The sequence below is a fragment of the Pollicipes pollicipes genome, unplaced genomic scaffold, assembly GCF_011947565.3.
Source record: "Pollicipes pollicipes isolate AB1234 unplaced genomic scaffold, Ppol_2.1 Scaffold_7255;HRSCAF=8741_pilon_pilon_pilon, whole genome shotgun sequence".
Lineage (NCBI taxonomy): Eukaryota > Metazoa > Arthropoda > Thecostraca > Pollicipedomorpha > Pollicipedidae > Pollicipes > Pollicipes pollicipes.
In genome coordinates, this window is record NW_023597050.1 from 13018 (window position 1) to 128486 (window position 115469).

General features: G+C 51.8%; 5 protein-coding genes across 7 annotated transcripts; 3 read left to right on the top strand and 2 right to left on the bottom strand.

Annotated features, from left to right (window-relative positions):
* Positions 1 to 25261: 25261 nt before the first annotated feature.
* On the bottom strand, positions 25262 to 35840 carry LOC119111002 (uncharacterized). The gene is made up of 6 exons (XM_037234820.1): positions 35428 to 35840; positions 30253 to 30497; positions 29177 to 29299; positions 28359 to 28547; positions 27276 to 27382; positions 25262 to 25812 (listed from the first exon to the last, which is right to left on the bottom strand). The coding sequence occupies exons 1-6, from the start codon at positions 35838 to 35840 to the stop codon at positions 25462 to 25464; spliced, it is 1428 nt and encodes a 475-aa protein (XP_037090715.1). The 3' UTR covers positions 25262 to 25461.
* A 12020-nt stretch (positions 35841 to 47860) lies between these two features.
* Positions 47861 to 58666, top strand: LOC119111014 (RNA-binding protein 1). Of its 3 annotated transcripts, XM_037234831.1 has the most exons (6): positions 47861 to 47935; positions 51042 to 51257; positions 51725 to 51841; positions 52748 to 52834; positions 57276 to 57332; positions 58074 to 58666. In XM_037234831.1, the coding sequence occupies exons 2-6, from the start codon at positions 51052 to 51054 to the stop codon at positions 58090 to 58092; spliced, it is 486 nt and encodes a 161-aa protein (XP_037090726.1). In that variant the 5' UTR covers positions 47861 to 47935; positions 51042 to 51051; the 3' UTR covers positions 58093 to 58666. The 3 variants fall into 3 exon arrangements, with proteins under 3 accessions (XP_037090726.1, XP_037090727.1, XP_037090728.1); XM_037234832.1 differs by lacking the exons at positions 57276 to 57332; positions 58074 to 58666 and adding an exon at positions 53288 to 53637; XM_037234833.1 differs by lacking the exons at positions 52748 to 52834; positions 57276 to 57332; positions 58074 to 58666 and adding an exon at positions 52037 to 52697.
* Positions 58667 to 58795: 129 nt separating this feature from the next.
* LOC119111015 (alpha-L-fucosidase) lies at positions 58796 to 71342 on the bottom strand. Its single transcript, XM_037234834.1, has 9 exons — positions 71110 to 71342; positions 65063 to 65204; positions 64124 to 64230; positions 63517 to 63677; positions 63044 to 63159; positions 61886 to 62087; positions 61383 to 61525; positions 60534 to 60714; positions 58796 to 59475 (listed from the first exon to the last, which is right to left on the bottom strand). The coding sequence occupies exons 1-9, from the start codon at positions 71312 to 71314 to the stop codon at positions 59338 to 59340; spliced, it is 1395 nt and encodes a 464-aa protein (XP_037090729.1). The 5' UTR covers positions 71315 to 71342; the 3' UTR covers positions 58796 to 59337.
* A 9723-nt stretch (positions 71343 to 81065) lies between these two features.
* On the top strand, positions 81066 to 91260 carry LOC119111017 (eukaryotic translation initiation factor 3 subunit M). Its single transcript, XM_037234837.1, has 7 exons — positions 81066 to 81298; positions 87647 to 87823; positions 88622 to 88804; positions 89117 to 89238; positions 89606 to 89871; positions 90266 to 90409; positions 90993 to 91260. Exons 1-7 carry the CDS (start codon positions 81233 to 81235, stop codon positions 91205 to 91207), a joined length of 1173 nt encoding a protein of 390 aa, XP_037090732.1. The 5' UTR covers positions 81066 to 81232; the 3' UTR covers positions 91208 to 91260.
* A 6894-nt stretch (positions 91261 to 98154) lies between these two features.
* On the top strand, positions 98155 to 104762 carry LOC119111003 (leucine-rich repeat-containing protein 59). Its single transcript, XM_037234822.1, has 7 exons — positions 98155 to 98357; positions 98632 to 98691; positions 100224 to 100346; positions 100843 to 101056; positions 102854 to 103057; positions 103954 to 104308; positions 104636 to 104762. The coding sequence occupies exons 1-7, from the start codon at positions 98256 to 98258 to the stop codon at positions 104760 to 104762; spliced, it is 1185 nt and encodes a 394-aa protein (XP_037090717.1). The 5' UTR covers positions 98155 to 98255.
* The last annotated feature ends 10707 nt before the right edge of the window (positions 104763 to 115469 follow it).

Sequence of the window (115469 nt, forward strand, 5' to 3'; positions counted from 1 at the left end):
CTGATGCACAGTATGGTTTAAATAGGACCGGAATACTTTATCCATTTTTTCACACACGATTTATTGATCTATCATCTAAGTGCAATGTCACGCTTAGCATGATGAATTCAAGCTCGGAAAGCAGTGAAAACATCGAAATTATACATGACGGCATTGAAACCCCATTCATAGCGAAACCCCCACTCATCTTTCAACCATGCTTGCCAGCCACTTCTTTGCCCGCGGGCTGTAAGCCACAGTTGCCGCAAAAAAACACCCCTGCCAGCCAAAACCAAAACGCATTTCGAGATAATCAGCTCCCGCAAAGCTTCCAAAGTTGTGCGCCGGTAGTGTGTGTGACAAATGCAAAACAGCTTCTGGCGAAGTGCGTAACACGTATTGCAAATACGCCATAGCCACTTCAATGGCTGGGATATCATAAATATTTTTGACATATTTGTACTCTTTTTACTGCGCCCCAATGTCTGCAGACACATGGTGTTTGAGCCGTAACGAGGAGGATAAATCTGTGGCAGATGCTGAAAGTGTGTACTGCCACGTGGCGCGCCCTGGCTCCAATTCCACATGACAATGACGGGCACTCTTCATTTAAGAAGAACGGGCTTCCGGTTTTTCGGCACGCGGAGTTTCGAGTTCTGATGAGCTATCGTCCTGCAGCATTACCAGGAGGCGCCGTTTTTTAAACGACGTAATTGAGCAAACATTTCCTATATTTTGTTTAATCCACGTTCAAAGCTGTCCTCATCATGGCGTTTGATGATAAGAAAACAGCTTACAATGTTAAGTATTGAAAATAAAGCCAATGTTCATTCCATGTGACTAACAAGCGCCGCCTGCTACAATGAAGGTGGTGACTCGGGATAGGAACTGTGAAGTCATAATTATTGGCACTTAACTTATGGTCAGAACCCTTCTTCTACTAGTTTGGGTCATTCTTGTCGTCCGAAAGTCTTTATCTGGCTGTAGAGTCACTCAGCTAGGTTTGATACGTACATAGATGAATGCATTATACCCAATATCGCCCATATAAGCAGTGATAGTGTGATAGGACTTTGTAAATCCACTCTTCACTTAACACTGCTGCGTGACAGAATCTTAGTGTAAGTTACGTAACTGTTGAATAGGGATGAGATCGCTTGAAAAACACTAGTCAATAAAATAATAACGTTTACTGTCCCGGACCAAAATCCGCGCCATAACTGAATAAAGTGCTATAACAGTTTTGTCCATTATAGGGCCCGTGTTTGTTCGGCGTAACACACTTTTTGTGACTTAAGAAGTTATGTTTGCCAATGGCCTAATCATTCTTCCAATTTTGTACTGGGACTTTGTAAGTATTTCATGCCATTTTTGATGGATTTTTTACGCGCCTTTTAGGCATCCTGCAAAATAACATTACGATCTGCGGTAAATGTCGCTTTGATGAAAACAAAAAAACTCGACACCCCGGGTGGGTATTGAACACACGTGATGCACGTAAGTCCTCGCATCCATATCGCCGGCAGCACTCGCCGCGAAGTGAGACCAGCCCGCCAGCTGTTGAATGTCATCGGGTCAGCGAACAAGGGCAAGGCCGCGCCAGGCTGGGTCACTCCGGAAGAACGCAGCGTGGAGCTGCCACCGGGGCAGACTGACGCCGGTGGGTCGCGCTCGCTCGCTTTTACACGGGGACCGGCCAGGTCCACTGGGCCCGTTGAGCCGCTCGCCCGTTGTTGCAACCTACCGCTTGGTGCGCAGGGGGGGGGTGGGGGGAGAACGGGGGACAGCATCCGCCACGGTTCGTCGCACAGCCGGTGCGTTTTGAACGCTTGCAGGCGCGTGATGAAACTGCTTCGATTAGCTTTGATTGTCTGACCTTGGTGTGTTACTGGCGTGCCCCAGAACCGCTTGTGGATAAGAATGTCGTTAGAAAGGATACGCGATTAGATTGCCCCATTGACTGCATGCATGCGCTGCAGCGGGTTGCAAAGAGGTTCATGAGTCTCAGACTTTTATCAAATCATGTCGGAAGATTGTGATATGGCACCTCCGCTCGTGCCTAAAATAGAAGCCCACAGTCTGGCTTGGCTTCTGTTCTATCTTGCAACACATGGCAAGCAATCATTGTAAGGCATGCAAGTGGAAACTACTTCACATGCGTAGGACAGACTATGCGTTGGCAATACCAGCGCGTTGATTGCTCCTTGTTTGTGTGTAACCGGTGTCCCTGTCAAGTTCGAAGAAGGCACGTGCTGATAGCTACTAGTGGCGCACTGATAGAGGATTTATCGCGTCCTGGAACGTATGCAGGATTTCGGATTGACAGGAGGCACAACTTAAAAATTTGGGTAGAAAACAAACTGTAGGAATTGTAAGCGCGCACAATTTGTTGTGTAGCGTAAAACAATATCACCATGTTTTTTATCTTGATTTGCTTATTTCTACGGGTCTACCTGGAATCCCCAACTACGACATTCTCTCGCGTGCATATCATATAACGTATGGCATGCATTTGATGAGCTTTGATAGCAGTGGGTACGTGGCCCCTCCTCCCCCATATACAACTATGCGACGCGTGACATACATTTGATGAGCTTTGGTAGGGGGAGGGCACGTGCTCCTCCCTCTCCCCTCATATGCAACTATGTGAACGCGCCATCAATCACACCAGTCTCGCGATGACTTCTTCGTTCTCTGTAGCCGCAATCATGAATTCCCGAGACCGCCGTGAAAAACGCCTTACGTCACAGTCAACACGTTGACACTAAAGTGCACGCCCCCGTCGTCCGTGAGTCACATCCCGAACCTTCCCGAACTGATGCAACCCGGCCCCCCTCCCCGCTCCTACGGCCGGGCCCGGCTGCTGCGCACGTCCGCCGGGGGGGTCGCGGGCGCCGCCACCGCCAGCCAGTCTTCCCGTGAGCGGCGGCGCGCGCGCGTGCTCTCCGTACCCCGCAGCGCCGTGCAATATCGGCCGTTATCAGGTGTGTTGGCCGGCCGAACTCGACATGTGGTGTGCTGTGCTCGTTGCCGTGGTGCTCGTGGCGCCAAGCCGCGGCCAGGCGCCGGCGACGCTGGCGCCGCCCCGACGACAACATACTGCTGCTAGGCAGCTTCGGCGCTTCCGTGCCCGACGTCAGCCGGCTGTACGTGCGTGACGCGGAGGGCGTGTACGTGGCCAACCACACAGCCACCGTGCGCCAGTGGCGGCACGCCACGCGCAACAGCCTGCTGCTGACGTACGAGCCGCTGACGGCCGGTCCGACCGAGCTGCGCCGCTGGCTCGTGCTCGACCTGGACCGGGACAAGCCGCTGGTCGAGCTGCCGGCGGCCGGGCCGGCGCCCTGGCTGCGCCCGGCCGCCGGCTGGCGGGTTCGCGACTGCGCCGGCCCGACTCCGCCGCAGTGTCAGCCTTCGCCTGCTGGCGGTCACCGAGCGCCGCCACCAGGGATCGTGCTTCCACGCTCAGCTGGCGCCTGACCGGCCTCAGCGACCGGTACACCATCCTGGCGCCGCTCGCCGGCGTGTACCGGGCCACCGACCGATACGCGGGCCGGCGCGCCCGTGTACCGCACGGCCGCCGGCGCCGATCTACGGCGCGTGGTGCAAGGCGCACGCAGCAGTTGGGTGCTGACGCCGAACGTTGCCGAGTCCGTGGCGCTGGCCGTGCTGGACGACTTTGCCGACCGGGTCAACTGGGTGCGGGCGGAGGAGTTCGTGGCGGCCAGGCTGCACGGCCGCGACTTCCGCGACCGGCTGGCGTTCGAGTGCGCACCGTCCGACTGGGCGAGCGGCGATAGCGACTTCCAGCTGCCGGACCGGGACGGCTATCGCGCTGCCTCGTCCCAGCCGGAGCATTTCCCGTGGTGGCGGCGGCCGCTCACCGAGCGAGACCGACGTCTGTACGCGCTGGCGTACGGCGGCGAGCCGCCCGCGCGCGCGCACGCTATGGTGTTCCAATCCAACTCGACGGCGTACCGCGAGTCGCAGCTGACGAACTCCGACCCGCCCGCGCGCGTGCCCCAGATAATCCTCCTCCCCGGCTCGTCGGCTGGCGACTCGCCGGTCGTGGGCCGCCTCGAGTCGCCGCCGTTGCGGCTGGCACCGGACGGCTGCGCCCTGCTGCGCCTGCGCAACCAGGGCTTCCGGCTGACTGTGGCGCTGCGCCACGCCGGCGGCGAACGTCAGCTGCTGCAGCGGAGCTCGATCAGCAGCTGGCGCGACGTCGTCGTGCCGCTGGCCACGTCCGGCACGCTGGTGCTGACGGTCGACCAGCCGGCCACCGCCGACGCCCGGCTGGCGCTCAACCAGGTGCTGATCTTCAACGAGACGTGCGACCAGCTGCAAGGCCGGACATCCGCCTGTGAGACGGCCACCTGCCTGAACGGCGGCACGTGCGTCAGCGTCACCCTCAAGCACCGGCTCTGCCACTGCCGGCCGGGGTACGTGGGGGAGCGGTGCCAGCGCCGCGTGGACTGTGGCCCGCCGCCCGACGTCGCCGGTGGCTGGGTCGTCCACACATCAGGCAGTGCCTACCTCGACCGCGCCTACTACGACTGCCATCCGGGTCACCAGCTCACCGACGTCGTGCTCGCCCTGGCCTGGAGCACGTGCCACCACGACGGCACGTGGGCGAACGTGCCGCGCTGCGAGCGCGCCGGCCCGCCAGGCTCCCCCCGGCCGCACATCGAGTGCCGCTTCGACGCACCGTGCGAAGGCTTTAACACGCGCGTCGACAACGATTACAACGTGGCCACGGATGTGGCCTGGCGCCGCGCGGACCGCCTGAAGACGTCGCAGTACAAGGGGAAGGACCACTTCCTCACGATTCATAAGGCGGAAGGGAGGCGGACGGTGACGGCGCGCATCCTCACGCCGTGTCTGGGGCTGCGAGAAACCGGCTGCATCAAGCTCGACTACTTCGTGACCAACGCCACGCTGAAGGTGCTGACCTGGCCGTCTGAGAGGGCCCTGTACGAGGGCTCGTCAACGGGCGAGGGTGGTCTGAACTGGGCGACGGCCTGGCTTCCGCTGGCGGGGCCGCAGCTTGGGCCGCTGCTGATCGTCGCCCAGTTGTCCCGCAACGTCTCCGAGGCGGCCGTGGACACGGTGCGCGTGTATCGGGAGCAGTGCACGGACGTCGCGGACGAGGACGACGACCCCTGGCCGGACCCGCACCCCAAGTGGGGCCCGTCGCAGCCCACCACGACCCCTGACCTGTCGGACGTGCTGCCGCCGTCCGCCGCTGCCGCCGTCCATGCCGGGCACCTGCTGACCTCGCTAGCGGCGATCGGAGCCCTGCTCCAGCGCTGATGCGGAGCCAGGTCAGCCGCTGCCGGTGAGACTGTCACTCCGCTGATGCCGGTGAAATTGTCACCCCGCCGCTGCCGGTGAGACTGTAACTCCGCCGCTGTCCCTGAGACTGTCACTCCGCCGCTGCCGGTGAGACTGCCACTCCGCCGCCGATGGTGAGACTGTCGCTCCGCCGCTGTCGATGAGACTGTCACTCCGCCGCTGCCGGTGAGACTGCCACTCCGCCGCTGCCGGTGAGACTGCTACTCCGCCGCCGATGGTGGGACTGCCACTCCGTCGCCGCCAGAGCGGTGCTGTATCATTAGTCGAGCCGTGCTCTACTGACGACCGCAGCGCTCTTCTGTGAGACCGACACCGGCCATTGGTCGACACTGACTGAGTCGCTTCTGTGAAGCCGGACAGAGCGCTGCTGGTGCGCCTGACCGAATCAGTCAGGCAAACCCGCCATATTTGACTCGACTGTAATGAGGATTGAATGAATATGAATCAGAAGCATCCATATCAAGGCGGAATGTGTGCTCTGTTTAACTCGCGGAGAAGTGCGCACGAGATGTCGTAAGATGGTTGTGAAATGTTTCCAAGGACCAGTGAATGAGTTCACATGTGCATCCTTCGCGTACTTAATGCAGCAAGACCATCACCTGAAGCCTCAGCGTTACACCAAAGCATAAGAAAGGTTGCCTGAAGTTGACAACCTCACCTGAATGGGACTGTGTGATGCTTCATAATGCATTGATATTTAAAGCAGGTTTAGCTGACGCTCGCCTTTGAGCATCTGCACTCGACTGTTTGTTTTTTTCTTTTGCATATCACAATAAAGCATTCGGGGCTGCGCCTCTTTAACCACCGTGTTTGTTCAGGCTTTATGCCGCTGTGGCAAGACATCAGGCCCCTTGTGGCAGGTCAAGCCGGCCGGACATCAGATCCCGTGTGACAGGTCAGGCCGGCCTCGGCGGCGGACATCAGACCCCGTGTGACAGGTCAGGTCGGCCTCGGTGGCGGACATCAGACCCCGTGTCACAGGTCAGGCCGGCCTCGGTGGCGGACATCAGACCCCGTGTCACAGGTCAGGTCGGCCTCGGTGGCGGGCAGCAGACCCCGTGTGACAGGTCAAGCCGGCCGGACAGCAGACCCCGTGTGGCAGGTCGGGTCGGCCCCGGTGGCGGACATCAGACTCCGTATGACAGGTCAACGGCGCGTCACGTAGTCGGAACCGTTTCGTTTGGCGGCACCGGCCGGGGGTGGGCCAGGCCTGGGCACGGAGCCAGGACTGGAGCTGGGCGCAGGACCGCGCCGCTGGCACCGCTGTGTCAGGCCGGCAGGCTGTGGTCGTCCCGCGGGCAGAGCCTCCGCCCCCCCCCTCGGCCCGCTGACCTCCGGTCTCCACCCCCTCCCCCCCCCCGTCTAGTTAGAGTCGACTGGTTGTGCTGAACTTGTGATCTCCAGGCGTGCTATCAGCTGTATTTTGGCAATGCAGGGAAGTGATTTACTTGAACCAGCGTCATCGTACTTTGAGGAGCAATTCCGTCGGAACAAAGACGGATCTTTACTACCGCCCACCCCTCCCTCTGCACACACACACACACACACACACACACACACACACACACAACACACACACACACCACACACACACACACACACACACACACACACACACACCACACACACACACACACACCACACACACACACACACACACACACCACACACACACACCACACACACACACACACACACACACACACACACACACACACACACACACACACACACACACACACACACACACACACACACACACACACACACACACACCCACACACACACACACACACACACACACACACACACACACACACACACACACACACACACACACACACACACACACACACACACACACACACACACACACACACACACACACACACACACACACACACACACACACACACACCACACACACACACACACACACACACACACACACACACACACACACACACACACACACACACACACACACACACACACACACACACACACACACACACACACACACACACACACACACACACACACACACACACACACACACACACACACACACACACACACACACACACACACACACACACACACACACACACACATTACCCCTGTTTTCGTCCCGCATCCGACTCGTGCTTTCTTATCGCTTATTCATGCTATGTACATGCTCATTCACGCTCTGTTCTTCGCATCTTTGGATAGCTAAAGCCAATGCGTGCGCCGTTGTACGGCCTGCAGTGCCGAGCTTTGGACAGCTGAACTCGACGTGTGCGCCGTTGTACAGCCTGCAGTACCGAGCTGAGCGGACCGATGGCGGAACGGCCTCCCGTCGGCGTCAGTGTGTGTGTATGGTGGTGGTGGGGGGGGGGGGGGGAGTGGGTGTTTGGACGTCTCCTAGCGGCGCTCGGTGCCGAGGGGTTGGCGTCAGTCCCCCGCCACCCGTCACCATGTGTGCACGCTCCGTCGGGTTCCCTCTCCTGTTCACGCTGCTGCTGGCGTTACTGGTCAGCGGCCTGGATCGGGACGCTGAAGCCAGTCACAAATCAGGCGGAAGTACCGAGGACGCCACCTCCTGGTCAATCGAGTCCGGTCAAACTACGTCCGAACCACGTAAAACAGCAGCAGGCGCAGCTCACGATACTGCTGGCGACGCGGAGAGCGGCTCCGCTGAGGACGCCGGCCCGGCTGTGAGGAGCGCTGCCCCGGCTGAGACAGACTCTGGTCCAACTGCGACGGACGCCGGCCCAGCCGAGGCGGACTCCGACCCGGCTGAAACCAACGCTGCCCCGACTGAGAGGGACTCCGCCCCGGTTGAGACGGGCGCCGCCCCGGCTAGGCCGGACTCAGACCCAGCTGAGACGGCTGGGACCGGCGTCGCCCCGGCTAAGACGGACGCCGAACCAGCTGAGATGGACCCAACCACAGCTGAGACGGGCATCGCCCCGGCTAAGACGGACGCCGAACCAACTGAGAGGGACTCAACCACGGCTGAGGTGGACACTGCCCCGACTAGGACGAACTTAGAACCAGCTGAGACGGACTCCGTACCGACTGAGACGAACACCAACCTTGCTGAGAAGGACTCCGCCCAGGCTGAGACGGACGCCACCCTGACTGAGACGAACAGCGGCTGGACCCGGCTGCCCGTCGCTCTCCTAGCGAAGCTGCGGTCGCGTGAGCTCGTGCTGCCCCCTCTGGCCTTCCAGTTTGACGGCGTCGCCACGGGCGCGCAGCGGTACCCAAGGTCTGCCCGCTACCGCACCCTGTCCGGGACCTCGCTCTGCGGCTGCCGACACCGCTGCCTCGCCGACGTCCGATGCATGGACTACGAGCATGAGACGGCCAGCGGCGAGTGCGGCCTCTCCGACGTCCTGCTGCCGGCCAACGTCACGACCGAGACTGTCGGAGGCCGGAGCGCCGGCCGGCGCCGCGGCGTCAGCTGGCTGGGACAGCCGTGCCAGAGCGACCGGGACTGCACGGTGCTCGTGAGCGACGCAGAGTGCGGCGCGGAGCGCGTCTGCTCCTGCCGGCACGGCTACAGCCGCGCCAGCGACCTGGCCTGCCGTCCGGACGGCCGCTGGGTGGCCGTCACGCACGGTACGCTGGAGGGCGCGCCGCTGCTGACTGTTGCCTCAGAGCCGACGCTGGAGGACTGCCTGCGTGCCTGCCGCAGCACGCCGCCCTGCTGGGCGTGCGAGTACGCGGCCGGCGCGGCCTCCTGCAGTCAGTACGCCGCCGGCGTGCAGGCGGAATCCGGCACGGCGCGCAACGGCAGCGTCAGCTACGTCTGGCAGTTCCGCTGGCCCGACGCCGACGCGACGCCTGGATTCGAAGAAGTCGCCAACCGAAGGCTGCTGCTCACCGGTGTGGTTTACGGCTGGAACGCTCCGTCCCACTGCTGGGTGAGAGGCGGCGTACAGTTCATGTCTGATGACTCAGAGCTCCTTCGTCGGGTATCCGAGGGCTTGATGCTGAAGGCCTCCGTCGGGAGCGCAGGCGTCGGCTTCAACGACCTGCTGGTGCAAGGGCGTTTCGTCATGCTCGACGGCACCGTGCTCGCCGCGGATGACCCACTGTGGTCACGTGGCCAGCCTGACAACAGCGGCCAAGAGCACTGCGGACAACTGCTCCGATCTTCGACGTTGAACGGCATCAGCTGTTCCAAGACTTCGCGTCACATATGCGAGTACATCGGCGCCAACTTGCTGGCTGACTCGCGGTGGACGACGCGCCGGGACGAGCGGCGCGGGACGGTCTGGAGAACGGCCGACATGGGCTCGGTGGCCCAGGTCAGCCGCGTCCTCTACCTGGCGCCGGGCAACATCCTCGCGGCGGCGGACAGCGCCCCCTGGCCGGAGCTGACGGAGGTCCGCGTGGGACGTCACCCCAGCAACGCGTCCGACCTGGAGTCGAGCGTGTGCGCGTACCAGCGCGGCCAGTTCGTGGCTAGCGGCTTCTCGCGCCTCTTCGCCTGCGTTCCGCCGCTGGACGGACGCTACCTGCACGTGAGAGAGCGATCGGGTGCGATGGGGCAAGAATCGCAGCTGGGCCAGGCACGGCTGGCCGCCTACGGGAACCGGTACTAACGCGACCTCGGAGTCTCACAACGGCAGCCCCGCGCTGGTCGTGGACGCATCCTCATCACTGGCGGCGTGGGCGTCATCGGCGCTGCAGCTCCCGCTGCCGCAGGCCGGTGGCCATGGGACCTCTTCATTGGTTGTGTCGCACTGAACTCTCCAGCGTCCACGGTGTCGGCGCTCCTGCTCAAGGCAGTGCCGTGGCGTGGGTTTCTTCGACGAGCGCGCGCATCGACACAAATGCATATTAAACCCGCAAAAGCTGACCTGGTCATCCGCTGACAATGTAGCTGCTTTCAGTTGACCAGACCTGCGTCCGGATTGGCTCCAAAGGCTGTTAAGAGCGTGGATCAGGCGTAGGTTTGTGACATTAGATTGGCGTGGCTACCGGCGCCTGCCAGTCGTTGCACGTGACGCTGCCTACGGCTATTTTTCTCTGATTGTAAGTTGCATTTATGTGTATCATAATCCCCATTACCAGCCTAGAAAATAACAGTCCCTTTGTGCGCCTCGGCCGCGTATTTTTAGTTTTGCCGTTTTCTGTTTCTGATTTGAGGGTTGATGTCGGGTACTGTGCGCCGCGGTGGACAAGGTGGAGCACTCCCAGTCACCTCTCTATGGGTCACTTGTCTGAAAAAGGTAGTAAATTTAACTGCATAACGGTCAACACTGAGAGACCTGAGACGTGATTCATCTCCTGTGCACCGCGTTTCTTGAATCACACATATGCGACGCGATAGAGGTCAGCTCTGCGCTGTTATTGCGCGGTTCAACTGTGCGCCTGCCGCGGGCTGCAGCTGTCTCTGTCTCTAGAATCCGTCCGCTATCTACACCAAGTTCTCTGTCTTCTGCGTCCGTGCCAAAAGCCGGAAGTACTACGCAGGAATTTTTGCGGTAACCACTCGCAAAGCACAACAAATGGTGCGTCGCATGATCGGTTGAATTCATTAGCAACCCCGCTAAATGTGTTCTTGTTCACCTGGCTGTTAAGCCCGAGGCTTGAATGACGCGGGAGTCTCCGTTAACGCGCAGCAGGTTTAGTTATAAATTAGAAGCCTTGACGGGTAAGAGTTCCTTGGGCGCATCCATCCAATACCCATCGGGTTGTGTCCATACCCACTCACCACCTATTCTTAGTCGGTTGTAGTCACTGTTGTAGCCTACCCCTTTTGCTTGTTTCAACATTTTAGTTGCAAATTATGGGGAAAAATCAGGAAAGTTAACACTCAAGCTCTTCTGCGTTGAAATTGCAAACATAATGGGAACAGCTTCGATCATGACTAGAAGAGCGGGCAGCAACAATGCGCTGCATTTCTTGAAGAATGTACCCATCCTTTGTAAATGTTTTACCCATGCCCATACTCAAAACCCAGAACTGCCCAGGGCTTAAAGATTATCAATCAGTTTGGACGCATTTCTTATGCATCCGCAAAGCCTTGCGCAATTGCTAATCGATTCGAGACACCTGCCAAGCTTCGTGTACTTAGCCGCCGCTTCGACATGCTTAAAAGCCGACCACTGTTGCAGAGGAACGTATAATTTCGGGACATTGCACTTATTCCTCAAACCCTGCGTAACTGCCAGCGGACTGGGCACACTTGTGAACACTGGGAAGCGGGAGCCCTGAGCGTGGAGACAGTTGGTGTCATCCGATACATTCAGCGGTGGTGCACTTCTGACGTCATTGGGACCAGCTCTGCGAAAAATTTGCAAGCGGGGCCACCGAAACAGCTGAACGTTTGTGGTGGACAAGGTCCAGAAAGACTATTTCGGAGGCGTCAAGATGACTGTCAATTATACACCGTGTTGTAAACGCTTCGCTCGCGTCTGATCGGCTGCCACCTATCCATCGTTCTGCGAATGTAGTATGAATAGCTACTGCATCCAATCCGCCGTCACATCTCACTCGTTTGCAAATGTTTCGACGGCGTGTCATGTTTCCAATCGGCTGATCATGTGGAACTTATTTGCCTCACTGCAGCCGTAGAGCGCCGTACTGAATGACACGCATTGCTGCAGCCCTGAACAGTCTAGCCCGCAATGTGTCGCACATTCTGTCACCTCGGAGCAGTCGCGCCCCTGGCACGGTCAGCCAACACTCTTCCTTGGACAGTTTGACCTGCACAGCGTCACGCATGCCACTATCATGCAGTGGTTTTAATCGTGTCGTGTCGTGCCCTGCTGTGGCCATGCCAAGGCGTTCTCGTTTTTGAAATGTTCTTCGAACAGCGGTCAAGTGGTAACAGCCCCGCGACCTGGCCGATTCACACTTCGGCGGGCGATGCTAAACCTCGGCCCAACTACTTCAACCTATCCACGTCGGCTGAATCAAACCAAAACTACTTGAAATGAGTCAGGCCCACCCAATCCAACATATGTAGGTAGACAGCACCCACGCATGTGCTCTATCGCCAGAGTTTCCCGTTTTGCTGTTGAAATGTTTTCTCCACCATGCTTGAAGTTTGGATGACAATACAGGCTTCGTTTGAGTCTTATGTTTGTGGGGTCTTCGAGTCAACGTGCGATCTGAGTCTCGCTTACCTAGACCTGAGTCTGTGCCCGTGTGTGTGTTTCAAAACTGTTGATTCGACTTAAATTGTGATTCATCTTGGAAATAAATCGATCTATTTGGGTCCGAGTCACAAATGTCCACGAGTCCGGGATGAAGCGCCAGTCCCACCGGACTTCCACCATAGATAAGCTGCGCGCGATGTTTTCAGCTTGATACAGCCTCGACCCATAGTCTCACTTTCAGTCAATAATGGTTATACTGAGGCTGACTAGAACGGCGCAAGCCAAGAGTTACACGGTGAAGACAGCTCTTTGTCAACACCTAAGCTGGGCACTGCGGTTGCGCATTGCCTTATGTTGTCCCTCACGACTTTGCTTGCAGTTGTTTTTCTTTTTGACACACTAGGGGCCGCTTTGCTCCCTGAAATATGCATTGTGTTATGACCCAGGAAAAGCTGCATTTGTGCTGGCGGTGGAAGCGGTGTTGACTAGAAAAATAGCGTTGGTTCTGTGCGAGGATTGTGTTGCGCAAGTCGAGGGCAGTGATTTCGTTGCATGAATACTTGACTGATTCATTGTCGCCCAAGCCAGACACTTCAATGAGCTTTTCTGATCTTGTCATCGTACCATACCATGTTTAGAATTCCCTTAGATTTGGGCCGCTTGTTCTGTCGCGGTTGTCTACTGCCTTACTTTGCCGTAGAACGGAGGGAATTTTGCCTGCCGGTGTCGTCAGGCTGTCACGCGTGGGCCAGTTGCCGGCAAGGGGCTCTGTTGCTAGACCTGTCAATAATTCTTTAAGGCTGTCACGCGTGGGCCGCTCGCTGGCAAGAGGCTCTGTTGCTAGATCCGTCACTTATTCTTTAAGGCTGTCACGTTTGGGTTGCTCACAGGCAAGAGACTCTGTTACTGGACCTGTCATCGATTCTTTAAGGCTGTCACGCGTGGATCGCTCGCTGGCAATAGGCTCTGTTACTAGTCCTGTCACTGATTCTCTAAGGCTGTCACGTTTGGGTCGCTCATTGGCAAGAGGCTCTGTGGCTAGACCTGTCGCTGATTCTTTAAGGCTGTCACGCGTGGGTCGCTCGCTGGCAAGAGGCTCTGTTACTAGACCTGTCACTGATTCTTTAAGGCTGTCACGCTTGGGTCGCTCACTGGCAAGAGGCTCTAATGCCAGACCCGTCGCTAATTCTTTAAGGCTGTCACACGTGGGCCGCTCGCTGGCAAGAGGCTCTGATGCTAGACCCGTCGCTAATTCTTTAAGGCTGTCACACGTGGGCCGCTCGCTGGTAAGAGGCTCTGTTGATGGACCTGTCATCGATTCTTTAAGCTTGAAAGATTTCCGCAGTCCACTACAGTCAAGACTATGAGGAGTCCGAGACGGATGCTTTGAAGGAATCTGCACCCACGATTCCAGGCGTCTGTCTTGACAGCCATTAGACATGTTTAGGGTCGGCTGTTATGTTTTGAAATACCGCGGATTTGTGAATAAGCATGCGCTGTGTGTGTCCCTTGATGGTCGGACGGATGAGGCTGCCCGTCTGGACTGCGTGACGGACAATCGAGTCACACTACCCGAACTGCGACGCAAAAGGCGGCAGGTCTAGCAGCCGACATACCGCTGATCGACCCGCAGCCCGCACGATGGTAAAATCGGCTGTCTCGATGTCAAAGTTGGGCTACGGGTGCACTGTGTGACGTAAGCTCACACGTGCGCGTTCGTGATGTGTTTGTGGCGGTGCTCAGTCACGCTTAGTGCTATTTGAAAGTGACCTGTAACTCCAGTACAACTTCGCTCGTATGAGTCCATATGACATGCATTTTCTAACGTCGCATACCAGGAGCGATGTCGCCTACAACTTTGCTGCAGGAACTGCAAGACAAGTATTTCGAATTTCTATTAGCTGTCAGTAGGGGAGACCATGCGGAGCGTGGGTGAATAATGACTCGTGCATATCGCAAGACGGGTCGTATCACGTTCTTGTTGACACTGAAATATTGAAATGTCTGGGCTTACTAATGACGTCGGGCTGGTTGCTATGATATAGCAAATGTTATGACAGAAACGCCGCTGGAATTTAATTGAAGCTTTTTTAGGATGGCACAAAAATGCGTGCCTACATGGCAAATATTGTGACAGGATCGCCGCTGCAATTCTATTGAGCCTTGTTACGCTAGGCCAAAATAACGCGATATCAGTACATCCCTCACAGGAAGCTAAAATAAAGTGTTATGATCAAGGTATGCCTATGGGAGGCCAAGCATGGTATGGCAGACGGTGTAAGTCAGTGAACAAGAAATGTATTGGTGGAAACTTAACATGTGCGCCACTAGACCACGGGATATGTCAGTGGTATCTTTTTTTGTAAATGCAGCCTCACAGCGAACTGAGCGAACATTGTTTTCCAAACCAAAGGCGCCATAAACGGACTCCAACGACGAACGCCACAAGATGGCGATAGTGGTCTAGGCCCGTGTGTTTATGTCAATAGAATCATGCGCATGCGTTTTTGCCTTTTCTTGTGGTGTTCTTGTCAACACCATAAGATGGAGACATGCAAGCGGCAGCTTTAATTGACTGTGAACCAACTGCTGACTGCCGGTGCGATGATTTGTGCTGGTGTGTTCCACCTACGAATAATTAAATAGCCTTGGGTTTGTTGTTATTGATTAGATAATTAATTCAGGCCTCGGGCACAACATGGCCTTGAGATGGGAAAATAAGTGTGACATTTCTATAATAACCTACGTGCATAACTTATGGATATATATAAAGGCGGCGCGAAATAGTTTGGACAAGTTCGCGTGCGTCTAGCTCAGGAACAATAGTGTTTGGTGTCTTAAATGCTGGGTGTGAACTGTAGGGAATAGCCTCGAAAATGACTTGTTCAGTTCTGAGCTTCATGAAGATGTGGAACAGTTCCTCTCATATGTGAGTCTTCATGCCTTCTTTCACTCTTTCGTGTTCTTCAAGTCGTCTGTCGTCATGCCACTCCTGCCTCTTGACCGCTTTGATGCCTACCGCCCACGCTCCGGCTGGTCAGTTGTCCTTGTTGCCACGACAGACAGTTCAGCGGTCACAGCTCATGACAGTTCAACGGCCACCCAATTAATTCGAATGGCGTTGCCTGATGCCTGATATCGTGCGCATTGCTGTCTTGACCTGGCACATACACTGCGCGCGTGCCGTACCGAACGCCATCTCTGTTCTGCCCGCGCGCAGGGATGTAGGTGCCACTTGCGTTGGTGAAGGCGTGCAGGCCCAATGCATCGGCTTGCGTGCATCGATGTCTGCCCAGTCGCATTGGTACGTGTGGGAGTGCATGTTTCTTACCAGACAGCGCCCGCATAAGACGCAAGGCCCCTAGCGGACGACGCTGACAACCAATGGTACGAAATGAGGATGCTGGTGGCGCTGTGTAGTGCGATCTATGGAATATGGCATATACGGCCAATTGACGTCCTTGGTGCCCGAGTTGGGGTTTCTTGAGCGTCTATGCCTATTACTCAGACAAAGGTTAATAAATCTTAGATAGCGCGCTGTTGTTCTGAGCAGGCACTCGCGCATTACTTTTGGCGAGATCGCCACCCGACGGAATCTGTTCATCCTACGGCCAGGCCAGCCCGGTCCGAGACCGGGGATCGGTCGAAGGCGTGACCAGAGGCGTCGAAGGCGGATCGAGTGAAGGCGTTCCCATGACGGACCGCAGAAGCTTCCTGCAACACCGCAGTGAACCTATCGGCAGTGCTACCCCGGCCACCCTGGGAAGGACGAGGGCAACACACCTGTGCTAGAATGAGGCCCGCCATCCCCCTTTCTGAACCTGAGAAACCCATGATGGGCCCCCACAGTGGGAATGGGTTCTGACTTTTTCAGCAAGCCGTTGCACCTCCTCCGCGCAGCACTTGGCAGCGTGCGTGTGTGCATGCGCGCGTACCGACACGCTGCACACGGCTCCTGAGTCTAGTGTGGTGTTGACATTTATATATACGTCCATATTTTGGAAATACCCAACAGTCGGCTTTACACGCTAGTACTAGCTTTTCTTCTTGAGAAGTGAAACTTCTTTGGCAGGAACTTTTACGTGGTATATCTTGTGCTTCGTGTGTGTCTTCTTAAAATAAAAATACGATGAGCTACGAGAAGGGAGAGGACGTCGCGGGCTGCGAAAACCCACGGGTATCCATATGAGATGGGTAAAGGGCTAGGTTATCAAAAATTAGGAAAACTTACATGCATTAATACGGATGTATATACATACATGTATATATATATATATATATATATATATATATATATATATATATATATATATATATACATGCATGTATATATATAAGACTATACGGGGATATGTAAATATGTATACGGGCAAGAGATAGATATATGGGCAAGACCATTAGGAAATGTCATGTACGTACTTCCAAGCATGCTGCACATGCTTGCGCTTCTTTCAGTCATACTTAATCCATTCGCAGCACTTAGCAATTTTGAATGCAAAGGTAAATTCAGATGCAAAGATTCTTAAATTCTGCCTTGGCTTAGAACACAAGCGCTGGAAAATCAAAACAGGAGGATAAAAAAGGGGTAAAACTGATCTAGAATCCGTAGAGGGTGGGTAAAGACAAATGGGTGACGGGCAGACTGGGTAAAGAAAATTTTGGCCGCGAAGATCCCTCCTAGAAGGTGAGCGTGGAATGTGCAATAGAAGCGAACTCAGTCAGCCCCATAACTTTGAGTTTTGAAACCCTGAGCCTCATATCTTCCCTACTGACTAATAAAAGAGTGCGGTATTTGGCGTGTCATGAATGCTGGCAAAAGCCATGGCCTGTGATTGTCGAGAGAATAAGGTCGAATACTATTGCATCTACCTTCAAACAGACCTACAAACACAAACCACTGTATCTCAATGGGTCGATTACACGACAGTCGGTGCTTCATCCGTGATTATTTGCGGCCCATCGCCTGGGCCCTTAACGTCTCATCTCGACCTGGCTCAGTGGACAGACTGCTCGCTCCGATCCGGCGAATAGCCGCCGGCTCAGACGTCACTAACGACCTGATGTTTTCGCCCACTCCTGTGAACATTGCCGTGGGAGGCGTGGACGCTAAGGTACCAGGGATGTGTCCTGGTCTCCGCTCGCCCCTGACGTGAGGCGGGTAGTGTTTCTTTCCCGTGCGTGACGTGGGACAGGTCCTGATCCTCTCCTGTGCATGGAGCGGTACAGATCCTGTTTTTCCGTCTCTGGTATGGGACTGGTCCTGTTTACTCGGGGCCGGACGTGAAATAGATTCTGTTCCCCTCCCATCCTTGACGTCGAAAGAGTCCGTTATATCATGCCTGACATTGGATGGGTGCTGTCCCCTCTCATGCCTTGCATACAACTGGTCTAGTTCCCCTCCCGTCCCTGACGTGGTGCGGGTCCTGTTTCCCTCCAGTCTAACGTGGGACGGGTCTTGTTCCCCTCCCACTTCTGACGTGGTACGGGTCCTGTTCTTTTCCCGTCCCTGATGTAGGACGAGTCTTGCTCCTCCCCATTCCTGATGTGAGACGGGCTCAGTTTCTCCCCCGTGCCTGAAGTGGGACGGGTCCTGTACCCCTCCCGTGCCTGACGTGTGGTGGGCTTACCCCGATTCCATAGGCGACGAGCTGCGGCGTCCTGCCGGCCGGCCGTCGGCCCAGCTGCCGTCGGCCGGCGCCATTGTTCGGAGCAGTGCCGGCCGCTCCGGGAGCCGGGTGGGGAGCGGACGTGGTCCGCGCGCGGCCGGCCCAGGACGCTGCGCTGGTGATGCATGGGTCCGCGCCCGACTGACAGCCGCGCTGGGGACGATGGATGGCTCTCACGCTTTAGCTGCGCAGCGGTGTCTTGATCCCACGCCTATCGGCGCGGCCCGTTACGCATTCGTTTCGGTCCGCTCCGTCCGCGTCTCTTCCGTTCCGCTCTGCCATTGTCCTGTAGACGCCCCTCACGGCGGCGCTGCTGGCGGCACTGGCGCGAATGTCCAACATTTTCAAAACTGATTCCAAAGGCTGCTTGGCATCCTCGCGTTTACCAGCATTTTCTGGTATTGAATGGCGGCTATCTTCGGCATAACAAATCATAAAACATATTTTTCTGGCACTTGAAGATGCAAAGTAATGGCACACTGTGCAACTGTGTAACGTGTACCACGACTCTCAGTCTCCGACAAGTGATCTGTGTGTCCGATGACGAGCCCAACCCACCACTCCGTTACGTTCCACTCAGGACGCCATATTTGATCAGCTCTGCAGCTGACCAATCAGCAGTGACTACGCTCGCTAAGCGTGCGGCGGCAGTTGAGGCGACGGACCAATACACGCCAGGATTGCGCAGGATCAAGAGGCCGAAGAGGAGAACGCAGGCTGACGCCAGCCGTCGCGCGGCTTAAGCCGCCGTCCCGAAGTGGAAGCGTCCAGTATCGCCAGCGCTCCAGCCAATCAGGCGGCGCTGCGAGCGAGCCCCGGTGACGTCCACCGTGAGACCAACGTCAGCGGGCCCCACCGGCCGCATCCGCCGGCTGCCGGGGCGCGTCACCGCACATGTAGCGATGACGATGCGTGTGCCCTAGTGAGGTCATGTCCGTCGCAGGGAACAGAGGTGCCAGAGGACCGGAAGTCCGACGAGCTCGGAGATGGGAGATCAGTCAGGTCTCAAGGCCGAGACGGCAACTATTACTGCCGAGTGCTGGACGAGATCTCAGGGCCTAACTTGGCACGACATGTGAAGTTACCGCGAACAAGGATGAGACCCATCAAATGTTTTCAGGTCTATCATATGAGTCGCTACATTTTACTCCTAAGCAAGCGCTTTCGTTTCGTCATCATGTAAGATACATTATCGGACGCTTCCGGCACTGTATCATCTTGTCCGACGGGCCCAAATTCGCAAATTTATAATGGCGTGTAAGTAGATGACGACGAAACAAGAAAAGAACGTTTCCGGAGTAAAATGTGCAGTCTATTTCAATGGAACCGACGACATTCCATTGGTTTCGCAGCAGTTTACTAAAGTTTCCGTCAGCCTTTCAGATTTGGTGCCAAATTGTGTTCCGGTGTAATAATGCTAGCGTGGAAATGAATGGGTTGTTATGAGTTGTTATGGGTTGTTATGGGTTCTTAAAATGACCGACATCTAGCTTACCAGGGTATTTCTGTTAAATCAAGATATCGACGCAGCGTTCCGATTATTGATACGTTACGAAAAGCTCGAAGGTGAGATACTTGCAGAGCTCATAATGCTTACAAACCGAGAGGCCAGGACCTTCTCTGCCTACACCAATGGCGCGGTTTACGGCAAAGCCTGGCCCCTTGCGCCACCTGGCTGCGCACGTCACTGCTTTGGGGTGCGTGCTTGATGAGCACCCGTGCCACCCAATACACCCCGTCCAGCCGCCGCATGGAGCCGTGCCAGTCACCCCCACCTGGTATATCAGGTCAGCTGATCGGGTGATAAGGGCCAGGAGACGTCAGAGGGCGGGACGGAACGTGACGAGCATTGCGGGACGTAATGCTTTCGCCACTAACTGACTATCAGTGCTGGTTTCATTGGGTCGGAGAGAGCACCCGCCAATAGGTCAGCGCCCGCGCCTGGAGGCATGAGGGCAGCGCCACCTGGAGAGGGCTGCGGTGACGTGGCGTATTTTGGGATTATGCCGTCCATTCAGCGGCACGGGTGTCACGTTCAACAGCGGGCCGCCATCTGGAGTGGTCCGTAGTTGCCGCCTCATGTCGTTGCTGCCTGTAAATATATGCCCAATCTGCAGTACGCCCCGATGGCTCGTTGGGCTTGAGCTGCTGCCGGCCGATCCACCCACAAGAGGCGGGTGGGGTCGAGGTACTGTGCGCCCGCGCTATTTGTCGTTGGCAGGCGTGGTCTGCGGCCGGTGGCAGTGACCGTGCTTAACATCAGATGTCGTCTGTGACCAGGACGGATCGTGCCGAACATGGCAGTACGTAAAACTTCCGCCACAAAATTCTGCCGTGGCTCTGGAATTTACGTTCGGGTGAGATTGATGAGGACTCAGATAACAAATACTATATAGCATGAGCTCTGATCCCAGAAATCCTTCCATTCAAAAATTTGGTTGTTTTTTCATGTTTGTTCTTTGATGCCAGCCAGGCTCTGATTTCCGCTCATCAGAGTGTTTTGCGGCGGCATCTGGGCGGGTGGCTGTGCCGTGTTCCCAGTGAGTAGGAAAAGGAGAAAAAATAAAGACCTTGAAAGCATTGGAATTGCTTGTGCCGTGCTACCCGCACTATGTTCTGGATCACTCAGCGGTCGTTGCCTGTGTGAGGCCTCCTATAGCCGAATGTGTGATGGTAGGGAGAGGGAGGGGGGGGGGGGGGGGTGATCTGCTGGTTATGTGCAAAGGTTATTGCTGGTAAGCTTTGTGTAAACAGGAAGAGCTGCTGTTATCACCCACGCTTACGTTTATCTAAAGTTATGAACGCCTGAGTGAAACGGTTGCTGGAGTTGTTCACCAAAAAAAGCTGGAACATAAAACTGGACGAGTTATGTAAATGTGCTGCACATGCATTTGCTATGAGCTTCGAGCTGATGAGAACAGCCAGCGACCAGAGTGCGCAGCTAAAATACCGTTGGTGCACTCCGTCCCAGGTGGTGTGATTTTCACACTTTCTCCCCCATCCTTTATTTCAGTCACCTGGTTCGTAAAAGCTACCCATAGCCTTCAGACCATGAAAGTGCGCTTCACAAATGTCTTACGGCGCCATTTGATAGAGGCAACATAGTTGTACTTCAAACGGCATTGGCTGAAACATCGCGATCGTTATGCAACGCGTGGCGTCTTATGCACTTAACCCCAGCTGGCCCGTGTATCTGCTTTTCTGGGCCCCGCGCAAGCCAGAGACATCTGAGATGCCACCAACGCACAGCAGTGTGACCCATAGCAGTGCAGCAGTGCGACTCACAGCAGCACAGCAATGCGACCCACAGCAGCGCAGCAGTGCGACCCACATCACGCGCAACAGTGACGACCGGGAACACCAGCAGAGCGGTGGCAGCCGGACATCATCAGATGTCAGGGCGTGCTGACGTCTGATGGGGTCGCACAGCGACGCGCTGTTCTGCAGCAAACGCCAGCAGCTTCCCGCCGCGTCACCGCTCCAGAGCTGCCTGCTGTTGACACACCAGCTGCCCACCGACGGCGAAGCGGTCCGCGGGCACCAGACTCGACGGGAGCCCGGAAACGTGGCAGCCTCTGCACACAAGAGGAGCACAGCGAATGTGATCAACGCCCAGAGCTGTGTACTTATTTCTCGTCGGACGTGGCTGAGAGCTGGCACGGAAAGCGGGCGCTGTCTCCGTAACCGGCAACGGCCGTGCGGGCGGTCAGCGGCTGCACCCCTTCCCAGCCCAGCACCACTCTGCCTCACGCGAGGCCGGTCACTGGCCGCGCCGGCCGCCACAGTCACGGGCAGAGGTTGTCGACGCTGGCTGCCACAGCCACGGGGCAGAAGCTGTCGACGCCGGCTGCCGCTGTCGGGCTGCTCATCTGACCGCTGAGATGAGGTGCATGTCAAAAGAAGAAGAAATGTTTGAATGTTACCCCGACCTTTTCGTGTCGTTTTACGCCACGGCGAAGCCAAAATGCTTTGTATTCTGATTGGGGTTGAGTCATTTTCTTGGTGGGGATGCTATCAGCTACAATACCGTGATTAACTGCAAATAATGTCAAGGACCGAGCTGGTATGAGTGTTGACTAACCATAGCTGAGTATCTTTAGAGGCCTGATTCTGCCAGTCATGCCTCTAATGGGTTGGTGTCTATGCACTCATCGATCGTATCGCAAGGTAGTTTTGAAAGGCACCAACGCGCAAAACTTATGATGAAGGTAATCTCTTTTAAGCTGTTGGATCAGATCAGAGTTTCTTGAAGCATTGCAACATCACGAAAATCCACCGGCCAGCCTCACTGAACTTGGAAATGAAAACTTGATTAGCGCGAAAAGGCTGAATAACCCAGGATGAAGCGAGGCGCTGGTTTCCATAAGTCTCGGCTGCAGTGGCTCAGGAGAAACTGTACTTAACACGCGCCCGGGTGGCCGGCTAAATATCCTTCTCTCGGGTGGGGGTCAATCTGACTCTCCAAACATCTCAGGAACTAAGTTAAAGACATCAAATTCACAGGGTGTGTTGACCTGTACGTAAACTCACTGAGGTCAACGTTTGAGGTTCCTATGTCATAACCTTCGGGTTAAATAAGGTTAAAAAAGGTCAAATTACAAGTTGGTCTTCAAAGGGCCTCTAGAACCTGGATAGCTGTTCTAGCAAGAGGTCACAAGCTCATCTAAAGTCAGTGACCTTCTTTGACCTTTTGAAGGTCAACAAGGTCACAGAAGTCAAAATGTTTTACCTTTTGAAGGTATCTGCTGCTTATGATCACGGTTTCCAGACATCATGACCATTAATTGGCTCTTAACCAATGTTTTGCAAGCTATACAGGATTTTAACACGAAGTGCGTCTTGTGCTACATAATACAATACTTTTGTACGTTCCGCCTATCTATTATGGAAATAATGCTTAAACTGATTAGCTTAAAACGCGTCCGGGTGGCCGGCTGGGTACCCTTCGCTCAGGGGGGGGGGGGTCAATTTAACCCTGCTAAGATCTCAGGAACTAAATGAGCTAGACACATTAAATTCACAGGGTTTGTTGACCTGTACGTGAACTCACCTAGGTCAAAATTTGAGGGTCCTAGGTCATGATCTTTGGGTTAACTAAGGCCAAATAAGATCGAATTTCAGGTTGGTCTCCAAAGGGCCTCTAGAACGTAGATAACCGTTCTAAGCGAAGGATGACACGCTCACGTAGGGTCAGCGACCTTGCTTGACCTTTTGAAGGTCATGATGACCAAAATCATGCAAAGCTGCTTTGAGTTTTGTATTTGAAAAAGCGACAAAGGTTACACTAGGCAGTATGTTCTTAAAAACAAAGTGTTGAACTAGGTCATTTTATGTTAATGAACTAATCTCACCTTTAAAAAGTCCATGGAAGGTGTATAATTTGGTTCCTGTTATCAATAAATCTGAAATGAGCACCAGAAACTACCCCATACAGCAAGCCTTACAGTAATAAAACAGGTTGATTTTGACCTTGGTCTGACCTTCATACTTGACCCTAGGTCAATTTAATTTGTTCAGTCAATTGCTAAGTTGCCCAAGAAAGTGTTTCAAATATGTATGGCTTTGTCTAACAATCCGTTGCTGGATCAGATTGAACGATTCTCTGGAAATTGCCTTTGCTGAAACCATGGCCAGATTTTGACCTGGTATAGGTCAGCAACCTTACGATGTACATCTCAATTTTTTAATGCCAGACGATCTGCTATATAATCGCCTACAGCTGTGCAAATTTTGGCGTGGCTACACCGCGCCGTTCGGAAACCATTCCGGGAAAACCTTCGTGGGCGGGGTCAATTTGACCCCCACCCAAGCGCGTGCTAACGAAAGGGAAACAGAACAATATGTATTACTCAAAGCATTGGTCGATGCGAAGATGTTTTCGTCGCCTTTGGCCGTGAATCATGAATCTATTGACCAGGGGTGTTTTGAAGGATTGAGCTAGATCTAGGTAACTACGGATGCTAAGACTATGAAACCGACTGCATACTATACGTGAATGTACTGAACGGGACGTTCGTCGAATATGCACCGGCCGCAGATTTACACCAATGGCTATTTGCATCAGGCCCAGCTGTCTTTTGATCTTGTTTTTGGCGACATATGCTATTAAAATTTTGCTTTGTAACCTTACGTTACGTTTTGCACGCCGTCTACTTTGTCAGCTTCAATGAGACTGTGAAGGATAGACGCTATCACGATTGAAGGCCGACTGCTTTCACGAAAATGCGATTTACAGCGGAACTCGGCACGGGTTAGGTGACGAGAGTGAATGGAGCCACAAATACCGGTATGTGACGGTGTTCTTGTGTTCTCCGTCATTCACCTGCACTAGCTATCTTGTGCTATCTATCCCTTCGCTCGGGCGGAGGATGAAGTTGATCCCCTGAGATTTCATGAATTAAGGGAGCTAGAGACGCCAAATTTACAGAATGTGTTGGTGTGTATGTCATCTCACTAACTTCAAAGCTTTAAGCTCTTTGGTCATGACCTAAGGGTGAAATAAGGTCAAACAAGGTCAAACATCAGGGTGGTCTTCGAAGTGTCCCGGAACCCAGATACCTGTTCTAAGCAAAAGGTTGCAAACTCATCTAAGGTCAATGACCTTGTTTGACATTTCGAAATTCGTGGTGACCAAAATCGTACAAGACTGCTTTGAGTTTGAAAGCTTTGTTTGCTCTAAAATGTTTCTCTGCCTACTTCCGAATTATCATTTCAGTAGTTTTTTTCACAAATTTGTTTCAAATTTCATCTTGTTTGATATGCAATTGATTAGCGCGCGGCAAAAGATATTATTCGTTACCCTGATAACTTTCCATGCAGTGGAGCTGAGCGTCACCAATGCTAGCTTGGTGAGGTAAGCTTGCTTGCACCGCACCACGCACGGTGGTCTGACCTGCCCAAAGCGTGTCATAAGCTGTCCTCTCACCACACTGATACCGAGCATGCGAGGTTTTGAAGTTTTATCACGGACGGTTCTCGAATAATCAGAAGCTAAAATGCAGACTTCCCCATTTAAGATCTCAGATGTATTTCAGGTACCGGGTCAACGCACTGACACCTGAGCATACAAGGTAACACGCTTAACTGACGACTGCTCCACATCAGAGCATGAGTGCATAGCACTCGTACGTGGGCAGCGATCACGTGCTGACACTCCCTTCTCTAAAAGCTTTGGCGTTTCTGATCTCTTGGTGGCACGCACCCGTGCGTAGCACTGCACTCAAAGCGCAACGCAGTTACGATTTAAACCTTGAGCATAACGCAACGCTGATCTTGCTCTTGCCTCCATGGCCGCACCAGGACAGTTTTCCCGTCCTTATTAAACCTCGCCGCCTACGCGGGCTTGAACGCTTCAGCGCTCAGCTGACGTCGATGACGTCGCCGGTGGCGTAGGTCACGTCACCGGTGGCGCCGGTGACGTTACCGGCGCCGTCAGCCGCCGGGACCCCGGAGAAGCGGAATTCCTGAAAGAGGAAGCGGTCGAGCGGCAGCGGCGGCAGCCGGCGTCGGCTGAGCTCCAGCTGTAGCTGGTGGATGGCCGTCCACACGACGAACTGCTGGCGGCGTGAGTATACCAGCTCGGCCCGCACCGGGTGGCGCCGGTTGTGCGCGACGCCCTCGCCGTGCTGCCGCACGCACCGCATCCGCCCGGGGTCCGGCGACACGCCCAGGAAGGTGTGCACCCGCTGCAGCTGGGTCCACGGTTCCGACTGACGGTCATAGAGGTCATCAAGGTCAAAACATAGAGGTCACGGCGAGGTCAAACGACCCGGCTGACAACACATACAGGTTACGGGGAGGTCACGCGGTCCAACCGACGGCACACGGAGGTCACGGAGAGGTCACATAGTCCAGATGACAGCACACAGAGGTCACGGGGAGTTACGATAAAGCAGCTGACGACAAGCAGAGGCCACAGAAGTTCCCACGGTTCGTGCTTATTTTGATTTCGAACCAGGAGTCGGAAGTTCGTTTTTTGGAATGAACGCGAGGCCAACGTTACACCATTCGACAGCTGGTGGCCAGGGAGGAAAAAGCAGGCTGAAACGCATTGCGACCACGATTGCGAATCACCAGAAAACAACTGCCAGAAAGCGACACAGGGGCCGGGTCACTCTCGCTCAGTCGGACCGGAAGATGATGTCGACAGAGTGGAGAAGCGGCAACTGGCTGAAGCACTAGCATCGAGATGGTTATAGAGTCCCTGAACATCCACCCACTCCTCCACAGGCTAGAGGGATATGTGGTCGTAATGCTTATGTCACTTACGATGTTAAGTCTGCGATCTTCATCAGGGCAAACAACCGGAATATTACATTTGATGTCTTCAGTTGGTCTTTGGCCTAGTGGTATGTTATGCTGCGCTATTACGTCATTTTGCACTCGTGATATATAATCAGTTTTAGGTTTGGGCTATATCAGTGCAAGACACGTTCTCCGTGATGAATCGCTGGATGACGCGACCGCCCACTTTATATGCTAAGCTCAATTAATTCTGTAGAAAAGCTTAATGCCACCCTTTTGTGTAGCCTTTGTCTCCTAAAATACTTTTGTCCCCCGTATTTCCATTTCATATCGTGTCGTACTGATATCGCAGGATGTTGATGGATTCGTCCACTTGGAAATTCGAGTTTTCGTTCGTTGGATTTGTTTTATTCTCATGAGCTCAAAACGCAACAGCATTCGTGAAGAGAAGCTTCTAAACAAACTTCGAAACATGTCAACAGATATGTCGTCGACATATCTCGCATAAATGTTGGAACTGGTGGCAGAACCACCCCGAAACATGCTTAACATGACGCATGTAGAAGTTTGTAAATAATTACCTAATAGGCGTGCCCCGTCTTTTTAATGCCAAGCTGGCCGTCAGGCGCAGGGAAGGTGCTTTTTGGTGCAAGCTAAAAACAGTTTTTGAGACCGCACAATCTTTCAGCTGGCTGCTTCATTTCTGCACAGCTTAATCGCGCGAGTCATCTCCCTACGCTAAATAAGACCAAATACCGCATTTACTCCCCACAGCTGCAAGTCTTTACTGAATGTATTTTCTGGAGCTCACAAAGCGAGGCACACTCACTCTGACATGTATCGTCTGGACAGATGCGTGATACATTAAGCTGACACGGGTATTGGAAATGTGGAGAGCCGTGGGCAAGACGTTTGAGTAATGACTTACCTTTAAGACCTCGTAGCTTATCACAAGAAGATCATCAATCTGTTCGAGCCAACGTGTGTTGAATCGGAGCCAGTGCTTTGCGTGATACTCAACAAAGTCTTGCCAAGCTGGAAAGATTACCAAATATGTTAGGACTTGAAGTGTTTTGTGGTGGTGATGAATAGCTGTGTGATGTGAGGTTTTCAAAACACACACACATACGCGCGTGCATAAGCATGCGCACACACACACGCCCGCGCCCGTGCACACGCACATGCAAGCACGTGCGCACGCACGCGCGCACGCACGCACGCACGCACAACCCCAATGGTAAATTTGCAATTTTCTTGCTGACCCTGGTATGCTGTAACATTGCTGCATATTCATCACGGGTCCTGCTCACAGCGCGCTGTGCAATTAAGGTGCCTGCATTACCTTCAACAATGGCATCAGGCAGACTAGATCAGCATGATGGCCAGTCATAACGCGACTAAAAAATGTCGTGCTAGTTCAATATGGGCAAACAGCAAATATACATGGTGTCCAGACAAAAAGCCGATTGTAAAATGTTGAACGGAAAAGGTGGAACGAAAGGAGTCCAACGACAGAAATGGATAGGCACAGAAGTCGAATCCAAAAAGATCGACGGACAAAATGGCGACGGGATGGGGATAAGTTCGGGTATAAATTCGAACCGGAGAAATGTGCGGAACGGCTGGAGCTTTGTTTTCCGCAATGTCTGAAAATAATGATGTTTACGTCCAGAAGTATGTCATTGCTATTTGATAAGGTGAACGTTGATATTTCTACATAATGATGCATTTTCACATAATTGTTGTTGGTACTAGTAGGACCAAATCCATTCCAGATAACCACATTTAAATTCAATTCCGCTGTAAAAAAAATTACTCAATGCAAAGTGAAACTTAGTAACAGACTACACTTTACTAAAATCCTGACCTCAACAATCCAGCGTTTCAAGCAGCCCAGTGCCCCTATGCCACATATATAGCTAAAAAAGCACAGCAGAGCATTGCAGTCTCTCGCTGTGCCCTCAGGCGCCCCATAACCCGCTCATACTCGCGTCCGAAGGTCACGTCTCACCTGCTCCCCGAAAGTGGTCTCGAGGGTGAGCGTCATTCTCCACGTGGATAGAGCTGGAGAACTGGTAGTGCCACGATGAGACCATGACGCTGAATGGGTCCCGGATGACGAGGATCGATCGCCGTGTTGTGATGTCCATCGGGTACGCCGCCAGGTTCGCCTTGCTCGGAACACCCTCGTACGCCGTATCTGCGAGGCGTGGCACTCCGTGCAGCGTTCGTTACCTCGCCAACAACGAGGTAGCGACACTAGAGACAAGTTTGTGTCCAGGTGCACTGCACTGTTGTTACGCATTGCGCGTTGTTTCTACTTCGGTAGACTACGCATTTCTACTAAGCATTCGCGATTCTTTCCCCGCCCATTGTGCGTTGCACCTCGCCGCGACAAGCCGAATTCCGACTGGCCCGATGTTCAACTGTCCGCTGGCAGTGACACGCCATGCTACGCTGCCTGGTGTCTCTGGCGATCGGACGGGATTGATCGACACCTGCTACTCCCCTCCCCCTCCCCCTCCCCCTCCCCTCCCACGGGCTGAAAGAGGACTGGAACCGGAAGCACAACGACCACGTTTTCATGCGCCATGCGGTCCATTTGAAGGCTCTGATGAGTTTGAATACAATTGGGTGCATCACACCATGATAACAAAAGCTTGAGTTCTAGACAAACTGAAACGAATACATGCATGCTGCACAACGGCAGTCTCTTGCATTTTAGCCAGCAGGACTGTACACCACACCTTATTTGACGCGAAAAAAATTATTTATATTCGTGCTCTAGAAATCAACATGCATTCCATGACTAAGACAAATGATACATACCATTAATATCTCGCGGAAATGGAATATCGTGCGTCTTCGTGACGATGACATTCTGGCTGAATATGTCTTGCGCCTCCCCAAGGAAGCCGGCTCGGAAAAGCTCCGCGTCGTTATCCGAATTGTCTGGAAAAACGTTCCCACTAAATGCTACACCCAAGAAGCGTAGAGCCTCCCATGGAAAAATATCACAGGGACTCGCACGGATGTGCAGAGCGTTTGATCGGTAGCCAAAAGAGGCAGAGGGTACAAGCAGCCCCTCCGTTGTCGTTTGAACTACGCTCTAAGTAGTTCTGTTCTGAGAAGAGAGTTGCGGAGAGAAGTAGGGAGAAGTAGCTCTAATTAGTTTTGAACATGCCCAGCATGCTTTTGGTTGTTTTCAAATGTCGGATTCGACGCATTTAGTACAATACATTATACGACATTATACATGATGTATTTGGTGAAATATATTTAAGAGACTACTTGAGCGTCAGCTTAGGCTGCAAATAAATTATGTTTTTCATTAAGACCAACGGCGGCCAGTCTTCAAATCATACCAAGACAGCAAAAAAATTAAGTGAGCACAATCTACAAATGTTAAAGACACATCATTTCTTCTGTCCATTTCTAAACAAGGCAAAACAAGATAAAGACAAAGAAAACTGCGATTGTTGAGTCGTTCATGTCTGACGTTCGTGAAAAACATTTTCAAATATAACGGCCGTCCATAGGCGCGCAATCAGTATTATGCAAGGTATGATGACGCAATCAAACGATGCCGTATTAAGGAACATATTGACTAAATAGGGAAATTGCACTGTCTATATCAGGCTTCCCGCTCAGAAATATGACGATAGTTACAATGAGCTTATTTCATGATATCTGTTGCTTTCTGCAATATCTTCAAATGTGGGGCGCTTCCTTTAAGTCAACGCTTGGCTGAACAATGATCTTCACCCTCTATTCAACAGTTTGTCAACAAGACAGTTCCACCTTCTGCAATCATTATTCTACCCTATGATTCCCAACGAGCTTCCTCCGAAGTTGCCTTCCCCAGTGTTGGTTAAATCCCAGCCTAAAAGCAAAGTGGTCATTACGTGGTGTCGCCTTGTAAGGCCACAGCTCACTGCCCCATGAGAATTGCGGCTCGTTGTAGTGGTCGGCTGTGAAATTGAGCTTGACCAACGTGGCGTCACGGTCCGTGGACTTCCGCCTCGTGTACTGAACGGATCCCGTGAAAACTCCGGTCGACGCCTCGATGAGAAAGCGCAACCACGTGTTGCCAGATCGAGGGTGGGATGCCAGGTAGACCAAATGGTTCATTGTTCTCCGCTTAGCGAACCTGAAAGAAAAAGAGTGTAGTTTCACTGCCTTGGTAGTTGGTGGTTAACTGGTTACGATGTGAGTGTTTTCAGAGGAGCCTGCGCAGAAGATGACAGGGTATGTTTCTTCAGATCTAAAGGAGTGTCCTTGCTTTCTTACAAGCAGAGGAATATGTGATAATTGTTCAAATCAACACATGAGACCTATGTTTTGGAAAAAAAATTCACCTGCTGAATTGAGGACTGTGTACGTTGTGGGAGCAAGGTTTTTTTTGCCATGTGCCGCGATGAATAAGTCCTCAACAGGTCGCGTGGATAACAAGACTCTGTCGTTTTTTTGTCCTTTTTCTGTTGGGAAAATTCCGTCATTTAACCCTCGCCCTTGATTCGCCGTTTTTTATAACGCGGAGCGATAGGGGGCGGGGTCGATGCTGCCTTCCTCATGGCGTTTCCAAACTAATAAAGATAGAGCTTTGCAAGAGACACCAGCAGATTAGTCTTAACAAGATCTCGCGATTGGTACTAGTTTTATGATTTTAGGCTAAAAGTTGATCCCACTGTGCCAGGTCGAACGCTAAATTTGCCGCAATTGTACTTTTTCAGCTTTACAGCATCATACATGTGAGGCCATGCCTTGTAGCGACACGAAATCTACCCAGGCGTGTTTGTTGTTTGGTTTTAGTGCATATTTTATGTGTTTTGAGCATATATCTGTGATATATAGCTCCGTTAATGTAACCAAGTTGGTCGACCGAGCGCGTTCGGCGGCATCCTGGTTGCCGTCCGCCGGCCGCCCCAAGACGTGGACCGCCGTCCATTGTTATTGAAAAACCGCCGCTGCCCTAAGACCGGAAAAGTTAGGAACACATTTCTTGGCGTCAAAACATTTGCAATGAATATCCCATTGGCGGCTGAAAATTTGGACGCGATTGCATAACACTATTATCGAAAGCCTTATTGGGGTGCGTATTGACTCTCCGCTCTGTCAGGGCGAGCTTTAAATATAAGAAGTGGCCCAGGGAGGCGCACAACCAAAGCCTTCGTGAGGGGGAAGGGGGGACACAAGACTGACTAGGGGCCCTGACCCGCACAGAATCGTTCAATTCCTCAATGTGAACAATCATAATAAGTTCTCACGTTTTCTCTCATTGTCAGAGGGTCCCGATCAACGCAAGAGGTCCTCCGTTATTAGAGGCTCCGTCCCAGTTTCTGTTGAGCAAATGCTCTCCTGGCGGACTCGAGGCCTTGCCAATACAGGGCCCATTTTTAGGTGCTGTGGGGCCCTGACAGACGCTGTGGCCCCGACCAATGTAAATCGCTGGCTCCTGCTCTTTATCCCTGCTTGGGGAATGAGCCCCTAGGCCTATTAGGCCCATTCCGACACGGAGGTGACGGTGCGTTATTGGCGACGTCTGACCGACATGTAGGCCCCTATTGACTCATGGGGGCTCCTGGTCAGCGCGCAGGGATCTCTGTCTGGTATTGAGGAGCGTGGCTATGTGTGTCGGGCCCCTGTATACGAGCTCCGGCTGGCCGCTCGGGCCATTCGGGCCCTCAGATCGGGCTCTTAATCGTAGGTCTCGAGCGGCCTGAAGGGCCCCTCGAATTGTTGTTTTTCCGTTTCGAGACAGAAGTTGATTCATCTGTCTTACATGTTACTTAGCGAGAGTAATTGTGATGACCGTCCACGAAGAAATACGGCAACATCTCCTTAACACAGGCTGCTGAAGGAGGAAGTTGTTGTCCCGCTCTCCGCGCAGCAGCAGGAACGCCAGCAGCGCAAGCTTGAAGAGGCATTTCCAGGTAGTCCCTGAGCCCCTGATATTTGCGCCTTTCGAGTGCAACCCCTGCAGCAAAACGGCGACAGCGAAGTGTCCCCTTCCCGGCTCACCCATCAGGTTATGCAGTTGTAGCGCTGCAAGGACCCTTCCAATCTGAGAGCACATCAGCTCCCGACAACGCTCTGTCCGCTGAAGCGTCACGGATTAATTTCACTGCAGTCATGTTCAGTCTGCAGGAACGCCGCATGACTGTCGGAAGTCCACAAGACTGAAAAGCTGGCTGATTGGACGGGTTTCAATTCTCAGCGAGACTTGCTGGTGCCGGGCCCTGCCCTGAAGTCTAAGACACGTGGTGTTCGGGCCGAGGGTCGACTAGTCGCCTGATAGTCAGACGCCTTTCTGTCTGCGCTTGCGTGTCTACGCTTGCGTGCCTACGCTTGGTGGCACCACCAGCAGGACAAACGGGGAAGCCTGCAACAACGCCCTAAGGGTATGCCACCTAATTTTTGCCATGGTACTGCATTTCTTCTACTTAATGACAACAAGGCATACCAGGAGCTGAGCGACTACCTGGAGTCACCGCGAGGGCACTCGACTGGGGGGATGCCAGCAGACTCCAAAGAAAGAACGTGCCAAAAACACCTACGGTAGCAAATATGTAAGCAACCAGCTCATCTAAAAAGCGAGCGACGACGCCATGTGGGACAGAATTTATGATGGAACACAAATCTCTCCGATCGGTATCACTGTCTTTTTCATCGCTAACTTTGGCAATATTCCTGTCAATCAATATCACCGGTTCAACTTTCCACGTTCCGGCTTTTTACCATCTGGCAGTGTCGTCAGCTGGCCTGCAGGCAACGCTTCTGCCATCTGGCGGCGCCGACGGGCGACCTACAGCCAATTTTCTGCCATTTGGCGCCGCCGCCAGCCGTCCCACAGCCAATGTTTGTGCCATTTGGAGGCGCCAGCGACCAGCTCTCAATGACTGATTATTGGTATACAGCCTAATGCAGCGTCTATCGCTTACCACGCGCTCGGCTCCAGAGCCGATTTGCGTTTTTCGTTGTCCGAAGTACCCCAGACCTCTCCACGCAATCAGGTTTAACCTCTATACGACACCCCTAACGTTTTTTTTTCAACAGTAACTTCCGAATCGCGTGGCGTAATCCCGTCAAGCTTTGTATGGCCGTAGAGAACTGGATCGTTGACTTTTAAAGTAAAAAATGGTTATTCCTGGTGAGACCGCTACTTTGTAGCAGGTCAAAGTCAAGTAATGACTTAAGCGAAGGCAATTCTTAGAGAATTTATGAAGCTTATGCAACGACGAAGTGTAAGACAAAGCCATGCAACCCTAACATGGCTTGGCACATTAAAAGACAGTTGAAATTGTAATGAAAATGTGTTGCATTGACCTTAGATCAGGTGTGAGGATCAGACCAAGGCCAAGACCAAGCGGATTTTGTACTGGTAAGTGTCTTTCTATGGCGTAGTTTTTAATGATCAACGTTTTTTACATATTTTTCTCCCTTTTTTCTTTAACGATGTTTTAATACAGAGTGAAAAAGCTCTTAAACGAGAAGTTCTAACGCTCAATTCGAATTACTTCATCGCCTTAGTTGGACAATATGAAAGTCAGGGAGATCTTTGATGTAAGATGACATTGGCCCATCGTTTGCTAAATAAGGAATATGCCGCGCGGGATATTTCACTAAGTTTATTCTAAAATCGCGAGGGTGATCGTCGTACTTCAGCGGATGTACCTAGTGTTTAGCAAAGGTGTCGTGTATCGGTTAAAGCCGATTGCGCGAGGAGGCCTGGGATATCTCGGGCAACGATAAATTTTACGCTGCTGTGCCTCATTTCATTTTAGGGTCGTATTCCAGGGACTTAACAATTTGACATAATCGGTAATCGGACCCACATATAACTCTACATTCCCTGTTAACCTTGTGTTTCTAGCTCCCTTAATTCTCGATATATATATATATATATATATATATATATATATATATATATACATCAGGCCAGACTTCTCCCTCTCCCACCCGAGCGCGTGGTATTTGACCAGCCAACCGGGCGCATGTTTGAACCCGGTGAGAAATCAAAATATCCTGAGATCAAGAAAAAAGTGCCTTCCGCAAATCCATAGTATGAAATCGTTGCGGTCATCTTACTCTGACACAATTCATAAATGCTTTGCCGTTCATGACGCGTTCAACACCTTGCGCTAAGCAATGAACATTTAAAGGTAGACGTTACCAGCTTTGGTCCACCTCGAAGTTGAAACCTGGATGTTATATTTCCCAAGCGATGAGTACCGCCCACTGCCAAAGATGTCTACTCCACCTCAACAGAGTAACGACAGAACATTTTCATGTCACACGGACTGCATACCGTGCACAGAATGATGAGCCCAGTAGAGTGCTGGCAGACAGAACTAGTAGGGAGAATAGAGCGTGCAAAGAAAAGCTAGACAGTTCGATAACAACAATAACAATAAAACATAAAAGATGAAGTGATAAGCGGCCAGTTTGAGGCGCTTCATGGTAGACATTTCGTAGGATTCAGCAAACCATTGAGCCCAATCCTCAAAAGCAGCCGCTTGGTAAACCAAATCATGTTGTACATAATATGGCGCCACCACCCAGCAAACACAGTGATTTTATGATTCGCCTAGAGACAATGCAACATGCCTCGATCGGGTCGAAGGGAAAAGAGATTTTCGTCGAGCAGCGCCTAAAAATGCAGTGCAAAACCAAAACTAGCAAGCTAGATTAGTGGTGACCAAAACTGTGCTCTTTTCGAATCGTTTTGTCGCCCACGCCCGGTGATAATTGGACTCGATTGGCATGTTCCTCGCCAAGGCTGTGCAGTATCTGCCGGATGGTGCGGACACTGGCCAGGTACGGTTCTCCGAAGCGCGGCACGCCAGGGGTACGAGACCCACCAGGTATGGTACCCCGGGTACACGGGACTCAACAGGTACAGCACCTCGAGATACGGTACGCCGGGGGTACGAGGACTTAACAGGTTTGGTATCCTGAGGTACAGTGCCGCTGGTGTACGGGTACTGACCAGGTATGCTACCCGATGCACGGTACCGGAACGCACGGTACCCCGACGCACGATACCCCGAGATACGATACCTCGCGGTATGAGGACTCACCAGGTTCGGTATCCCGAGCAGCGGGATGTGTTCAGCCAGGCTGTGGATGGCACCGTCCTGTCGTAGATCTCGTGCAGTGCTCGACCGTAGTAAGTGCCGATCTCCAGACCCACCGAGTCCGCGGTCTCCCGTCCACTGCTGTCCCCAGTCTCCAGTCCAGTCTGGTTTGCGGCCCCCTGAGCCGTGCTGACTCCAGCCGTCGGGCCGGCCCAGTCGCCGGCCTTCCTGGTGCCGAGGTCGGCGTCTGGCAGAGGCCCGGCCGGGTACTGCAACATCTGGACGCTGCTGAACAGCAGCACACCGCTGAGCAAGGCAAGCGTGAGCAGCGTCCGCCGGCCCCAGCTCGGCCGTCGGTCGGGCGTGGACTCGTGCACCACCAGCGCAGCGTCCTGGGGCGGCCGCGTGCGGACCATGTCGGCTCCCCACCCGGCTCACGGAGCGGCCGGGACTGCTCTGAACAGCAGCGCCGGCCAACGGTCGACGGCCGACCGGCAGGACGCCGCACCTGGCACGTAAGCCTACTTCCCGACGGCCTGGTTGACAGAGAATCTATGACGTCATGTCCCATCGGCACTGTGTCAGTCAGTGTTCGCAGTAACCCGGACGACAAAGATTCTACGCGACGTCACGTGCAATCTCTGTCGCGCACAGGTCAGTTTGTCACATACCACAGACGACGGATGAAGACGAACTTCGCGATACGTTACAAAAGCATAATACAGTATAACGTTGCGGTTTTCGTACACCTGACATGCTAACCCGCACGCTTAGTAGCTGCTGAAAAAGCATGCCGATGTATTGCAAGAGCAATGCTATTTCATGAACATCACTGAAGTGTAGACAGAATAAGTGTCACGTGAAGTGCACTTCCGGCAGACATTCTGTCTGCTGGAATATGAAACAGCTCTGTCAAGGAGAATGACAAAGAACTGGTGCGCTGCAAATGCACCCCTGGCCACGCCTGTAAGCTGGATGGGAGGACCCGTTCCACGGCAGGAATGGGTGGGCAACAGGACCCGTCCCACGGCAGGAATGGGTGGGCAACAGGACCCGTCCCACGGCAGGAATGGGTGGGCAACAGGACCCGTCCCACGGCAGGAATGGGTGGGCAACAGGACCCGTCCCACGGCAGGAATGGGTGGGCAACAGGACCCGTCCCACGGCAGGAATGGGTGGGCAACAGGACCCGTCCCACGGCAGGAATGGGTGGGCAACAGGACCCGTCCCACGGCAGGAATGGGTGGGCAACAGGACCCGTCCCACGGCAGGAATGGGAAGGCAACAGGACCCGTCCCACGGCAGGAATGGGTGGGCAACAGGACCCGTCCCACGGCAGGAATGGGTGGGCAACAGGACCCGTCCCACGGCAGGAATGGGTGGGCAACAGGACCCGTTCCACGGCAGGAATGGGTGGGCAACAGGACCCGTCCCACGTCAGGCACGGCAGGGGAACTGGGCCCGCCTCACGTCAGGCACGGCAGAGGGATGAGACACGTCCCATGTCAGGAGCTGGAGTGGAGCAGGACCTGTCCAGCGCCAGGCATGGTAGAGGAACAGGACCAGTTTCACGTAAGGAGCAGAAGAGGAACACTACCTGTCTCTCATCTGGAGTGGCAAGGGAACAGGATCCGTCCCACGTCAGAAGCGGGAGAGGAACAAGACCCGTTTCACATCAGCAGAGGGAGAGGCCCAGGACAGGTCCCACAACAGGGGCGGGAGAGGAGCAGAACCCGTCCCACGTCAGCGATGGCGAGTGTGTAAAGCGTTCCCAGTACCGAAGACAAATCTGGGCAGGTGTTCCCCTGCGGGCTCCCGGTGCGGCGCGCCGTGACCAGCAGCTTCTCGGTTCGAGCATGACTGCCGACAGGGTTTCAGTTCGCTAGCGTAATCGCTATGGAAGGCGAGTGCTTGGTTAGCGAACCATAACAGTGATATGTGTCTCACAGCCTTGACAATAGAGCAAGTGCGGAGGAGCTGAACGGAAGCCGCTGCCTGAGCGGATTTCGGTGCTGAGGGAAGCAGCAACTTACCAGTCCGCAGCAAAGCGGAGAACGTGATGATTCGGAATGGGACGCCCAGCAAGAGGACGAAAGATGCCTATACGTCATTTGTCGCACAATGCTGGCGTAGGGTATCCTTCACACTACACCGGCCTTGCATGACGACGACGCTGATGAATCCATTATTGGTATTTCAGGAAAATAACACTCGCGAAAGCCTGTGTATGTGATGGCTCTTCGGTCTTCTGTCCCGCTCCTTTCTCACTTCTCGTAGCTATTTGAGGTCGCGTGGCGCCTTTCAGCCGTTCACTGTGAGGCGTTCTTAAGAATCACGCGGATTTCGTGAAGCTGATGGTTGTAACATACGGACATTTATGTAAATATAGGCCACCACGCCAGATGCAGAAGCTGACCTAACAACCTGTACAACGCATCGTCTTGGCCTCACACAATCACCCACCTATGGCATCAATCAAGCCTTTGAGCGGCCTACGGCACCGTGGTGGTCCTGCCTTTGAGCGGCCTTTGGCACCGCGCCGGTCCTCGCCATGCTGCGTCACACAGAGCCACAGGCCCGCTCTCTCGCCGCGCCGGGAGGAGGAGGTCAGGCTCCTCGCGCAGGCTGCCGGCGGCCGGTGCCGTAACAAAGACGACGGCAGGTATGCAGGACACGCGTGCGTCTTACGAGAACGGGGTCAAGCCGCCGGCAGCTGCCGATCACTGGCTCTGTCGATCCACGCAGACACACATCTACGCAACCGATAAAAGACATTAGGTCACATCGTTATGTTTACGATGCGTAGTGCAAAGTAAAGTGTCCAATGTCTACAGCCTCAAAACGTCGTCTTGAAACGATGTGCGCATGCCCTGGCCTAATGTACTTTGGTGGCATATATTTGTTGATTTGTGCTTGCCTTTTCTGTTAAGTGTTGGTAAGCTAGATAAGCAACAAGTGTTTCCCATATGATGTGAGAAATCGGATATTGGATATGAGCGAAAAGTAAACACATTTTTTATCAACAAAAGGAAAGCTCACAGGCTTATGAGCTTTCCTGGCTCTGAAGCCTAGCTCTATAAAAGAAAGCATATTTCTTAGCCTCAGTGAAAGTCGATTTTCATCAGCATTTGCCGTTATCTGGTCATCCGAAGTCTTCAACCTCCCAAGTTTAGTCACCCGAAGTCTTCGACCTCCCAAGTTTAGTCACCCGAAGTCTTCGACCTCCCAAGTTTAGTCACCCGAAGTCTTCAACCTCCCAAGTTTAGTCACCCGAAGTCTTCGACCTCCCAAGTTTAGTCAGGCTTTCACCAAAAAACACATTCCATTGAGACCATGAAAGTGTAATTTTTGGGCCCATTTCTGGCTGCTGAATCCCCGAAGAGCACTACGCTTATTTATTTCTATATTGCAGTCATTCTTCATTGACCATTTCGGCATGAGATTTACTGCTCCCGTGGCGCCTGGTCACGAGGCGAACTGGGATTGCGTCAGCCTGGGCGGCTGCCTTCGCAGGTGACCTTTCATTGCTTTGGCTCATTGTATTCCGTTTTATTCTCGCTGTCACTTTCGTGTCGATCATTTTCAATGCACTGTATGTGCTCTACTGTGAGGCGCCTGTGAGGTAAGGATGCAAACAAGCCACGCTTGCGAATAAAGAAGGCCTTTCTCCTGCTCTTTCGCTGCATATCTCTGGCTTGCCTCTTCCTCATAGAGGTCATGGTGGAAGATGTCAAGTGACATCAACCTGATAATTGGCACTAGCAAGCATATAAAATTACAGACGAACTGCAGACAAAAGGAGATCGCACCTAAAGTATCATTAAGATATTACGCCAGCGGCCTCGTCGATCAGTGTCTAACCGTCGTCCCAATATTAAGTGCACAGCCTTTATTTCTAACAACGCTGGAGGCAGGTTTTTGTGAGCGGCCAGTTTGCAGCGTGCAATCGAGTGCCATTTTAACGGCAACAGTCACGTTCAGACCGGCAGCTAAGCGTGACGGCTGAATGCATGCAACCCCGCCACAAGTACCACAGCTGGCGCCGTCTGCACAGGCGGAAGACCCGCATCTTCACAACGCTGAGTTCAGCCGAGTGGAAAGCATGACCGACGCATTCCACAATGGTTCGACTCCAGAGGAGCGTTGATCTGTGGGTGGCAAAGTTCCGGAGAGTCGTCCGTCGGCGGGTGGCCAAGGATGGTGCGATCATGCAGGACGCTTTGCAGGACGATGGCAGATGTGCCTGTGCTGCGGTTCGGTGCAGGGTCGCAGAGGGCTGTCAGGCTCGGGTGTCTCAACGTTACCGTACAAATGTCTTGGCATGTGTTCAACAACGGTGCGCTCAAAATTCACATCCTTGGGGTGTCAGTTGGCGACGGTAGTCAGGTCATTGGCATGTCGCTTAGGTTTTCCTCCGGGAGGTCTGGAGATAACCCTGCCAACGTGTCACCGGGCAGAGACATTGAACACAATCTTGAGCCTGCATGTGCCCTTGATATAATCTCCGAAATCCTCATCTGAATTCGTCGACCTTTTGAAAACCAACACTATGCAAGGATTGCTAGCGTTCCTAGACGTGAGCGGGTTGTTCACAAATGCGCCAGCCGAAGAACAACCGCCATCCTTGCCCAGTGTGCCCACCACCATGAAGAACCAGCGGTGCCTGACATCCGATAACACACTTTGTAAGCCGTGCTGAGATTGAGCACAACCAAAGTCCTGTTTAAATGCCCTGAAGGCGGGCCTTATCATCAGGTAAACATAATTGTGACGAGACCCCCCACTTGCAGTATTTTTTGCCAAAGCATTCATGGGATCGATGAACAGGTAAGTGCTGCGTGAAGATGATGCCATACCTTTCCTGTATTACAGGCACATTGGTGACATTTCAGTACAGTCTGAATGCAATCCCCTAATGCGGCTTTAACATTCTTCAGAGACAAGCAAGTTGACCCCGGTAAAGTCACAGCTATAACCGGCTTCCCAACGCCAGCAGACATCACAGAGCTGAGATCCTTCATGGGCCTCGTGGAACAACTCGGCGACTTCTCCACTGAGATCTTTTCCGCCGCTGACTCTCTTCGTGGGCTACTGAACCCCTCCAACGAGTTCGTCTGGACGCCAGATCATCAAGCAGGCTTCAACGCCGCCAAGAAAGCCCTGTCAGCACTCCTGTGCTGGCACACTACGACCCGAAAAGGCCCACTGTTTTTGAGGCCGACGCCGCCAAGTTTAAGGGTCCCAGATACGTCCCGCTTCAACAACATGGTAATCGCTGGCGTCTGATGCAGCGCGGGTCCAGATTCCTCTCAGGCACTGAATCTCGCAATTCGATGGTGGAGCTGAAGCTTCTGGCACTCGTCTAAGCTCTAAGGATGTGCTGCATCTGCCTACAAAGACTGCAGCACTTCCAAGTCGTCACAGATCACCGACCACTCGTACTGATTTTGAACGACTACATCCTGAATGCCGTCAGAAACCTGCGTCTCCAGAACGTGAAGGCAAAAAAAAAGCACTCTGACAAGTGTGTGAACAAAGAAAGTGAAAAAACACAAAAAACTGCCATCACTCTGGGCCTTCCCCCCTACCAAGGTGTTGCTCCTCGAAGGAACTTTCGGCACAAGCTATCTTTTCACGGTGGCCTAGTCCTGAAAGAATGCTGAATCCTGATCCCTGAAGACCTCTCGGAGAGGCACCCTGGACGGTCTCCACGATGTTCATCAAGAGATTCAGCGCGCCAAATGATGAGTCAACGCCTTTGGTACCTGCAATACCCTACCAGAAACAAAGTTTCCATCTTTCGCTAGAGCCGCTGGTCAGCGATCCTCCACCATCACGAGCGTTCAAAGATGTTTCCTCAGACATCGTCTCGCACGCGGGCAGATACTTCGTAGTCTATTTCGTTGAACTACCTGGCTGGCCAGAAGCCTTCTAGTCTCCCCGTCGTCACGCCAGAAGCCGACAACGGTCCTGGCGCTAACGGTCCTGCAGTGACCAGCTCCTACCCCGCTGTGTGATTGGCTGTTGTCCAGCGAGTACCAGGGCTGCAGCAAATTTCCCATTGGTCGCCACGCTTCCGTTAATTACGTCACGTATTTGACCCTGAAAGACTCGTATTGAGGCCAGTGTGCTTATCCGACTTCTTGTGAACCATCCCTGCTTGACAGCCGCCTCCAAATCGACGGCCGGACGGCGACACAGCACAGACGAACGTTTTCGAGCTAGTGTTCGCCTTACGGAAGGGGGGGGGGGATATCCTCAATGTGACCTACGGCCAGTCCTTCGGGCCCTTCAACACTCTGATCGGACCGTTAATCTTTAGTCCCCAGGGGCATTTCGGCCCCTCTTCGGAGGTCCTTAAACAAACCACGTGACCAACTCGGGGCCTCTAGAGGGCCCTGAGCCTCGACACATGATCCCCCTGTTAGACACTGCGGGCCCCTAACCGACGCATGGGCCCGTACCGTTGTTTCAGGGACCCAGACCAATGTAAACCTTGGTCCCAGCCTTGCTTCTGCTTGGAAAATGGTTCCCCAGTTTTCAGACTGACAGGGAGCCAACTGTTCTGTGTTAGTGGTCTCTGGCCGACTTAGACACCCACATTGGTTCAGGGGCTCCTCAAACGGTGCAGGAGAACCTCGGAGGACTAATATTTCAGGTCACGACCCTTCAGGCTGTGATTCTTTACGTGACCTACAGCCAGCCCTCCGGGCCCTTGTGCCTTCCGCCCGGGCCCTTAATCGTCGGCTCTGGTGAGCCCCCGGGCTCCTCTGCGGGCCTCAACAAACACTGCCTTTGGTCGGCTCGGGGCCGCTTGCGAACGCGGGAGCTCGCTTGGCGGTGTGGACCACTGACAGATACACGTGCCCCGACCAACGTAAATCGCTGGCCCCGGCTTCGTAGCTTTTTGGGGAATGGGCCTTCAGTCTACACCGACAAAGGGGCCGACTGTGCGGTTGTGGTAGTGCCTGACCGACAGGAAGGCCCTTATCGACTCAGGACATTTCCTGGCCGGTGCACTCCCTCCCCCCCCCCCCTCACTTACCCCGACTGCCATTTTGTCGTCTCCGCATGTGGGGCCCATGAACAAGACTCCGACCAGCCTTTCATACCCTTCGGCTCTCTAAATGGGTCCTTGATTGTCGGTCCCGGTGGGTCCTTAAAGCTCTTCGGGCCTCCTCGAACATTGCCTCTGGTCTCATCAGAAGTCTCTTGTCGAGACAGGGCCCCCTGTTAGGCCACTTAGGCCATATTAAAACATTAACTGGCGAAAGAAATTCCATAGCAAAGGTTTGAGCCTGCGCGCTCGCAATGTTAGGAGCAATACGCCGGCGTTGCCGTTTCTGTCAAACCGAGTGGTGTTGGCCGCTGCAGATAACATCCTCTGTCGGTCACCCCGTTCGCGCGAGAATGATCGTTGTGAAATAATATTTCCAAAGTCTCTCAAAACCAATTCGCGTTGTTCAAAAATGACACTAGGCCGTATATTTCACCCGTATTTTTTTAGGCTGGCCTGTGAACCACTGAACAGTTGCAGCAACACAAAAATATAGATTGTGTCTTTGAATTTACAGTTCAACCACCGCTATACTCCGGCAACATTTCACGGTGCAGTGAATGTCAATTCGTTCATATTGTCAATATAACCATCGCAAAGATGAAATATTTGCCTTGACTGTCTTCTTAACGCATTCAAAAAGATGTTCCAAGGCGTTAAACGTTTTTCTTCCAGATGCGCCACCGTTTTCGCCACCCCCCCCCCCCCTCCCCCTCCCTCCCGTTGGCCAGAGCCTAGTGTTACCGGAGGCCGACGCCGTGCGGCCCTCGCAGCCTGCAGCGCCGGGAGTCGGGTTTTGTTTGGAAGACTTGCGAGCACGCATGTTCATAACTGTCTGATCTAGTTTTTCACTTGTCGTATTTTTGGTTAAAGGCTGGAATTCCCGGACGAATATGGCTTGACAATGTCAACACACAACTCGGATCCTATTTTCTTCGACAATCTACGGCCACGAAGCCCTGAATACATATCTCTGTAAAGCCCTCCAAAAATCCGATGAATCACTTAAGGAAGAGTTACCTTAACCATTGTAAAGTTAATAGCGCCGTTGGTTTGTTCCATGAAGTTTTTTAATGCGTGGTAGTACCTTGGTGCTATTTTTTGTGCAACCCCGTCCTGGACATCACACAGGAATTTCAGGTGTGCAATTCCATCACCGTCATCTGCTTCCAAAGAACCTCATATGCCAAACGCTGCAATCACCAGTGCTACCGAATGTGTTCTACTGCAGCACTATCGCAGACGTAGCGGGCGCTGCACCGATGCTGCATTTGGAAGCATTTTTCGACCAGAGTGATAGCGAAGCTTCGAAGGTGCGATCATCGCCAGTGCCATCCGGACTCCAGAGGAAGTCAGGCTGGCTGAGCGTGGGTGAGCTCACTGGGTACCGAGTATGCGTGCAGAAGTATAATCGCATGGACACAGAATAGCCAGTTCAAATAGCAATGCTATTACAACCAACCTGTATTTGCGTATGACTTTGCCATGACGTGCATTTCATTGACCAAACGTTCGAACTGATTCGGGAGAGGGTCACTTTCCGTTCTGAGGAAAATCGCAGTTAAGAACAGTGTGCCCCTAGGGTATGCCAGGTTCGCAATGCGAGTTCATCGAGACGAGCGGGGAAAAAGACATTCCCATCAGGGGGGCATCTGCCTAAGCGTATTCGGAGAGAGGTTGGGTTTCATTGTCTTATGTGGTGCGTGGAAGAGCGCTTATGTTTTGTTTTACAGTAACTGATAGGCATCTGGTTTGCCGATCGCCTTTGCCCAATACCATTGAAGAACCATGTGGTTTAAAAATCACAGCATAACTGAGTGTGCAAATACATAATACTCTTTCTTGGCGTGACCTGTTGATGGACAAAGATAGCGATTTAGAACGTTTGAATACAAGCAATGGACGGTGCTTAAATGCTGACAGTGAATTTCCTTGACGCCACAAAATTAGTGTCATGCCTTTAACGTGCATTTAAACACCGTTCTGATTGGACAGGATTTCATTCAGAATTGACATGAATCAGACAGGTGAATTATGAATAGAATTGAACAGAACAAACAGAATTGGCATGAATCGGTGAACAACGGCTTTTTTCAACTTCAGTTGTTGAAAACGAAATACGACATCTGACAAGACTAGTTGACAATAAACCGATCCAAGCCAAACAACCAATCGTCCAACTGTGTAACAAAGATCAAATGGCAGGTACCCACAAACGAGACGAAAGAGCTCTATAGGAAATCCTATACCGACACGTGAACGGAAAAAAACGACCACAGAAAATATATTGTCATCTATCATCGCAACAGCAAAATCTCCAGCTTTCTTATGAAAAACAGCCCTGACAAAGCAGAAAGGCTAAAATGCGCCAATGTAGTATATAATTTCAAGTGTAATCTCAAAGGCTGCAAACTCCCGTCCATGCACTACATCGGCGTAACCACGATACTCTCACAGTAACGATGTACCCAGGCGACGGGGCACCTCTTGAGCACATGCGGCACGAACGTGACAGGTCATTGGCACGGCAACAACTGACGGACGACGCTGGCATTCTTCAGCGCGCAATGACAGACGACGCCTTGAAATTTGGGAAAGTGTAATTACCAACGAATTCTTTTTAGCCCTAACCAAATAAACCAATTCTTACACAGCCCTTGAGATACTAAGTGGAGGCCAATAGTTACCTGTACATGTGATTGCAGGTAAATGCTTTTGTAGTGTTTTTTTTTATTACAGATGAATTTGCATACGGATCCAAACAACGATGGATGTTTTCGTGTTTTTCGCACTCAACGATGTTTTTTTACACGGCTATGCAGGACTGCAGTCATTAAAACTCGAAACTTATTTCTTGTGCCATTTATATTTCTCTAACGGTGAGATAAGGTCTCGAGACGACCAAATAATAACCCTTATTTTGCAATCTCATGTGACCTTCAAGGTCAAAAGCTGGGTCAAAGGACGTGAAACTCGATATCACCCAAAAATTACCGGCCGAGTTCCAACTTGTAAATGTCAGAATATTCAACACAGTAAGAACTACCGTCCGTCCAAAAGTCTTGACCTCTCAAGGTTGCCCTTCAAGGTAAAACACGGACTGAATAATCGGAGAACTCCATATGACCCAAATATTTCCGGCCGATTTTTATTTAGCAAAGATCAGAACATTCACCACAAACAGCGCTAGCGTCCGTCAAGAAGTCCTCACCTGTCAGGTCACCCTTCAAGTTCAAAAGCGAGCTCAAAGAACGGAGGAAATCCATATCACGCAAAAATAACCGGCCGATGTTTAACTAACAAACATCAGAATATTCACCAAAGAAAGAACTAGCGTCCGTCAAAAGTCCTGACCTCTCAAGGTACCCGTCAAGGTCAAACGCAGGCTCAAAGGACGGAAACTCCACATCACTCAAAAATTACCGGCCGATTTTTAACTAACAAACATCGGAATGCTTATCACAGAAGAAGCTAGCGTCCGTCAAAAGTTCCGACCTCCCAAGGTCGCCATTCAAGGTCAAACGAGACCTCAAAGACGGGAACTCCATATCACCTTAAAATTACCGCCCAATTTTTACTTTACAAAGATCAGAACATTCACTACAGAAAAATCTAGCGTCAGTCAAAAAGTCCCTGACCTTTCAAGGTCACCCTTCAAGGTCAAACGCGGGCTCAAAGGATGGGGAACTCCATATGACTCAAAAATTGCCTGCCGATTTTTCGAGGAGCACAGGACTTTTTAACGGACGCTAGCTCTTTCTGTGTTGAATGTTCTGGCCTTTTTTTAAAATAAAAATCGGCCCGGTAATTTTTCGGGTGACTATGGAGTTGCCCGTCCCTTTGAAGCCCGCGTTTGACCTTGAAGGGTGAACTGGAGAGGTCAGGACTTTTTGACGGACGCTAGTTTTTTCTGTGGTGAGTGTTCTGATGTTTGTTAGTTAAACATCGGCCGGTAATTTTTGGGTGATATTGGAATTCTCCGTCATCTAAGCCCGCGTTTGACCTTGCAGGGTAACCTTGAGGGGTCAGGAACTTTTTGACGGACGCTAGTTCTTTCTGTGGTGAACTGTTTTGATCTTTGTAAGTTAAAAATCGGTCGGTAGTTTTTGGGGGATATGGAGTTCCCGTCTTTTAGTCCGTGTTTGGCCGTGAAGGTTGACCTTGAGAGGTCAAGACTTTTGGACGGACGCCTGTTTTTTTCTGTGTTGAATATTCTGGCATTTGCAAGTTGAAAATCGGCCGGTAATTTTTGGGTGATATCGAGTTCCCCGCCCTTTTACCCAGCTTTTGATCTTTAAGATCGCATGATATTGCATTTGATAAACAATGCATTGCATACATTGCATCACATTGATATACAATAAGGGTCATTTTTGGTGTTATCATGCCACAATTGACCTCGAAACCATTTTTCAGGGAAATCGGGACTCGTCGCTGTAAAAATCGCTGAATAAATCGCTAACTTCACGGACATTATGTGGAAAGCCCGGAGCCTCGAAGGAGGCATCAACAAGCTGGCTAGTGTGAAATCAGCGGCTGTTTCTCAAACATTTATTATATATATATAGGTATAACCAGATACAAATGGATGAAATCCGATCAAATTTCCTAACTTTCATCTTTCGACAGCTTTCAGGACTAATTGCCCCTCCAATGAAGTTGAAAAATCGACACCCATGGCCCCGGCCAACGTAAATTTCTGTCTCCGGCTTTAACCGTGCTGGCAAATGGGCCCTCAGGTTCCAAGGGTGAGCTGACCGTAGGCTATCTTTGCACACGTGGGATAGCTGGTCCAGGGCAGTGACTGCCTACGGCGGACGGTAGCAGGGCTCAGGCAAGAAGATGTTCCTGTTTTTTGTTTTTGTTTTTCTGGGACTGGGAATTCTGGGACATTTATGACCATTAGTTTGGATAAGAAAATCTGACCAGCCTGTGCGCAGGCCGTAATTTGACACACAATCCGAATATATTTGCCGCGATGGCATAGATGAGATAATGAGGTGTAGGTTATGCGCCAGTGGCAAAAAACAGGTCTAGCACAGCACCCATGTTATTTACTGATTTCAAGAGGGTTTTATTCGAATTAAAGCGAGGGAAAAGTCCTCCATTCCACCTCCCCCCCCCCATCCCCCATTCGCCGGGCTTGACTCACAGTAAGAGTTCTTTAAAGCCCTGAACATTCCCCCCCACAGAAACCTGCTCCATGCTTTGATGCTATGACGCAGGGGTTTGTCGGTAGATTGGCGCGGTAAATCACCTATAATTAATGTAGCAGTGCGTGATTTTTAAAGGCACTTTCTTGGTCTGTAATTTAGCAGCAGCTTTCCATAACTGTCAGCTGGCCATCTCATTGAAGAGCGCATGCGCAGTTGTGATTTCCGGTCCTGACGGTTTTGGACGCCATATTTTGCAGGGGTGCGCAGTCGCTGCCGGAGGTCGAGCTACAGACGCCAGGTAAGTAATTGGTCGGAAATTGCTCATTTGTTTGCGTTTTATGATAATGGGTGAATGGGTCCATTATTTGACAATGGACAGCCACCTATGTGCTTTGATTATTTGTATTGCCGGCCGGTGGGGTTGGCGGGGATTACGTGCTCGCTGTCTGCACGTTTTCAGGAAGCCAGTGAGTGAATGATGAGATGGCTGTGGAAGTATGTAGCTCTAGGTTCAGTGGGGTTATATTTCTGATTAGTTTGGTCGCTGCGTTACCTGTGGCAATTCTGCCGTGCCTTGCCTGCCGTGCCGGTCAGCATCGCGCACAAACTTGGCGCAGTTTTCGTGCTGAGTTTCAATCAATGCACCTTTCTCTTCATGCATTAGGTGTACATCAACTCCCTATTTGGTTGATTGATCAGAGGGTTTCAGTGGTCACCTGTTCCCTGGTTGTCTGTGGAGCAGTGTTAACAGTTAGTGTTAACGTTTTTTTTCTCATTTGTTTGCACCATAGCACCAGTTTCATAAAGTCATCTGCTGCCCCAAATACATGTGAGCTAAGCCTCAATACTTGCATGTATCAACTCAGAACAGACCAATTTGTCAGGTCTTTGATTATTCATGTATTTTAAACGTTGTTTTGAGTATTTTTGCCTTAATTTTTTTGCAACATGACTTAACATGTCAATTACATTGAAAAAGTTGTGCTGTAATTGGGGCTAGCTACATCAAATTCTAAATGCTTAGGTTTATGATGTGCATGCACTCAGCTGATGCATGTTGATGCTATGATTAGAAAAATTAGTGTTATAAATATTTAAAGTTTGGGCAGAGCATGTACCATGTGCATAATGTTCTATGACAATTTTGCATGTTAAGTGTTATAAGCCTGGTTGAGACACAATTTTAACACAGCATTTTTGTAATATGAAATTGGTGCATTTGGTGAAGTGAGAATGAAAAATTGCAGTGGTCTGCAATGCCCTCATGATAGGATGAGTTTTTTTTCTCCAGATGTTCAAAATATTGTAAATTTACTGAATTGAAATGGTAAGCTGTCTTAACAGGAGTGTTTCACATTTGTATAGGGTTTTGAACTGAAATAGCCATTTTAGATATCATTCATGAGCTACATGCATGAGAGCTCCTGTCCTTAAGACCTAAAGAGCTCCAGCCTCTGAGGCTCATGCCTATGAAGATGTGCAGGCTACTAAATGCAGACTGTCTCTAGGCCATTCAGTTGTGCATGGCACCACAGCAGCGTCATTCAAGTTATGTCATCCCATTGCCATGCAACATGATACTATGATCTTGATTTTTGTAGAGGAATGCTATGGTCTTACTTTTAGATCTGGTATTGTCTGTGAGCATGATATCTTAACATGGTAGAGGTCAGTTAGCTCTGAATTAATGTTGTGCAGGCTGTGCAATGTTCAATCATGGATCATGCTTTGTGCTGCATAATAAAACAGTTAGATGTAATTGCCAGTTGTTATGGAAATATCACACACTAAGAACAGCAACATTTGGCATGGGAAACACTTTCAGCACTGTCAATGCCATCTCTTAGCAAGTAGGAATGCTACATGTCATTGCTGTCATGGTAATTCCACACAGCTAGTTCATAGCATCTTATTGCTGTGTGAGCATTCCATGATGCAATCAAACAATGACATTGAGAAGCATACCAAATAAGGAAATTTTGGTGTCTAAAGGAAAAGTTTCCACTAAACAGTATATCAGGGGTGATGTGATGGCACATGGGTTCAAACTTCCAGCAACAGACATTTCAGCAATGGGGCAAGATATGTGAATACAGAGTCATTGTCATGTGAATTCAACAGAAAACAAAATGTTATGTTATGGCTTTGGTTTCTCCTTTATAGAATTTGCCATGGTGGCTCCTTTTGAGACACACTTTGGCTTTGGGAATGGGGTATCATGTGATGCATGTGGTGAATCACTGGTTCAGACTTCAACCAAGGTCCTGGCAACAGGGCCTTGCCCACTAGGCCAATCACAAACTTTCTTTTATCCACACCAGTAGAGGCGTGCAGAGTAGTTGTCATCACACCAATGGTTGGGGTGAAGAAGCATGGTGCTGTTATGAAGTTTTGGCTGCGTGATTTGGACTAAAGATAATTCAAATTGATTCCCTTATTATGTTGTGACAGTGCTGCAGCGGCACTACCCATTGCTATTATTACACCAGCTAGTCCTGAGGTTTCATTTAAGCATGTTTTTAAAGTATGTCCTAGAGGTGGGACACTCCCTTTAACATTGTGAAAGCATCATTTTATCTTGATTCCCTGCTGCATTCCTCTTTCAACATGTGTTGGTACAAATTGTCTGACTAAAAATGTTTGAGGCATCATGTGGAATAACTGTTGACTTATGTTATCATCAGCAGTGTGAGATGTACATGGCCTGCATAAAAGCCAGGCATGAATGGTGGCCCAAATAATTATTTGTGTGGATTTTTGTTTGTTGTTGTTTTGTTTGTTTTTATATCATATGAATGGAAACTTAGCATGTTGGGGACAGATGCCAGGGAATCCCCAAAGTTCAGAGTGACCATGGATATTGAGTAGTTTTGGTTGTGACTATGAAATGCAAAGGATGCTGTAGGTTATAATATGGGCTGCACCATGCCCATTTATATGAGTTCAGCACTGTTCACCACTGTTCACCACTTCAGGATCTTGGGGTTTGTCAGTGTCTACAGGTTCTCCTTTCCAAACAGGCTGCTCATCTGCTTCCTAATCAGCAAATCATATGCCACAATATAATAGCAGCCAGGTCATTAGGTCAGTTAGGTCATTTCATGTAATGGTCTCTGGAAAATAAGTTGCCAGGGCCAAAAATTGGGTTTCCATCACCCTTTTCTGTGAAACTGTCTTCATAAGACCATTTCTTTACAAGATGACTTCATAGCAGAGCAGGAGTGTGCCATATGTTCAACATCAAATGCTCATGGTCTGAAGTGAATCCCCACTACACATACCAAACATCTAGTAGCAAGAGGTGTGATCACTATGACTATTCCTAGATGAAGCTGACTGCAGATTGGTTTTTAAAATGGTTATTATTGGCATGTCTGTGACACATTGTACCTGTCACATTCCAGGTTATCCGCCATGGCCACTCGGAACTGGAATCTGGAGTGTAAGGTGTATGTTGGTAACCTGGGCAACAGTGCTGCCAAGAATGAGCTGGAGGCCAGCTTCAGCAAGTATGGAAACCTGAGGAATGTCTGGATTGCCCGCAACCCACCTGGCTTCGCGTTCGTGGAGTTTGAGGACCCACGGGATGCCGAGGACGCCTGCAGAGCCCTGGATGGAACGTAAGTATGGTTTGCTGCTCATGAAGTACTCTAGGTATTGTGGCTGCCCATGTCAGTGTGTCCATGTCTGTATCTTACTTCTTCCATTATGACATTTAGCGACTTGTGTATGCATGTGTCTCAGTTTCATTTGGCCCACAGACCATATCTTGATTATAGCAATTCATACTTCAGCATTTGATGGTATAGCATTTAGCATGTCATGAGGTGATTGACTTGGTGTTGAAAAGCTTTTTGGTCAATGCTTATAGCAGAAGACTCATTGGTCCTTGTCCCCATGAGAACATGACAAGTTGGCAGTGTTAAGTGTTGGAATGGTGAACAGTTTCAGGGCAGAGGGTGGAATTTTCAGTGCCATGAAACTTAATTAACCTTGTTATTATCTTATCTAATGCATATGGCTGAGTTTTTGTGATGTCACCATGTACCTGGCCCTGATCTTTGGCTGATCACCTCATCACTTCCAGGCGGATGTGCGGCGAGCGCGTGCGCGTGGAGATGTCGTCGGGCAAGAGCCGCAATCGCGGCGGCGGCAGCGGCGGCGGCATGGGCGGCCGCGGCGGCGGAGCGCCGTACCGCAGCAGGTTAGCGCGCGTGCGCCGTCCGTGTGGCTGCGAAGTTCGCCGTGGCTTGTTGTACATTGGGTCGGAGACCGCCGCTGCAATGTTGGCATGTCACGTGACACCAGGTTTGACTTGCCGCGGACGGATGGTGTACTGGTTTGTGAGTGTGCTGGCTTGGTTCTGCACCGCCCTAATGTGGTGCTGCCCGTATTACAGATCTCCAATCTTCACTCAATCATCCCTTGCCTCCGCCCAACACCCAACGCCTTCTTTGTTGGTCACGTGAGAGTCGGGTCGACCCTGGCCTGACTCGACCCGGCCCATCGTGGGACTCCGGCTCACCCCCGTCTTGCATCTCATGCAACGCGCCATCGCCTCATCGCGTCGTGTCGTTGATTGTGCATTAGTCTCCGCGTTGGCTACACACTTGCTTCTCGGGTTACAACTCAACTCAACTTCACTTCGCTCCGCTCCGCTCCGCTCCTACGCTTAAACCCCAAGCAAGTAAGTATGAAGTCATCCAAATCAAGACGCGCCGTGTCCAATGCCATTTGGAGCATATCTGACTGTAAAGAGGTGGGCCGCGTAAAACGGTTTGGAAGATGTCTTTCAGTCGCATTTCAAAGTTGGCAGCGCTTTTCCAGCTGCTGTTCTGACGAGTGGATGGCAAAGTCTGCATCACCTTTTCAGTGGCTGTTACCTCTAATGAATGTCAAGGTCTGCAGCAAATGTCCGGCTGCTGTGGGTTGCCACCTGGCGTGCTGAGAGGTGTGGACTAACCAACCCGGCCGATTGACAGCTGAGTGGGAGGTGTGCGCCATTGGTCTCAGTGTGGCGCCCGTGTCGGCGAGCGGTCCGCGACGTGATGGGACGGGACGTGACGGGGGCTCGTGGGGACCGCCGGGCTGACGCCGTCCGTCTGCGCAGGTCGCCCGGCCGCCGCTCGATGTCGCCGCGCCGACGCTCGCGCAGCCGCAGCCCGCGCGCCTCGCCCGTCTACGGACGCTACAGGAGGTAGGGACACGCGGCCCCGGTGTGGGGGCCACTGTCGCTCGCCTAACCCGCTGGTGAATGTCGTGTGGCACATGGTGGTGTGAAGGGTTGCCGTCCGCTTGTTATCGTTGGTGACTGGCCACACCGCTGAGAGTCAGGTCTTGGGCTGCCTGAGATAGGGGGAAAGGAGCAATGATATTCTTGCGGTTCGAGAGGAGGGCGAATTTACGTGATGGTTATCAGGCAGTTGTGTTCGGAATTCTTATTGGCCTTTTGCATGGTCTTTAATTTCTGGGCGCTTGGCTGAATTAGCTGTTGACCGTTTAAGCTTTCGGACTGGTCGGTCGTGCTCGGGTAAAGTGAGTCGCTCTGCTTGTTAGCCGCTGGACGGGTGTTTTCGGGGGGGAGGGGGGGGGGGGATAGTTGCTCTCGTCCATTCGGTTCGATGCGTTGATGCACTGCCGTTGGCCCCAGATCTGGCAGCCGGGACTAGACACCGGCCAGCCGCGTCATCCGGGGAACGCCAGACCCCTCTCCTCTCCCCTCCCGTCCTCCCGCCCTCCCGTCTCGGCGCCGCCCCGCTGCGTCGGCCGGCGGCGCGGCCGGCGTGCGGAGCCCGCTCCTGCGGCTGCCGCTGTCTGTGGCCGTGACGTGTCTCGTGCAGTGGGCTTTGTTTGGTTAAAGCACAGTACCAGGAGGGCTGCGAGGTCAAAACTCATTTTGTTGCATGGGGACGCTTCCGCGCGGTCGGCGGCAAGCTCTGAAGTTTGTGATGGTGTCCATTATAATCCCCTCCGTCGACAACAATAAAATCATCCATTGAGGGGCGTGTTTCCGTGCATGCTAGTCACGCAGGGGCTGACGTGGTACTGAAGTAGCCCGTGGTGGTGGTGACGGCGCGCTGCTCGCACGGTTAACTTGGAAAGACATTTTTTGTGGTGACGTTCTGTAACCGTCCCTGGATCACTGCGCATATTTGTATTCAAGTACTGTACTCTACTTGCACCTCAATCCATTCTGCAGCATGCAGTTTTGTTTCACGTACAGATGTTGCCATTTAGGGTCGTAGCTTTAGAGCCCAATGACTGAGGATTTCAGTACAGTACCCCACATCCGATTTGGAGCTAGTCACGTCTTGACTGCTTTGCCCCAATGGACTCCCAAAACAATTGTGTGCATTTTAGTGAAATCTGACGCCTCCTGTAATGGGATAGAGTCGAACACTACGCTATCGAGCGTCACTACAATTTATAGCTGTCGTCACCCACACTGGAGAACGGGTTAGTCGCTGCTGCGCGTGGCGTGATCGGGAGATGCCGAGCCTGCTCGTGCAGTGCTCGGATTCGTGCCGAGCTGTGGTCGCCCAGTCCACAGTCTGCAAGACGGCTGTCTCATAGTCTTGGTGGCCTAGCTTTGTCGGATTGATCTTCCCTTTTCAACAACCGTGCAGGTGTCAGGGCATCAGCGCCTTTGCAGTTGCTGTGCTCCGTGGCAAAACGTGTGATAATCGCTGTCGTTCCCTGAGCAACACGCGCAATGGTTAGTTATCCGCGCGCCTTTGAAAGATTGATTCGTCTTTTTCCATGATGGGTGAGTTCCCCCTCCCCGAATAAGCTTGCCTTTGGTTGGTAGACCTATTTTACGCACCGATCCGTGTGCTGAAAGACTTCAGTTGCGTCAGTCGCGAACGTCACACTCGCGTCGACATCGACATGTTTCGGACATTTTGAGGTAGGCCATGGTGATGGTAGACGTTTACTAAGGTGGGCATTAACCTCGCGATTCGAGGGAGCCTCAGATGCCCCCCCCCCCCCTCCCCCCCCCAGGTTTTGTGTAATTACCTGAACAGTTCTACACAATTTCGGTAGCTAAGTAGATAATTTCTGCACATATGAAAATGTCAAGTGTGTCACCGTAACGGAAATGGGCCATAAGAGGCATGGTCTTTTCTTTTTACAAGATTGTTTGCGTGGTGTAGGGGGCTTCATACATTTTCATACATAGTGGTTTCAACATATTTCAACAGGGGACGATTTGCTCAAAAGTAAGTAACGTTTATTTCTTGCAGGATGTATACCTTGAAGAGTCTTTGTAGACTGCGTTTTTGGTCTGTATGGCTATGGTGCATTGCTATAGTTGGGGTGGATTCCGTTAGGACAGGTTATCCAGGACCAGACTCTGTCAAAATTGGCATATTTTTACCCGATTTGACCCTTACGGGGTCATGTGAGTGAAACATTAATACCACATACCTTACAGCTTTGGAAGTGCGTTCTAATGCTGCTTTCCCCCATTGTTGTGGGTTATGAAGCTTTTTATGTAGCCGCGTGGATCAAGCAGCAAGAGCTATCATCCCCCTGACCTGACGAAATGTCAATAGGTGTCATGCGTCGACGTCTACCTTTGCTTAGCCGCTAGTGTTTCAAGAGCTAGTCAGCGCCGTCTTCTGCATTGTGGCGTTCTTAATTTGTGAAATAATTCCCATTCAATAAATCACATTCTCCATTGTTTAACCGCGTCTGCCTATTACACTTCACGAAATCCCATTGTCTCCGCGGCTCTAGCTTGCTTCCTTCGCAAGATATGGATCTCTTGCGGGCCCCTTAGTAGGACGAAAATGGTAAAACTCCCGTCGGGCTATGTTCAGTCTTTTGCCTTACGCACCTAAGTGTCAATGTGGGGTTATCAGAGATATCTGAACAGCGCCGGCGATTATGTTGTCAGTGAATGTATTCAAGCAAGTATATATGTGGACTGACCCCGTGCCACCCATGTACTCTATCTGTAACTTGTAAGCAGTCTTGTCCTAACGAGTTGTCTTTATTCATGGCGTGAGCATTATGAGTTCAGAGCTCTGGTGCAGAGTTATGGACCTTCAGTACACCAGGAAGTACGGCTTGGACGACGGTATACAGCAAGCGTTGTCTATGTTGTCACTGGCAGTAATCGACCTTTCGGGCTTGGCTCGTGCTCACTGGGTGAAGAACATGGGGCAAGGTTAGGCCAAAAATACGGTTGGAAACGAGCTATGTGGATCCAGAAAATGCTCGGAATATGTAAAGATGCCGCCTCTAAAAGATGTCTGAAATAAATTATCCGCGCTCCCACATCCTAACACCGGGGGCACGCTTTTGCGCTGGGGGTTGCACGAAACGCAGGCGACTGAGCCTGGAGGTGACGATGACCAACACTGAATATTAGTTTAGACAGTCGCGCACCACGGTCATCAGGCGCCGCGAACATGGCTCGAACCTCACGAACATGATCGTGGTAAGTAATTCGGTGTGGTGAGCAGTGGTGATGAATGTGGTCGGCGTATGCTATTTTGTGATTAATATTTGTTATAGGTCATCGTAACCTTGGGACTTAGTCGCCAGTTTTGTACAGCCATTTAGTGTAGAACCGTGCATCAGATAGGATGTAGGACGTCGGATGATTTTTTTACGTCTTAGTGGCGGTGTCTGCACAGATTTTGATCATTTCATTGATTCATGTGTCTTGGTTTTCAAGCGGGATTTTTTGCTTAAACGTGCCCGACTCTTCACTCATGAATCGATCATGAGCCCAGGTTGAAGCGTACTGTCCAGTACTGTCTTAGCCAATGTGTGTTCTATAGTGTCGTTTTACCAGCACCTACTGGTATGCTGAAGATCGGTTACTCGGCCTAAGAACTTGGAGCTCAAAATGCTGGAAAACGGGATTCAAGGCTCTTATTGCTATCAGGTCTATTTATCCAACTATTAGGTCCGTGCCATTAGAACTAATTTCCGTTTTCCATTTGACGTGACGCCTTTGATCGAAGCATTATAATCGGCTTTGATTGATTTATATAACTGAAAACGGTGCCGCTTTTAATCACAACGCTCGCAGCTACAAAAACTCAGTTATTTACCATTTCTGAAGACCTCCGGCTAGGGCCGTTATCACCTATCGGCAGTTGCCAATCACGATTACCATGAACGTATTGTACACAGCTCTCGTTTTGCAGGGAATGTGACGCCTGTCGTCACGCTCCTGTTATGGAACGCCGGCGACTGCATTGGCCACATTTATTAGGCCAAATTTATTAGCATTCAGGGACCATGCCACAGCTGGGATTCGAACCGTTGCTATTAGAACCCTCGCGACGCACGTCTTCGTGGACGCGGAATTCCGGTACAAGGCACAAATTTCCACAATGTGCCTGTACCTGGTGCGCCAAATTTGTGGAGTTCGTTTCGCCAAAATCTCGGCGAAGTCTGAACATAAGATGCCCCGGCACACGGTTCTGGAGCCCCAGCCCTGCGCCACCTGGATTGTCATCGCCTCCGCGCGCCGTGTGCGGCACCTCACACGTGACCACGCTGGGTGGGGAGCTCCGCTGGTCTCGGGCGCAGCCAGCGGACTGCGGGCGGCCGCGCCGGTGCCGGCGGACAGCCGGTTGAGCTGGCGCCTGTGACATGCTCTGCTCGTCTCTGCCCAGGTCCCGGAGCCGTTCGACCAGCCCGCGCGCCTCGCCCGTTTACAACAACTACCGCAGGTCAGTGCGTCGGCGCCTGGGACCGGTGCCTTTGCGTTGACGCCGGTTGGCGCGCGCTGTCTGCCGCAGACTCGCGCTGAGCTCGTCTGATTAGAAGTAACACGTCCGTTGCGGCCGCCTCGCGGAAACGTGCGTGATCTGTGCGTTGGCATTGTGGGTCCCCGTACATTTGGACATCGTCACGGAGAGTGGGGTGGTGCGATGGCGGGCGCGCCGATAGTTGTGCATGCTCCCGTGCTCCACTATCGGCTACCGGTGGCGTTAAGTTTTCAGCTGCATTCTCTTCTTGCTGGTTGGAATTGACGTACGCAAACTGACTTTGACGTGACCAGATGACCAAAGTGACCTTTATGACCGTAATATGACCGTATTGCGAAGGTGTACACATTACGCCGTCACATATTTACACTTACCCGTCTATGTTGTCAGCCTGACAATCTTCTGCATGGATATTCGGACTACTGACTCACAGAGAACGGAATTTGTGCGGCCGGTGATTGAGTCACCGCGAACTCGAGATGTGTTGCTCACGGGACTAGTCGTTGCTCCGTTTGGTATGTGGAGATGGACGGCTAAAATACAGGCTAGTTTGTGTGGGACCGTGACGGGAGCTGTTATCTTCAAGCTCCAGTCTGCTGTCTCTGGCTAAATCCTGTATTTCTGACGTGCTGCCTGTTGGCTCGGAAGTTGGAAGTTTTTCGTCTAAGGGTTGTGCCTTGTGTAACCTTGTCTTTCCGGCAGGTCTCGCAGTCGCAGCTAGGAGCCGTCCCCTTCCACCCATTGTGCACTGCCGAAGAGTTCGCCACAACGCGGGATGACATCAGTTACCTTGGATTCTTCGGTTGAGTGTGCATGGACGGCTGGGCGCAGGTCACTGAATGCGCGTCCCGGCTCCTGCGTGGGACGCGGTGCCGTGCACGAGCCACCGGCGCCGACATGGTGTTTGCCAGGGCGCCGGAGAGATCGAGGGTGGTGCAAGACAACCGAATGCGTCACAGTTTTCGTACCGAGGATCGCGAATTCAGGATTGTCGTGGTTTTGCGGAGAGGCATTGCATCCTATGGCACGCATATCTAGATGTCGAATGCAGTTTCGTGCACAAAGACCGCGCTAGTAACACAGACAATTGTAAATGTTGGTCAGTGGCATCCGGTCATCGCAGTTTTTTCGTCTTGGGATTGCATTAAGTGTGTTCTGGCTGCTGCCCGTGGGAGAAACAAAGGCGGCGGGCAGGAAGTGCGGCGTTGCGGTTGTGTTCCTCGCTTTTGCGACAGACGGTCCAACGCTGTGCGTAATGGTTGAGTGGTGTTAATAAACGATCACCCATGCCGCATCATGAGCTTGTGAAACCAGAAGGGTGAGATGAATGTTGGCATGTATGGGGAAGACCTTGCAGAAGCACGTCAAATTGTCTGTAGGTACACAGCCTTGCTGCAACAGAACTGTTTCCAGACAATCACGTGTACGATGTCCCAAGGTTATATTCCAGCAAACACGGAATTCCAAAGCATGTGGGTACCTGGCCAGATGTGGGATGTGCGCATCACACCCGGCGTCGTGGTTCAAAACACGAGTCGTGCCGGCTGCACGCGCCGCCGCGCACCCCTGGGGCGCTCCATTCAGCTACGTCGTTCATGCTGCCTTTCACGCGAACAGCACACGGGCCTAGCCCGCGCTGGCCGTGGAACCGTGTCGTGTCGCTCCCTCCGAAGCGACCAGGCGCGACCGGTCTTGGGGACGGCGCTCATGCGTGGCGTCAGTCCACACGGCGTTTGTCCGGCGTCCCTTCACACGGCCCGTGTTTAGCAGACGTTTACACGGTCCACGTCCGGTGCCAGACGCTTGTCCGATGCAGGCGGCATCGGATAGTGACTGGCCGTGGCCGACTGCCCGCGCTCCCTCCCAGTTATCTGCATTCGTCGTTCAGCATCAGCCGACATGTTACCTACTAATCAATTCTGGATTGTTCATCGTGACAGAAACACGAGCGCGAGCGTCCTCGGCGTTAGCCCCACCGGCTGATCTGGTTGAGCTCCTGGGACATGGGTGAGGCCGCGTCGAATTTGAGCACCCAGGCCCAGCGGGACGAGACCTGCGCCAGGTCGGGGAACTTCACCTGCAGCGTCTGGCCGTCCTTGGTCCACTGGAACAGTGCGGCGGCGACGGCCGGGTTAGAGGCGCCGTAGCCGGTCGGTTGCTGCACTCCACACACGCCTCATTAGGCATTGCCGGACGCACGTGGGGCGTGGCAAAGACAATCTGTTGCTCTAACGCATGCCCTGAGATGAAAGTGAGGCAAGCATCGCCTGTCAGTCAATTTTAACTACAGGCTGTTGGCCACTATGTTGGGCACCAAAGCCACCTGTAAGCACAGCACCCAACTCGTGAATATAAATGGGCGCTGCTTGAACGCACCGTGATCATTCATTTCAACGTTGACTTAAACGCCCGCTTCGGGCTGGGAAGGGGCCCGCTGACTTAGAGTTGGTCCCGTTGACCTAACGTCATCATACTGACCAAGGATGAGCTTGACTGACATAGAGTTGGACCCCCTGACCTACAGTCGCTCCCGCAGGTCTAACGTGATCCCACTGACTTGGGATGAGCTCAGATAACCTTGGGATGGTCCCGCTGCTGGAGTTGGTCCCGCTTATCTGACGTAGCCCCACTGACGTCGGATGAGCTCAGATAACTTCGAGACGGTCCCGCTGCTGGAGGTGGTCCTGCAGATCTAACGTGCTCCCACCGACGTAGGATGAGCTCAGATAACTTCGAGATGGTCCCGCTGCTGGTGTTGGTCCCGCTTATCTGACGCGTCCCACTGGCCTAGGATGTCCAGCCGACCTAGAGCTGGTCTCGCTGGCCTATAGTTGGCCCCGCTGACCTGTAGCTGACATCACTGACCTAGACCTTGCCCCGCTGCCCTAAGTGATCCTACTGACCTGGGATGAGCTCGCCTGACATAGAGTTGGACTCCCTGACCTGGAATTGGTCCTGCAGATCTAACGTGATCCCACTGACCTAGGATGACCTGGACTGACCTAGTCTCGCTTGCCTATAGTCGGCCCCGCTGACCTGAAGCTGACATCGCCGACCTAGAATTGACCTCGCTGACCTAAAGTGATCTCACTGACCTGGGATGGGCTCGGCTGACCTAGAACGGGCCGCGCCGGCTAGGGATCTGGGGCGGGCCCTGCTGACCTTGAGTGGGTCCTTGTGGCCCAGCATGAGGACCTTGCCATCGGCGGCCATCGTGATGGAGCCCAGGGTCAAGATGTCCCGGTCGGGCCAGTCCAGCACGATGGCGTACACCGATTTCTCTCGCTGCGTGTACCACACGCCGCTGGTGGTGCTGTCGTTCTGGTGGTGCCACGCCTTTGAGCTGCCGGCCGGGGAGAGCGCGCGCCAGGTATGTGAAACGAGTCACCACGGATACAACCACCCATGGCTGGAACGAAGGCCTCGTGTCGCCTCCGTTGTTGTCATCGGGTGACTGTGACGTACTGAGCTGCTGAGGCCATATGGCGTCGCCTGCCTCTCAACCTGACAGGAAGGGCGGGCACCGCGGGGATGTCGCCTCCAAGACAACGTGTTGGCACAGTGGTCGGTTTTCACTGACAGCGCACATGGCTATGGTCCTGCGCGATGGACCTGGTTATGCTTTAGACAACTAGGTGCGGTTGAGTTCACAAAAAAACACGTTGAACCCTTGCTGAACAATATTTTGAACGCAAGCTTCAAAGCCCATGCCGGGTGCTCGTCGCGATGAGGGAGGGGTGCGGTCTATCACCGCCAGAGCATTTGACGTGCAGCTTGTACTCCTGCGATTTATAAAAATAGCTCAATTGAGACGGTCCAGCCTAATCATGCGGAAAGCATGGACTCAGGACGCCACAGCGCGGTATTGTGGTGCATGATTCCTGCGCCAGCGGGCCTTATTCCGATTTCAGCCTCTGCATTTCTTCAGCGCCTTATCCGAGCGCGCCGTGGGGAGCGACACAACAGTGGTTCAGCCCGCGGCCACCGCGGTTTGAGTGGCGCCACCTGTACCTGTAGATGGCCTCGCCGTTGATGCCGAGCCACTGGCCCATCTGGCGGAGCCGCTCCTCGAAGATGGGCACGATGCGGCCGTCGTGCGTGGGGCCCACGTTCATCAGCAGGTTCCCCCCGCAGCTGATGGTCTCGGCCAGCACCTGCGGCACTCGGACGGGTCATCGCGGCCCTGTTCGGTGCCGCTCGAGGGGCGGCACCGCTTAGGAAACTTGTCCGTCGTCGTGGCGTCTCGGAGGCTAGGAGTCTGAGGAAAGGTGACTGCGCCAGCTAAGTTTTTGGCTCTGAGAGAATAGTCTGAAAGGTCTGGAGTGTTGGAATGGATGGTAGGAATCACCTTGGCCTGTATGCACCTCGTACCGGCCTCAGTGGGCCTGAAAACTATTAGCTAGCATGTCTTTTTTCGTTTCTGTCTCATCCAGTTGTTTTATGGCCGACACCTTATCTATAAAGAAATCTAAACTGAACATGTCATGATAAACCCATAATAAAAGGCACCTGACCTTAGTGAGGTCATCCATGGTGAGGAAGTCGGCGAGCACCGCCTCGCGACGATAGCCCCAGGACTTGCTGTCGATGGTCATGCAGTTTTCCCACTTGTGCGGCAGCAGGACGCCGGGGTTGTAGCGATCACGGCATGTGAAGAAGTCGCCGTGTGCGCAGCTGGCGTCCCGGCCCCACCGGTCGTTGGTCACCACCGTGTCCCTGCGGACGGCCCAAGCTGGTCAGAGGCTGGCGCCAGTCACCACCGTGTCCCTGCGGACGGCTCGAACCGGTAAGAGGCTAGCGCCGGTCACCACCGCGTCCCTGAGGGTGGTCAGAGGCTGGCGCCAGTCCCCACCGCGTCCCTGAGGACGGTCAGAGGCTGGCGCCAGTCACCACCGCGTCCCTGAGGACGGTCAGAAGCTGGCGCCGGTCACCACCGTGTCCCTGAGGGCGGTCAGAGGCTGGCGCCGGTCACTACCGCGTCCCTGAGGACGGTCAGAGGCTGGCGCCAGTCACCACCGCGTCCCCGAGAACGGTCAGAGGCTGGCGCCAGTCACCACCGTGTCCCTGAGGGCGGTCAGAGGCTGGCGCCGGTCACTACCGCGTCCCTGAGTGCGGTCAGAGGCTGGCGCCGGTCACCACCGCGTCCCTGAGGGCGGTCAGAGGCTGGCGACGGTCCCCACCGGCTGTTGGTTACCGCCATGTCTGTAACACTGCGACAGAAGCACCTGCTTTTGTATTTCGTGGTATCCTGCGTCTGTTGTCTACGGCGTATTTGACAATGTTTTTCTTTTCAATATGGGTCCATCCTCAAGCTTATACTCAACAGAATTGCCGAACGTGAGGAGCAAACGCCTGGCAGAAAGAAAGCAACATCAAATCAGATGGACATGTCGCAGCTTTGTATGCACTTACTTAAAGAAGATAGGTGGGACCGACACCTGCGGACATACGCTACCCAGCACGGGCGTTCCCGTCCTGACCCTGCGGGTATTCCTCACAACACTCATGAATATGCAATTGCACTGGTCGGCAAGAGCACGCTACGTGTTGAGAGCGCGCGGCCAGAGCGGTGTTCCAGGTGCCTAGGCCTTGTCGCCCCCGCCCCTCCCCCTCCCCCTCTGATCCTGTTGAGCACAGCCCCGCAGGAGTCTGGTGGTGCGCGTGCGGCTCACTTGACCGGCGAGTCGTTGTACAACCAGGCGATGAAGTCCTTGCTGCCCCAGTAGTCGGAGCTGGGTGCGGCGATGCTGCCGTCCGACCAGATCACGTCCGGCTTGTAGTTCTCCACCTGGCGACGCCGATGGCAGGTGGCGACTCAGTAGGTAGCAGGTAGTAGTTCTATCCGAGCCTTTCTACTGGGTGGTGTCAGCTGCATGAGACGCAAAGCTTTCCTTACGCCCCGAAAATTTGCGTTCATACATTCATGTGGCCGAATGTCATGGCTTAATGTCGTTCGCCTTTGCAAATACTTCTTTGTGTATATAACTATTGGCAGCTTGTTTATTTTGTTGCCGATTGTCAAAAACAAGGTTAATTTGTCGCCAATCGAAAGCCAGTTTGTATCAATTCGTCAGTGTATCTATGGCTTGATGATAAAAACAGAACATAAACCGTGGGTGGGCGCGACATGACGTAAGAAGCGTACCAGTTCATAGAGCTCAGGGATGGTCTTTGCGTGCGGAAAAATCTTGGTGGTGAAATTTGATTTCTTGTCTTCGAGGAAGATGGGGTTGAACCATTCAAAGAGCGAGTGGTAGACGCCAAACTTGACATCCGTCCGCTTCCTGATGGACTTAGCCAGGTCACCTGTGGGGTGAGTGGGAGAAGAAGGAAACACTAGTAGCGTGTCTCTGAGACAACAAGCACAACGCGTCAGAGGCTCTGACGTCACCACACCAGACGCCTTATGGTTGCCTTCTCGGAACATCCGACCTAAAAAATATACGACATTGACTGCAGGAATGTCCTGTTCTACCTTTAAATCAACCTTCTCAGCGTTCGGCTACCGGTCTTAGCATCTTCCCGCTACTTCATGACAGAATGCAGCACTATGCACACATTCAAAAGGAAACGACACTTTTGACCTGCTTCCTGTATCAGTAATTACGGCTGGCACTCGTGCAATATGTCATGGCTGCCGTGCCATGCTTGTGCACGGTGCATTGTCCCAACCACAGTCACAGCGGCTCACCCAGCAGGTCCCGTTTGGGCCCCACGTCCATGGCGTCCCAGTTCCAACCAAAGCGGCTCACCCAGCAGGTCCCGTTTGGGCCCCACGTCCATGGCGTTCCAGTTCCAGGCGTACTTGGACGGCCACATGGTGAAGCCCTCGTGATGCTTGCTAGTCAGCACTATGTACCTGGACGCCAGAGGCGTGGGTCAGTTCGCCGGAGGGCGTCACGTGCGCCACCGTTGTGTCGACGTAGGACCCTTAGACAGCTGCCACGGCAGGGGACGAACGGGAATGAGAGCTGCCGCCACGTTGAATGGTTTTTAACTTAATAACATTTAACTTAACTTTTACTTTAACGCGGTCAACAATGACGATGATGGCAGCCTACTGCTAGAAGTCTAATCGCAGTATATACTGGGCGACACGCGGGTATCAAAAACCTGTGAGTTGGAGGAAAGAGCGGAGCCTCACATCATTCATTCGGAGGTCGAGGAAGTTATTTTCGAGGAGCAGATAGGCTGAGCATTGTGCCTAGTCTGTTAAGGGAGCTTGAGGAGTTTTTTGTGGTTTTGAATCCCCATTATAACCGTCAAGATGAGCGTCAAGTGTGCCAAGTATTTTCAGTGAAGCACAGAGCTCCACTTAAGATTCATAGAACTCTGCGTGATGGTCAGGGGACTTTTAATTCTGCACTTTAGCATACACCCTGCTATCATCTTGGTTACATGTCAAACAAGGCTTGCACTGGTCTCAAGTCGCGCGTGCTCCCTGAAAGCATCTCAATGTCCTGTTATATCCTTGGTCGCATTCTGTGCTCTTTGTCCGTTTTTAATCAAAACCTTTTGTGTCCTTTGTCCGTTGTCAATCAAAACCAAACAGCTGAGCTCACAAACAGTGCCAGTCATCCGCGCCAATCTGTAATCTTGCGACTAGTGTAAACATTGCAATGGCGGCGCGCGCTGTGCGAGCTGATAGCAGCACCTGCCTGTGCACGCGGCTGACTCAGCGTACGCCTTACTTGGCGCCGGACGCCTTGAACAGGTCAGCCCACTGGTCCGGATTGTAGAACTCGGCCGTGAACTGAGGCCCGAAGTCGGCGTACGTGAAGTTGGGACGGTAGTTCTTGTCCATGAAGTCGACGTACGGCTTCCACTTTTGCTCTGCGAACGAGAGCAGTTTGTCAAGCCGGCGGCTGATGGCGGTCCCGGCCGCCAGCTGATGGGTGCTGCCGAACGCGCGCGGTGCGGCGGGCCTTCGCTTAGTTTGTGTATGTTTGTTCACGTGGTTGGAGAAATACGCTTGGTGCATGTCCGGTGCATGGGAGATGCAGGCACCATAGACTTCATATCTTGTGGTGCGTAGCTATCTGATAAATACATGCAAGCGTGGGTCAACTAATCCTGTTGATCATGTCAAACATACAAACCCTGCTTTACATGGTCACAACGCACCAAACGGCCGGATTGCTGGGCCAACAAACCTAAAAAGTTCCTCTGGCCCGACGGCCGACTGGGCTAAGACTAAGGTATTCGAAGCTGGAAACGCTTCAAGTCAGGGTCCGCATAAACGAGAGCATGCCGTGACCTATACCCTAAAGATACCCTCTGAACGGCTGCTCAGGCACGCGCGGCCTCACACCCGTCGGACGCGCAATATCTGCTGATCAGGATGCGCTGGCTCCGTGACGCCGCCCCGACCCGGTCAGGGCGGGCCGACGAGAGCTGCCCGCTGACAGCCTCCCGTCAGGCGCCAGAAGCAAGCAACTGCCGCTGGCCGCGCTCACGGACTGCGCCGCAACTCCGGTCCAGCTGGCACTCTGGACAACCTGCTGGGGTGAACAGTGCTGCCATGAGAAGATTGCAAATGATCACGCCACTGCTGGCAGTGTAATCAACCTCATCCATAATCCCGCGCCATGCTAAATGTTGTACAGCTGTAAAATATTGCGGCCTAAGCATCTCATTGTCAATCCTCCGTCGTAACTGTCTGCCGTGTGCTGCCTTGCTTCTCCCAGCAGTGGTCCGTCGCGCGGGCCGGTAGGGAGTCGTTACCCCTTCCCCTACGCGAGCCGTCTGCGCCGGTGCCACCACGTCTAGCCCGCCGCTCACCACAGCCCATGCCACAGTCCAGGGGTGCCCGCCCGGCTCGTCGCTGGTGCACCACCACCGACCGGGCGAGCGGCATTTGACACTGCTCACACGACACTTTTGGTCGGTCGGTCGCTACTTTTTGCCCATTACTTAGAACAAATTCGATCCCCCAACACTTTGGACTGCTGGCGAAGACCCTGTTCCCCGCATTTGGACTCCGTGCTGCCAAGAAGAAGCGCGCATTTACCAGGCAGTCGCTGCCTCTGCACCGTCTGCTCAGGCCCCAGTTGAGCCGTGCCCGCCGGCGGCGGCGCCGCCCGCCTCCCGTTTCGGCCGCAGCCTCCCGGCTGGGTCATTCACCGCAGTCCAGGGTCGGCCGGGCGGACGCCGCCGCCCGAAGACTGGAGGCTGGGCTCACCCGGCCGGTCTGGCGGCGCGCGGCCTCAGACTGGCGGCAGATGCCGTCGGTGCGGCCGTGTGAAGCTGGGATCAGCTTCGTAGCTGAGGAGCGACCGGTGCAGTGACGGGAAGTGATCAACACAGGGACAGAGAAATGATCTGTGTAGTGACAAAGGAGTGACCGGGAAATTGACAGCGAAGTGACCGGGACAGTGACGGCGCGGAGTGACCGGGGCAGTGACACGGGCTTTTACCGGTGCGGTGCCGACGGAGCCCTCGGAACAGTGACATATCAGCGTTGATCGTTACATTGACGAAACACCGGGGGTCGACGCAGTGGTATAGAAATGCTCGGTATGACGGCCTATCTCCGATGACGTCACAGTGCATGGCGACTATCACCGATGCCTTGACACAGCGAACCTGTGTGACGTCACTGACGGTCAGAGGGGCTTCAGTCTGTCCCGCGGCGAAAACGCGATCGGCGGGGGCGTGGCAGCCGATGTCAATGACGTACCAGTGACACCGCGGCTGTGACCGATGCGGTGTCAGTGACACGGTGATCGGTGTGGTAACAGCGACACGGTGGCCGTGATCAATATGGTATCAGTGACAGAACAGATCAACGACATGACACATTTAATACATGCTGGTCTCAGTAGCACCGCCGCCTTGACTGACCTGCTGACGTTGACACGGCAGACCTGACTGACGCGTTATCGTGACGTGACGGCCGTTGACGGCTCTCACGGATTAAACGGTGGGATAAATCGTCTCAGCGATGACCTGTGCGATCGTGCGACGGGGCTGGAAGAGCGGCCCTCAGACGTGGCTGCTGGCCTTCGGGGTGGCCTGTCTGGTCTTCGTGGTCAGGCGCGGAGCGCGCGACGAAGGCTCCCAGTGGTAAGTGCGTGGTATTGCAAAGCCGCAGAGAAACCGATTTCATTGCAATAACCGGCTTGTTTAGATGACCATGCGTAAATCGGGCGCTTTTTTATTCGGTTGCATTATGAAGTATGACAAGAGCACGTTATCATCGTCTTAACTTCTTGTTCCATCTGTGGAATCGCAATGAAATTCATGGTAACTTTAACTGCTAATGCAGATAAGAAAACTTCATGTAATTCGTTAGAGGATGGGTATGTTTAGTCTTCTTCGCGGAGCTGCATTGCATATGCCGCGACCATTTGCATCGTTCGTTGTCGCTGTAAACGTCAACACAGAACAGTCTTAAACCCGGGCTTAATCGGGCGTTGTGCTGACACGCACTTCAGTCGCGCCGGCCGTTTGATGAGTGTCCGTGCGCACCTCCGGCCTCGGCAGTGCCTGGGCCCGGGCCGGCCGCGGCCGCCCTGCCGGCCGTGTGCTGACCCCGACTGACCCCGCAGCGGGAGGCGCCAGGACGACCCGCTGAGTATCACCAGCCGCGCCGACGGCGCCTACCCGCCCGACATGTCGCCCGTCGAGGCGAGCGCCTGTCTCCAGCGGCGCGCGGCCGCGCTGGGCCGGCGCACGAGGCTCACTTTCGTCGGCCACTCCCGCGCGCGCCAGGTCTTCGAGAAGCTGTCGGCGCGGCTGGAGCTGCGCCTGCTGACGCGCGCTGAGACCGGCGACCGCGTGCCGTTCGTCGACCAGCTGCTGGAGCCGCCGTGGCGCCACTTTGCTGACGCCAACTCGACGTGCGTCGGCGTCTGGCCCAAGGGCCGCGCCGCCGGCGAGCCGGCGCGCGCCTGGTGCTCGATGGTCGCCGTCGGACCGCAGATCGAGCTCGAGTTCCGCTGGCGGCACAGCCTGCACCTCTTCCGGGACGTGTTCCATCGGCTGGAGGAGGGCTGCGCGCGCCGCGCCCTCTGCCCGGACGTGCTGCTCGTCAACCAGGGCCTGCACTTTCTGGTGGTGGGCCGCTTCAGCCGGTTCATGCCGTTCCTGCGCGACCTGGTGCAGGAGGCGGCGCCGTACGTGCGCCGGCTCGCCGCGCGCGGCGTGCGCGTGCTCTGGGTGCTCGAGCAGCCGGGGAACCCGCGTGCCTCGCGCCAGAGCTATAACGACGACTCGCTGGCGCTGAACGCGCTGCTGACGGAGCAGTTCGGGGGTCGGCCAGGACCTGACGGCGTGCGAGTGTGGACGTCGGCCGCCAGCATCGTGGCCGAGTTCTGGACGCGCACCTGCTACGCGCTCATGCCTCGCGTCACCGCGGACCAGTTTTACACGTGCGCGTTCGAGAACTACCACGTGGACAACGGCACGTTGGCGATTCTGGCCAATCAGCTGCTGCGGTCCGTGTGCGGAGACTAGGAAACGTGTTGTGGTGTGGACCGGTGACATCTCCTGTGTTTGTTGTGTGAATGTTGAGTGGAATCGCAAAGGATAAAATAGCCTAATTCATATCCATTTTCGCCCTGGCACTTTAAGAGAAGTTTGAAAGTAAATTTGATGCAGATGTAGATATATATATGCAGATGCAGATATATATGACCATAGTAGCAACAAGCTGAGCAGGTAGATTTTGAGGACGTTGAGCATCCTTTTCGGTACAGTTCTAAGCCCTGCCCCTCTTAAAAGGAGTGCTCCACCGTTGTATGGGGTTTGAAACTGAAAAAGCCATCTTGAAGATTGTGCGGCGCAGTTTACAGCCCTGCCCTTCATAAGACCTAAACACCTCTAATTTCTGAGCTGCACGCCCGCGGCGATGCGCAGACTACTTCGTGCAGTTTATTTCAAGGTCATCCTGGTATCCATGACGCCATAATAACGCCATTCAAATTCTGTCATTTCATTGGTCATGCGGCGATGCGTGTAAATAGAAATACAATTGTTGAGTTGTTCATATCTGGGCACGATTTGGTTGCTTGTGGGCACGATTTCCAGATATAACGGCCGTCCATTGACTCTCAAGCAATGTTGTGCAAGGTACAATGACACAATGAAACAATGACGTATTGAGGCGCATATTTCAGAAATAGGAAAGTTATATCTAATGACATAAAAAGGGAAGAAAGAGACATAGAAAGCAAAGAAAACGATAGAGGTGTGGTTTGGCCTGGTTCGACTCGATTTGACAGGTCGTCCGTAGAAAGTGCAGCGAAGTCGCTAGTGTTGAAGCTGCAGGGGACACAAAGAGTGCTGCTCAGTTTTGGAATATTCCCGCCGCACATCGGGTGGAATCCGTTCGATAGAATATACTTGTAAAATCCATTTCCTACACGCGTTCAGACGCTCTAAAGACGCGAGACGTAATACTGTAACTGGTGGGTTCGTTGCAATTTACGTATATTTGCACTGCTACTAGTGATTTCATTGCTGATCAAAATTGCATTGGAATTTTGTTCCTACATGCGTTCAGATACTCTAGTTTGAACGGAATCAGCACTGTCACTAGAGGCTTTATTGTAATCAGCATATATTTGCAATGCAACAAGTGGTTTCATTGCAATCAATATTTGCTATTTAGCCTCCCGGTCAAGTTCATGACGTCCCGTCGATTTCACGGCAGACTACGCGTACGCTTGTGGTTGCGGAACACATGAATGATGCGCATAAGTGAAAGCCCAGGAAACCGGTTGTTGGGGTTTCGGCAACGAAGCTTCGCACCTGGGAAACCAAAGATGGAGGTTCGATTGCGCGCAGTGCCGAGTCTTCCCGCCAGGGTGAGAGGCAGGCGATGTCACTGTGGTTTCAACAGCTGAGCGCGTCGTGGAACCCTGAATGGCGCGCAGGAAGCGGGCTGTTGTGCTATTTGGCCGCCCCGCCAAGCTTATGCCGGACTAGGGGCCGACCTGGTCCGCCTGTGGATAGGTTACGTGGGGCGTCTGCTTTGCGAGACACCCGACAAGCCGCAAATCCGGCCCACATTGACGGCTCACGGAAATCGACAGAGCCAAAACACTGCCGATAGCCCGCGGACGGGGCTGGAGTGGGATCCGCGGGAATAACCACTCGTGACCGATATAGACTGCTGCTCGGGACGAGTTCATCGCCTGTCGCCCTCACTGCCTCGACATTGATTGCAATGCAATCGAAATCGGGGTTGCTAACATGCTAGCGCTACAACGCATTTGGTGAGAATCCTATCGTTGACGTCCAGGTTGTTGCAACGCTCATCAATAATATGGGTTTTAAAGTCATGTTCTCACCTGGTCGCTGGTCATTGACACTGTGTTGCTTGCACTATGTGGAGCTTACCTCTGGCATGATAAAACCGCACACCTGGTGCATAAGCCACGGATGGGCTAAACATACAACTATCACTTAGCACGGTTATGGGCGCAAAATGATTGCTGCAGCCGAAGCGTATCTAAGCCCAAATATCATCAATGCATCATCAGTTATCGATTTGGAGAATGACCAGCATACCAAAGGAAAGAAAGTACAGCGCTACAACATTTCAATGCAATGATTGAAGCAAGGGGCTGAGCACATATTGTTGAAAGCAAGAGTTAGTTCAACATCAGGCAGCTTACACTGAAACCCAACATGATAAATCTGTCCCGGAGCAGAGCTGTTGATCTCGCCAGCGCCACGACAGGAGGCACTCGAGACTCCCCACGTCCTCCCCCTCCCCGAGTGCCCAACTCACCCCTCCAGTACTCCCAGAACCACTCGTCGCCGAAGCTGGGCACCGAGAACAGGCCCCAGTGGATGAAGATGCCGAACTTGGCCTCGTCATACCAGCCTGGCAGCGGCCTCGTGTCCAGCGAGGCCCAGGTGGGCTCGTACCGGCCGCTGGCCGATCGGCCCAGCAGCAGCGTCAGCGCGCAGGCGCTCAGCACGGCGCGCATCATCGCAGCGGCGGCGGCGACCAGCAACTGAGCGGCAACCGGCGGGAGGCACCCGGCCCCTCAGTCCCCGCTATCGGTCACAGCTGCCCGGCCGTGTTTACAGAGCCGGGTTTACACTGGAGCGGAGTGGCGGCGCCGCCGAGTATCGCGCTCGGGTCCAGTGACCCGGCATGTGATGCAAGCACGCGGGCAGCGTATCGAGTGTCGCGGTCGCCATTCGACACTTTGCGTGTGCTTGGCGACCGGGGTGGGCTGGTACTCTGGTGCTGATTGGCCCTGAGCGCGTCAATTGGGCTGTCGCGTCATCATCACGGCTGGCTGGGGTCAAACCAGGGCAGTGGGTGACGTCACGCACTGGGCGCGCCGCTGGGGCGCGCGAACTGGTGTCGCATAAACATACACATAGGCCTGGGAAGGTGGATTTGACGCTGGATGTGTGCGGAGAATAAGGCAGTCACTGCCAACAGCCGTTTTGCGGCAGAACGATGCTTGCTGTGGCAACTCAGGATCCTCTGCGGCATACGATCTGGAAATCAGGTCTCTCGTGAATACCTTGTCTGCGATTCTCTGGGACAAGTGTGCTTACGAGGCCCCCCAGTCACCACGTGACAATTGCAAGTAATATAACGCCGAATCAGCGGTAATCTCGCGCCGGCCACATCCCGTTGAAGTTACTCCGCCTGGCAAACGGCTGGTCTGCCGCCACGAGAGTACCCACCACTGGGGTTACTGGAATCAAGACCTCGGTAATGCTACTGTCAATGGGCAACCAGGCTCCAGAAAGGCTTTCAGAGCTGGTCAACAGTACATCGGCTCCTTGCTTCAATTAAGTATTTGATGTCGTTGTCTAGCATCTACACCATCGCTAAATCCCAAATGTAAATGATTCAGGGGTGTATTTTCACAAAAAGGGTTGGGGGGACGGCTGCACAGTGAAAATGACGCAACCAACCCTAAACATGCTATTTATCAGGTTTTCCCCAGATGTGGCCCACTTCCTTCCTAAAGTTGGAGAGGAGTTGAAACCCACCCGCCAACTGAATAGGAAACTATACCCATGAAATGAACAAGCTGACACTGGCACGCATTTAGCAAGTGTTGAACTTATTTTTGTTTTCCATTGTACAAGTAGATGTTCCACAAACTGGAACGTCTTTAAATGATACATTTGATTTCAGCTCACAATGGGGGGCATGGGTGGCTGCGTTTTTTGTCTTTGGTTTACGGCAAACAACATATGTCGGCTTGATCATGCACCGGCTGTGTGGCTTAACGTATGGCTTTGTGTGACAGTTGAAAATGTTCTTTAAACATCGTGCTTTTTCTTAACAATGTTTGGGGACCTTCTTCTCCATACGATGTGGTTTCCAGGCATTACTACACATCACGGTGTCTGGAACATCGGTCATGAATCTAGGGGCTTGACGGATGGCTTGCGGTGGATCGGGCCTTCGCTTGGTAAACTCATTTGGCGAAATCGATGATCGCCTAATGATGCACGTTTTTGGGGACAGGGACCGGCATGCGTGGGAATGAATACGAGGACCGAGTACGCGCCCGAGTCCTGTTGTCTCGGTTTGTTTCAAGTTCCGAATCCACCCGTCAGAGTGCATGCGCGGAGACTAAGTGATTCCCTGGCTCACGAGCTTGAGCCATCGGAGATGGCATCCGAGGAGCCCTTGAATATTAAGTCTGAGCCGGAGTTTAGATCAAGTTCGATTCACAAAGATTTGAATCCAAATCAATCGCTTCTTGCAGGATCGAACGAAGCAAACACGGTGATGAAAGGCGACGCTTGGCATCAGACTTTGTCTCGTGACATTACAAATACGCAGCATAGTGTTCCATATAAAATTGTCAAGGACAGATATTGTCACGGACAAGCTACTGCAGCAGGGTTAAATTAGACATAATCCGTAAGCTGTTAAGTGCATCTGCGAGGAACATGATGCATACAGATGAGACAGTATTAATACAGGAGAGAATAAACAGTAGAGAATAAACAGTGAAGCAGTTCTTTCCTTGAACGCATCTTGAACATATGCTTGCTATGCTCATTCCTCCTTATCTCGGCTGGTCAGGCTCTTTTACGTGAGGCGCTCGGGTTCATTGGGGGAGGAGCAAAAGCGTACAATTAAACGTCTTTTCCGCCAGTACGGGAGGCTCTCATCCTTAGCATCGCCCAGATAGCGTCCTCACCCCCATGGAGGGCCTGCTCTTCACACAGATATTTCCTGGCCTGGATCTTACGCCGTCTTCGCCGAGCGCATTTTTCGTGAACGTCTTTACGAAAAACATGTGACGACTACGCCGAGCCGCACCTTCCACAAATTCGAGTGAGCACCGTCCCTGTTTTATGAGAGCCACCCGGACTGTTTATGCCAGCTTCAGCCGGCAAAAAGCATGACAACAGCGCGCGGCTGATACGTTTTTGTCCTGTGCCTCGGAGAAGCTCTTCATCCTAAATATCGCCCTAGTAGCGTCCTGCCGCTTGGGAGAGCCTGCCTTCCCCAATGCCAATCACAAAGCGACTTACTGGCGGCATTTTATGCCGTCTTCGCCGAGTAACGACATCTTTCGCAAACGTCTTTGCGAGAAACCTGTGACGACTATGAGTCGCACCTTCCATAACGTTTTATGGGCACCGTCCCGGTATAACGAGAGCTCCTCTGACCGGCGTCCCTCCCCCTTTTGAATGAGGTCAACCTTTCGACGTGGCCACTTTTGCTCTGACGGTCCAAAGTCCCGCCTCCTTTATAAGCAAAGTTACCAATGTCAGCAAACATCACGGGTATGGAAGCCCTACACACATAGTCGTCTCCGGCCTCATGCGCCCGCTAGGTTGTTACAGGTGTGTCCAGCTTGTGTCTTTGGCTTATCCCGATAGCCTGGCAACATGGGGAGAATGTTTATTTTCTGCCACATCAGTCCCTTCGAAAGCCAGAATGGCCACGACACCTTGGCATTAAAGCTCAATCATGTTTGGCGTTGTTTCATCAACGTGCGCCACATTTAACCCTGACTTACGAACTTCGTGATCAATACATTTCATTCGAACGAAGTCATAACATGGGTTAGCAATAGGATAATTATGCCCGGTTCAGTAATACCCAATTAATAATTTCCTGTGTCACTGATATGACTCACACGCCCACTGACGTGTGTGTCACGCCATTCTATGTCAAGTCACGCCATGTTAAAACGGTATCATTCCTGCAAATTCCACGCAAAAAAAACTCAGGAATTCAACGCTGTATTCCACTGATAATGTGAATAAGCCTTCAGCAGCTGGTATAAAATAATCCATAGAGAACAGAACAACCTGTGCTGTCCGACCTGGTTTTGAACGCACAACCCTCAATTTCGGATCCGGCGCGTTACGGTCTTCGTCACAGAAACCGAAATGGTGGTGATTCTGTCATTATACGAATGCTCATCTCGCTTCGTCCTTATAGTGCAGGTTGCATCGACCATATAACGAATTCAAAGGATGCTGGCATCTCTCCTGAGCTAATCTCCCGGGGGGAAAATTCTCACTCCCCAAGTCGATAATAACGTGCAAATGTTAGTTAAAATGTTCTTATTTGCAATGCCCAGCATTTAAAGTTATTTACTTCAGATTATTATGAAAGCTAGCCCTTTTCTATCCACAACAAATAGGGGGGGGGGTATAGGAAGGAGCGTGAGAAAACATGACACCGCTCTCCATATGTGAAGTCACTCAAGGGGGGGGGGGGCAGTGTGCTCCAATGGCCACTCATTCTACATATTTCGGCAAGGGATAGCGTTTTGTTTCCGTTGGCGTCCATCACCAGCAAGTCCTTCATATTAAATGACCTGCTATTTGTCCTTGAACGTGGGTGTATTCTACAGTCGCAGCAGCTGCAGACAGATGCCACATGATATTAAGTAAACTTTTGGGAGCTATTACATGCTTGGTCCCGGCCCACCTGACCGGAGTTTGGTTTGTTGCTTTTATACCATCAACAGGCAAACATGTCAGGTCTGATAAAATTGCTGCCTTGAACTTAACAGATTTCAGTCACATGACTTGCCGCATGAATGAGCTGTCCCTTCTTATTAGTCTGGTTTGAAATTATACTTGCTCATTATGTCGGCTACATTGGAATCAACACAGCGCGTGACTTATGACACCTCTCAGCAGCTGCCTCTCACATGATGACCTACTTCTGAACAAGTAGAGCTCAGGTTGTCGTACAGTGTTAGGCGTTTGCTCTACCAATGGCCAGGAGTCTAGTCATGGCTTTCATTCATCGGCATTATGCACTTGACGCTTCGATAAGTCCCATTAGCTTTTAACAGAAGTGAGCTCGCAGCTGAAAGGCTTCAGAATAATTGGTTGTTTGTTTTTAGGTCACGATATCAAATTCTTTGCTGATAGTTGCGTTGTATTTGGCATTTTTCCAACCGCATTTTAATCACTTGACATTATTCTCAAAGCATTTCAACCAAGGGCTGTCATTCTTTATTTCAGGCAGGGGAAAACGTGATCTTTTTTGGAGAGTCGTCACTTCTTTCCATAGTCTCACGCACTCATTGTTTAGTAGTATTTGTCTCCATCATTAATCATCATCCCGGGCGCACAGAACAAACGGTTTTATCCATGGCATGATATGTCGTAGAGAAGGCTTGGTCTGGCATCGCTTTCCAAAGCAGAGATTCGAGAAAACTTCGTTTATTGCATGTGGCCTTTATTTCTACCTAAACAACCCCATTTAAGTGAAGGCTCACCAATGTTGTCCAATTTCACTACGCCGTTCGGCAGTCCTGGGCACTAAATCTAAAACGGTCGCCGAATGTCAAGCGTAAGTTAGCAGTCATTCATTTTCTGATCTTAAAACACCTTTGAAGATAGCCCCCTTTGTTCAGATTGCCCTGTCGTAATAACCAAACCAAGAACCTAGGGAACCGTATGATTCACGAATGAAGGCTTCCGGGAACCGCTCTCTGGCTCTGACTGACCGGTGCATTGAAACCATCTCCAAAAGTTAAGAAGAGCCGAACCATTGACTTGGGAGGCCATACTGAATCAGCCACCCAGCGAAGAGCCGTAAAATTCATGTCGTTGCATTGATTCCACGTTTGACATCCTATCGTATGCTCGTTAGCTAAATTACTAACATTGGAACGAAAATCCGGGCAAATTATAAAGATTCACAAAGCAAAGACATGAAAACCAACTCTTCCTCCTGGAAGTGCGGTCCGAACCAATCAAAGCTGTACGCTTGATATGCGTACTGAAACAGTCAGGTAAAAGAACGGAAATCAGAAAACATATTTCCTTGCTGACAAAACCTGCGGACTTCCACAGCGCTCATGATCAGCATGATTCATTGCAGACTTGCTGAGTTCATAAACAATTAGCAGGAACAATGTCGCTATCCTGCCCAGATTAGTCAACGGGCTGCGAGCAGGCTTTCTGACCTCAAAGTGATACGTTATGTAACGCCGTTGAGATGTAATGAACTTCAATGGACGCTAGCTGTTCCAAAATTAAATTTAGAACTATGCGCGTCGCAAACAGCAATCAGGTGTTGAATCGCAGTCAGTCCTTTCTTATTTCAGTTTTTCGCGAAGGTTCATGCTTGTTCGTAAGTGAACTGACCTGTGATAAGGAATGCGTTGCAATGCGCATTATTTTCCATTGAGTGTATGCCAAAACAGGGATCATGGCAAGCAAGTAACTGCATGTATTCGCAAAATTCACAGTTCCATTTGTCTTTAAAGATGCTTGCCATTGCCGAAATTGCTGACCAATGATATAACGACAGTGCGCGATGTGCGACCTTTCCCTCACCAAGTTGCATCGCGATCTATGCGTATCGTAAGTAACCAGCTACATGTAAAATAAAATCGGTCCGTAATTCTTTACCCTAATTTTTCGTGAGCCTTTGGCCAGTCATTTACTTACTGGCGAATCGAAGTATACGTTTTACAGCAGATAACCGTCAAGATCTGCGTGCGCTGCAAATAAAGTGCTACGTTCCACTTAACAAAGTCTATCTTCAAGCCAAATATTGCGTGAAGACTCGCGCAGGCTACGAATTTAACAGATATGTGTTATCTAGATCTGGGTACCTGACTTGATTACGTTTTGTTTATGCTACGATCCTTGCTTCTCTTGTTACTTTTTCATGAGCCTAGTGTATAAAATCTTATCCACATTCACGCATCTAAGCATACGGCGCTCAGATACATGTACTCAATGCAACCCCTCCATACGATAGCCCTAGAGAAATAAGAATTTAATTAATGCGACCCGCCACCGGTTTCCTACCACACCGCGCATTCCTGTTATATCCCGCCCGTCCCCAGCCCTCTATGCGCGTCGATTTCGCCGGCGAGACGACCCACTAATGTGTGATTTATATTTGTGTGATTAATTAGCGCCGCGCGCCGGGCCCATGATCCTCCAGATTGCGCCACAGAAGAAGGGGGTGTGAACCGGGGGGGGGGGGGAGAGGCATGGTAACGGGATACGGACAGAGTAGAACAGACTTTTACTGTTCAAATTTTCTTTCTTCGGCTCGCATTTTGACGTCTTGTCGACTGGGGTGGGTCGGTCGCCGCTGTCCGTCGAAAGCCAACAGGAGTACGCTGGTTCGGGCACCCGGTGGGCCGGTGTCTCTCGGTCACGCTGCGGTCCCGTCGGTTTTGTTCCAGTTCTAACGACCGCCTCTTCGTTCCGCCTGCGGCCGATCGCGTCCTCGTAGCCCCTCCCATTCTTCCCCCATTGGCTTTAAAGCGCTGACTTCATCTCTGACTTACAACGTTCATATCTGAGTACATACTTGACATGCAACTTGGGGCGACTGAGGATTCCCCACGAGTGTAATGAAAGGATTTCTTTTTGTCACCACGGGCTAAATGCGTCATAGATGCTTGGCGTTAAGACTCCTCGCGGGGAGAAATGGAGAAAGTTCTATGCGGGACGTAGACAGTTGTTTAGCCTTGGGTTGAAAGGTCCCACTCCCAACGGAAATATCCGCGACTCACAGATGAGGAGGAACGCATTTTTGCACGTCGCTGGCCGCTAGTGAGAGTAGTAGTGGCACGTGCAGGATTCCGTTCACGGAATCGCAAATCGCATAACGTAAGACTCACTTTTCAGCGGCCTTCTTGCGCTTTCCCGATGAGTCGGGAAAGAACGTTGGGCTGTCGGAAAAGTTGGTTAATCCTTTCCGTTGGCGCATTGGCTTGCGGCCACAAAGGGAGTTTCCTAGGATGACTCAGAGCAACTAACCCTTAACAATGACAGTGAATTCGGTCACAGAGGGTACCGTTAGTAGAATTATTCCAACTACTCCAGAAGGCGAGGTCCGCACGTTTGAGCCGATGAAGGATTCTGACCGATGTGTGATTTCGGCGACAAAGTATTACCAGCCGATGTGGGATTCAGGCGTGCCGACGATGGGTTCCTTCATTATTCAGCGACGAGAGAAGGTGGGGCTATGTGGTGGTGCCGCCGTGAGCCTTACACCAGGTGGCTACTATTTACTGGGGACAAGTTCCGAGGTATGCGTGGTATATGGCTGCACGGTCCCGCTCATGACTGAGGGGGTCTAATCGTTGCGCATAACCTGCGCAGACTGTGTGTAGCGACCACATTATAGGTCTTCTTTTAATACGTTCGGCGACAAGCATGCGTGAGGCAGTGTGAATGTATGAACGCTGCTTGCAGAATCCCAGTAAAGTGACGCTTGCTGCCCATGTTAAGACGAAAGCACCTGTTTCGTAAAAGTCCATGCAATGTCGTTGAGCCAATGTTTTCACAACCACCTGCAGTCGCCCCAGTTAGTCGGCTTATGGAGGGGAATTGCCTCGACGGCAATTGCCTCCAAATGAATACAGTGGGCCAGTTAGCCAACAGCAGCCATTAGCAATGGCATGTATAGGTAATCCAAAAAATATGATTGTTGCCGGTAGACGTATTACTCCCAAGGAGCTTTTATTTCGTGAGGCTCATTATTAGTGGGCACAGCCACCATCTTTGGAAAGGTGTTCACAACATAAGGCACCACTCAACGTGATGTGTGAATACGTAACTTCGAAGGCCATGCAGGAACTTCATTTAAATTATTAAGGCAGTCACGGCGCTTGTTGCTTTTATGCATGCTGGGCCTTGGAAATCACGTGATTGCCGTTTGGTGTCGGTGAGAGACCTGTCGGATGAGTATGACAACATTGCGAAAGAAAAAATGAGCTTTTCCTCCGAGTTATGTGAACGGCAAAAATCGAGTTGAAGGAAACGACGGCAACGATGTAACTGAAAAGCCCTGCATTACACAACGCCAAATAGCCCTGTTACGTTCGTCTTTACATTCCAATACTGTGATGCTTCTATCTGTATCTGGTTATGTTCCAAATCAGTGGAGATGTAGAATCAGAAGTTGCTGACCGCTGGGGGGAAGCGCATGTGTTAACAACGTGTTGAAAACTGAGGTGCGCACATGCGAACTTATTGCACCGCCACGGCACGAAATCCGTACATATGTCCGATGGCGTCCCTTTAAATGCCTTTTGAATGTCTGGCCAAGCTCTTTATGTCCTTCACGGCTTCTTAATCGACGAGGCTGGGGTCGTCCGGCAGCATGACAGCTTTGTCACAATTCAACCAACTACCAAAAAAGTACATGATGTTTCATGTTTGGCAATGCAGTCAAAGCAGCCCATGTAGTCTGACCATATCTGTGAGATCTTATCGGTCTGATCCTACCGAGCTGACCAAACGTAGCCCCAGTCACTACGAATAGTTCTGCGGCCATTGTACCTCCGCAATTTACAAGCATCTAAACGTTCTTACAGTTCTGATGGTTTCAAAAATCGAGGAAGCAGCACACGTCTGGTAGACACAAACACTATAAAACATGATGATGATGGCTTTTGATGGAATAGAAGTGAGCGGTTTGGTAGTCAAAAAGCGAAGACATGATTGGGTAAAGACAAACATGACTGAAATCCTTGCATGTTCTCAGACATAACGGAAGACTGGAACTTTCGGATTTCAGAGGGTTTTTCACGTCTAATATAATCTAATTTTTTATAATAAATTTCACGTCTATAATAATCATATTTCACCGTTTCACCCCCCATAAGCTATGTTTCACCCGTTTCTACAGCTGTGTTAGACGTTGATCGTTACCGCGTGATTACATTCAGGGGCACAGTTTCGCAAAATAAGGGACGAAACAGTGAAAAAGGACCCAGCCTAACACCAAGTATGCCAAACAACAAGTTTCCCCCGGATTTTCCCCACTTTCCTCCCAAAGTTGGGGGGGAGGGTGAAGCTGAGCGGCTGAAGCCCTCTCAACTGAAAAGTAAACCACAACCTTGCTTACATCTTATATAAGCACCTTGTGGTCTGGGTCTCGCTCTGTCTCCATGTACATAATTCCTTTTGGCCTACATTTTTAGGTGCCAGACAAAGTATGACTGCGGCTGTTAAACAGCATTGACACTCACAGCAAACCGTCCAAAGCATAACACATTGAAGTAATTACGTCAGCTATAGCGTTGAGTTTGTCTTGAAATAAAATGGATTAGTGGATCAGTTATGCCGGTTTAGCCAAAACACCCAATGCCGGTCGGCTATTTTCTGCAGGTTCGGAAGTCCATAAATTAGCGCAGGCTAACCTTTTGTCCTTACGGCTACAATTGCCACACAAGCGCCGCAACTGGTACCTGTCGGCGTGTTCCTTTTCACGCCGTACATTGCCTGAGCATCCCGTGCCTTGGGTGTCCTGTATGGTGCAGAGGGTGTATGGGATTGTTTGCACAAGGAGTACCATATGTTGGAGTGTACCGGGGATTTGTAGCTGGATACAACCCCTCTGTGATAGTGGTATTCTGGACAATTTGGTGGTGTTAACGAGCAGGTAACCTGCCAAAAGACTGCTAAAAATGGCTGCTGGTGCCTCGGAATCTAACCAGCTACTGGCGTTTATCAAGATCGAGCTGGCTGACCAGGTTAGAGTTTGTTACCTCATGGCACGGTGGCTAAGATTTCGTTTTTTTCTGTTTGGAAGCGGAAATATCAAGTTTCGAACCACCTAGCCAGTGTGCAAAAGATCCATCTGTTGTGATGAGTGTGTATATGACATCCGGTCTGGAAAAAACATCCACTGCACCATGCACCTTCACAACTTCAGCATGTGGAGCCTCACCCTTGACTGCACCAAACACTGGCTATACCAAGGAGCTGCAATTTGTTTTTTGCTTTTTAAAGGAATTATGTTTTTGCCTGATATTACTGTTGTAGAACCTTAATGTTAAACATTGGCATTCAATATGCTGAAATTAGACATGGCTGAGCATCAAATTCTGGAAACTCAGATGTATGGTGTCCTTGATTGTTCCTGCCATGACAAATGTCTCAGGATAACATTGGCATTCTGGTGTGATGTCCAGACACTGAATGGCGCTCTTGTATATGCTAAACAAACCCAAACTCAGTGTCAGGGCAGGCCAAAGTGTGTGCAATTCCCAATGAATTTAATGGGAAGCATGGTGGAGCATTTTGCTTAAAATTAAACCAAAAATGTGATGATTTATTCTAATGTTGGCTCCTTTTGCACCAAAATTAAGGGTGATGTATGAAATGAAATGTATGTATGAAAAGTCATATGAAAGTCATAGTCATATGTATGAAAAGAAAAGAAAAATGAAATGTATGTATGTAAGAAAAAAAAAAGATGTATGAAAAGTCTTACCCTGAGTTTTACATAGTGTAGGAATGAAGTTATTTATGTTTTGTAGCTCTTATGCTAGAGATGCTCAGCATTGGGTGCATATTTGCATTCAAGCAAGATGATGTGTTATTAATAAAGCTATTATCAATTGGGTTTTAGGGAGGTACCTACTCATCTGACAATGCAAGGTGATGCCATGAAGCCAAGTAGTTAGTCTCTGTACAGGGTACATGAGCCATCAAATGCTAGTGTAAGAGCTGATGGTTAGAGATGGATCAATATGTTCATTCTTAAAACAATGGTCTTATTGGAGAGTGCCAACTGGCACATTTCTCATGCCATCTATACACATGAACCTCTTTAAGAAAATTCAGACAAAGTGATTTGCATGTGTAACCTTTTGCTTCAGAGTAACTACCAAGCATAGATTGTTATGTGTGACCTGATCCCATCACCTTTGTTCTGCCAGCAAACAAAATTCATCCAGTAGGGTGTGTAGAGGGCTGATACAAGATTAATGCTAGCAAAACTCTGACTCAACAGCAGCCTCCTCAGCACAATTTGTTGTGTGCTAATTTGTTTCCCTTACCCATAATTATGACATCTGATCTCCTCAGTTGATTTGCAAATGGGAAGTGCCTAGGTGCAGAGGTAATGGGAGGACAAAATGTTGGCGTCCCTGCCACCCAATTCGCAGAATGTTGAATCTTTTGGACAGTCCAGTTCAGTGGGTGATGTTGCATCCAAACTTTTACTATACAGGGCTGCAGAGGGTTTTATGCGCTGCACAATGTTGTGATATGGCTGCATGTGGCCTGGTTTGTTCCTCACTGGTCAGTTGCCAGCTAACTTTCCCATGTCAGTCTGGGACTCATGCCAGTACCACTGGGTTATTGGTCCAGCATGTTTTCTCCAGACCACAGAGGTAGTGCAGTCAAGATGAAAACCCTATGGTGGTAGAGAAGGAATGAGCAGCATTAACATTTTTGTTTGTGCCAGGTAGTCGTCCTTTATTCTGTAATAGTCTGGAAAAGCCCCTTTTCATCAGGTGCTATGAAAGGATTGTGGTGTCTTTTAACTATGGGAAAAACTATCAGCTGTAGTGTAACAATGAGGTCAGCTGTACAAAGTGTCACAACTTATCTCCTGCTGAGTCTGAGGAGAAAGAAAAAATATGCAGAAAAAAATGCAAAGGTGTACAATATATTTCAAAATGATCACAAATTGTATATTTCTTTTATGTGTAAGAATAGATGCAAGTTATTCATGCAGGAAATGCTGTGATACTATAAGCATGTATGTGGCATAACTCCCACCCCCTAACATTGGATGGTGAAACTCAGAGAAGCTGAGAGCAATCACACTTTGTATTTGTTTTACATTGTACTCTAGGGCTGACACATAATTGGCAGATTTTGGGGGAGGTGGTAGCTTCCCTCACTGTATGTAATCCACCACACCACCCCTGCCATCAACGTATTTTGCGTAGCTGCCTCTCCGTCCCAAGCCGCGTCTTCAGCGTCACCGGTGCCCCCCCCCCCCCCTCCCCCCCCCCCCGACGGGCCGCTACTCAGCTCGTCAAGCTATGGCGGTACAACGCTCTGTCGCACTGCCACATGCGACCAGCACACGCACAATACGGTGTGTCAGTCTGTGTCAGTACTTAGTTCAATTTAGTTCGGCGCCCCCGGCGACGGCGGCGACTCTAGCTCGATAGCTTACGCACGCTGGACGTGTCTCACGTGAACCGCAAGCGGTGCCGCCCCCGACTCCTCCCATAGCTCGCTCGACATGGAAGGATGTGGTCCCGTCCCGCACGTGTTCTTTGTGGGAGTAAGAGTGACGGGTTTAGGTCACATCTTCTTCCTCAGACCTCGCATGGCGAAGTATGGTCTCGCGCCAACTGCGATTGGTCGCGTCTGGTAGACGTGAGCGTGGATTAATGTTATATAGTACTCTGTTGACTTCTGTCTCAGATTCAAACAAGAGACATTGTGTTGCAAGCATCACCCCGTTGGTGACATTCGCGACATTTACTTTATTTCAAGCTGAGACCGAAGCTAAAGGTGTATTGTACGGCATTTTTTAAGATGTATGGACTCAGGGATGGTCTGATATCGATGAAGCATAGATTGCTTGGATTTTTAAGCGCTGCTGTATTCCCCAGGATTGCTCTTGGGGGCATTCCTAGCGAGCAGTTCCCGCTCCCTGCTAAAAAAGAACCAGGATTAATGCAAGGCTCATTTCGAACGTCTGGATAACATTTTGTTCTTCAATTTTTCAGTATTTTTGTTTCAATGTACCTCGTCATTTCTAGTTTCTGAACATTTCAAGCGACTGTGTGTGGAGAACACGAAAATAGTTCCTGTCTCTTAGGTGGTCTCTTGTATTAGGTGAGCGCTGACCGTTGTTACGATATTTGCAAATTATACAAGTACTTCAGATCCAGCCGTTCAACGCACTCCTTAAGATATTGTGTCTCGTCTTCGATATCCTTTAAGGCCAGATCGGCCAGCCTATGAGATTCGCATATGCTGTCTACCAGACCCTTGGGAAGATAGCGTTCTTGGATCTCTCGATATAGGCTCCGAAGTTCTTCTTGCTTCTTGAGAATGTCCGTCTGGAGCTCTTGGATTTCAGCAACGTACTCAGAGGATGAACTGAATTTGACATCTGTTGGAATGATGACATCGGCGAGAACCTCTGGTTTTCGATACACTTTGGAAGCCTCTTCAATTTCGTCAGCGACTCTTTGGAGCTCACGTTTTGTTGCTTTATAGCGAAGTATCTCCTTCTCCAGCAGTGCTTCCTGGTTGCATATTTCACTTTTTTGCTGTTCAAGAGTGCCAGGCGTCATGTCCGAACGGTCCGATCCAACCTCTGAGCCAATGTGTAAACTTAGGTCTGAACCAGCGTCTGAATCGCCGTTGAGTTTGGGTGAGACTTTGATGTCCTCAAAGAGCGCTTGCGCAAAATTATAGTATGCGTCATAGATTTGCTTCAAGTCGTTGCCATGATGGGCGTTAGTGTGCACCAAGTTATCCAAAAAGCGGAGGCCACATTCCAGTTTGTCTTCAAGCTCTTTGGCGCTTGTCTCAGTGCCAGAAGGCAACGGGGGGAGATGGGCAGGGAGGTTGATGAGGCGCATTATTTCGTCGTTGCACATGGGAATGCAGCCAGCAGACTTCTGCGGTGCGTCGTGACTTGTGGAAACCGGCTGTGGTGCTGGTTTGGACTCCATGCTGTTGCCAATGGATGAATCGAATTCTTTTGGCAATGAATGTGGGGGCTGTTTCGTTATTGGCTTGTCCGTCACATCCGGCCCTCGTTGGACGGGGGCGTCATCCTCATCTGAAGATTCCTCATCTGTACTTCTCTCCACCAAAAGCACGCCTTGCAACGTTTCTTGCAAATATTTGGCCTCCGTCTCGGGCTCCAATAAATCAAACGGCTCCGGAGGCTGCGGTGCCCTTATGATGGTGGCACTTCTCCAGATGGCATCGCTTGATGTTGGGAAAAACTGTGACTCTGACATGGCCATTACGGACTCTTCCGAATCAGACGACTCCAGACAGGGTGTGGATTGTTCGGTTGTCGGCAGACATGTCGATATCAACGTTTCATTTGTCTGCGCTTCCCTCATGGTTGTTGCCTCAAAAGACGTGCCTGACATTTTTAGCTTTGTTCCTGGTCACGAAGTGGGGTATGTTGCTGCTCACAGTATCAGCATTGTTTAGTTCACACAAGATCAGTGTCTTTATAGATATGCGGTACAATGTGTATAAAGGCGTGGATGCGGTGTTACTTGCTGGACATATCCAACGAGGATACACGTCAGGAGAGCTTGGTCTGTTTAATACGGTTAATAACTATTGGTCACGTTTGCTCTGGATTGGCGTGACGCACGATTTCTTTTGGTTGGTTTGGGATTTTAATTTGGCATTAGAAAATTGTCATTATGATTGTTGCGAGCAGCTTTCATTTGGGAAGATAAACCGCTCAGCCGAGTTGAGTAAGGCCACGAAGAGTCGAGTATTGCGCGGAATGATGGCATTGTTTGGTTTTACGCTCGCTCGCCGTCAGAGTTCCGGTGTGGACAGGCAAAACACTTCATTTTGTCTGCATGTGCTCTGAAACGAAGTACGTTGTGCTTGAGTCTTCCCGTGTCCCTATTTCTTGTTCCGATTTTCGTACTACGTTCACACTGGCAACCGTATGCACGGGGTGCTTGGAAAAGGGCGCTTGAAATTTATATTTTTGTCTCAACAAACAACATGTGACCATGTCGGTGCTTGATTGGAAAACGCTTCATAGTAGGTTGATAGCGCCTTGGACGAGGCGCTGGCAATATTTGAACGCGTGGAGAAAGATTCAGCCGTCGAAGCTTTTGCTTTAACACTGTAATCGTATGCACTTCTTGTGATGTTCCATTTCCTATGGTAACGATGTTTTCCTGAATGTTCAAGCTCTGACCACATGAGACGTCTCAGGTATTCGTCTTGACACGTGCTCGCCCTCCTGTGACCATAGTGACCAATTCATCTCCTTTTGAGGAGTTGCTTCATGCATGACTAGAGTCTTGCAAGTGTATGTGCCATGAATATCACGTGGTCAAGGATATGGTTAGAAGTCATTCATGCTGCTCCAAGCTGGCTGATCAACGATGTGGCGGTTATCACCTGTAGTGAGCAAAACGGTAATGATCAAGACTTCAACCCGCTAGATATGTGTGCTGGGGTTCATAACCAGCAAAGAAGACATCAATGTTTTGGTTAATGAGAGGCACTAGGTTTTTCAACGTCACCCCAGTCAAGTGCACAGGATTGGTGATCTAGGTGCATAGGGTCCGTTTAAGAAGCTCTTGTCTTTGAATTTGCATTTATTTCTTACATGTGGTTGGTTATTGGCTTTCAGAATAAACGCCATCCAGCTAACTGAGGGCTCAATAACTTGCTATGTTATGAAACTTTATTAACATCCGCAGTGGGCATACCTCTATGCACTCGTACCACCCTCCTCTCAACTTGCAGTTCTTATCCGAGACCATTTGTCTATCAGCCTACATTGGTATTTCCAGTCAAGCACACTTGTGCTCAGTACAGTACAGTACAGTACGCTTGTACAGTCCGTGAGAGCCGACAGTCAACGACCTCCCTGACGCCTTTCTGGCCCAGCTGATATCTGGGAATTGCTGGTTTCAGGGACGTCTCATGAAATGCCCGCGTGTTTTCATGAAGCCATAGGATGTGTCAGTTTGCGTTCCTGTGAGCCTGAATGCTTCGAAAGCATTGTTTGACAAAACGCCGCCGCCGTCTTAAGGCCTTCTTACGCGAAATTATTATTGAATTTTAGAAGTGCCATTACTCAGCACTAATCTTTTCTATTTTAATTGCCTGAACGGTCCTCTTGACCATTTTTTGTTTCTGTTTTTTTTGGGGGGGACGCATAGCATGCGTATAGCATTCCAGGTCTTTTATCGTCGTGATGCCTACTCCTCGCCGCGGTTACGAAGAACCTCTGGCTTTGTTGGCTCTGCTCTGTTGGAGATCGCGTTCCAACGTGCGTGCTGACCCGTGAGACGTTCGTCAGATGCTCGATTAATCCTGGACGCTTGCCATGATTTCAGGCGCTCGAGCTGCAGTCGTATCTTCAGTCGAAGGGAGCTGACATTCCCGCGCCATCGTCCGAGGACCTTCACGAGGACCTTAGTCGCATCATTGAGGCTTGCGATGTGTGCTTCGCTTCCTCGGCCCCTGCCGACGTGGAGGCTGTTTTGAACAGCATCGTCTCCATGATCATTCTGGTAAGTGCCTTAGTGTCCGATCGCATCTCTTCGGACGACAAGCTCGGGCGCTAACCTGTTCGGAAAGCCTGGGGAACGATTTTTCCATGTTCGACTCGGGTCATTTTTTCGTGCAGACATTAATTTTTTAAAACAATTTTGAACTTTTTTGGTTATTAAAGGCTGCGCTTAATTCTTGTCATGGGTGCAAAATGATCCTACGTCGACGCGCCCGCAAACTTCAGTCATCACCAGTGTCCCATCTGCATAACTATATGTCTGTCGTTGTGCCGTTAATCTGGGCACCCGTCGTGGAACGTCCTTTTTGGTCCTGACGTTATTGTGGGTACTTCATTGCATTATATAGTACAATTGTCAAGTGATGTGTAAACTGGGTGGTGGGAAAGTGGCAGCAGAGCAAGATGGTGGGCACGCTGCACATTGGGGCGCTAGGGAAATCATTTCAGTAGTATGTTTCCTGTTTGTCATCAACTTTTGTCTCGAAAATGTCTCTTACTGGCCTTGAACTAAAAGATGAATTATGACATTGCCACGTTTTCGCCCCGTACCAGGCAAAGTGGCATCATGAAAGAGACGTGTGTAGTTGATGTGCCTATTTACGTTTATTGATGCGCGCGTATGGAGTGACTCACATGATGAGATATTACTTCCCTTTATTCCTCCCGTTTGGTTGATACAGACTGACGGAAAGCCATCTGCTTATCGAAGTGAACTAAACAAATTTTTGCTTTTTTGTTGTTTTGGAACGCATGCATGCATAGGCAGAACGCTGTTGTTTATGCTTCTTTTTGATTGCAGGAAACCGTCAAAGACAACAACAAACTCATAGTCCAATTCTGCGCAAAACTATCAGCGGCAACTACCTGCCAAGAAGTTTGCCTCAAGGTCACTAATCTCCTGTTCAACAGCCTCAAACCATCGTCACCAGTGAAGTATGATGTTTACTACAGCCTTGTCTCCCTGGCTGGCAAAGTGGACCAGGTCAGTATTGCTGTGGACGAAACTCAGTTAGATTCCCTCTTAATTTTTTTGGCGAACAACTCACGGTGTGGTGCGGGGTGTGCGAATGCGTCGGGGCTGATCTTGCTCTGGGCTTCATTTGACTTTACTGGAACATTTTCAGGCATCTATCAACCTTTTTGCAAGTATTATTCTGCATGACGTGTGTATATTTGCTGCCTAAACCTCTGCTTTCTGTGCCATGAGCTCGGCGAGGTGCATCTCCTGGAACCAATGTGAAGATTGAACCATCGTGTGGTGAGGGTGTTGTAACCGTTCCCCCGCGTCCCTCAGATCGACAGTGTGTTCTCCTCCATCCCGGAAATGGAGGCCGCCCTGGGCTCTGACCTGACGGTGGCGCAGAAGCAGAAGCTGCTGCGTCTCATCTACCGGGAGCTGTTGAACAACAAGCACAGGTGGGCCCGGCATCGGTCAGCGGTAGAGGAGTCGCCCTCTTAACCGAACGCCTAGGCCGAGGTATACCGAAAATCAGGTCCTAAAAGAGGTTTTCCCCGACAGTTCACTAGATTTTTGTATAACTCGGCACCTAGGAAGATGTGCTGAGTCGCGTGCCAAAAATTTTCCCGCAACTGAGTACCCAGGGGGGAGGGCTCCGAGCCTGACCACGCATCTACCCTGCATTCTGCGTTGTTCTCTGCTCTGCAATGTCCCGTGCTGTTCACCTGGCCGAGTCGGTCACTGCCAGCGCTGCGTCGTGTGGGCTAGACGGCCGCTGACCGCCGCTCGCCCGCCCCGCCCCTGACCGCCGGCCGGCTGCCGCAGTGAGGCGGCCTCCGTGGTGATGATCGACCTGCTGCGCACCTACTCGGAGGAGACGGCGTCCGAGGCGCGCGAGGAGGCGCAGCGCTGCGTGCTGGCCGCGCTCGCCGACCCCGACACGTACCTGCTCGACCACCTGCTGAGCCTGAAGCCGGTGCAGTCGCTGGAGGGCAGTCCCGTTTACCAGCTGCTCACCATCTTCATCAGCGAGGGGCTGGCCCAGTACCAGCAGTTCTACGCCCAGCACAAGGACCTGGTGGAGAGTTGGGGTGAGCGAGGCGCGCAGGGCTACGCGGCAGCGGAAATTTGTGTTGCGTAGTGTTGCGTAGTGAGCGCTACCTAGTGCTTTGCGCGTGCCTCGGTATTGGTGGTGGACAAACAGTGAAGTGTTGACGTGCAGGCTGCGGAAGGTCCTGACCCGGTGCATTATTCACCTACTGCGATTTCCCGTCTAGTCTCTTGGAATCTAAATGTGAATACCACTGCTTTTTACACAAATCGGGAGCACCCACTTTGCTGGTTTCGTGAATTTCAGAGTTGAGTTTTAGTTGAGTTTTCTTCTTTTTTTACTGCAAATCAAAAGTTATAAATGCATATTTGTGAAGGTAAAGTTGATTGCTCCTGGCCCCTTGAGCAAGTTTTATGCCATGGGTGTGCCCTTAGGCCTCAACCACGCCAACAACGAGACCAAGATGCGGCAGCTGACGTTCATGCAGCTGGCTCAGGCACACCCGGACATGCCGTTCGACATGATCGAGAAGGAGCTGCAGGTGCCCGAGAAAGGCGTGGAGGAGTTCGTCATCGAAGGTGGGGCATAACACCTGGCTGGCAGCGCCTGGGCATTGAGCCTACCATAAAATGAATATAATTGACCTTTTTACTGAAGCTAACAAGAGGGATGCCAAGATTTTAGCCTACGGCTTTTCACCCGGGCTGTCTGGAATGTAGCCGCCGGTATGGAGTGTCTTACGCGGTGACGCTATGGACGAAAATATTTGTCGTATGAAAGCGCCTCTACTTCTACAAGTGGGTACTCGTATCTTCCTGTTATTTTTCCAGTGCCATCGTTATATTGATGTGCTATTCGCTGTAGCTGTCGTGCCCATGTTGCCCAGCAACGCGAGGCTTCCACTCTGGCATATTGTGTGCTGGCACCATGCCCAGCGAGCGCTCTCTGTGATGTCCACTGTGCGCTCGTGTTTTTCCTGTCGTAGCCCGCAGGCGTTCTTCCCGTTGTTTTCACGGACATTGTTGCCGTTGTTTCCTGTGGCGCTGTTGCTTGGCGCGCTGGCGCCGTTTTCTCCGCCCTCGACGCTGTCGCGCCGCGGACGTCGGCTGCCCCCCCCCCCCCCCCCCCCCCCGGCTGACCGGCGGCTCCCGCTGTCGCCAGTGCTGCGGACGCGGCTGGTGCGCGGCCGCATGGACCAGGCGGCGCGCAAGGTGCACATCTCGTCCACCATGCACCGCACGTTCGCCCGGCCCCAGTGGCAGCAGCTGCGCGACGTCCTCACCGCCTGGAAGGCCAACGTGTCGGCCACCTGCGAGAGCATGCAGTCGGTGGTGATGGCGCAGATGGAGATGATGGGCCAGCTCTCCAACGCCTAGGGCGCGCGCGCGCGCGGGACGTGACGCGCCCCAATACACAGGCGTCAGCGGTGGTGGCGTGTTTTCGGGCCAGGCGGCGGAGCTGGAGCTGGAGTTGCTGCGGCGGTGACCGCTGAAGGGTTCGGATGTTTGCCGTCTGCTGGGCACGCCACGACAAACCGCCGGCAACCGCTTGCTCTGGAACGGGAAATATACTTGCTGTTTTGGTTCCTTTTTGTAGAGGCGCTCGAGTTTACAATGTTGTTCACGTGTTTGCTGGTCTCGGAGCTGCTGTCCGCGGTCGTGTCAGGTACTACACCTATACTCACGGCTCCCGGCATGTATGCGTATCGAAATGTCGCTGTCTCGACGCTGGCGTTGGCGGGTATTCGCCGCTTGATACCTTGGGCAACCCCGAGCGCGGAGCAGCCATACTGTGGGCTGCCAGAAGGAAGAACCACTAGCAAACAAATACCGAGTAATGGGCATTTGGCGTTGCCACGTCTGCTCTGGAGGTTGTGAACGGTGTACTCCTACAAACTGCAAACAACGGACGTCAGTGGATTCTTCAGGGACGTCCGTCGGAACCCTGCAGCCGTTGGGCATACCGCAGGCACGTGTTGAGCATGTTAAGGAGCTGTGTAGATTGTGAGGAAAAGTTCACCAGCTGCTCATTCAAAACCGTATGTTGATGAGGCTGGTCCGCCAAAACGGACAAACGCTTCAACATTATTTCTGTAATGTGCCGACAGCTATGATTCCTAAAGCACATTTTCAACAACAATGCCAACAAGTAAGCATTCATAAGTGTTATGCTTCTGCTCATAACGCTTTGGATTAAAACGGAAGAAGGTATCAATGTCGCATCTTTGTGTAGAGTCGCTGATAATGCCCGGGTTGTGGGCGTAGTGGGGTCATAAGCGGGGGTTCGGGTAATTCCAGCGTCACCCGCTGACCGTGGTGACGCCAGTGCGTGGGGTGCGTGCCAAGGACATGGTATTGCATAGTATTGCAGAAAAGATTAAAAACGGAAATCAAACGGATCAGGAGGAGGAAAAATGTACGTGCACATCTCGAGAGCAATTTTCGGTAGACGGGTTGACCTCTGGCAAGAACGATATGATTCCTTATATTACACTGATATTTAGGGCAACAATGACCCATGTAAGTGTCATGACGTAAGACAACTTTTACACACGCCTGCGTGGTTGCAAACAACCTAAGAAATATGCAAAGGAGCGCCTGACTTAATCATCCATGTCCTGCCCTGTAGACGTTGAGCTGTTCATAGCTAAACTAATTTAGCTCAACGTTTCCATGGCGTAATTCCTTACACAATAAGGGCGCACTGAGACGAATACTAACAAACATCTCCAACAACACTGACACGTAATCACCGTAGTCCGCGCTCACCTCGCTTGGATGCGGTGTTTCTAAGTGTTCATTGCGGCGGTGTATTATCTTAATTTTGCAACGTAGTTAGTATATATTAGATTGTTTTTGACCTTTTAAATCTGTTTTGTGTTCGTTTAAATCTCAGAACGTCATCCGACCATCTTGCGGGGGCGACCGGTAATTTTTTACTTTGGTACCTGTATGGCCGACGGAGGGAAGAGCTACGCTAGCTGCAGGGTTTCGAGTACTGTCGTGCGGGGGAAAAGCTGTGAGGCATCGGCTGACATTGTGACGTCACTGAAAATGGTTTTGCATCGATCGGGATGGGGGTTCTTTCGGGCCGACTGAAGGCCATAAGGCTTTTGATTGTGATATGATGTCACTGGTATTCGGCTGGGTATGTGACGTCACGGGTCGTGAGTTTGCAAGGCTCTTTTGGGTCCACTGAATGCCGTAATGCATCAGCTGGCCATGTGTCGTCACTGGTATTCGATTAAACATCAGGCGCGACCGGCCTCGTTCCATCTTTACTTTTCGTACCTGCCTGCTGCAAGCATTTGCGTGCCGCATAAAGGTTTGACCGAATCACCTCAATGTGTGACGTCCCTAATCATCACTTCATACGGGTGCACTTAGGCCCCACGACCACGGTGTGTCATGGCCTGCGAAGTATCACCGGATAGCGTGACGTCACTGGTATTCGAATAAATACTGAGCGCAACAGGCCGTGCTTTATTTTTACCTTTGTATCTGTCTACTGCAAGCATTGGTGTGCTGGATGAAAGCTGCCGAACCACCTGAGTGTGTGACGTCACTGGTCACGAGTTCCACCGGTGCTTTTCGGCCAACTGAAGACCACAAGGTGTCAGCTAACGACGTCACTGCTATACGACCGATTGTAAGACGTCAATGGTCGTGGGTTTCCACGTGTCCTCTAGGACCGACGAAATGCCGTAAGGCATCAGCTGGCGATATGACATCACTGGTATTTGGCTGAACATCAGCCAACAGGTCATGCTCCATTTATACCTTTCGTACATGTCTGCTGCAAGTATTGGCGGATGTTTTGCGGCCAACTGAAGGCCATAAAGCATCAGCTAGCGATGTGACGTCACTGGCATTCGACCGTGCGTGTCGCTGGTCATGAGATTTTACGGCCTCTTTTGGGCCGACGAAAGGTCATACGGCACTGACTGACGATGTGACGTCACTGGTATTCGAATGAACTTCGGGCGCGACAGGCCATGTTCCACCTTTATCTTTGGTACCTGTCCATTGCAAGCATTGCCGTGGAAAGCTCTGCCAAATTACCTGAGTGTGTACGTCACTGACCATTAATTTGTATACTCTTCTGAACCTACTATAGGCCACAAGGCATCAGCTGACGATATGATGTCACTAGGTCTCGACTAGACATCATGCGCAACAGGCCATGCTCTATCTAAGCCATGTTTCGTCTGTACCTTTCGCACCTAGCTACTGCAAGTATTCGCGCGACACATAGGGGCTCTGCCGAATTACCTGAGCGTGTGGTGTAACTAGTTATGAGTTTACGCGGGTTTACTCTGGCTGACCGAAGGACATCAAGCATCAGCTGACGATATGACGTCACTGGTATTCGACTATACTCCAGGCGCGACAGGCCATGTTCCACCTTTACCTTTCGTACCTGTCTCTTCGAAGTATTGGCGTGCTGAATGAAGGCTCTGTCGAGTCTCCTGAGTAAGTAACGTCACTGGTCAAGAGCTTTTTACGGGACCTTTTGTACCCCCAAACGGTATAATGCATCAGCTGACGATATGACGTCACTGATGTCCGACTTAACATCAGGCGCGACAGGCCATGTTCTATCTTTACCTTTCGTACCCGTCTATTACAAGCATTGACGTGCTGAATGAAGGCTCTGTCGAGTCTCCTGGGTGTGTAACGTTACTGGTCATGAGTTTTTTCTGGCTCCTTGGAACCCTCTATAGGAAAAAAATGCATCAGTTGACGACGTGATGCCAATGGTGTTTGACTTAACATGAGGCGTAACAGGTCATGTTCCATCTTTACCTTTCGTACCTGTTAAGTATTGGTGCGTTAAATGATGGCTCTGCCGAGTCACCTGAGTGTGCGACGTCACTGGTCATGAATTTTTACGACTATTTTTGGCTGAGCGAAAGCCATAAGGCATCAGCTAACGAAATGACGTCACTGGTAGTCCACTGAGTGTGTGACGTCACTGGTCATGAGCTTTTACGGGCCTTTTTTGGCCGAGTTCAGGCCATTAGGCATCAGATAACGTTATGGCGTCACTTGTATTCGAATTAGCATCAATTGCAACAAGCCATGTTTCATCTTTACCTTTCGCATCTGCCTACTGCAGGTATTCGTGCGCTACAAAAAGGCTCTGTCGATTCGCCTGAGCGTGTGGTGTAACTGGTCACGAGTTTGTGCAGGTTTACTCGGGCTGACTGAAGGACATCAAGCATCAGCTGACGATATGACGTCACTGGTAATCGACTAAACTCCAGACGAATCATCTGAGTGGGTGACGTCGCTGGTCATGAGTTTATACGGAGTCACTTGGGCCGCCCAAGGGCACAAAGCAACACCTCCCGTGAAGCATCACAGGATGATATGTCGTCACTGTTATTCGACCTAAAATCAGGTCCAACATGCCACGTACTTTCTTTACCTTTCGTACCTGTCTATTAAAGGTATTGGCGTGCTGAATGAAGGCTCCGTCGAATCTCCTGAGTGTGTGACGTCACTGGTCACGAGTTTTTATGGGCTCTTTTGAACCCATTATAGGTTGTAATGCATCGGCTGACGGCATGACGTTACTGGTGCTCGACTAAACATCAGGCGCAACAGGTCATGTTCCATATTTGCCTTTCGTACCTGGCTGCTGCAAATATTCGCGTGCTATATGAAGGCTCCGCCGAATCACCTGAATACGTGACGTCACTGATCATCAGTTGGTAGGAGGTCACTTGGCCACCTATGGCTACGAAATTCCGCAGCAGAGGTGGGAGATGCACCATAGTTAAGCACACTAGTTTTATTGCGCGCACCAGTAAGTAGCAGCTTCACACGCAACGGGCTGTTTCAACGACTAAAATTTTGAACAAACGTAAACACAAAACAAAGGTGATCCCAGCCCACAAACCGACGTATATGCAAAGCTATTCCGCCCGACATCACAGGATGCGCCCCTGAGCAGCTACGGTCCGGAATGCCCTGATGGCTAAATAATAATCAAGGGCGCCGCCTAGCGGTCATAAGTCTGGACCCCAGCCCGAATATCAGTGACGTCATATGGTCAGGTGATGCTTGATGTCCTTCAGTCAGCCCGAGTAAGCCCGCGTAAACTCATGACCAGTTACACCACATGCTCAGGTGATTCGGCAGAGCCTTTATGTAGCGCGCGAATACTTGCAGTATAGAGGTGCGAAAGGCAAAGATGGAACATGGCCTGTTGCGCCTGAGATTAAGTCAAACACCAGTGACGTCATATCGTCAACTGATGTCTTGTACCCTATAGGTACAAAAAACCAGCCCATAAAGAACTCATGACCAGTGACATCACACTCAGGAGATTTCACAGAGCTTTCCTTAAGCATGTCAATGCTTACAATAGACAGGTAAGAAAGATAAAGACGAACATGGCCTGTCGCGCCTGGTGTTAAGTTGAATACCAGTGACGTCACATCGCCAGATGATGCTTGATGTCCTTCAGCCAGCCCGAGTAAACCCGCGTAAACTCATAACCAGCCACACCACACGCTCAGGTGATTGGGCAGAGCCTTTATGTCGCGCGCGAATACTTGCAGTAGATAGGTGCGGAAGGTAAAGATGAAACTTGACATATTGTACCTGATGCTTAATTGAATACCAATGACGCCATATCGTTACCTGATGCCCAATGGCCTTAAGTCGGCCGAAAAAGGCCCGGGAAAACTCATGACCAATGGCGTCACACACTTAGTGGATTACCAGTGACGACATATCGTTAGATGATGCATTATGGCTTTCACTCGGCCAACAATAGCCTGTAAAAACTCATGACGACGCACTCAGGTGATTCGACAGAGCCATCATTAGGCTCGCCAATACTTTAACAGGTGCGAAAGGCAAAGATGGAACATGACATGTTGTGCCTGATGTTAAGTCGAACACCAGTGACATCATATCGTCAGCTGAAGCATTATATCATATAGGGGGTTGAAAAGAGCCCGTAAGAGCTCTTAACCATTGACGTCATATAACACGCGAATGCTTGCAGTAGGCAGGTACGAAAGGTAAAGATGGAACATGGCCTGTTGCGCTTGATGTTGAGTCGAATACCAGTGACGTCATATCATCCCGCGATGCTTCACAGGATATGATGCTTTGTTGCATTGGGCTGCCCAAGTGAGCCTGTATAAACTCATGACCAGTGACGTCACGCACTCAGATGGTTCGGCATCACCTTGATATAGCACGCGAATGCTTGCAGTAAACAGGTACGAAAGGCAAAGATAGAGCATGGCCCGTTGCGCATGACATCTAGACGAAAACCGGTGACGTCATATGGTCAGCTGATGTGGTGTGGCTTACGGTGGGTTCAAAGCAGTCTATATAAATTAATGGCTAGTGACGTTACACATTCAGGTAATTCGGCAGAGCCTTCCTTCAGCATTCAAATGCTTGCAATGGACAGGTACCAAAGGTAAAGATGAAGCATGGCCTGTCCCGCCTGAATTTTATTCGGATACCAGTGACGTCACATCTTCAGTTAATGTCGTATGACCTTTCGTCGGCCCAAAAGAGGCAGTAAAATCTGATCACAAGTGACATCACACACAGTCGAATGCCAGTGACGTCACATCATTAGGTTATGCTTTACGGCCCTCAGTTGGCCCCCAAAGATCCATAAAAATGCATGACCAGTGACGTGATTTGTGGATTCACGTCACACACTCACGTGATTTGGTAGCTTTTATTCATCACGCCAGTGCTTGCAGCAGACAGGTACGAAGGTAAAAATGAGGCATGACCTGTTGCGACCAATATTTAGTCGAATATCAGTGACGTCACGATACCTGGTGATATTTCACGGAACATGATACACCGCGGCCGTGGGGCCTAAGTGCACTCGTATCAAGTGATGATTAGTGACGCCACACATTCAGGTGATTCGGTCAAGCTTTTATTCGGCGCGCAAATGCTTGCAGCAGACAGGTACGAAAGGTAAAGATGGAATAAGGCCTGTTGCGCCTGATGTTTCATTGAATGCCAGCGACGACATATCGTCAGGTGATGCTTTACGGCATTCATTGCACCCAAAAGATCCCTTAAGCCTCACAACCAGTGACGTCACATATCCAGTCGAATACCAGTGACATCATATCGCTAGCAAATGCCTTGTAGCCTTCAGTCGGCCCAAAAGAACCCCGATCGATGGAAACCCATTTTCAGTGACGTCACTACGTCGGCTGATACCTAACAGCACTTCTCCATCACGGCAGTACAGGAACCCTGCAGCCAGCGTAGCTCTCTCCCCACCGTCGGCAATACAGGTACCCAAGTAAAAAAAAGCCGGGCGACCGAAGTCCTTATTTTCACAAAATATACTTGCTTCCCTGTGCAACCGGTTCCGGTAGCTGCGTGCAGATAACCGTTAAAGGCAGCATACATTTCGTGCATAATGGCGCAAATAAAGAATCCACTGAAGGACAAGCTGAATGATGATGAGCTGGACTTAAGCATTAGCAATTATGCAGACAGAGACGTTCCTGTCAAGGACATTGTGAGTGTTTTTAAAGAAGTGACTTCTGAATATCCAGCCTTTGTTTGATGAATATTTTAATGCTGTTCAGGCTGAGATATATGTGTGTTATGTGTCATACACTCATGTGTATCCAGGCTTGGTTGTGACATTGTTGATTCATTTGCTTCTCAAAGCAAAGCCATGCTAGCTGTGCTGTCTTTTGTGTCTTCATTACATAAAAAGCAATAACAAATATGATCCTTCTGCTTGAACTGTGAGAAAGTAACAAGCCATGTATTTTGTGTTTCAACAGGCACTTCTGAAGAGGGCAACAAAATTGGATTTGTCCAACAACAAGCTCACCGGATTGCCTGTAAGCATGGTTGTTTGGAAATCAAGCATGCTACCATGCATCAAAGATTAATAATTATGTATTTGCTCTCATGTGGCTTCAACACAAATATAGTTGGTATTCTAGCATATGTCATCTATCTTCATGTCTCCTTATCTCCAGTGGCAGAAATTATGGTAGATGCACCACAACCCAGCAACAAGGGATATAATGTGGGAATGTAATCTTGACTCCTGTATGTTGACTCTATGCATGTTGGCCATGTGGTTGTGATGTATTACTCTGTTAATGTTACTTAATTGGCCATCATACTTGGGCATAAAATGACCTTAGAAGTTGACACGCCCCAAAACCTCAATCATCATCATCAATGGGCCATCACACACATTCCTCAGCATGGTCGGCTACTGCCAGCTGGCCATAGATCACTGTGCAGGTTTCCTCAAAAACTGCCACTTCACTGAACCACAACTGTTAGGGACTTGTTTTTATGATAAGGCATGCTCAATGGATTTCCTATAAGCCCATGAGAATTTGAGTGTAGTTGCATAACATGTTAGAGAGGTGTTGTCAAAAAACTTCAGGGGGGCTGCATCAACCCCCTTCCCTATCAGGGTGAGTGGTAAGTAAGACCTGTTTGGCCCATTATGGCTTAACATTGGCCAGGCTGGACCCCATATAAGAAGGGCTCTTTAAGCAGTGTTAGTTACCCTTAGTGTGTAACCATTTGTGATTTTTGGGATGATGTTGCTAAGAAAGGCTGAATTGTTGATACTTATTTCAGTATTTTTCAGAAGTAACCTATTATTTGTCAGTTGCCTACTGCATACCAGCCAGAAGCTGGCAGTCAGTTTGTAGATTCACTACCATGGTCGCAAATCACCGCCCTCACAGATGTTTCTGTTGTTGAAGGTGTTGATGGTTGGCGCAGTCACCAATTTAGCATATTTGGTGTAAAAAAGTGGTCCTGCAGGCATTCATATAGATGTGCCGGTAGTGAAGTGGTCAACCTGTGTGTCCAAGAACTCAGAATTACCATGTTCGGACGCCCGCGGTGCCCGCCCGGCGAGAGGCAGGCGATGCCATGTAGCCCCAGCAACCGAGCGTGTCGTAACGCCCCAGTGACAACGAGGGCACTTGGGTGCATAAATATTACCAAGACTGTACAATATATCCCCTGATATCTTCTGATATCACATCACCATGGAAGATTTCCTGGATCAAATGGTCAAAACATTAGATTTTGTGATTTGCTCACAACCAAAATGTCATCTCCGTTCAAATACGATATTGCCTTTCGACCGCTAGTGTCTGGGCATATCAGCTGTTGTTAACATGCATGTTAGCAAGGAAATGTGATATCATGTTAGGTTAACTCATGTCCATAGATAAGCGTGGGGCCTTATTTGTGCAATACCCTGATTCTACTGATCCCAGAGTGCCTTATGTTCTTGATTTTTGAGGACATGGGATGCATTTTTATTGGGTAAAATATTCATTGCTGCTTTTTTTACTGTGAGTCTGTATTATTCACACTTTTGACATGTTTGCAGAAGTCATTTGGGTCATTGACTCATCTGGTGAAGCTGGATCTGAGCTGCAACCTCATCACAGAGCTGCCATCCAGTTTTGGGGAACTTCATCGCCTCAGACACCTGGATCTGTACAACAATAAGGTACAGTGAGTAAAATCGCTCTGTCTGTTGTGGGGATTGTGGATATAGATGGATTTTTATTAGTTGTGTTGAATGTTGGTTTAAGTTAAAAAAAAGTATTGGTGGATCATTGGTGTTGGCTGTTGTGATTTTGAGGACATGTACATTATCAAGGAAATATGACTTTGGTTTTCAGGTGACCATAAGATGTTTGTACCACATAGCCTATACCTACATCAGGTGTTTGTAGCAGATGTACCACTGCCACTACATGGAGGTTTTGTTCTAATTGTGATGTCTCCAGGCAAAATTGTGTGTTCCCGATGCTTCCCTGGACTGAAATCGTGACATCTAACACCCCACTGGGCTGTGTCACAGCGCACGGGTGCGAATCACTTGGGTCATTGATCAAATGGGTGCAACATGACTTCAGCAATCGACTCAGCTGTTCACCCCAAGTTATGTTCATTGGCATTACCTTCATGTCGGAAGCCTCAACTGATGCGCATAATTACAGTTGTCCCACCTGCCGCCGAGCTTCCACCAGCTGACCTCGCTGCGATGGCTGGATCTGAAGAACAACCAGCTGAGCCCGCAGCTGGCGCAGGCCGCCGGCGAATGTCTCAACCCCAAGGAGTGCGAGCAGTGCGCACGGCGCGTCGTCCAGTTCATGGGACGCGTCAAAGAGCACTACGAACAGGAACGGCTGCGGCGTCAACAGCTCGAGAAAGGTAACCAGCGCACCGCCGCGCCATCGGCGCGTTACACACCCATTTGTCTGTCTGTTACGACTCGTCTTTCCTTCGTATTGAGGGTGTGTCGTCTTGATGTTTATCATAGACCACATGCTATTGTATGGTGGCATGCGCGCTTGTATGTAGTAACGACGGCGGAAATAGCGTGCACAAGCAGATCCACTGCCGTTTCTGCACCAGCAGAATACCGCATGACTTAACGTGTTTGATGGCCGAGAAGTAAGCGTAAGGGTGCCGTTCTGTTAAATGAGCATTAGTGATACGTGTGTTCGGTGATGAGGTCGCGTTCACTCTCAGCTGTGTGGCGACACGGTCGAGTAGTCACCGGCGATCATTGCCTTTTCATGTTTATTACATGCATACGTTCCTGTTTCTAATTGCAATGACGCATGCATTTGGTATGCACGCAACTGAATTACGGCTAAAGAAGTTTAGCACGTGAACGAAGCATTTCAGCTCTCCTCATCAAGGGGTTCAAAGCCTCGAGATACCAAGCGGCGAAAAGGCGTGTCATTTGTGCGAGTACCACTTGCTAAAGTCAATCGAGATCAAAGGTGCGTCACGTCAGATCCTGAAATCGTCGCGAAATTTAGTCGTGGATCGCCACAGGAGCTGATAGACAGCTACTTTGAAAGTAGCTGTTAGAGGTATACGAGGCGGTTCGATAGTCACTTGATACGATCCTGTATTAACCTACCTCTCCAGGAGGCGCAGGCGGGGTCAGGTATGAAATTGCCGTCAGCATTTTCTCTAATGTGCGATTTCATGTCATAAATTGTAGATCAATGCACTTTGAGGACGTGTCGTGTACTGCGCCATTCGCACGTCGACGACGGGCTTAAGGGATCGGCAATTTGTTTGTGTACTAAAAAGATGAAACAACTCGTCTAGAGAATTTTGCAACATGCAGTATCATCTTTGTACCAAGATAACGCTCTGACTGTCAATCTCCAGTAGCCATTAAACCAAAAGAAAAAGTCTATAACGGGTGCCCAGGCGAATTGTGAGCTCAAACTTAAAGTTTATGTGCTATCTGTATTTTGATCCTCAGTCGAGCAAGGACTGAAGTAAACCTTTTAGCGCCTAATTACGAGCGCGCCTTACGGTGCCGCTGCTCTCAGAAAGTCTGTTGACAGACTTGTCGGGATGCACCTGGGTTGGATCAATCGTAACTTAGGAATTACCATGTGCAGAGTTCATTCAGTCTTTGATTTAAGACAGCACTGTGTGCGAGTGTAGATCGAATCCAGTGCAGTACATTTCAACAGTAGCTGCTTAGAACTTAGCACGGCCTTTGTGCTGCATACATCCCTATGACATCAATGATAAGATGAGCGTGGTATCAGGGTTTGACAGTTGCATTATATGTAGTTTCATTTCCTGCATGTTTGTTGCATGCACAGCTGTGGTGTCAGAATGAGATCATACATCTCAGACACATGCATCTTTGCCGAATGCAATGGTAATTTCCACTGACTTTTGTCGCACATTCCGAAATTGGATGCTTCGCTCCCATTGTACTCCACTAAAATATGGTTGAACCAGCACTTCATGATAGTTGTCTCATAGTTGTCTGTAATTTGTTACCAGGATGCATTGTTTAAGTAAGCAATGACAAGAAGTCTTTAGGCTGATGTATTTGTAAGTGTTGTTTGTGAGGGTACTAATGCATACAGAAAATACATCACGATGCCTAAAGTTTGAAACATCTCAGTACATTCTCCTATCACATGCAGACGCTGCTGATGTACATTTTACCGTTGGTGAATGCAGAGCTTATGGATGCAAAACTGGCGGCCGAGGAGGTGGAGAAGGAGAGGCTAAGATTGGAGAAGAAGGCTAAGAAGGAGAAAAGGAAGCAAGAGTTGAGAGATCAGAAGAAGATAGAAGAGCTGCAGGCAATCCATCCAGATGCTGAGCAGCTGAAGAGTGCATCACCGGTCAAGTCAGCTTACAAGTCCAGCAAGGTGGAGAGTGGTAAGTTTCTGACCGGCTTGTGTACCATTGTGTTATAGGCTTAAGAATCGGGGGACACAAGGGAACAATGATCCCTCCGCTTTTTGAGACTGTGTATCTGTAACCCTATGACGATGCGTGGAGCGGGGTGACCTCAAGATTGTCACTTCCTCTCGCCTCCATACACACTTTCTGGGATGTTCCTATGCCTCTGAATAAGAGTTAATCCCAAATCAATCTAGCACTGTTTGGTCTCAGTGGACGGTCTTGTAATTTCTTTTTTGAAAATGTTCGTTGTTTTCATTTCACGTCTATGAAATCGAAACACGTCCTTAATGGTGAGATTGGTAACGCAGGATGCAGAGGTTAATAATCGAGATGACGACGCTGCGGTTTGGATACAGCATCAAACGTTAAAGAAGGCTAGATTTGTGATGCCACCCAATGCCCCAATAACCTAAAGAGGAGATGCGTGTTTTTCATCGTGTTGCCGAGCCGTGACCTCGTTTGTTACGGACCTGGAACCGCATCTGGCAACTCAGCCATGTTTTTTTTTTATTTACACTACGTCGTATCTTATTTTTTTCTAACATACGTCAAACCTGCATTACGTTGAGGATTACCAAAATTGTGGCGCACAGGGCTGTAGTGTCAACGGGACAGCCGTGTGAAAATTACTGCATTATGTTTCACCCTTTGTTCGCATGCCGAGGTGTACGATCCGGTTGACCTGGGACTATTCATATTCAAACCGACTCATTCCTGCCAGGTTGTCAAACCTTTGGTTCTGTTAAGATGCGTGTTCACACGGGTCGGGCAAGGGATTGTCATGTATCCATCCAAACACTTAAGTGATTATGACCGTCGTGATGCGTCGACTGTGTCCGCGCCACGCTGACTCCGCCCTCCGCTTCCAGCGGCCGGCTGGTCCGCGCTCGCCAAGCTGAACCTGGTGCTGCTGGTGACGGCGCTGGCGCTGGGCGGCGGCGCCATGTACCTGCACTCGGGCGGCGACATGTCGCGCTCGGGCCTGGCCAGCAACCTTGGGGCTCTGGGCACGCTGACGCGCCAACAGGGCGGGCGCGCGCTCGACGCCGGCCTGCTGCTGCTCAAGCGCGCCTCGGAGCTGGGCACCGCCGCCGGCGACGTGCTGGTGACGCGTGCGCTCGACGTCTGGGAGTGGGGCGGCGGCCTGGCGGCGCGACTCGACCGGCTGTTGACCGACAGCTGCGGCGACTCGTGGAGCACCACCAAGGCGGCGGCCGGCGGCGCGTGGCGGGCGGCCGGCCAGTACGGCCGGCTGGCCGGCGAGCGGGCCCTGGCGCTGGGCGCGTACGCGGCGCGGAGCGGCTGGGAGGCGGCCGAGGCGGCCGGCGGCGCCGCGCTCGCCGCCGCCGGCCCCTACTGGGAAGCCGCCTGCGCGCAGGGCACTGCCGTGAAGGCGGGGGCGCTGGAGGCGGCGGCGCGCCTGCGGCAGGACGCCGGGCCCGCCCTGCTGGAGTGGGCGGCCGCGGCGCAGCGCGGCGTCGGCGTCGCCTGGGCAGCCGTGCAGCGCGAGGCGCCCGGCTACGCGGCCGCCGCCTGGAGGCTGGTCTGCAGCGCCACCTGCTCCGCCTGGGAGCTCAGCTGCGCCGGCTGGGAGCTGGTGCGCACCGAGGGCCCCGTGTACGCCGCCTTGGTGGCTGAACAGGTCAACAGACTGGTGGCGGCCGTCACCGGCAGCTAGGCCCAGTACAAAGACCCGCTGTTGGAGAGGGAGAGAGTGTCGCCCTCCATGCGGAGGGTGTCGCCATGTGATCGAGCCTGTGTGCACCGGTGGGGGCGTCTGGTGGGGTCTTCCGGCCGGCTCAGCCGGGGAAGCTGAAATTTTGTGCGACGCCTGTTCAAAAGTTCCAGCGATCTGAACTTCGTCGCGAACTGGGTTAAAGCATTTGATTTGGCTTGAGGAGAGGTGCTCTTTTGGCTGTTGTGTGTACGCTGCGAACGCACAGTCACGTAATTCCCGAAGTCATTTCGACTCAGATGAACGCGTTGCGCGCACTTCACGCCCACGTGGTTTCCAACGCCCACTAAATCGCGTTGCAGGTGCTGTGGTATCGTCATGCATTCGGCGCCTTTCGGTGGTCATGTAACATGGGCATAATGTGGATGGCGGGTGTACTCGCATTTCGCGGTCGCGGGCAGAGATGTTTTTTGTTGTGATATGATAACCATTCCGCGTGAAGTAGGTTGGGTTGCTCTGATTCGGCACAGGATGTGGAAATAAAACGGGAAAACCGCTCAGCGGCTGCTCGCGGGATTGCTCGGCCCTTGGTACGGAACGAACTCGAGCGACAGGTCGGGCGCCGCTGTATTTGCTCAATTTTAAACACAGTATACTCAGTTCGCTACAGCAGAGCAGTTATGCATCACGCAATTAAGCCGTTCGTAAGACGCATTTCTGCGCTGAGGACTGGCAAGCCGTGGCGTCGCATTTTCATCGATCGGACGGGCCGAGGCGGCGCAGGGCCAGTCATCACCGGCGGCTCCGCCCACGCCGGTTACAGCTTGGGGTAGACGATGTGGAGGTTGAGCAGCGAGTCGATGTTGGTGTCGGTCGGGTCGAAGCCGATCATGTCGAACACGTTGTAGCCGGCCTTGTACAGCAGCGCCAGCGGCACGTTCTGCCCGCCGGCCTTCCCGTTCGTGCGCAGCGCTTTGAAGAAGGTCACCATTCGCGGCAGCAGATCCTGCTGATCCTGCTGCCGCCCCGGCGTCTCGCTGCCGAGCTCGGCCGCTAGCGAGTGCAGCTTCTGCAGCACGCTCTTCATCATGACCACCTGGGCGCGCACGCGCTGCAGGCCCCGCTTCAGCTGGGCGCCCTGCTCGGCCTGCCGCCGCGAGACGTCGGCCATGAGCTGGTGCACGCCCTGGGCGTCCGCCACCGGCTCGGCCGCCGCCTCGAGCAAGGCGGTGCGCTGCTCCAGCTCGCTCAGCGATGTGGAGAGTGTGTCGATGCCGGCCAGCACGCTCGCCACCGTCACGTTCCCAGCCCCTGACGTGGCCCCGCTCGTCGACTCCGCCTGGACGCCAGCGCTCGCAGGCGCCGCCCCCGCTGACGCTGGAACGTCAGGTGAGGTGTGAGCTCGTGGGGTGGGGTGGCCGGGGGACGGCTGGAGCCGTGTTCTGCGGGGGTTCGTCAGGCACGCGGGTCACGCGGCTCGGTCTGAGAGCCCGTGCTCCGGTACAGCTCCTGCGCTGGCGCGCCCCACCGCTGGCTCGTCGGCTAGGCCGCACCATGCTGACCGAAATGTGGAAATGGGACCGTTTTGTGATGTGATGAAAGCAAGGTTCGTATGGAAAACGCGATCGGGGCTTACTCGCTTTTGTCAAAGAAAGCAAGCCACTTGGAAACAACAAAAACTGCCTGGTAATTCCATAGCGCTGCTATCGGGGCCCACCTGTATCATCAGGGTTACTCAATGGGATGCGCTGGCACCTCTCGCAGCTTAGCTTTTACCTAAGCGGCCTTCTTAGAAACAATTGCAGGGTGCGATGTAACAGTAAGTACAGGAAGTAAATTAGATCGCCCTTAATGTAAGGAAGAAACACCATTTGAAGTGCGTGAGGCTTAAACGCGCACCTCGTTTTTTCAGCACCATTCTTTCCTGATGGGGCTGAAAAACTCTGTCCTGAGATTCACTGCAGCGCGGCCTCACCTCACCTTGCGTCACCCTCTCGGCGACTCCTTCCGGCTTAGCGATCGCCGCCGCCACATAAACACCTAGGGCGAGCAGCCTGATCATGGCTGGGGTGAGAGGTCCGGACCGTTCTCTCAGTCGGGAGTGGAGCAGACCACTGAAACGCTGCCGGCGGGCTCCGCACTGCTCTCAGTCAGTCTCGGTCCCGTTTTATACGACCCGGGGTACGACTGTGTTTTGGTCTGGCGCTAAGGGCTGAATGCTGCATTGTGTATGCGCGGACAAAGAGGCCGGCTTTCGGCGTGTCCAAAGGCCGCGGACCACAGCCGCTTATTTGCAATAGAAACGCCCAAACGTTCGGTGGCGGTGCAGGTCAGGGAAGGCCACCCATGCAGTATCCGACGGCATTCTCAGCTGCGAATCTCTTACCACGACTTTGTGATGCTTGGACCCCGATACAAGTGGAATGTTAAACCCGAAAGGCACGTGGAAAACATCACAGGTGAGTCGCAGGTCACCCTTTGTCGCATTGCAAGATTTTGTGGACTGTTGACGTGCTGTTGAATAACAGACGGCGGACGCGATTAATGGACATTTACCAGGTCAACGGCATGACCAAGAAAGGGAGGGCGAAAGGGCGTTTGCTCTCGTATGAGGACTTGGAAGTTGAATGACCCGCTTTAGATGCCCAAAGACGCCCTAATTTGTTTCATAGATTCTCTTCTTGAGGAATGCAATTAGCAGTGATAAATGAGCCTTCTGCAAGGCCTACCAGACATGTCTAGAGCCCTGGAAGCCCCAGGTCGGACTGGATCCAGCTATCTAGCAGGACCAGCCAAGCGGTCCTTGCTGGGCTGAGATGGGGCTGTGAAGAGTGTTGTTGACGGGGTTCTTAAGAGTGCAAGAGAGCTGACGCAGAATGCGTTGACCTAGGCACGAACATTATGCACCGCGCATGAGCTATTTTTTTGTTGCCAAGGGTGTTTCGGAAGGCGTCATGACCGCTCGGCAGTACCAGTATAAATGGCGTGCACCAACCGATTTTGTAACAGGGTCTGAGAATTCGCGGTAAGTCTCAAAATCCTGGGTGTCGGGCGACATCCTTTGAATGGAGCCTTCCGTACAGCCGTCGCCAGGTGGACAATATCCCTTGCAGGCTGACGACATCGCTGAAACGGACCCAGGCTTCTTACGTGCCTGAGCGCTTGCTTGTGCTCAGAAGGCTTGAGATGTTTACCATGCGTCGCATGCTAGCGCCATGGCCCGACAAAAGCAGATGTCCGGTGGTGGTTCGGGGGACGCCTCAGTCAGATCTAATTATTGGTGTAAGGCTTACAATCCGTTGCAAACATGGGTGCTGCCTAATGTGTCTGCGCCGGAGAGCGACCATGACTTAGGGACGTTTGTGTGTGTGTGTGTCATAGCGCCCACGGGCAGGGTCACGCGCTAAGTGTGAACAATAATTACAAACGAACACTGGAGAAGGATTGCGAGTAGCCTCAGTTCGCTCAGCCCCATTGGCAGAGCCGCCCGAGGCATGTGACATCTTGCCGGCCTCAGGGGTCAGTTCAACCGGCTGACCCGGAACGTGCTCAGTTCATTGAGCCGCGTCTGGTTGGCAACGGGGTCGAGTCACCATGACATTGGTTGCGGAAGCGACCGTGTGTCCGCTTTCCGGTCAGGTTTTTGCGATGCAAGGTCGCCTTGGCGAAGCTGAACGTCTGTTTGTGTCACACCCTCTCACACAGGTCCCTACAATCTGCCGTAATGGTCCCCCGTGGCCCGAAGTGATGGCATATCACGACGGATCCCGTGACCCGCTATAGGTGCGTTATGGCACCGGCTCTGGCCTGGATCCCAGCGCCTGGAGCCTGTCGCTGGGCGTGGCGATTTTGCGCGGCGCTACGTTAGAATGATGTCAGCTAGGTACATATATAATGATAGCAATCATTCTCGAAGAAATGCCTGGTACCCTCGTGTCTTAGCAAAAGCAATGATTGAAATGTCTCCAAAGAGTATGCAACGCTTTTGACGGTCCCATTTTCCGGTCTTATGGGATTGGTCACCACGAGACCTTCAGCATTCGAAGCGACATGGTCGATAACCTGCCCTTTCCAGAACATGGTGACCTTGAGTCAGGTCCCAGGTCACAAAAAGCGCAAAGCTACCAAAATCGATTTCAGTTTATTCCCGACTGATCTTTGACCTCACCCGAGGTCATCATGTTCTTTGGATGATACGTCATCGGCCATCACGCATCGAATCGTAAAGGTTTGGTGGCTGTCGGCTCCGTTGGCTCGGAGCGTGGAATCGTAAAGGTTTGGTGGCTGTCGGCTCCGTTGGCTCGGAACATGGAATCGTAAAGGTTTGGTGGCTGTCGGCTCCGTTGGCTCGGAGCATGGAATCGTGAAGGTTTGGCGGTTGTCAGCTCCGTTGGCTCGGAGCATGGAATCGTGAAGGTTTGGTGACTGTCGGCTCCGTTGGCTCGGAGCATGAAATCGTAAAGGTTTGGTGGCTGCCGGCTCCGTTGGTTCGGAGCATGGAATCGTAAAGGTTTGGGGGCTGTCGGCTCCGATGGCTCGGAGCATGGAATCGTCCGCCTACCAGCTGTGGTGACCAGGTGTTTTGATGACCTTCGGCATGAGCTGTGATTGTCATGTTCGCGTCACACAAACTGCGTCGCGTCGCGTGAACTGTGGTACTTAACTGGTTGAGTAAACCCATGGCCACCCATATGACATAGGTAACAAGCTGGGCTGGGTTGTGAATTTAGGGAAGTGCGGGTACGGGTATTCGCATTGTCGGTGTGGGTAAGATTTTACGAATTGTTGGGTACATGTTTCAGAAAACGCTGCACGGCTTGTGGTGCTTTTAGTCATACTTATCTCATATCATACCACTTTTGTGATGTGAACAGGAACACTCGCACCACGGGTGCGAGTGTTCCTGAAACTTTCCCCTTAGTTAGAAGTTGAGTGTTGAAAGACATGCAAACGAGTGGGTGCGACTGATTAGAAATGAGTAGCGGGTTGTTATTGGCGCACCCATGGATGGTGGGAGGATCTGGCCGAGAATATCTTTCCCGTGAAGGCCTCGATTATCGATCATGATGCATTGAATGATGAAGCCATACTGATGATTGGCCCCACAGGCTTTAGGTATGACATCGTAAGCACGAGTGGCCGGCCGTTGGTCTTGCCCGCTGCTGTGTTCTGCAGCACCGTCGTGAGCATGGTCCGCGACCGGCCCGCGCCGAACCGGCCGGGGCCGCCAGCTGACTGCGGCCAGCTGAGAGTCCAGCCGTGCCGAACATGCACGGCGGATAAATACGCAGCACGAGACGTATCCATTTCTTCCTGCTTTATCGTGACCTCCTGGCTTAAACCGTGCTAGCGAAAGACAGCAAGGAATCAAAAACGCGCTAAAACGCATCTTGACACTGCGAACAGAGTTTTGCAGAATTGGTTCCGCTACCGTCTTGACATGACAGCTCTAAGCCACGGGTCTCGTGGTCTGACGCCCTCCGCCTGTGACGTGCAGAGGCTCATGCTGATCCTCGTGACCTACTGCAACGGTCACCATGCCCTGACGTCGCCCTGGATGGGCTGCTGCCGGATGCGTCTCACTGATATGTGATACAAACACTGATATATACAGTGTTTGTGGTCAGGTGCGTGTTTTCGTGACCCTTCAACGGCTTAAGTGGGTGGCGAGGGGTGCTGCTGCGATCGGCCCTGGACTGCTCAGGACCGCTGGGTCGGCCCTGGACTGCTCAGGACCGCTTGATCGGACCTGGACCTCTCAGGACCACTGGATCGGACCTGGACCTCTCAGGACTGCTGGGACGACCCTGGACCGCTCAGGACCGCTGGATCGGCCCTGGACCGCTCAGGACCGCTGGGTCGGCCCTGGACCACTCAGGACCGCTGAATCGGCCCTGGACCGCTCAGGACGACTGGATCGGACCTGGACCGCTCAGGACCGCTGGGACGACCCTGGACCGCTCAGGACCGCTGGGACGACCCTGGACCGCTCAGGACCGCTGGGTCGACCCTGGACTGCTCAGGACCGCTGGGTCGATCCTGGAACGCTCAGGACCGCTGGGACGACCCTGGACCGCTCAGGACCGCCGGGACGACCCTGGACCGCTCAGGACCGTTGGGTCGACCCTGGACCGCTCAGGACCGCTGGGTCGATCCTGGACCGCTCAGGACCTCTGGGTCGACCCTGGACCGCTCAGGACCGCTGGGACGACCCTGGACCGCTCAGGACCGCTGGGTCGACCCTGGACCGCTCAGGACCGCTGGGTCGATCCTGGACCGCTCAGGACCGCTGGGACGACCCTGGACCGCTCAGGACCGCTGGGACGACCCTGGACCGCTCAGGACCGCTGGGTCGACCCTGGACCGCTCAGGACCGCTGGGTCGATCCCGGAACGCTCAGGACCGCTGGGACGACCCTGGACCGCTCAGGACCGCTGGGTCGGTCCTGGAACGCTCATGACCGCTGGATCGGCCCTGGGCCGTCCAGACCTGGCGACCGCAAGGCTGGAATGCGCCTTGTGCACTGCCGAACTGACCTCTTGCCGGTTTTTTCGACAATACGCTAAGTGGGAGTTTCTGCGCGGTGCGCCCACATTAAACCACTCTTCTCCCTTGAGCTGGCTGGAGACCCGAAGCTGGCAGTACAATCTTACTGACGCCTTGGTACACGTTTCATACACAGTCAGCGCTAGATCTCGCCATGTTGAAATGCCCATTGTGCAGCGTACGCACCAGGTAATGACCGTTTACCCCAACGACCGCACAGCCTAGGCGGCGACCGCCCGGGCTCGTGATGAGTCCCTAATTGCAGCCGCACTGGCAGCTCCATTAGCACCGCCAGTCCACCGGTTACATTAATAGGGCCGCGTCGATTTTCACCCTACAAGACAGCTTAAAAGACCCGTGTGAAACTCCTGTCGCCCGCGGAGCCCGCCGACGAGAAACGGCCCGTGCCATTTGTCGTGGATGGATACGGGCCGGCATCCCATCTAGCTGGGACACCTGACGCCGCCTGGCACGGCATTTTCTCCCGGAGGAAAGTGAAGGTCGCGTCGGAACGCACGCGCGCAAAATTTGCACAGGAACTGCTGTTGTTTTCACCCGAGCAGTTTCGCTTCGGTTCTCCCCGTGATGGGCACACTGGGAGGTGACCACGAGCGTTTCTTTGTGTTATTAGGTGCAAATGATGTGGCTCGCATGTGTCAATGACGTAATGATTTATTTGGACTTATAGCACGCTTATAACATTGTTGTTTTAGGACAACTTCAAACGACGGCTCAACAAATCGGTAAGTTAAGCAAAAAAAGAACAACTTAACGACTGGAGGATAAAGATGAGGCTGACGTCTATAATAATTATTATTTTTGCGAACCTTGGTGGAATCCAGCGCGTGGCTGTTCTCACGCCGCATCAGTACATACTTCATAGATAAACACAGAACACGCGGATATAACGGACGTGGATTTTGGATGGCGACGGGCGGCTGTGGTACCGGGGTCCAGACCAGCGGCCCTGGGGCTGGGTCTGGACCAGCGGCTCTGGGGCCGGGGCCGGACCAGCAGCTTTGGGAGGGAATCCGGACGAGCGGCGCTGGAACTGGGAGCAGAATGGACAGCTCTATGACCGGGTTGGGGACGTGGACTCACAGCCTGGGACGCGAGACGGATGACAGTGGGGTTGTGGCAGACGTGGTAGGTTGTCAGACCGTTAGGAACGGATGGCTATAGAGCCGTAATGGGGACATGTGTGTAGCCAGGCTAGGGGATGGATGTTTCTAGATGCAGGATGACGGAGAGCCGCGGGTTCGGATATCAGTACAGGTAGTCGACTGGGTGAATGCAAAACCGGGTTAGAAACGGAACAGTATCATGGATCTTGATTCGTTATGGGATGTTGTGGGTGCAGCTATGAGTTCGAATGTCATAAATGAAACACAGCGAAGCTTTACGAGATTCTTAGAATGTGTATGAACCCTACAGATTACTGGAGATATAGTGAAGCAGACGTTGGTTACGTGACAATTACGAAGGCGATAGTAAAGCAAATGTTTTTTTTTGCCTGTCAGCGTAGTTTGAGCGTTACTAAATGTACTTTTATTGAATGGCTGTGACCCACCGAAGGTAAGTTTTTAAGTTAGATATGCGTGAAGTTTCCACACAGCCTCATAGATGAGCTTATATACTGCTGGCATTGAACGCGTTCTGTCCACGCCGTTATGCCTCTGCCGCAGTATTGGCTAAAATGGTCGTCCGGGAAGACGCATTACCAAATAACGAACACCGTTTCCGCCACGCTTTAGTTTATAGCGTTGCGGTCGAAGACGAAGCTTAAAGGTGGCAATATTTCATGGATTTAGCGTGACAACAGATCACAGGGTCTGGATTTTCCTACCGGTACAGGAAAAAATGGATAAGTTTTTGGACAAGTTCAAACCCTTCAATGCCTTCGGATACCGCTGTCATAGTTTTACCCACGGGCTTTCCTATTTTCCCAGACTATCTCAGTTATACAGCTGTTCCTTCCTGTCCCGGTCGACCAGCCGTCTGTTCTCTATCCCGGTCCTCATCCCGGTCCCGCAGCCGTTCGCTCGCCGCGCCTTGTCCCGCCGTCCGCTCCGTTCCGCTCCGGTGGCCGTCGCGCGCCCGACATAATCGCCCGCCGGACTCACTTTCATCCTGTCTCGGCCACGCACACACACACACACACACACATGGGCCGGCGGGACCGGGCGCGGCGCCGCAGCGGGCCGCGTCCCAGCCGGGTCCGAGCGGGGGTCCGCGCCGGGTCGAACCGGGTCCGAGCGATGGCCCAAGCCGGGTCCGAACCGGGTCCGAGTCGGGATCCCAGTCGTGTCCCAGCCGGAGTCCGTGCCGGGTCCGAGCTGGGCCCCAGCCGGGTCCGAGATGGATCTGCCACCAGGATGGTGACGGATCCCTCGGCAAGATTTGCTGGTACACGTGGGTTTAAGCCCCTTACTGTGCATTGCTACGTACGTAGGTTTTCAGGTTGTCGTAACTGTTTCGACGTCTCAGTGATACACGCGTATTGTCCACCCATTTCTCTTCAGGACACGGATCGGCTGGTGCCGATTTCACGCTCCGGCGCCGGGCGGTTATGACGACGCAGTAACAAGCACAAAGGCGTCGGATGTCCGAGCGCGCCTGCAGGGCGTGCAGCGTGCTTGTCACGATATCTGCCAGGGTTTTCTTTGGCCCAGATGCACCTAATACGCCGTCTGGAGACACTGGCTCGGCGGATAGCGCTCGACGGCAGTTGGGACGGACAGGTGGAAACGATGCATGGCTATGCGGTATCAAACCCCACTGCAGCCCACCGGCTGCGAGACCAGGAGAAATCAAAGCTCCCGACAATCGCGGCTCATCAGTAACACGCCTTCGTATCAGATGTGGCCAGATGGCCTGTGATAGACACTGATGCATGGGATCGTTGTGTGTATTTTGTTGATAAGCTAATTGCCGAAGTGCTGATGAGCTGTTGAGTAGCTCTCGCTCGGAACTGAAACTAAGGAAGTAACAAGTGCGGCTGCGACACCTTGTGCAATGATCATGCATATGTGTATATATATATATATATATATATATATATATATATATATATATATATATATATATCAATTCCTAATCTTTGCAGGCACGTACATCATGATTCTTGACGCCGTTGGAATAAAGAACCGGACGTCTCTGCCCGTTCGTTGTTTTTTCTTCAACAAAAAATGTCTCACCGTGTCGTATAGTCGGCAACGGACAAGATATGACTGGATACAAATGATAACAAGCATATGAAACGCTTGCTGGACCTGCATTCGCCGTTTAAAGGAAGATGAGCGTAAGGCGCACCTTTAACTTCAACAACCTGTTCTCAAAGACGAGTTCTTGATGAACGTCGCCCTCTTTATGACATTACAGCGAGGTTCTTTCAAAAACCGCTAGTGTGAGCACCACTGCCGCTTTTATCACGGGGCGCCTGATGTTTGAGCAGACGAGCAGGTGCAAACTGGGCTGCACTGCAACCCAAGCGCTATAACTATAACATAGCACGAGATGTGTTGCGTGTTAGTGGTAGCACAGGATCAAGGTGGCCAACGTGGCACGGTAACCCCATTTGTTGATGAACTCAACTTGACATGGAAAAACAAAAGCGAAGATTCCAGGTTCGGATTGGTTTTGCGACTCTGTGATCTTTCGTGCAGATGTTCTGCAGACAGGATGATTCGAATCAGGAGCAGGAGAACCTGGAAAGAGGTGAACAGCCCAACGAAAGACGAACCACATTTGCTCCCTCCTCAGTCTCCTGAATTGACTTGACACGGTTGGTCAGTATGTTTTTTATCTGTCCGGGCGTCTTTCTTCGACGCATACCGAAAAAGCCAAGATGTCCGCTAAAATGTGCACAGAAAGTGTCACCCACTAGGACAGATGCCAGCGGTCCTAAGTGTGTGGTAAGGGAGCAGTGAGTGTAAACGCCGTGCTGAAATCTCCTGTGTCAGCACGCGACGGCAGCCGGTGTCCAGCTGCCGGTGACGACTCGGTTCCGAGGCGGAATGCTCCAGTTTTTCGCTGTATTTGCGATGTGTTAGAGCATATAGGAAGCATGCTCAAATGATGGGTACTACAGCCATGTGCAAAGCAGCATCGCTATCCAGCGCAACGAGGAAGCCTAACACCGTACGTCATCGCAAAGTGTCAGTT

Bases quoted from the DNA above. Each gene is read 5' to 3' on its own strand.
- LOC119111003 (XM_037234822.1), top strand. From the start codon at position 98,256: ATGGCGCAAATAAAGAATCCACTGAAGGACAAGCTGAATGATGATGAG. The intron at 100,347-100,842 runs GTACAGTGAGTA...GCATAATTACAG, and splicing joins TGGATCTGTACAACAATAAG to TTGTCCCACCTGCCGCCGAG. The intron at 101,057-102,853 runs GTAACCAGCGCA...TGGTGAATGCAG, and splicing joins GCGTCAACAGCTCGAGAAAG to AGCTTATGGATGCAAAACTG.
- LOC119111015 (XM_037234834.1), bottom strand. From the start codon at position 71,314: ATGATGCGCGCCGTGCTGAGCGCCTGCGCGCTGACGCTGCTGCTGGGC. The intron at 63,678-64,123 runs GTGAGCCGCTTT...CTCACCCCACAG, and splicing joins GCCCAAACGGGACCTGCTGG to GTGACCTGGCTAAGTCCATC. The intron at 62,088-63,043 runs GTGAGCCGCACG...GGCCGTCCGCAG, and splicing joins TACAACGACTCGCCGGTCAA to GGACACGGTGGTGACCAACG.
- LOC119111014 (XM_037234831.1), top strand. From the start codon at position 51,052: ATGGCCACTCGGAACTGGAATCTGGAGTGTAAGGTGTATGTTGGTAAC. The intron at 51,258-51,724 runs GTAAGTATGGTT...CATCACTTCCAG, and splicing joins TGCAGAGCCCTGGATGGAAC to GCGGATGTGCGGCGAGCGCG. The intron at 52,835-57,275 runs GTAGGGACACGC...GTCTCTGCCCAG, and splicing joins GTCTACGGACGCTACAGGAG to GTCCCGGAGCCGTTCGACCA.
- LOC119111017 (XM_037234837.1), top strand. From the start codon at position 81,233: ATGGCTGCTGGTGCCTCGGAATCTAACCAGCTACTGGCGTTTATCAAG. The intron at 89,872-90,265 runs GTGAGCGAGGCG...GTGTGCCCTTAG, and splicing joins GGACCTGGTGGAGAGTTGGG to GCCTCAACCACGCCAACAAC. The intron at 90,410-90,992 runs GTGGGGCATAAC...CGCTGTCGCCAG, and splicing joins GGAGGAGTTCGTCATCGAAG to TGCTGCGGACGCGGCTGGTG.
- LOC119111002 (XM_037234820.1), bottom strand. From the start codon at position 35,840: ATGGTCCGCACGCGGCCGCCCCAGGACGCTGCGCTGGTGGTGCACGAG. The intron at 27,383-28,358 runs GTGAGACGTGAC...TAATCTTTCCAG, and splicing joins AGACCACTTTCGGGGAGCAG to CTTGGCAAGACTTTGTTGAG. The intron at 25,813-27,275 runs GTAAGTCATTAC...TATGACCGTCAG, and splicing joins TAAGCTACGAGGTCTTAAAG to TCGGAACCGTGGACCCAGCT.